General features: G+C 36.0%; 1 protein-coding gene across 2 annotated transcripts; it reads left to right on the plus strand.

Moving 5' to 3' along the window:
• Positions 1 to 23,410: 23,410 nt before the first annotated feature.
• LOC145668006 (uncharacterized) lies at positions 23,411 to 100,244 on the plus strand. 2 transcript variants are annotated; one of them, XM_081735454.1, is made up of 3 exons: positions 23,411 to 23,544; positions 69,671 to 70,387; positions 98,982 to 100,244. In XM_081735454.1, exons 2-3 carry the CDS (start codon positions 69,906 to 69,908, stop codon positions 100,180 to 100,182), a joined length of 1,683 nt encoding a protein of 560 aa, XP_081591580.1. In that variant the 5' UTR covers positions 23,411 to 23,544; positions 69,671 to 69,905; the 3' UTR covers positions 100,183 to 100,244. The 2 variants fall into 2 exon arrangements, with proteins under 2 accessions (XP_081591580.1, XP_081591581.1); XM_081735455.1 differs by having other exon boundaries at positions 23,413 to 23,535.
• Positions 100,245 to 136,338: the final 36,094 nt, after the last annotated feature.

Genomic DNA, 136,338 nt, shown 5'->3' on the forward strand with positions numbered 1-136,338 from the left:
AATTCTTATCTACTTATCTATCTATAACGATTATGTATCTAATCTATATATCTAATCTACTCTTCTATTTTGTTATTATTTATTTATTTTTTATATATTGCTTCCTCATAATTCTTAACCATTTAATTCCTAGTGATTGATTTCTTTTCTTAACTTTTAAGATCTTTTTTAAGATTGTAGTCTTAATTATTATGTTTTTTTTAATTACCTACTTCCTAATTTTTATTTGTTTAATTGTAATTATAGTTTCCACATTCTTATTTAATGGTTTACTATATTATTTATTATCATATCCATATTATTTATTATCACCCGAAATGGATGTAAATCTAACCTTCTTTTCCTTGGAAGTTAAATTTTCGATCGATACTAAAGTACAAATCGATAAATCAATAATTACTTGTGCCAAAGTCAAGATCTAGCTCACTCGTTCTCTCGCAACCTGAAACGGGAGATTCATCTCATTCCATGGAAACTCTTCAGACACAACCGTTTAAGTTCAAAATTATTTCTTTTTACTTTCAACCGACTTCTACAAAAAGAAGAAGAAGAAGAAGAAGCTCAGATTGATGTATATATTCTGTATGTAAGGATGTTTGCGATTATCTCGAGAACTGTTTGTTATATTCATTGAGATAACATAGACTGCTTACAGATCTCCTTCCCTATGTCGCAGTGTTGCTTCAAGCGTACTCTCGATTCTAGCGTTCGATTCAAGATATCTTCTCCCAAGATGACGATAAGTTTCAGTCAACTGATATATGTAACTGTCTACTAAAGTGAACGTGAACCAATTTACAAATATACTTTTTTATACAGAATATCGATAAATAACGCGCGACTTGTATGAGAGATAGGCCTATTGTTCCTTTTAATAGTGAGTGAGGATTATTTTATGCAGTAGTTGATATCATTAGCAATTTTTAACATAGGCCTTCTGGTATCAAATTATCAGAATATTTTTTCAGAGAATATCAAGATAAAGTTGATTGGATAGTATTGCTCACTTCCAAACATTATCAGAAGATTTTATTAAAGGGATGTAAGATGAAGTTGAATGGTGCTATGTTTCAGTGTCACAAATATTATCAATAGATTTTATATAAGATTGATTAGGAAGGTACTTCATGCGATCAAAAATTATCAGAATATTTTATTAGAGTTCCAGCCAAATGTATTTCATCCAGCCAACTGTTATAATGAGAATTAAAGGATAAAATTAATTATGTTTTATTTCAAAATAACAATATCAGACGATTTTATCAGAGAGTTCGTGGATAAAGTTGATTTGGAATGTATTTTAGAATATTAAAAATTATCATAATATTTTATTATAGAATTCCGAGATAAAAATTAATTGATATTACATAATAGCGTGACAAAAATTATCAAAAGACTTTGTTATAGAGTTTATTGGCATATATACTTTTAATATAAAGCAAGATTATATGTGAAAATGAAATGCTTCATTTTGCGCCGTAAAAGCCTTATGATCCCTTTGATATGAGCAACTCATTCCATCATCTCAAGGACTATTCTGCACTTTCCATCTGTTCTGTTAATTTGGATTATCTGCTCAAGAAGTGACAAATCTATTCTACTGTTTTGGAGAGGAGTTGGAGAAAACTTCATCCAACAATGAATTAAAAACGATTCACTATGATTTCATGTGTATAATAAATACTCATACGACTGTTATTCAAAAAGTAGCGAGACTATCTGGGTTATTTCCGGGTATGTTAAACAATCTTCTCTTCATTATTTCATATCTATTAGTTTAAAAGTTATCAGAGCAATTAAAATGAAGTGGTCCATTTTTTTATTTATATGAATTGTGTGCAGCACTTACTAAATATGAAATTTTGTAAATTTTTCTGATCATAACATTAAAGATTTACAAGATTTACTAATGAAACTTGTCGTCTTTACATTACATTATAATACTTGATATTTTTACGAATTATTCTTAGTTTAAACCTTCGTCAGTCACCTACTTTTGTCGAACATGACTAGTCACCTTGGGAGTTTCACATCACAACACAAAAGTATTTATGATATTATTGCTAGTAAAGAAAATCTGTTATTTGTTCATGATATATCTGCAATTTGAGTTAAAGTCCTTTGTGGTAATTGTGCAATAACACAACAACAATAATAATAATAATAATAATAATAATAATAATAATAATAATAATAATAATAATAATAATAATAATAATAATAATAATAATAATGCAGTAAAAATTTGCCAATTTGAAACTAAGAGCACTGAAATAAATTGAGGTTATAAAACATTTCATTTGACTAACAGAGGGCTAAACTATATCTGAATCATAAATGTAGATATGTAAAACAAAAATAATTTACCTTGCGAAAAAATAATGTAAGATTCTAGAGTGATAGTTTTCTGTACGAAATAATGAAACGAAGGTATTTCAAATTCTTGCAGTAAGTCAACAGCAATTGGTCATAGATTCATTAAAAATATATGTTTACGTTCTAAAATTTATGATTTTGCTCTATAGGAAGTTATATAAAATGATTAGTGATTATGAAAATGAATGGAAAAGATATGCAGTGAGCACAATGTACAGTTACCAAACGTTTACGTTTCTCGGAGACAGTTCCCGAATTTTACAGGATTTAAAAGTGAAATTAGTAAAATTGAAAAGCATTTCCGCATTAATTGGTAAAATACGGTATGCTTAATCCAAACTTAGCCATTAATGCAACCCGAAACTTACACGCAGCGTGGTAACGGAACCGAAAATGTTTTTGGTTCAATTTTCAAAACTAAGAAGTTTGAATTTGTTGTACTTCGAAAACAGAACCGAAATGCATTTCCACATACCGATTTTGTTCCCAAAACCAAAAACAATAATTCTATATTCCCAGAAGAAGACCGAAACACATTTTGACGTCATCATTTGTAAACATCGCTAACTAAAGATCGTTACAAGTTGCAAACAATCTTGAACAACTGAAAAATGATAAATTGAAGCAATTCCTTAGATCACTTTTGTTTCGAAATATATTTTTCTTTCTTCTGTGATTTTGTTTGTACTTCAACATCGGTTTTGGTCCCAGAACCGGAATCGATTTTCTAGTAAACAGTTTTTATCAGAAAATCTCTCTGGGTTCCGTCCGAGAACCCATTTATAGTTATCGGTTTCGTTGCAGTTAGCAGCACTGTTATATGCGTTATGATCACTAATCTAACAATGGAAATGGAAATTTCTGCCAAAATTAGATATTTCATTGCTAAACTTACGAGGAAGGTCCATAAACAGTGAGAGTTGAATTTTGATGAAAATTTGTGACAAGACTCAGTTCGAGTTACTAAGTAACGTAGTAATAGTCACTCGATGCGCAAATGCTTCGTTGAGCTGCTACACCGACGCCATCTTGAAATCCAGTAGGCAATGTACAAGAATACCCTTTTGGCACAAAAATAAAAAAGCTTTTGATAGATCTGACTTCAGTATTGAAAACCAAGGTAGAGCATCTATATGTGGGAGTACTTCCAGTGCATGATAACCATTTTGAAAGGCGCCATATCGAATCGCCATCAAATATGATAAATGGCAAGGGGGTCATGTGGTGTATCAAATAGCACTGAAATTTACTCCTGAATCCATTTCCGCAACCAAAGTTTACATATCTGTTTTCACGTCAGAGTTAAGAGCTCTCTTATTTACAGAAATATATAAAAACTGTGCGAGTTAGACTTGTTATGAAAGATGGTTGTGCGAGCACTTGCAGGATTTTAACTAATGCAGTAGTTAATGCAGTACAATAGCCACTGTACCAATCCGATCTTGAGACTAATAAGAGAAATCGTTAATTAAATTAAAATGCCTGTAGTAAAAAATGGAATAGCAGCATCCTACAAGTTATACCTATATCAAGCCAAAAATCAACTGTATGAAACCAAAAATATATTTTAGGCAAGTTTTCATGGTCCATTATAGTGTGTTAAGTTTTTTCTCCAATCTTGAAACATTACGCAAAGACTATCATTGTTATAGAATATTGCATTCTTTTCCAATACTCGTACTTGACAATCTATAATGTACCGTGTTTATTACGAAGTTAAAATACTTTAATGTATTTATTGCCAGTTTGTCTAAATATAATCGATTTATCGCTGACGTATTGAACAATGAAGTGGATTTAAATTATCAGTTCACAGCCAATTCTTAGAAAAAGATACACCTGGAAACACCTGATGTCTGTTCTGCTATTAGTGATAAGCGAATGCATACACACCTAATAAAAATAGATGGCAATAAACATTACACGATTCAATACCAAGTTGCTATCCATAAAACAAGCTTCTTTCTTGCTTTTTCCTGCAATTTTAAATAATTAAATATTTGCATCTTTCCACCTTTAATGATGAAACACTTGCTTATATTATAATAAGGGCAAGACTAGTTTTCATATCAAAACTGTGATAAATAACTAATTGTAGCAGGTGTTCACTTGTTTGGTGTACAAGTTATATGGCAGAATGTTCATAAAGAAAATGCATTACGTTTTGTATCATCAATTTTGTGCGCCAGTCGTAAAGGACATGCTTGCATATGCATGGCAGAAATGTTGGTACGTAACAGAAGCAATAGTTGATTCATTTACAAATGTTCTGGAGACTAGTAGAAAATAGTGTCTGTAGTCATGAAGATTGTGACGAAAGTTATTTGTTAAGTGTTTGCACTGTTCCATGATGCTGTGTGCTAACCACTTCGTATTGGATCTCCATAATCACAACGGAAGAGCAAAAGGTTAGTAAGTTAATATTTGCTTATGTGCAACAGTTTATATTATTTTCTAATAATTTTTGTATTTTTCTATTAATTTTCTAATAACTTCAAGACATATTCTTGTAAAGTCATATGTACCGTTGCACCTAACTTATATCACAGCATTTAAATGCTATGCATAATCGAAACACACACACTCATATATATAGCGCACTTTGAAATAGGTATGATTTGTTACAGTGCTGCTATTTCATTTTTCACTATAGGCATTTTAATTTAATTAACGATTTATCTTACTAGTCTCAAGATCGGATTGGTATAGTGGCTATTGTACTGCATTAACTACTGCATTAGTTAAAATCCTGCAAGTGCTCGCACAACCATCTTTCATAACACAAGTCTAACTCGCACAGTTTTTATATATTTCTGTAAATAAGAGAGCTCTTAACTCTGACGTGAAAACAGATATGTAAACTTTGGTTGCGGAAATGGATTCAGGAGTAAATTTCAGTGCTATTCGATACCCCACATGACCCCCTTGCCATTTATCATATTTGATGGCGATTCAATATGGCGCCTTTCAAAATGGCGATCATGCACTGGAAGTACTCCCACATATAGATGCTCTACCTTGGTTTTCAATACTGAAGTCAGATCTATCAAAAGCTTTTTCATTTTTGTGCCAAAAGGGTATTCTTGTACATTGCCTACTGGATTTCAAGATGGCGTCGGTGTAGCAGCTCATCGAAGCATTTGCGCATCGAGTGACTATTACTACGTTACTTAGTAACTCGAACTGAGTCTTCTTACAAATTTTCATCAAAATTCAACTCTCACGGTTTATGGACCTTCCTCGTTAGTATATCATTTTTATAATATAAATCATTCAGGTCTTATGATATCTTGTCTATTATTTGTCTCTTCCATATACAGTATGAAAAGTCCTTTACCAAAAAAAAAAAAAAAAAAAAAAAAAAGAAACAAGAAAAAAGTTATGAGAAACTGACACTCCTAATTTATGCTACTTACCTCAATTGTTACACTATTTCCAAATTCACAGAGTGGAATAATTCCTGTAAACACCAGAAAGATTAATGGAATTTGAAATAAATAATTTCCATTGAATTTGTCGAATATTCCCACCACACAAGCAAATATACCCACGATGAATGTTGAAAGCAAGAAACAAATCAAAATATTCAATAATGGGCCAAGTTCTGCACAAATGATCATAATCAAGCGGTACAAATAATCGTACAGTATTCGGTATTTCTTCAAGGTATATGAAGAAGGACAATTATTAATAACTATGAGTAAGTTCTCTCGAACTTCTTGGAAATATAATTTCAATCCCATGCAACCTACAATAAAGATGCCTTCGCAAAAATTTAGTGAAAGACTTACATGCAGCAGGGCAATGAAGGAAAATAGGTCATACTTAAGACAAGTAAAAGCTGGAGAAACGATACACATTAAAGACAAAATTAGATATGTGAGTAATCTTTTGTAATATTTAAGTCTTAAGTTCAGTATCGGATGTTTACCAGTATAACCTTTAAATTTCTTGTTGAAGGTACAACATTCTGGTAAATACTTAGTACTGGTTAAAGCTGTATACCAGGTCGCAGGCACCACGACCAAAATAAATAATTCGTAACAGATAGCTGAAATTCTTAGCACGTAGTCCTGAAACTCATTTCTGTTATAAAAAGTATAAATATTCATTACAAAGTTCAGATTAAAAGTACAAATTGTAATATATACGAGAACCGAGTATGAAAATAGCAGTGGGTTGAACTTTCTATTGTGAGGATATTCCTTTCGGATTTGGCATGGAAAGCACCCTAGAATTTGTGCACAAATAATATAGGGCCGAAATTCATAAACCATACAAGGAGAAGATACAGAAGACAATCGTTTTACCACCAAGCGTCTGAGGAATTCAGAGACGATGCGAGACATAGCTTGATAGTAGCTATTAATATTCAGAAGATACTAGCAAATCATGCAGATACTAGCAGCATAATAAACCACAGATTTTTCATTTGTAACTTTTTAATTGACACAGCGATTAGTTTGACAAAACTGATTAGTAATTTAAATGTTTTTTATTTATTATTTAATATAACAGAATATTGAAATTAATACACGATGCAAATACAAGGCTTTCCTACGTATATAATGAAAATATACGTAGGAAGTGTTTCAAGAACTTCAATTAGGTAATCGAATTAAAATACGGACGGTAAACATTTTACAATACTGTTCATATTAAGATATCTTATTGGAACCTCCTTAAATATTTGAGCAATTAAAATACTTATTAACGTCTGAATATTGTTCACTTACTTATTTTGTCATGTCATAATTCTAAAATTTCAGTGTTGCTAGATTATAAGTTTTGGGTTAAATAGATTGTAATAATCATATTTACAATATACACTAAACTCTTTAAAATGTACTTTGAAAAAGTTAATATTGCTAACACCTGCAGATGTAGTTGCTCATGCAGTATTGCAATTACCGTGCTCTCATACAAAATATTACTCAAATTTATTTAGTGCTGTTAGGACAGCTTTTATATATTTAAGTATAATTGAAAGAAAAATAACATTTTCATTTGCATATCTATCATAAAACAGAAGGAAGATGGAGAGAATGTAGACCAGGAAAGGAATGTGTTGATGCGATTAGGAAGAAGAGGACGCATCAATCTCTCAAACTGCTCTGTCAAGAAGAGAAAATGTTTTAAATACTATCCATATTGTCCATCAACTGTAATTGAAGAGAGAAGAAGCCATTTTGAGGGGAGATGTCGGTGTTTGGAGTTGGAATTTTCGATTTGTTAAAAGTAGCATTTTCAGAATCTACAGTCTTTGAAGTTTTATTGCGGGAAGATTCATGCTCATACAACATAAGATTCCCCTCGAGAAATGCAAATTATTTTGTGCTTCCGTTGTATTTTCAGGCTTAAATATAACTATTTTAACTTTTGACGATCATTCCAGGTTGTTTGATCTTCCCACTCTTCTGTAATGATGTAGTAAATAAATTGTTGTTTTGTTGTTCCAAAAAGAATACACAAATCATTGCTTACTGTTGTTCATTGTTCTACGTTCACAATTTTTTGTTTTCCTTATTAGTCTGTGTTACTAAACTTAGTGCCAAAGATATTGATAACTTAAACGTATATTATGGGAAAGCAATAAGAGAAGACGTTGGCAACCTGCAGGAGATTAAGAAAGCAGTAGGGACAACTTACTTTCATTAATATTCAACTGACAAGAAACCAACGCATATGCTTTGTCCTAAAGGAGAAAATTTTGGTGTAGTTATAAGAGATCTCGAGCAACTGAATATCATTATGAACATAAGCATTCATTGCGTGCTACAACGATGGATACTATCAAACCTATCTACAGAGCTCTTGCGGATCCCGTCCTTTTAGGAAAATTTTTGTATGGGAAAACAGAACCCCAATCAAAGTTTCAATGCAGTGATTTGGCAACGATGCATAAAAACTAAATTTGCGGGTTGAAAAATCGTACAAATCGCAGTGTATGATGCTGTTCTGTGTTTTAATAGTGGCCGTGAAGATTCTTTAAAAAAAATTGTCAAAGCATTTCTTTCAATCTTCTTCAGGCATCTCCATAATATGGTTTTTGAACGAATCAACGGCTTCTTCCGCCGAGGAAAATCGTTATCCACGCAATTTATTCTTGATATTCGGGAACAAGAATTCATTGGGTGCCAAATCAGGACTGTACGGCGGATGACCCATCAATTCGAGTTTTTGAATGTTCAAGTAGTCGATTGTTAGACGAGATATGTGAGAGTTCGCATTATCTTGATGAAGAATGATCCGACGGCGTTTGTTTTCCGTATTTGACCGAAGACCTCCAGCAAACAAATTGTTGTGTATCATTTAGAATTGACTGTTCTACGTTCCTCTAAAGGCACAGTTGCCACATGACCAGTTTTCCCGAAAAAACGGGTGACTATTTATTTCGATGTGCTTCGAGCGCGAACAACTTTTGTTGGATTTCGTTCATCTTGAAACACCCTTACAGTCGACTGCTGTTTACGTTCCGGATCATATACATATATCCATGGTTCGTCACCTTTTACAATCTTATATACGTCTTTTAAAGCACCACCATTGTATTCATTGAGCATTTGTGTGCACCAATCGATGCGAGCTTCTTTTTGAGTTTTTGTCAAATTATGTGCGATCCAACGAGAACAAATCTTTGTCACAACTAAATGATCATGTAATATTTTATATATGCTGGTGGAACTAATGCCTTGGATGGCCTTAATCTCACAGTATGTCATATGACGATCTTGCAATACTAGGTTTTGTACAGCATCAATGTTTTCTTGAATAACAACAGATTTTGGACGACGTTCGCGAATTTCGTCAGTGAGCGAATGGCGGCCACGAGTAAAATCGTTATACCAGTTTCACAGTGGCAAAGGATGGGGCTTCATGGCCAAATGTGGAAATAAGTTGATCGATGCACTCTTGTCTTGATAATCCACGTCGAAAATCGTAATAAATCATCGTACGAAAATTTTCACAAGTTAATTAAATTTTTCTGTTGTCTTCAAGTAACGTAAACAACAGAAATAAACCTACTGACGAAACGTTTAAACTATATTATGGTCAACAATGTCAAACGTTTCTGTGCGAACAAAAAATAGCACCTAACTACAATCAGTGTTGCCAAGGCTCAAAATATAAATAGTGGCCCTCGTTTATACGGAAACTTCCTTTGACACAAGAAAATATCAACAATATCAGCACTCTGAGGAGACACAAATGATAGTATAACAGAGAGGAACGGAGAAGAATATGAAATTATAAGCTGGTAAGGGAAACTGTTTATAAACTACTATTTGTAGACAAAATTAGGAATTCGCCTTATTTAAATTTATTACGTCATTTATTTCTATTTTACTTAGTTATAATCACAGATTAATAGCTCAATAGGGGACACCTCGGAAATTTGAAGACGTAACGGTAAAATATCTAAGTATTTTACCTGGAAGGACACGTACAGGGAGATCAAAGTCTTGTGTGATATTGTCGTGAGTGCCAATTATATCAAATGTTTTTTCTAAGGGTAACTAGTTTCCGAGTACTCCAAGTAGATAAACGAGCACTATTATGTAGACTTGGCTGGACTGTCACCTCTCAATTTCGGGTACCACTAGATCACACTGTGTTTGAATAACACGAATATATACATGTATTTGGTCCCATTGCATAACGCTAGGTCTATGAGTAAGATTGTTATTATTACATTATTGTACAATTTATTTTGAAAATGTGTATTTTTGTACTTTTTTTACTAGTGGCCGTGGTCCATGTTTTCCTTCTGTTGAATTTAAACAAATTTTATTTGAGAATGGAATAAAATGCATTCGATGTTTTCTATATTTTTCTGCAGCTAATGCAGTTGAGAAATCTACTTTATAAAAGTCACGTTCATATTTGGGAGATAAATAGGTTCGGGACTTAAATCAACTCCAATTCGCTGAAAACATGCAACTGAAGTTTAGCCCTTCTAGACTATTTCGGAAGAAGACCCGTCGATTCCCTTATGATGCAGTGGCAAATAAGTGAGCGAAACTTCGAGGAATTCAATAAAACTTTGAGAGTTTGGAAAAGGTATTTGAGAATATCAGTAAAGCTAGGAGGAAACTCAATAATAAACATCTCTTTCCTGCAACCTTTCAAGTAGGCCGACTCATTTTCATTAAATCGCAAGTGAAGTCTTGCATAGAAGATAATGTTAAAGCGTCGCTAATGTTAACTTGGTGGGATCCTGTGACGGTAGAACCACAATATACAAGTAATACATTACAGTATAAAAGAGACTATGGTAAGATGGCGCCTATACATACGACTGTAGCTAAGATTTACAGATTTACAGAATGTTATCCGAAACCCATAATTTTAAATTTCCTACGATGGTTGTTCAGTGTGTAAAACGATTATCTGTAGTGAAAATAAGTAAAATTTTTCTATTCTATATTTATATATTCATTTTTGGTCGCTCTCATAATTTATCTACTATCTCGACTTATTATCGTTTGAAAACTTGGATAGACTACACGTTTCATCTCACTCCAGTTGTATACATAAAGTTGGTATGTAGAGTCTAAACATGTAAGTTACTAATGAAATTGAAATTTGGATTGAAGAAGGAATTTCATGTTCTCGAAATTCTAATTTTAGAGGGGAGATGTTATATATATGTTTTTCCAAGAGTTTTTTTTTTTTTTTTTTTTGGCCTACATCATTTCAGACACTGTTCTTCGTTACACACAACACTTCCGTCACACTTGCACCACATAACCAAGTGACAACATTTTGCCCTATTTGGAAAACAGACAGGTCGCGGATTTTACATTATCACTGTCTGCTCAGCTTACTGCACACCACCTTCTACTGCCCTCACGTAGTCGGATTTTACCATAACCACTACACCAATATCCCGGCAGTCGCCATCTAAACGTTTCCGACCCAGGCATCTTACGTTTCCACAAATGCTTCCTTTTGGAGTTATAGGCTGTCGAAAATATGAAAAATGAACTTTATAGGTCCATAGCTCTAATGTTATATACCGTAGTCGGGCCAAGATTTCACTTGGGAACCAATATGTGCGCTATTCAAAAATACATGTTTCAGAATCTTAAAGTACTCACGGAACAATTTTTATAGTGGAAGTTTGGCTACGGGCATAGATATAATCTGAAGTACCAACTTCTCACCAATTACCTCTATAAAATTTATTTCGGAAGTATCGTAGGATTCTGAAACGTAGATATTTGGATAAGGCAAATACTAGTTCCTAAGTCAAATCTTATTATTTATTATTAATATGTTATTATCACTACTATATCAGAAGATATGTACAGAAATAAGCGAGGTTCTGCATCTGGGGTTCTTGGGACAAGTTGATAAACAGTAAAGGTGTCAAATAAAAATAGGCGACTACTTTTTTCATGGTATCAAAGCATAAGCTAATTGACAAATGATTGTATTTTGTTTTGTTCGAGTTAACTCATATTTACTCCGTCTTACGCTTTCACAATTGATCGAACTACAATATCCTAGTCATGAGTTGAAACTGGACCTCCTGTACGGAAGATAAGGATGCTAATTATATACTGACGAAGGAGTCTCAAACCTTAGATACTCTGGTACACTTTTGATTAATTTTATTAAATATTCAATGCTATTTATTGCCAGTCTTTATGAGTCGTGGTCCACTAATTCAAGTGAGTGCCTTTAACTGTTTCAGAGTATTTTAGTTGAAGCTTTACGGCTCCACCAGAGATCGAGTGTGCGTTAACAACTTCACCACAAAAGGGAACTGAAACCGCAATCTTGTGTATTGTTGTGTAGCACAATGTAAATTTCATATTATAAACATTAAACTCCTTTTAAGTAGAGTACCTTACTCATGTAGTTAAAATTAATTTACTTACCTCATTCGTCACGTTACTAGCAAGTGTGCAAAGTGAGATGATTCCAGTGAAAGCTAAAATGGAGAGTGCTATGAATGAGAGGTAAATTCTATCAAAATTTTCCCATATGCCCACTACGAAAGCAAATAAACCAACAATGAATGTTGTTAGGAAGAAGGTGAAATAAACTATTAATGGTGAAGCATATTTAGTTCCAGTCAAGGTTACAATATTGAACAAAGAATCGTACAAAATTCTATATTTGTTTAAAATGTGAGGAGAGTGGCGGTAGACACAACTATTAGAAACTAGAAGTAAATTCTTCCGAAGAATCTCAAAAGATATTTTCAAAGCAATTAAGCATCCAGCCAACATACCTCCGCCGTAATTAACTAGAAGGCTGAAATAAAATATACTGGCAAAGCAAGTGATATTGTACTTGAGAAGAACGGCCCACAGAAGAAAAAAACCCGTAATTGACCAAAGAATAAATGCAGTACCTATTTTATAATACCAAGGTCGTAAGTTTAGCAAAAGACGTGTGCCAACATAAATTTTAAAGCTATTTTGGAACTTGCACCATTGTTCAATATATTCAGCACTGGAAAAAGTTGTGTACCAAAATACGGGTATTATCAGAAAAACATAAAGTTCATAACTGATAAATAAAGCCCTTAACACATAATCCTGGAGTTCATTTCTCCTATAAAGAAGAAAAAAGTATTTCACACAGCCCAAACTTATATAACAAATTGCAACATATAGGAGAATTGAGTAAATTAGTAGAAGACAGCTTAATTTTATTTTATGAGGATATTTCTTCTGTATTACGTATGGAAAACAACCTAGAATTCGTCCGAAAATCGTCAAAGGCCAAATATCATAAAGAAAACAATAGCAAGAAGTTGAAAAATAGAACAGCTTGTTGATTATGTTTCGTAACATGTTGTTTAGGGCACACAAATGAGACAAAAAATTATACGATCAACCAAGATCAGATGAAGTACAAATTTTGGGTAAAGTAGGCTTCTTGCTTTCGTTAGTAGTTGACTGCTCTTTGTCTTACTATTGTAAGATTAATTGGCATTTAATGTGTTATGAGTACAAGCATGAAATTGATTTATAGAGTAAATACATGATGTGATGAGTCCTTTGAGTTTCGTTGGAAAATATGAATTGTTAGATCTTTATTTAGTTAATTGCTATTTACATTTTCATCATTATAAGAGATTATTAATGCCTTGTAAATGGTTTTGGGAGATTGCCATTTCAGTGTGCAAATATATTTTTTAAAATTTATGAAACATAAATTGGTCATATTTTCAACCAAGCTGACAAGTAAGTTTTTGCAAAATAATTGTTGCAGTGGAAGAATAACGTGGGTGGTAATAAACTTGATCAATAAATTAAGTAAAAAGGGTTTCCAATTGAGAAATTGGTTTTATCTGTATATTCTACTTAACTATAGTTTTCTGTACCTAGCAATCTATTGATCAGTGGCGTACGCAAAGGGAAATTTAGGGGCTTACCCCTTTTTTTGACCAAGATATGAAAAAGTAAACACTTACTACACACACACATACATACATATATATATATAGGGGAGACCGGGGGATTAAACAAACACTTAAGCTTTGATTATAAGAAAGTCAAAAGTAGCATTTTTCAACAAATCAGTGAGGTGTTTTAGAAATGTACCTATCTTCGGGATTGCTCCAGTGGTATTATTATTATAGTTGAAACTAATTGTTGACTGCATACAAACAAGTAAGATTACAAAGAATTAATGCTCACATATAGGGGAGTACATACCCTTATCTGTAACAATGTAGATAAGATAAGAGCCAACTTATCTTGTCCAAATTGTTGAATCTGCTTTATAAGTGAATCAACAAAAACAAAACATTTTCTTCCTGGCAATTCACTCAACTGACTTTCATCAAATTTATGCTACACTTTTCTACGTCTTTTCCCTAGCGTGCAGCAAAATCGTCTGTTTTCTAACAAGCTTCCTTGGGCGTAAACTTGGGTGTTCGGCATTACCTCAGTGTTCGCGAATACCCCGGTTTCCCCTATATATATATATATAGATAGATAGATAGATAGATAGATAGATATAGATAGATAGATACGAAAAGTGCATTTGTCTTAAAAGGAAATCAAATTGAATTTTTTAACCCACTTGAAGAAACTCAATGCACGCTATTACTATCGATTATTTCGTGTTAATAAAGTATGAGTGCAGTCAATAATCTAATCAAATTCGCATTCAGGACAAACTAGAATTGAGTCTAGAAATGCAATGACTGTGTCAAAAAAATGCGAAAAAGGAATAGCGATAGAGAGCAATTCGGAAAGTCATCTTAGATATTGATCTAGTGTTACAACCCGTCACTAACTAGGCAAGACATCTCGAATTTTAACAGAATTTTCAGATTTCTGAATTATGACTAGAGGGGACGCCTAACAGGGATTTCCAATTAGCCAAAACAGTTACACGTACGTATAAAACATGAAACAGAAATTCTTCGTGAATTTCGTAAACTTAGATTCACTATGCGTAGCTATGATTATCGAGACAGATATGATTAAATCGCTAACATCTTTCGTGTTAGCAACAGTGAAATCACCGGCTAGATTATGTATTTTGACCGTCCCAATGCCTCATAACTACTGTTTCACTAAGGCCGGTCGAACATTAACCAGAGGACAGAGCTCTAGAGTTGAGGTACAGAACTATAAGCAATGTGAAAAGCTTCGTAGGGCATGTTCACTCGAGCACGTGCTACACAGAGGCCTTTCCAACGTTGAGATTCAGACATACGGTCCATGATAAATAATGTCTCTCTCTTTCTCTCTCTCCGCATTCTTTATGGCCTCCTTCTACTATTCAGATAGAAACGTGTTAGGCCGGCTTCTCATTGACTGGAGGACAGGACAGCCGAGCCAAGGTACATCACTGTAAAGCTTCGTAGCGTATATGTGCAGCCGGCTTTACCGTCAACAAGCTGAATTTTGTTTTTCGTGTGTTTCGGTTTAATTTTCAGTCATAATTATGTATGATTTTCTTTTTATTCTTCTTAACAAATTTTCCCGTATACAAATTTTGGCAGAAGGGACACCGGTGAGCTACAGATGTTTGATAAAATGTCGTGCTTTAGGTTTACCAAAGATTGCAAAGATATGAGGACCGCTTCTTCAAAACTCAATAGAGCAAATTTTGAGAAACGGAGGTATGCTTTTTTCTGGTATGCTTTTCATGCTACCTATCGAAATCAGAATTGGCAAATCTCGAAATGTGCCTGTGTATAGAATAATAAATCACGAACGTTTTGTCAAGACTCGATAGAGATTATGTATAATAAGAACAAAAATGCAATGCTTGTAAAGATGTTTTGTGCTCTATCGAGTTTGTAAAAAAACGCTCCTGATGTTGACCGCAAACGATTTCTCAAGTATAAGTACAAAGCTAACCGTAAGTTGGCTTCTCTAAACGCAGTCAAAGTTAAAGAAGAACAATGAAGAACAGTAGTTCTCAAAGTGGGACCTAGCCATGGGGAGCTGTTATGCAAGAAGTATTTTTTCAGTTACTAAAAGGAAAGCGATTAGAAATTATACCTACGTTTGTAAATTTAAATATTTTCCTAGTTTACTAAATTTCTGCCCTGAAGCAAGTCAATCGTTAATTAGGACTATTTCAAGTGAGAGAAATTCCTTCTTGTTTTCCTAAAGCAGTTGTACATTAAGGGTCTTCACTTCAGCGAAATTAAATTACCGCTAATTTTAGTTTTTCTGTAATATCTTCAAAACACACAAAAATATTCGAAAAGCAGAGACGTAGTGAACTAGACAATACGATTTTGCATGTGATACCGTTATTGTAACTCATCTACTTCGATTTGCAACTGTAGATAGCTTTAACATTTTTTGCGGGGTCTGTAAATAGCGGCATACCAAAGGCAGATACATGAATTGTGGTAAATGTATCTCATGCAAAATCGTATTGTGTAGTTCACTACGTTTCTGCTTTTCGAATATTTTTAGTTGTTTTGAAGATAGTACAGAAAAACTAAAATTAGCGGTAGTTTAATTTCGCTGTAGTGAAGACCCTTAACCACACGACGTCTAGGAATTTCATGGATTTCAACTTCAAGTGGTGGAAAGCTCTCACCACTACCACCAATTCCAGATTTTTATTTTTTTTTTTAAAAAAAAAAGTAAATGTTATTCATTACTATGCTTGTAAATATCAAGCTTCCCCAAGCCAATTCTGTTTTTTCTCGAGTAACTCTAGATTCAAATTGCGTACGGTTAATGTAAAATTATCTTGTAAGATAGATTGCAAATCTTATTTTGATTCAATCAATTTGTGAAACCATAAAAAAAATATCAAAATGACATAAACAGACAACATTGGTTTTAATGAGGAATTAGTTGTCTGTGAGTATGAAGAGTTGTCTAAAAAGGGATTGTAACATTTGATGTCTTTCACGACCACTTACCTATGTGAGCAGACCTTTTCTGTTTATTGCAGCCTTAAAACCTTAAAGGGAAGAGCGAATGCCTATACTGAAAGATAAATGCAGGTAATTGACTACGGCTGAGGCAAGCTTTTCCCGCTATGTCACAAAAATTCGCTGGGTTGTTGAGGCCGTTCATTATACTCTTGGACAAGTATTGTCTTCTACGTCATCAACTGGACAACAAGTTGCTCCTCAAATTCGATTGTTATGTCAGATAACTTCTTTTTTACATAATACTTTTGGTAATCGTCTTAATTGTGACGGTGGCCTCGACGAATAAGTTCAATAAATAGAACGACAGCACATCGCAGAGAACCATTAGGGTTAGAAGTAGAAGAGCGTGGTTGGGACAGGTGTACAAGTTTCACATTTGCGGATATCCTGAACTTCCCGAATAGAAGGAAACCTAAAAATCTTTTTGCAGGTTCCTATCAGTTGTCTCAGGCAGTTTCCTACTCGGCTGAAATGATTGAGAGCTCCCTTCGTGGCTAAGCGGTTAGCATACGAGCTTTTGGCCTGGGAGACCTGGGTTCGATTCCCGACAGGAGCTCATGTGATTCGGATTTCACGTTAATCAGTAGGTCCACGCCTCATAGCCATAGCCTCGCTACTTAAAGGGACGTTAAACTCAAAATCAACTCAACTCATGCAATGATGAACGAAGATAACAGGATCAATCGCCATTTCTTGAAAGAAAATATCCATACCGTTAAGTTTGAAGTATGATCTCGACATTTTAGTAAAAATACATACATATATTGATTTTCTTGCAAATACAATAGGCTATTAGGGTCTAAAGCCGGATTATTGTGAATTTGCATATGGAAACCGAACAGTTTGATGTTCGTATGTTTCTGCAAAAAAGAGACCTTTCGCGTGATCGAAACTTTGATAAGATTTTTAGGCCTACAGAGATTTTAAGCAAATTGTGTGTTTCCGGTCTTGTCACTCCAGTAATAAACGCATATGGTGATGAAGATTGAAGATTCCACACACAGTGTACATCATTTTCCTTCTAATGTTTTCTAACACAAGAAACACATTGCAAAATCATTTTGAATATATTTTGTATTATCATCATCTTGTGCATTATAATATTTTGTACATTGTATATGGGTGTACCTTATGTAGGTATAACGTTCTCTGTAAATCACGATTCAAAATATTTGTATCCTGCTAAGGCAAAGTAAAAATCAATGGCACAAATGTTCTCACGCTGTTTCTGGAAAAAAGTACGATTTATGAGAGTTATATTCTCACGTAGAACCATTCATGACGATTCAGAAACTCAAACTCAACCATCTTTGACTTCTGATAGTATTCGTGGCGGCCAAAACCTTACTGGCGAAACATGGGTTGCATATCTTCCAGGCGTATCTGACTTTGGTTTTCCTAATTTTACACCAAGTTGCACCGCGAGTATATTATAGGTCAGAATATATTATAGGTTGGTTAGTGGTGGTTCTAAGGTGGAAAATAGAAGGTAGTCACTCAGATATAAAGCAAAAATATTTGAATTCGAATATTTTCGACGCCGTAGTGTAACTAAAGACTTGAGGGCCCTCCCGCAGACAGCTCGGAATGGGGCCCCTTCCCTACGTCCCACTTCACGATTTGGGGCCTCCATGATGGCTTGGGGCCCTTGCAATCCTTAGTCTGCGGGGCCCTTATTTACGCCCCCGTTTCGACGCGCTTTTTGCTAGAAATTTGAAGGGCGAAATGTATTATTTCTTGTTTTCAGTAGGGTCCTTTAAGCAAAGTATGTTCATATTTTGTTTCATCCCCTTAACTTAAGTCGTTTCCGAGATATGAACACTTTTTGATTCTCGAATTTTCAGGTGTAACTTCAAAATTCGAAGGAATTTTAAGTTAATTTTCTGGCCAAAGTTATCTTTGGATATGAGGTACCTTTGTTATAAATGTCACAGCAATCCGTGTAAGGGCATTTTTCACAGTTTTATCCGGCTATATATACCCTTTTATTCACTAAGAAACAATCATGTATATTTAGAATAAATTAATTATTGCATTATTTTTCTTGTCCGTGGTAATTCTAATTAGTATTTTTTTAAATGCCAAGTGAAATTTCAGATAGCATTGCAAGGGGGTCCGCAGGTCACTTTCTGAATGAGCAGGAGGTCCGCGTTATCCAAAAGCCTGAGAACCACTGGTGTAGAATCAAGAAAATTTGTGACTTTGTCACAAGTTCAAATAGTCCAGTCAAGATAAGGATTGACCTTGAACAAATAGCGATAGAAATGAAACATGCGCCAAAATAATGCCGAGCACATTATAAGCAAACCTGAAAAAGCCCTCAAGAATATTCAATCTGGAAGATCGTTAAATCCAATATGGCCGCCGTTGGATGTAATTTACGACTGACAATAACAAACGAAATAGTTATGTGACTTTGTAACAAAATTACAGGCTCAACAGGCTGTTTATAAAAGTAGTTCACCGTTATATGTCCTTTCGAATGAGACATTGAACATGCTTCTAATATATTTTATTCATTATCCACACATAGTAGATCCTTTGTGTTTCTTGTAAGTGTACATGTAACTCTGTGCTAATAGAAAAGAATGACGTTTTATGTAAATTTTGATTAAGGATAACAGTCAAAATCTTCATTCGTATACATAACACACTTGACGGTATCCACATAGACAATATACTACTGTACTATGAGAAATAAATATGAAAGTTACAAAGTAATATAATTCAGATGAATAGCCTAAAAGTATACTCCAGAAATTATCATATTTATGTAATGTACGAAATAGAAATTAAGAAATCTACAGTAGATATTAATAATAAAACTAAAATAAAACTTTAAGAATAGTGCACTGATCCTGTTCATTGTCCTGCACTAATTGTTCCCAATCCTGTTCATTGCCTTCCAACACCTGTGCACTGTTCATGCATGAAGTGCCGTGACCGTCCTTGCAAGAGTAAGAGCAGTGACGTTGTTGCTTCCTACTGCCCCATTTTTTACTACATCGACAGTACAGTGTAACGTGCGTAGTAAATATGTAGGAACCAGTTGGAGGTCAGTGAACAGCGGCATTAGCTTTCCATCCTGTAATCGCCAGCCACAATCAAAAGGATTAAGGAACTCCCCCAGCCACCTCTGTACTTGATGGTATACACGTAAACTGGGGTAGTGACAGGTTCCTGATGTTGATGGAAGCGATCTGTGATCAAGTGCTGTTTGGGATGTGGCACACAGAAGGTTCTAAATATTACCGTAGTGTTTATATCTTCATTGCATTCACCGCCACACAAGGATATCATGATCCTTTCTCCAGATTTTGAAATTGCTTCTACGTCTATATTTCGTACCGCCTCTTTGCGAAAATTAGGATCATTAATACATTACTACTACCGAAACCAAACGCTGTAATGTAATATTACATCCAAGAATGCTATACAAGACTAGGACATTAGTGCAGATGCGCTCACAGAGAGACTGGCCTAGTGATTGCAGATCTCAAACATGAGATATTCGAGATTTTACGACAGATCAAAATATGACTTTCATATGCTTGTTGGTAATGTAATACAGCAAAAGTACAAGCAGATCGGTATCTTCTCCAATTACAACTGTATTCTTAATGACAAGCGTACCGAAGTGTTATATTAACAATTAAAACACAGGCATCACATGTGGCATATAGTACAGTGATGCTTTTATCACGTAATATACAGGGTGTCCAATATACAATGTAACCCGGAGTTTGGGATAGTAGAACTTTTGAACCGGAAGCGGTACACAAATAATAGTTATACCAAAATGAAGCCCCGTTCGTGCATATATTTTTAAACTAGGAAGCAACGATTGAGTACAGTAGGAACCACACAGTGTTGCCAGATGTAACCAAAGGTGTAAATCAATTTTTTTTACAAACCACGTAAGTTGACTCATAACTCATATGTATAGATGTTCTGTCGTTAATTTTTAGTTTGTATAGTTGGAGTAACTTCGAAACTATGGAATGGAAAAAAGAATTTTTCATTTGCACCGATAACTAATCGGATGAAACCTCTGTAAGGGGTTACTAGGGAAAACGTGGTTTTCATAAATTAACATTCTGAATTGGCAACAGTGCTGATGTTTCAGTGCATCAAAAGGTGTGTTAAGGAGTTGTCTACATTATGCAATTCCTGAAAACAATGAAAAACAAGCTATGAAATTATCGTGATAAAACTTTTATTTATATGCAACCGGCAACACTGCTGGTCATTGAATCAAAACGAGGGCACTTCCAGAATCTGCCGTAGAACTGACAATTCAGTTCATGATGAATAGCAATGTTGCCGGGTGCATGTAAGTGAAAGTTTTATCATGATAATTTCAGTATTCTATTCAATGTTTTCCACTACTTGTAAGACACAACAACAAAAGGACGAACATTAAAAACTTGCATTGTAAAATTAAAATCATGAGTTACAGTTCAACCATTCAGCCATTTGAAAATAATAACCACGAACAGTTACATTTTCACTTGCAAGAAACATAAATAGTCTACTATGAGTAGATAATGAAAAAAGAATATTAGAGGCATGTTCCACTCGAAAGGACATATAATAGTGAACAACCTTTATAAGGGGTGTTGAGCCTCTAATTTTGTTACAAAGTCACATAACTATCTCGTTTGTTATTGTCAGCCGTAAATTACATCCAACGGCGGCCATATTGCAATATGTTCAAGGTAAAGTGTAATTTTTTTTTCATACGTTGACTGGACTAAAAGCAATGTCAGATATTTTAGTAACTGAAATTGCACCAAGGAGTTATACAGTAAGATATATCCCAGTTTGGTCCAACAGTCAAGCAGTAAAGTAAATTAGCACAAGTAAAATATAAAAATGAAACTGACAATATGTGATATTGAATCATGGGAAACTGCCTGACGTTTCAAACGAAATCTGTGTCCAAAAGAAGAGTATACCTTCTCACTCTTACTCCCGTTGTGATTCAGTGATGGCTCTAGTGGGTAGACCGAGTAGACACTGGCCTACCCAAAAATTTTGAAAAATATATGAACACTAAAGGATGCAATAAAGAGACAATATATTTTCCACTATTTATATTAATGGTAGATTTAACAAATAGCATCAACAACTACTGTAAAAAGTAATTCTTTACTGTCATTAATCAATCAAATGTGTATATGTAGGCCCTATCCCTAAGCGAGGGAGCTGGCCTGCCCAAAATTAAAACCCTAAAACCGACCCTGTTGTGATAATCTTTCATGTGTATCTTTTTCATACGCTGAAGTGTTTTGGCATCAGGGCATTGAAAGAAGCAGGAGAAGAAGAGTATGCTCTCCAGCAAATTTTCCATATTTGATTAATATTTTTTATCAACGTTTTAGCAACACTGTTCACTTGTAGTCAGTGTGACTTGTATTCAGTAGTGTACACTAGTACTTTCGTACTAGATCTAGTACCTTTCATAAAATTAATGTTCTAGTACGTTCACAAACAAATCTAATACATTTCTCCTCCTCTTCTTTTCTCAGAAATATATTTGGGAGAGAAAGAACAATCTCATGAAAGTTAGACAATGTACGAAAATCTCATTGTTCCTTGTAACCTTTATCTTCCTTTAAAAAAAAAATCACCAGTGGTATATATAAGAGCGGAAGTGCGACGTAGGTGCAGTCCGGTCGCCTCCTCCAATTAATAAATGACCACAGTAAACAATATTACATATTTGGTGATCCGTTTAAATAGTAACCTACTAACCTTTTATTTGGTACTGTTGCTCACGAGCAATATCGCATTCTATTGCGTTATTCGTACGAATTATAACTTCAGTGATCATTTATTTGGCATTATGGCTTTCATACAACATTCGTACACATGACTTGCGGGTCGCTTGTTTAGACATATCTAATCTTCGTCAACAGGCGACAGTCAAATTTCGTGTTGTAGAAGCTTTAGGGCCTATCTCCTACGTTCCGGAAAGTTCTTTTTTTTTTTTTTTTATTTGTGGTTTCTTACTCTATATGAAGATATTTTAACGAAACTGCTGCTAATTACTTATAATATTCTTATGATATTTTTACCATAATAGGGCAATGCTGCTCAGTAGCAACTCATAAGAACTATTTTATGGCAATGTTGCTTTGAAGTAAACATCCTGTATTTTGTAACCAAAGTACAAACATACTTTAAAAGTTACGAAATTATGATCAGGAAGACGTGGTTTAACCATAAAAGCAAACGAAATATTTTAATGGTAACGCTATCAATGCTTATCAATTAAAGGGTTAAGGAATTAAAACTCGATTTTCTTAATAAGCCCATTTTATGATATTTATTTCCCCCCCGACATCGTCTGTATTTGTCATACTTGTGTTACTTTAATGGTTTTACAGTACGACAATTAAGCAGGGATTCCACCATGATTTTTAGTTTGGGGGTGTTAAGTCAAAATTGGGAGGGTGTAAGAGGTTTGCACGGTTTGTGGGTTTTTTCAAGAATGTGGGGGTCACTCCCCCACCCATAGGGGAGGGGGAGCTGCCGGAAACCTTCTAATAAGATTTAATAATATCATAAAATTGAATAAATAGGGTGAAAAGGCAGCAGATAAAATTTAAGTATTTTTCCCCAGATCTAGTACTTTTTTTCTGCCTAGGTTTGCACGAAATATTTTTGCTAGGTGCTCACACTGCTTGTAATAATATGACTGGTAGCATTGTACCAAAAAAATTGTATTTGTTTTGTACCGTTTTTCAAATTTCTTAAATTCAGACATTAAGGTAACACAGGTAATATTGTAACTTTTTAATGTATTCCCATGCTATACTAATTTACGGTGTCATACTTATATTCGTGAAATGTGAGCTCCTGTGAGCAGGGAATACACTCTTACTGCCTGTAGTATTCGTTAAGGAAGGAGTTGCATCCGTGCAGGTTTACTTTTGGCACAGCGAAAAATAATTGAAAAATATAACGTACAGTTTTACTATACGGATCCATAGTATAAGTAGTAGGAAGAGTAGCAGTAGTAGTAGTGAAAGGAACGGATTAGAAGCCCCGCAGGGGTTGTTGGGTGGATATAGTATACATGAAGCTGCATTAGTTCCCGAAGGAGCAGGACGCTCATACTTTTAGGGATTATTCATTGAGTATGTACGAACTTACAAAGGGGGTTACAAAGCGACTTTTATTTACTTATCGACTGATACGTACATGTACTTTATACCTGCATGTGTAGTGCCCTTGTACTTTATCTGTGACTATGTGTGTGTGTGGGGGGGGAATTTAACGCATATCGCTTGTCTTGTGTATATGGATCTTCTTACTATTGCACTACGTAGAAAATTTGTGGTATTTCATGTAGAAGTGGTAATAGAACACAGAAGAAACGCAGATCAGGGAGTTCTCATGTATACTATTACCATATCCTAAAAGTTTTGCACTGGGCGACATAAAAATATCACTTGGCATAGATAAGATTCAAGAGAGCCACGAGAAATAATTGTTGAGTAACTATAACTATTTTATGATTTGCGTATAAATACAGCTTCCGGATGAGTGTCATAAAATTTGCAGTGCAAAATATACAATCCAACCACTGCAAGGTGGCCACTTGAAAGCACTAACGCTATCTAATCGAGTTACGGCAGAAAGAAGCTGGTGAGCCCGCGCGATAGGACGTGGATGCGTCCGAAGGAAACAGACGCGTGAGCGACGATGGGCGTACGTCTAAGCCAGGATAGTGAAAAGTCGGTTTTGCCAACGAGGCTTAAGCTGCTCAGATCGCGGTCCCGAAATATACACACATGAACCTGTTTCCGGCGTTGTATTACTATTTTTCTTACTTTATTATACCTTACCCACAATTACCGCTGTTTCTTTTCAGGCCTTCCCTATTCTTTGTTAACCTCTTTCCGCATGATTTTTTTTTTCAGCGAAAAAAAAAAAATAAATGGTCCATTTTCTGTTAAGGGGGTCCAAAAGTACACTGGACCCCCTTAAGCTAAACTAACCTGACCTAACTTAGACCTAACCTAACCTAATATAACGTTATATTATGTAACCAAACGAAAATCAATAGAAAGAAGTGGTGTCAAAGGCACTGGACCCCCTTAACGGAACATTGACCAAATAAATAATCGGTATTGAAAATCCTCATATGGGAACTTGAAAAATGAATTAAAACTTGAATTTTAGATTTTCCCCTAAATTCCGACGAGAAATAAGTACACTGTGTAGTATGGAAAGCTTTCCTAAAAGTGTGTAGGGAATGGATCGTGCCATATATATATGTCACTTCATGCAGTAATATCTATACCATCGGCGCAACTCTGTCTTCAACATTGAGGGGGACGGGTAAAACCGTTCCCATAGTATATATATATACAGGGTGGGCACAGAAACAGTCCCAGATTTCAAATTAGTGTAAATTTAATATGCGAAGGAATATTTTGCTGAAATTTTGAACACCGATACATAAACTCAAAGAGTTTTTGTAGCATTAATTGAAATCACAAACACTCGATGTGCGCGCCACCTGTAACGCGGGAAATATCGAGGCGGTAATCTAGCTCCAACCACATGTTGTGAAGCATGTCTGGTGTGATGGAGTTGACAGCATCACTGATGCATTCTTGAAGATCGCTCAGAGTTGCAGGTAGTGGAGGTGCATACACTTTGTCCTTCACAAATCCCCATAGAAAGAAGTCACAAACAGTGAGGTCAGGTGATCTTGGAGGCCACTTGCAAAGAACTTGATCATTGACTCCAGAGCGCCCTATCCATCGGTTTGGGAGGTTCTCGTTTAGAAACCTGCGTACAGCACGATGCCAGTGGGGCGGCGCTCCATCTTGTTGTAGAACGAAGTCGTCTATCTCTGCATTACTAAGTTGTGGAATCAACCAGTTACGTAGCAATGCTAAGTAACTTTCACCTGTAATTCTTTGTTCCTGAAAGAAGAACGGACCGTGCACCCGACGCTCTGATACTGCACAGAAAACATTGATTTTCGGTGTCGCGTTCCACATTTACAGTTACATGAGGATTCTGGGTTCCCCATATCCTTACATTGTGTCTATTCAACTTTCCACTTACGTGAAATGTCGCCTCATCGCTGAAAATGATCTTCGTCAGAAAGTTTTCGTCGTCCTCCATGAAATTTTGCATAGTCTCACAGAACTCACGGCGCTTTACCTTGTCTTGTGGGTATAACTTCTGAACCAACTGCAGTCGGTACGGGTAACACCGCAAACGCTTGCGTAAGATGTTGCTTACTGTTGTTTGTGGCATCTGCAACTCTCTCCTAGCATTACGTGTAGACTTCTGTGGGCTGTGTACGACGGCTGCTCATCCGCGCTCCACAGTTTCCTTGGAGACTGGACGTCGCCCTGAATGTCCTTTTCTTTGATCACAAATGCACCCCGTCCCAATAAACGTTCTATGCCACTTAACAATATATTTGTGTGTGGGTGGATTAGCATTGAATTGTCATTTGAAATCACGCTGTACTCTTACAAAACTGCTTTCTTTTTTTTTTTTTTTTTTTTTTTTTTTTTTTTTTTTTGCAAATTGTAAAACGCACCAGCTTCGTTGCTGTGGGGTGAACGCCATTTTCGATGTTACTGCCCGCTAGCTACCCTACTCAGAACTAGGATTCTAAAAAGATGGATATTAAAATCCTTTGAGTTTACTGAGCTCTGTACAAAGTTTCATGTAAATATTCAAATAAATGTTAATTATATGGCACTTTAAAATCAGGTACTGTTTCTGTGCTCACCCTGTATATATAAGCGATGTTCAAAATATTTATGAAGTTGAAAAACAATGCTGTCAAGGATCAGGGGAGCAAAATTGTCTTCATATATAGGAGGCTATCGGGCTCACGCTCCCCCCCCCCCCCAAATTTTTAGTTTTTCGCATTCCACGTACAACAATAATCCTTTTTACCATTTCTAAGAATGTCATTGACTTTCCATTTTCTTATGCTCTTTGTTCAGAAATATTACTGTATTTGTCAAATTTAATTCCATGCAAGAACTGCGTCCTTAATTGTTCTTTCTTTTATCCTTTCTACTTTCCTGTTAATTGTTCTTTCTTTCATCCTCTCTACTTTTCTGTTTCTTTTTTTTGACGTTACTTTCTTTCATTTCGCCTATCATACTTTATCGACCGTTGTCAGTTCTGATTCAAGTCGACCGTCATCAGTAACACCAAAACTAAGAGGAGTTGATAAGAGAAACTGGTGTTCCACAAAAAAAATTGCGCGGATATCAATAGGACAGAACTTTAGTTATTATAACAAAGGAAAAATTATATCGTTTAGGTATTTTTAAAAGAAGGAAATGTTTAAATTAAAGAAAACCAAAACGGGGGACTAATTAGCCCGGTAAATTGGGAAGGCCAAGAGGATGCTTCCTTTTTTTTGTATGAATAGAATAAAGGGTTAGATTCACTCCGAAATTTTTGTATCATATCATATAGGATTTATCGATCTGCAATTCTTGCCATTGTAACTTCAATTTATGCATAAATTAAAATATATTTAATTCCGTAAGTCAGGTGGGCAATTGCCCACTTCCTTTCTTGTGTTGGGCATAGCCCCTCGAAACAAAATCCTAAATACACCATTAGTTGTTTTCAACATTGGGAGGTGGGCAGATTTGAGACTTATTCTAGAAAAGAGAGATGGTACTCATACTACGGTAGATGAATCTGATCAACTGTTGTAGAGTATATTATATATTAGGCGATGTAGATGAAATAGTAGTACATATCAGTATTACAAATCACTGCCTTGAACACATTCTGAAATCTGAATAGATGCATATTTATAATTGGTATGTTTCTAATTAGGCATCCACAAAGATCCACGTTAAAATTGTTTTATAATAATATAAATAATGACTTCCCCAAAACAATGAAGAAAGAATATCAATTATGTATGATGCAACAATACTCTTTGAGCAAAATGATTATAATTTCAATAACATTACAGGAATCGTTACAGAAATCTGACGCATGTCATACTCTTTAGTTAACAGATGTAACCTTAAGATTATGGAGAAAAATATTCCAGCAATTGAATTCTTTTCTTTGCTTAGGAAGCATCCTCTCTCAAAAGACAAATTGGGACACGCGGAAATACGTAGGAACAAACCATGGTTCGAACTAGCAAGAAGAAAAAACAGGCAAAATTACGTTGGCTACAAAATCCGAATTAAATAACTACACAAAATTTCTTAGACATCAGGCATCCACAAAGATCAACGTTAAAATTGTTAAAAAAAAGATCCAAAGAAACGCGATTTTTTCAAAGCTAAAATTTAGTTTGAAGATAATAGTAAAAATAAAAACATTCGGGACATGTATAAAGGGATCAACGAATTTAAGAAAGGCTATCAACCTCGTGCTTATATTAAAGAAAGCTGATGGATCAGTTCTCACTGATACAGACAGCATTTTAAATAGATGCAAAGATTTCTTTCACGATTTGCTTAACACGCAGCCAAAAACTAATGTGCGTGGAGAAAGGGAGATATACACCGCAGAACCGCACATTCCAGAACCCAACCGAATAGAAGTGAAAATCGTCATAAAGAAATTAAAGAGACACAAATGTCCGAGTGTAAACGAAATTCCGGCTGAGTTAATTTTAGCTGGAGGCGAAAAATTGTAGAACAAGATGCACAAACTCATTTTCCTTATCTACAAAAAGGAAAAATTGCCAAAAGAGTGGAAAGAATCAATCATTGTTCCAATTCACAAGAAAGGCGACAAAACTGACTGTAATAATTATCGAGGCATTTCTCTTCTGTCAACATCCTTTCAAACATTCTATTAGCAAGAATGACCCAATACGCAGATGAAATTATTGGAGATTATCAGTGTGGATTTAGACGAAATCGATCAACTATCGACCAAATATTTACCATTCGCCAAATACTCGAAAAGAAGTTTAAATACAATACCCCGGTACATCAACTATTTACTGAGTTTAGAAAGGCTTACGGCTCTGATACGAGAGAAACATTGTACAACGTTCTTACAGAATTTGGAATACCGAAAAAAGCTAATTAGATCAATTAAAGCATGTTTAAATGAATCCCAAAGTAAAGTCCGGGTAGGAAGATTTTTGTCCACGAGCTTTCACGTCAAGAATGGCCTGAAACAAAGAGATGCTATGTCGCCATTCTTATTCAACTTTGTCCTGGAATACGCTATAAGGAAAATCAAAGATAGCAACCAGGGCATAGAGCTGAACGGTGTTCACCAGGTTATGGCATACGCTGATGATGTAAATTTAATAGGGGATGATAGGAGAACAATAGAAAGAAATACAGAGGTCTTATTAAACGCTTGCAGGGACAAGTGTTTAGAAGTAAATGCAGAGAGAACTAAATACATGGAAGTGCGTCTGGACCGTAATACGGCAAATTATGGAGTCGTTAAAATATTAAATAATACTTTTGATAAAGTGGATACTTTGAAATATCTAGGATCAATATTAACAGACGAAAATCACATTCACGAAGAAATTAAATGTCGACTATAAACGGAATTCGTGTTATTATTCCGTTCAAAATCTCTTGTTGTCGCGAATTCTGTCGAGGAATTTGAAGCATGAAATAAATAAAACGATAATCATACCTGTTGTTCTGTATGGTTTCGAAACATGGTCGCTTACTGAGTGAAGAGCATAGACTGAAAGTATTTGAGAACAAGATTCCCAGAGAAATATTCGGACCCAAGGGGAACGGGAATGGGGAATGGCGGAAACTTCGTAATGAGGAACTACGTAAATTATACGGCTTACCAAACATTGTTAGGGTCATCAAGTCTAGGAGACTTAGGTGGGCATAACATATAGCCAGAATGGAAGAAAGTAGGAACGCTTTCAAAGGTTTAATTGAAAGACCAATCGGAAAACGACCATTAGGAAGACCAAGCCGCAGATTTGAAGACAATAGTAAGATGGATCTCGCAGAGATTGGATTACAAAGTAGAAACTGGATCCAGTTGGCTAAGGATAGAAGTCAGTGTAGGGCCTTTGTGAACGCGGCATTGAATCTACGAGTTCCACACGCTATAGAGTAAGTTAGCTTACGAAGCATGAGTAGATGCCTAGGCTGATACTGCAAGTAGATTACGTGCGCATTTACTGAAAAGATGGGTTCTACTGATACTGGATAATTTATATACTCTTTGTGTGCTAGGGCCTAGGGGAGAGGAGGAGATAAGGTTTCATGTCAGGTTACGTCACGCACAGTCGCGCGCCTTCATTTTCATTAAAAATGGAAAAGCCAAGAGAAACCAATTTTATCTTACGTTCCTTTGTGGCAGTCGGACACAAATCATCACACTTATCCCAAAAAGCACTTTTTAAGTCAGATTATTGGGAGAGCCTTGAGTTCCAATGTTGGGGGGGGGGGACATGTCTCCACATTTCCCCGGAATTTGTGCCCGTACCTACAGCTTGACAACTTCGCAGCATGAGGAGAGGGGCATATCCTCCTCGGGCATTTATTGCAATTTGTGCCCAAGTAGCGGAAGTGGAATTACATATTGATGAGACTATTAAACGCACTACAGCACGAAGTTCAGTTTGAAAGACTACAGAATGCGATTCTTTTTAAAAAATGAAAAAGCCAAGAAAATCAATTTCGTCTTACATTCCTTTGTGACAGTCAGACAAATCATCACACTTATCCCAAAAAGCACTTTTTAAGTCAGATTATTGGGGGGTGAGTCCCTCCCAGATCCAAGATTGGGGGGAAATGTCCCCCCGGGATTTGCGCCAGTGATCTATACTATACTCTCAGTTCTTTAGGATTCTAATACTATGCGTCAAGTATCTTACCTATAGATATCGTCCCATGAGATCCAGAGGAACGCAACTTCATTTTGATAGGTTTACAAGAGAGAGGAAAGTATGTGATTTTAAAAGAAAAAATAATAACATGGTAAAAATATTACCGAATAGTAATCAAGACATTACAAAATGAGTTTCAACACTACACAAATGACAGGATAGCTAACCAAAATAGTAATTCAGTTTCGTACTATACACTATTGAAATAAGATATGTTCCTCTGACTCTGAGCAGATTGTTTTAAAGGAATTTTTCTTGTGGACATACGCTTAGTAAAATATAATAGCCTTCAGTTTTCTTATTACGAGCTCTTACTAGAAACGCTAAACATTTACATCTAAATGTTAAAATAGCACCACTAAACAGTAAAATAACATTTAATCACTATCGCCATCATCATCACTACCACAGCGATGCACGCGCTGCAGAGATGGCGTGGATCAAGGAAAACTCACCCATTGTGACTCACGACCCATCATGACCCACTACCCACCGAAACCCATCGTCATCAACCCTAACCCATAATCCACGCCCTTCTCTACACTGACTAAAGAGTTTACACGTGAAATTATTACTAATTGAGGTTTGAATTTCTACGGTCAATCGCTCAAGCATCGCTCCTTTACAGTACCGGTGGATCTGACCTTTACGTTATAAAATGGTAAAGTGTTTGTCATGGGTCAAATTACAGTGAATTTCAATTTAATTAACATATATAATCATTTCCTTATTGAATTACAGGTACTTTTCGGTGGACAAAAAACTGTAAAATTTTACATATAATTAAGGATACCATACAGATTTAAAATTTCCATGTAAGCTTACAATATAAATTGTATGTGTATTTTTTTCACAACTCTATGGCTTGATTGCCTTGTGCTCTGAGCGCTCCATATAATAAACACAAGCTTCAGCAATTATTATAATAGAAAGCAGTTAAAATGCGAAGCACTGTAATTTTTGTTTCTCAATTCTATTTTACATGTGGCTGACCCGGACCACTAAACTTAGTTATCCATTTAATAGGTAGATGATATTTCAGATCAGCAATTCAGGATGTTTATTGCTAAACATTAAAGATAACTAAGAATAGAGAAAAAAATAACTTGTTAGTTATTAGATAAAAATACTAACTTCCTACAGTATAACGCTAGATAATTTCGAAAAATATTTTTGCATTTCGATAAAATTAAATTTGGCAAACATTTCAAAGGCATATGCTTCCCCTAAAGAAAATGCATTTCACTTACAGAAATATTGTTTTGTATGAGTTACGTCTTAAAACTTCATGAAAATTCAATCCCTCGGTACCACGATAATTTATTTACTTTATACAGTCTTAATCTAATTCCAATGGGTATTAGGACATGATCCAATCACCCTTCGGTACTTCAAATATACTTAAGTATCACCAACTTCCAAACTAGGAGGTAAATAATTAAAACTTTCAAGAAAATAGGCAAATGGATTATAAGGTGCAGGAAATAGGATTATCAGTAGTTTCCATATACCCTACGCTTAATGAAAAACCAATTTAGGTATGGTGCCTTCCATTTCAATTCAGGCAGAGCATGTACCATCACCATCTCAGATATTGTTGAAACTTTTTTTTTATAGCAACTAGACATGTTTTTAAGAGACCCATATTTTTTTTTGTCTTGTCGAAAAAAATTTTCCCGCCAAGTAATGGGCCATCAAAGACGGGAGTACAATTTATGAATTGTAGAAGACATGGAAAATTGTCGACTCCGAAGCCCCACCATTCACCTATGGAGACAGGTAGAGTTATAATTCTTGTTGTGGTATGTTGTGGTACCGTGTAACGTGGGTTCCTGTCACCACGGCATGGCGCGTCCTCAGGTTGCGGATCGAGGAGAAGGCCTCTAGATATAGAGGTTAGCTGCGAATATACTGAATAAGCAGTCGCGGACAGACGACTAGGAGTGGTCCTCCAGCTTGGGGGGTTGGGTAAGGCTAACACCCTCATCCTGTAAAAAAAGGTACCTGTTCAGAAACATGCACAAAAGCCTCGGACAAGGACTGATAACTTGGCACAACATCAGCAAAAGAAAATGGACATGAGATTTGGAACATGGAATATTAGAAGTCTTTATAGGGCAGGCGCGTTAAAATCTGTAACGAGTGAGTTAGAGAAATACAGGATGGACTTAGTAGGAGTTCAGGAAGTTAGGTGGGAAGGAAATGGATCTGAGAATTCCGGAAATTTTACGTTCTTATACGGGGAAGGAAATAAAAATCACCAGTTAGGAACAGGGTTTTTCGTTCACAAACGAATATTACCAGCAATTAAACGGGTTGAATTTGTTACTGACAGACTTTCTTTTATTACTCTTAAGGGACGGTGGTGTGATATTATTGTTTTAAATGTACATGCTCCAACTGAAGATAAGGGTGACGATATAAAAGATAGTTTTTACGAAGAAGTGGAACGGATATTTGACCAACTCCCGCGATACCATATGAAGATTCTATTAGGGGATTTCAATGCGAAGGTAGGACGAGAGGATATTTTCAAACCGATTATAGTATTGTGTACCACAATGTAAAGAAACATAATATTTAATTGGATTTTAAAATTTGTATAAAACAGGCAATGTATGAAGTGGAGGCAGTTTGAATATTCTTTAGGATTCATAATCCAATGGAAAATTTAGAGTGCCTTGACTTCTACAATGCAAATGACCGGCTATGACTTCTAGAACTAGGAAGACTCAGAAAGAATGTGCAAGAATGTTGACATGACGGAAAAATCATATAAATACTACCGGATTCTCTTCCGGGTAGGAGAAGTTCTATTTTGACGCCGAAACTCTGCGAGTCAAATTATTCATAATTAGTTTCTGTCACTCCGTCATTCTGTCCATCAGAGGTTCTGCTCGTCATCGTTATCAAAAGTAAGTGATTATGCATTGTCTTCTCTAGTCTTTAAGTCATACCAGTCCACATCATGCTCTGTAGTTTTTCAGTCATTCAAGATCAGTTCATTAAATTCTTGTTCTAAATTATTTCTGTGTTGTCGAATTTTATCTTTGAAATTCTACTCCCATGTTTCTAATTCTGAGCTACGCTATCTACGCCCCCAAGACTTGCATTAGTTTAAATTACTTCTTGGAGGAACTGGGTGGATGTTAAGGCCATTCAGTAGTTTTCATGTATGAGAATTGTTTGGGGTTTGCGACCCAGACAAGAGGTCTCCGTTCGACATGCCTCCAGAAGTTTCTAACTGCCTTTTACGTCACAAAACCGGTCACGTTTGAGGTAGATTGCAAACCTATTTTTAAGGTTTTAGCATGGTGGAGTGCGCGGTCTTTTGGACAGTGTTACAAGCTATTTTGTATGTTGAAATTCACTGTTCAAATTGATTTCGGTATTGTAATGTTTCTCCAAACGCGGGAGTGTGCAATCATATTTCAAAGTGTATTTAAACGTTTTAGAATTTAAGTGCTAAGGTTGTATTTAAGGTGGTTTAGGAATTTAAGGTTATATTACATAGAGTACAATGTTATATTAGTTATTTAAGTTAAAAGATTATTTTTCTTGCCTTATTTTGCTCATGCCCATTGATGAGTTAACAGAATTGTTAGATGACATACATTTACATGTAGTGAAATTAAAGAAAAAGTCAGCGCAAACGCAAACAAGATTTCCACATAAATATAATACTAGGCTAAACAGCAAAATGAATCAAGGAACGAATACAGAAACTCCGGCAAACAATTCGGTTAAGGTTGAGATTGCTCGAGATTTGTTGCCTATTCCGAGGTTCGATGTCAAAAGTGGTGATGATATACGTTTATTTATGGAAGAATATGATGACGTATGTAGGATCAATGGTTGGGACGAAACTAAGAAAAAGGAAATGTTACCGTTAGCATTTACAGGGCAATTTAGAAAAAGGTTACGGGTATTTTTACAGAGACAAAGTGAAGAGCCACAATCTTATGACAATTTAAAGACACTTATTTTTAAGGAATTTGGTAGATCTACACTAGGTTTAGACATAGAAGATCAATTGCGAGAAAGAATACAAAAACCTGATGAACCAGTTACGAACTTTGTATATGACATGCTTTTGCTGATTCAGAGATTTGATGACAAGTTGTCAGAGGAAAGGGTGATTGCTCTTATAGCCTCTGCATTACAACCTTATTATTTAGAGCGCATTGGAGTATATGAATTTACAACTGTAGAAGAAATGTTAGGTGTTTTAGTTAAGCTTGAGAAAAATAAAGCCCGTGTACAGAGAAGGGAAAAACGCGAACGTAATACTTCCGTTACGAAACAATCTTGGAAGTCCGTACTTCCAAAGTTGAAAACTTCATTAACAGCAGATTCTTCCGAGGTCGAGTCAGATAGTGAAGTAGAGGTGAAACCGCTGAACAATCAGGAAAAAAGGAAGAAAAAGAAAAAGTTAGTTAAGCAGGAGGCTAGTGAACCGAAAGTGCAGAGTCAATCAAGTACTCAGGCACAAAGTCCAGTTAGCTCCGATCAATTGCAGTCGTTAGAGAAAAAGTTAGAGAAATTAACTTTACAGATTAGTCAGCAACAATCTGATCAGAATAACAGTAATAGTAGTAATAAAAACAATGGTAATAAAAACAGACAGAATTTTCAAGGAAAAGGGAATAACATTTTCAGACAAAATAGAGGAAATCAGAATCATAACTCTAGTCAAAGAGGAAATTTTAGAGGTCGATTCCGTGGTAACTATAGAAATTTTAGAGGCCAGTCGAGAAATCAATTTTATCCTAGAGGTAATTTTCATAATTACCAGTTCCAAACACCTATGTATGGTAGTAATTATCAACATTATCCGACTCAGGCACAAACACATCCCATTTGTTCTGTTTGTGGTCATGGTTTTCACACAGAGGATACATGTTTATTGCGGAAGCAGTCTTTAAACGCGTAATGTCTGTAAATGTGGGAGGTACATTTACAGATAACGCAGTATTCGGGAACAAGGGTCACGTTGTAAAATCCTCCATTACCACTCAAAACAATATGATTTTAATGCCAATACTAATAGAAGATAAGAATGCTCACGCTGTGTTAGATTCTGCTTCACAAATATCAATAATTAGAGAAGATTTAGTTTCACCAAAGGCTAAGATTTTGAATATTGATACACGCATAAAAGGAATTACTCAAAATTCTCTTTTGATAAATAAAATAGCAATTGTTCGTTTTAAGATTAATGGGAGAACATTTCATCATGCTTTTCGCGTGCTAAACAATTTTTCCCAAGACATGTTGTTAGGGAATGACTTTTTAGTATCCCAGAGAGCACAAATAGACTTGAATAGAAATGTTTTGTTGCTACGTAGATTTGGAAAACCTCCTAGGTTTGCTATAAGTGATAACAGAGATATTTCAAAGGAATTATCACCACAGGCTAATAATTTAGTTTGTAATAGTATGAACCCTGCGTTTGTTTTGGTTAATGATGTTACTATTCCGCCTCGAACGAAACAATTTGTTGAAGTAAAATTAGCGAATTCAAAGACAGGAAAAGAATGGTTACTTGAACCAAACAAATCGTTACAAGACAAGACAGGAATTTTGATTCCTAGGACAGTTTTATCTCCCAAACACTTTGTACAAGTTATTAATCCTTTTGTGTCTTCAATTTCGTTAGCGAAAAATGAGATTTTAGGGTATGCCGAAGATTTGGCATATTTAAGTGATTTTCAATGTTTCAATGTACAGTCAGAGGATGTAGATTCAGAACAGTTGTTGAAAGATCAGAAAATGTTTGATAGTACAAAACTAGATGTTGGTACAGAGGTTAAACCTGAGATTAGAGAACAATTGATTGATTTATGCTATAGGTATGCCGACGTGTTTGCTTGGTCAGAGGATTCTATAGGGAGAATTAAGAATTATGAGCATGTAATAGAATTAAAAACACAGGTTCCTTTCTATAGAAGACAGTATCCCATTCCTGCGGCCCTTAGACCACAAATTAGAGAACAAATCAATCTTCTTTTAGACCAAAAAGTTATTGAATATAGTGAAAGCCCATATAACTCGCCCGTGCTGTTTGTAAAGAAGAAAAATGGAGATTTACGTCTATGTTTGGACTCGCGTCTCCTTAACTCTCACGCAGTGTTACAATCCGTCTCTTTACCACCAATACATGACATTTTATCTACTATAGGAGGAAGACTGTACTATTGTTCGTTAGATATCAAGAATGCATTTCATTGTGTTCCTTTGGCAGAACAATCTAGACCTTATACAGCTTTTAATTTGCCTCAAATCGGGTCATTTCGTTATCGTTCAATTCCCCAAGGTTTCTTAAATTCTCCAGCAATATTTAGTAGAATTATGTCCATGTGTTTAGCGAACGTTTATCCTGAACATGTGATGTGTTATATGGATGACGTCCTGATTTCAACGAATTCTCAGGAGCAGATGGTTGAGATTTTAGAAAAAGTGTTTCAAAGATTGCGTAATGTAGGTCTGAAGCTTTCTGTTGAGAAATGTAAGTTTATCCACGATAAAGTAATAGCGTTAGGACATGAATTATCCAGGTTTGGTTACAAAATTTCGGACAAGATCATTAATTCAATCAAAACATTTCAGACACCTACATCAACTAAAAAATTAAAATCATTTTTGGGACTTACGAATTATGTTAGGAAATTCGTCAAGGACTATGCAGAAATAGTGGACCCTCTTCAAAAACTGACGAGGAAAAATGTTAAATTTCATTGGACAGACGAACACCAGAGAAGTTTTGATAGGTTAAAATCAGAATTGATGAAGACACCCATACTGAAGCCGTACGATGCGAAGAAACCTCTAGCTTTGTACACAGATGCTTCCCGAAAATCTGTGAGTGGAATTTTGATGCAATGCGATGAAGATAAGAAGTGGTATCCAATAGCCTACTACAGCAGGAATTTGCGAGACAGTGAGAAGAATTTGGACATTTATTCTTTAGAGTTACTCGCAGTGCTAAGTGCATTCAAAGCGCTTAGAGTATTCTTAATTGGTCGAGAGTTCAAATTGCTTTGTGACAATAGGTCAATTACCTACTTGAAAAATACTCCTAACCTACCATCGAAGTTAGCGAGATGGCAACTACAGCTAGCAGAATATCAGTATATTCCTATTCATGTTAAGTCTTCAGACAATGTGGCAGATGTACTTTCCAGGGAAACAAATAATCAACCAACAAAAGAGGACTTCGATGTTGAAGACCTGAATACATTCATTTCATTCAAGGAGGACGTTGATGTCGGCAAACTTCAGAGGGAGGACTCTTTTTGCGGTCCAATCATCCGAGTTTTGGAAGGAGAAGAACCGAAGGACGCGAAGACGGAAAGACAATCGTACTACTTTGAGATCAAGGACGGACGCCTTTTTCGTAAACAAAAACATCCTGGAGGAATTAATTATTTATTATGTATTCCTTCTTCTTTAAGAGACTATGTTTTTGACTGTGTTCATTCTTCTAATCTAGGAGGGGGACATCTAAGTTTTTCAAAAACGTATTCAGCCGCAGTTAAGAAAGTTTACATGCCAGCCTTAAAGCAGTACATACAGAAACGTTGTCAGCAGTGTATATCTTGTCAGGTGAACAAACGAAGATCTGGTCGAACACCTCTACATCCACAAACCTATCCAGCATACTCTGCTATGAGTACAATAGTGATCGACGAGTGTGGGCCTTTTCCCTTATCGGCTACACACAGACATAAATACATTTTAACAATGGTGGATGCTTGTACAAGATATTTGGTGACTAAAAGTCTTCCTGACATTACGGCAGAAACGATAACTAATGCCATTTATGAGGAAATAATTCTCAAGTTTGGTATTCCTCAATTAATTTACTTAGATAGATTGACATCTCACAAATCGAAGATCATGGAAGAAATGGCAGAACGATTCAACATCAAGTTGAAATTTGCGAATACAGCTAGTAGCTATACCATTGGATTAGCTGAGAAATTTAACGACAAAATACAAACATGCCTTCGGCATTTTGTAAACAAGAAATCAAATGACTGGGACACGGCTTTGGCAAATATAACATTTTGTATTAATACCCACAAACATGAAGGTACCCGTTTTTCGCCTTTTTACCTTCTTTTTGGGTTTGAAGCGAGAACGATGTTGGATGCGAAGTTAGATCTTCCATGCAAGTTCGTGGAGAACGAAGTCCGAATTAAGAATGTACAGGATGCGAGGGAGATTGCAGCGAAAAATCTTTCTAAGAGATTTGAGTCGCAGAAACAATACTTTCAGAGAAAGTACTCCGATCAAAAATTTCATTTAGGACAGAAAGTCCTAATCCAAGATGTTAACCCGCAGAAAGGAGTTCCGGCTTGCTTTGGAAACAAATTTAGGACGCAAGGGACAATTGTTGAAAAATTGAATGAAAATTCGTATCGAATTCGCTATCGAAATTCGAAAAAGGAAGAAGTCGAGGATTCATTTGACATTAGAAGACTACGACCGTTTTACGAAGATTCCAATTGCCAAATGGGAACGTTAGTGTAAAAAAAAAAAAGTTTATGAAATATAACATTATTTAGTATAGGCATTAACTGGTGGTGGACTATCTTATTATTTTGCGTTTTGATATGCTTCAGCGAATTCTGGACGCTGAACCTCAACCAAGTCCAGACAATCGACGGAAGTTAACATAGAAATATGTTAACATTTTCTAAATTTCAATATCAAAACGTAATTTAATAATTTTCAATTGTGTCGTTTTCTATTCTATCCTTTTGGGTTAGATTAGGAATTATGGATTTTTCTTCCACACTTAGAGAAACGAATCAACATTAGAGAAAAAAAAAATGATCCTGTAAAGTAAATATTAGATTAGAGAACATCCTATAAATAAATTTTAAATCTGAGATTTCATTTTCAACAAGCCGCTTAGTGGAAATTTTTATTCATTTCAGATGAATTGGATTTCCATGACTCTGATTCTTGTATGGTCCATGAGTAGCTACTGTGAGCTAAATCTTGACCCTCAGCAACAAATAACTTTAGCAGAACTAGGCATTGCTATTTCGCAAGCAGGCTTTGCAGTTCATGATGCAGAGAACATCTATACTACACTTCGGATTCATTTGGATATTAATTTCACGTTACCACACAATGATAGTTGTACAGATTGGACTCAATTCAGGCAAGAATTATTGGAACATGAAAGAGAATTTTTTGCAGAAATTAGAGACGTTATACCATGTGCTTTCCAATTTTCGAACAATTCAGTTCATTGTGTACCTAAACAACGTAATCGTAGATCAATTGTATCTTGGATACTTGGTCTTACATCTTTAGGTCTTTCAGGTTATAATTTTTATCAAACCAGTCAATTAAAGGCATCTGTAAATGCGTTACAGGAACATGATCATTTGCTAACAACAGAAGTTCAAAATCTCAAGAAAGCTTTTAATCATGAAGTTAAAATTGTACAGAATGTAGCCTTAACAGTCAAACACACTATGCTGAAAATGAAATCACAGATAGAAGAAGGATTTTGTAAAGTAGTTAGCATAGAAAACTATTTGCTTGCAATGTTTACGTACTATCAATCACAGCAAAGGATTATGAAAATGGTATCTGATATTCTTCAAAATAGAGTGACTCACGAAATATTAAATTCAAAGCAAGTTTTAAGTTTAGTTAAAAACCATGCAATTTTAAAAGATACTTTGTATGTCCATGATATAGGTTTATTTTATTCAATTTCATCTGTATTTTTGGTTAACTTCAATTTTGAAACACTGAATGTAGATTTAGTTTTGAAAACACCAGTAGTAACACCAAACAAAATTTCAAAATTGTTTCAAGTTTCCAATTTAGGAATTTTACATTCTGATAAGCTTGTGAAATATAATATTCCAGAACAGGTATATGAAAGCGACAACAAATTCATGGAAATCAATAAGTTGTTATGTAAATGGCATTCATTTTTATTTTTATGTGAGACGTCTAGTTTACGAGTCACTTCCCCATCGAAATGTTTAACGAACATGGTTTTCAATAAATCATTTACTGATTGCGATGTTCAAACTATTCCGCATAAGCTTGAGTATAGTCATCTTTATACTCCTGCAGGATTATTAGTTAATTCTCTAATACCAGGACACATTACAAAAAGAACATCTCATAATGTTCTTCATACTGAACCATTAGTCTATGGTAACAACAAAACACAATTCATTTTGTATGAAAACTTTGAAAACATCTTTATAAAACACACTGTATTACCCTCAAGGCAAACTATTAATGTGGTCAACACGAATGTTGTTCTGACAATAAATATCTCAGCCCCACATTTAAATGTAACGTATGCAATCAAATCTTTAGATCAAATCAGTGCTGAATTAGAATCACTCAAACTCAATGAAAATAGTTTGCATATGCTACATTTTGACAACTTGCATAGCATTTTTTCAATTGTAATCCCGATTATGTTAGTTTTGTTTCTTGCTCTATTGTTGTATTTATTTTTTAAATTGAGAAAACTAGAGAAAAATTACGCTAACTCACATGCAAACAATCTTGAAGGTAGTAATCATTGAACTACTTACCGAACTATGTGTATTTATTTTATCCTTATCAATATATTTATTAATATGTATTTAAGTTTATTATGTATATCAGTAACATCATACATACCTGGAAAATAAAAAAAAAAGAAAAGAGAAACAAAATATTAGTTTTCTTTTTACTTAAATATTTCCAATTATTAGTAGAAATAAGTTAGTAGTGTAAGTTAATAGAGATAGTTCATAGGAATGTGGGCACTGTACCTTGCATGACGCACAAGTACACTTCCACATCTCATTCCAATGTTCAGTATTGATTTTGAGAATTTTTTTAAGTTTTCTCTAAATAATTTAAGATAGAATGACTATGATAATAATTCATATATGTAATTAATTTTTATTTGAATTAACTCAATTCATGATCTAAGGCTACCAAGGTGTGAGACGTCATACTAAATGTGTTAGTCTTATTTTCATGCAATCATGTTAAGAGTATGTTATTTTTGGTCTGCGTATTAAAGCGCAGGGAACATTTAGATTTTATTGGAATATTTTATTAAGGATATACGATATTAATAGTAAGACTAGTGTATTGAGGCACGAGATTCAACCTCTCTCCCTATTTTACAGGCTTGAGACTGTTCAGGATTTACACTATCCTGAGCTAGGTTAAGATTGAATAACGTACCTTTTGTTTATGATGTTTATAGAAACTTATAGTTGATCTCTTAGGTTCAGACAGACGAAGAGAACACAAAAGAAAGTAGTTGAGAAATAGGAAATAAGTTTTATTATTGCTTGTAGTTGTTGTAGATATTGTGTTATTTTATTTCGTTATGGCCAAAATATTTAGTAGTCCCTTCACTCTCTTTCTTTTACAGAGAATGGACGGACAAATTATTTTTATCATCGAAGCCACGACATTAGTTTGTATAATTATTGCAGTTATATTATTTATAAGACTGTTGTTCAAATATGATTGCACCTTCTCGAAATGTTGTATGCGAAACTTGGCAACACCGCAACCAACTGGCACTCACGTACCTCATTATGTTTCTAATCTGTCATTCGACTCACGTGACAATGCGTTTATTGTTGCATCTACGTCAAATTCATTACATTTATATGACGATGTCAATATTTCTATTCCTAGTAATTATGTTTCTAATATTCCTCTATCCAGTAATAACTTTACTTCAATTTCTTTGAATAAAACTCGCTTAGCCGTTTGCGATATGCAAATGACTATTATCTAAAACAGAGCATCCCTTTACCCTATATATCCTTCCCAGGCAATGCAGGTCACGAATTTTTTTTAACAACTAAAAGCAACATGACTGATTGATTAGAGGATGATTTCTACAAGATAATTATAGCAGGACTAGCTATGAAAAGAAGTGAGGATGGAAAAAGAAAAGGGAAACAGTGGTTTCACTTTGATGCACAACACTTCTGAACTGTAATTGAATTCACGATTTTTTTTTCACTTTTGTTCACAATCCACTAGAACTTTAAAAAACACAAAGGACCCATCACTATATTATGTTGAAAGCACCAATAACACAATAAAATAAGAAACACCGAAAACAGAAACTATTATTTTAACAAACTTTGTACTATTAACTGACTTCACACACAGACAAATAAAGACAAGATGCATTCAGCACCAGCTCTGTAGCATCTTACGAGGGGATTCTACTAATCAGTGTCATTCTACGCATCTCCAGTTTTCGCCCCCTGCTACCGCTGTCATTGAATACTACTACGCTGCATTTCCGCTATCAACTGTGAATATTCAAGAGTGTTGCTAACTCTAAATATCCTAGAGTTACTGAGTGAAGTGATTCAATTTATTTTTTTTTCGTATTATTTATACATACTTAGTGATGAAATAAGTGAGTGAGTGTATGTTCCTAAACAATATATTTTAGTGTTGTGTGCAAGCGCTTATTCCAGTGATTATATACTTCTTAAGTTGTGTATATCCACATACTTTGAGTGATTAAACCTTGGTGAATTTAAATACAGTTGGCAACGCGCTGTGAACATTCTTGAGAACTTGGTCTCTGAGCCAACAACAGAGAATGGTTGGTTGTTCCCACAGACATAAAGTGATAAGTCGACAGAAAAATAATCTGTTATCTAACATGACTTCATACCATCTTTGCTTATTCTACGTTCCTGAACTGTTATGTGTCTGCTTTTAACAGACTTTAACTAACAATATTGCAAAGACTTATTTACCATTACAATAAAATATTCTTTTTATATATACAGGATAATCCAATGTGGACAATATTTCAGAACACTTTTTTTTTAATTTCAATCAAGCATTATTTTTCTTTTATTTATTTTGATGTTCATTTTATACATCATGTATTACGTATAGGATACTTTATATAACATATAGGGTGTTTCATAATTTATGGGTCAATATTTTAAGAAGAATTGATTATTATTACTATTATCATTTTATGTAATTTTTGGTTTTGGTTTAACTTTTTATTATTATTTTTTTCTCCAAGCTTTTGTTTCAACCACCAAAGAAACAAAATATTTAATTAAAGCACAGGGAATATTGTGTACCACAATGTAAAGAAACATAATATTTAATTGGATTTTAAAATTTGTATAAAACAGGCAATGTATGAAGTGGAGGCAGTTTGAATATTCTTTAGGATTCATAATCCAATGGAAAATTTAGAGTGCCTTGACTTCTACAATGCAAATGACCGGCTATGACTTCTAGAACTAGGAAGACTCAGAAAGAATGTGCAAGAATGTTGACATGACGGAAAAATCATATAAATACTACCGGATTCTCTTCCGGGTAGGAGAAGTTCTATTTTGACGCCGAAACTCTGCGAGTCAAATTATTCATAATTAGTTTCTGTCACTCCGTCATTCTGTCCATCAGAGGTTCTGCTCGTCATCGTTATCAAAAGTAAGTGATTATGCATTGTCTTCTCTAGTCTTTAAGTCATACCAGTCCACATCATGCTCTGTAGTTTTTCAGTCATTCAAGATCAGTTCATTAAATTCTTGTTCTAAATTATTTCTGTGTTGTCGAATTTTATCTTTGAAATTCTACTCCCATGTTTCTAATTCTGAGCTACGCTATCTACGCCCCCAAGACTTGCATTAGTTTAAATTACTTCTTGGAGGAACTGGGTGGATGTTAAGGCCATTCAGTAGTTTTCATGTATGAGAATTGTTTGGGGTTTGCGACCCAGACAAGAGGTCTCCGTTCGACATGCCTCCAGAAGTTTCTAACTGCCTTTTACGTCACAAAACCGGTCACGTTTGAGGTAGATTGCAAACCTATTTTTAAGGTTTTAGCAATAGGGAACGAAAGTTTGCATAAGGAAAGTAATGACAACGGTGTTAGACTCGTGAACTTTGCAGCATCCAAAAACCTAATCGTGAAGAGTACAAAATTCCCACATCGCGACGTTCATAAATACACTTGGACATCACCAGACGGAAAAACACATAATCAAATTGATCACGTTTTAGTAGATAGAAGAAGACAATCTAGCATAATTGACGTCCGGTCGTTTAGAGGGGCTGATTGTGACACTGATCACTACCTGGTAGTAGCGATAATACGGGAGAGATTATCGTTGAATAAAGGTAATATTCAATGTCCGAAAACGGAGAGATTTAATTTAAAGAAATTAGAAGAGAGCCAGGTAAGAGAGGAATACCAGATTGAAGTTTCGAATAGATTCGCGGTTTTAGAAGACCCGGAGTGCGCTAGTGTTGAGGATACTTGGATTGAAATTAGAGATAGCATTAAAAGTTCAGCAAAAGAAAAATTGGGACACGCGGAAATACGTAGAAACAAACCATGGTTCGACCAAGAATGCATTAAACTAGCAGAGAAGAGAAAACAGGCAAAATTACGCTGGCTACAAAATCCGAATGAAATAACTACACAAAATTTCGCAGATATCAGGCGGGAAACTTCCAAAACTTTTAGAACAAAGAAACGCGATTTTCTGAAAGCTAAAATTAAGGAACTTGAAGATAATAGTAAAAATAAAAATATACGGGACATGTATAAGGGGATCAGCGAATTTAAGAAAGGCTATCAACCTCGTGCTTATATATTAAAGAAATCTGACGGAACAGTTCTCACCGATACGGATAGCCTCTTAAATAGATGGAAAGATTTCTTTGACGACTTGCTGAACACGCAGCCAAAAACTAATGTGCGTGGAGAAAAGGAGATACACACCGCAGAACCGTATATTCCAGAACCCAATCGAATAGAAGTGGAAGCCGCTATAAAGAAATTGAAGAAACACAAATCTCCGGGTGTAGATGAAATTCCGGCTGAGTTAATTTTAGCTGGAGGCGAAAAATTGTGGAACAAGATACACAAACTCATTCTCCTTATCTGGAACAAGGAAGAATTGCCACAAGAGTGGAAAGAATCAATCATTGTTCCAATTCACAAGAAAGGCGACAAAACTGACTGTAATAATTATCGAGGCATTTCTCTTCTGTCAACATCCTATAAAATCCTTTCAAATATTCTGTTAGCAAGATTGACCCCATACGCAGATGAAATTATTGGAGATTATCAGTGCGGATTTAGACGAAATCGATCAACTATCGACCAAATATTTACCATTCGCCAAATACTAGAAAAGAAGTGGGAATATAATACCCCGGTGCATCAACTATTTATTGATTTTAGAAAGGCTTACAACTCGATTAGGAGAGAAACATTATACAACGTTCTTACAGAACTTGGAATACCGAGAAAGCTAATTAGATTAATTAAGATATGTTTAAGTGAATCCCAAAGTAAAGTCCGGGTAGGAAAATTTTTGTCCACGAGCTTCCACGTCGAAAATGGCCTGAAACAAGGAGATGCGTTGTCGCCATTATTATTTAACTTTGTGCTGGAATACGCCATAAGGAAAATCAAAGATAGCAACCAGGGCCTAGAGTTGAACGGCATTCACCAGGTTATGGCATATGCTGATGATGTAAATTTAATAGGGGATGATAGGAGAACAGTAGAAATAAATGCAGAGATCTTATTAAACGCTTGCAGGGACATGGGTTTAGAAGTAAATGCAGAGAAAACTAAATACATGAAAGTGCTTCGGGACCGTAATACGGCAAATTGTGGAGGCGCTAAAATATTAAATAATGCTTTTGATAAAGTGGATACTTTCAAATATTTAGGATCAATATTAACAGACGAAAATCATATTCACGAAGAAATTAAATGTCGACTAAAAGCAGGGAATTCTTGTTACTATTCGGTTCAAAATCTCTTGTCGTCGCGAATTCTGTCGAGGAATTTGATGCTTAAAATATATAAAACGATAATCATGCCTGTTGTTCTGTATGGTTGTGAAACATGGTCGCTTACTCTGAGGGAAGAACATAGACTGAAAGTATTTGAGAACAGGATCCTGAGAAGAATATTCGGACCCAAGAGGAACGAGAATGGGGAATGGCGGAAGCTTCATAACGAGGAACTACATAGTTTATACGGTTTACCCAACATTGTTAGGGTCGCCAAGTCTAGGAGGCTTAGGTGGGCAGGTCATGTAGCTAGAATGGAAGAAAGTAGAAACGCTTTCAAAGTCTTGAATAGTAGACCCATAGGAAAACGACCATTAGGAAGACCAAGGCGCAGATGGGAGGACAATATTAAGATGGATCTCGCAGAGATAGGAATACAAAGTAGAAACTGGATGCAATTAGCTAAGGATAGAAGTCAGTGGAGAGCTTTTGTGAACGCGGCACTGAACCTCCGGGTTCCATAGGCCATAGAGTTAGTTAGTTAGTTAGTTAGTTGTGGTATGTACATAGGTATATAAATAAACTATATTTTATTATAGTTTGGTTTGCGCATGCGCATTTTTTTGTACATATATTAACAAATGAACGTCAGTTTATCTGAAAAGTCGAACTTTCCGAATTCTTTTCGAGCACTTCCGGTTCGAATTTTAAAATTATGTTTTCACGGTTGGTAAGACCTAGTTACCCGCTTTCCGAAAAAAAAAAAAAAATGGTATCGCTTCTGTATGCAACCGTTTTGTCGCAAAGAATTCGAGAAACAGCAGAATTTTCAAAAATCGCCATTTTCTCGAAAACACCATCTTTTAAAATTCTGAAATTTTGTCAGATGGTTCAAATTTACATGAATAATAAACACACCAAATACCATTCTCGACCAATGCTTCATGGATTAACTACAGCCTTTTGAAGTTGGCAAAGTTTCGTTAACTTCGATGTCACAGTTAGCAACACTGGAAACAATAAAAGTGCAATGATTTGATTATGTTTGTGGTTCCCATTCATTAAATGAAGAATAAAAGGTTTTCTTGACTGGTTTTTATTATTTTGATCAAAAAGGCTCTCTGAAATAGTAAAATGACCCTCCCCCTACTCCGCTGTTTTCTTAAACCTAAGTAATCTGAGATGGAAATTACGATTACGAAACACACAAATTTTAAGTTTACTTGAAACAGCCATCCAATAAATTCTGACGATCTATAAAAAGCCTAAACTATTAGCTCAGTGATGTTTTGGAATGCTCCAGACAAAGTCTCAATTAAGTGCGATGTCATTACAGTGATCGAAAAAGGACAAAAAGTTTTAAAAAAGTTTTCTTACGCCAAACGTTTTCTTACGCGTTCCATCAAAGAAATTTATGGACTTTTTAAACTGAACAATTCCAGCTTAAGAATGGGTCACTCGGAATTTTATAGTATTCGACTAAAGTGGGTCAGTCCGTTACCTGCGAGGGAAGTGTGTGTGTGTGTGTGTGTATTGTGCAAATTTTAAGTTAGCTGCTATTGCGTTGCTACAAATCAAAGGTGCAGCCTGTATTGAAGCTGTCATGAGCAGGAGCGTCATTTCAGACTTTGCTTGAGGGGGGCAAAAACACCACCGACATAAGATTTTCACATTTTGTACTAATATATTAGTAGACAATCGATTAAAGTATCTGCATTCCCTAAACTCTTGGGGGGGGCAATTGCCCCCTCCTGCCCCCCCTAAATGACGCCCCTGGTCATGAGTGGCCTATTTCCTTTAGTAGTATGATCTTTAGAAAATGGCAGTTGTTTTCAGGAATGTGGTGCAGGTCCGCAACCAGAGCGGGGCCTGCTCTCCCCTAAACTTTTCGTGTTCCCTCCAGACCTTAACATAAAATGCTATTACTAATACAAAAAACACAATTTAGCTATTTGTAAGAGAATTTTTAATGATTTTCCCCCCTAACACATTCGTGCCCCCTTCCCCCAAAACCTCTCTGGTTGGTTGCGGGCCTGATGTGGTGAATGTCCTGGAGTGGAAGGAATAAGTGTGGAGTCTTTAATTATTGCTCCTGATGAAAATGAAAATCTTACGTATGTCATATGGGAAAATAATGATCTCGTTAAAAAACTGTGCCGCTTTCTGTTTTCGTATCGTCCATTGCTGGTTTAATTGTAAGAATTGTAATTCATGACTACATCAAGAAAATCCAAAGAGAATTAATTTCTACCGAATAGCATCGTATAAAATTTCAAGATACGAATTCTATTTTACTTTATTTAGGCTTCGTTGAAATCTGGACTGTTATGCTGCAAAGTGAAATTCAGAGTTATCACCAGAATATGAAACAACTGACAGTTTTGTTGTAATAAGCGACGACAAAACACACAATTCTGCTCATGTATTCATAGCCATAGACAAGATTCTAAAAATACTCGAGGAAAAGCGAAAATATAGGTTATAGAAAAAGGTTCGAATACGTGAAAATAACTGTCTACAATTTCCCAAGCCATGTCAAGTGATTTCTTATGGTGTTGCATCCCACTTTAATGCCAAAAAAATTATTTTCACTGACAAAAATCTACTGTTACACAAAAACCACATGTCAACGTTTCTCCGTCTAATACAACTCACAAAGAACATGCCAGATGACACCCAAATCTCTTATTCATACACGTCAATATCTCACAAAGCAGACCAAACAGTAATTTGACGCCTTTGATAAATCAGACAAAAGCTAAAGTGAAAGAAAGGGGTGTGCCATATATGGCACGGTATGCGGTAAAGGGTTAATCACAAATATTTCGTATTTTCATCTTTTGATCTTTCGTACATCCGTATAGTATTACTGCTCAAAATTTGTACTCTCGAACTGTTAAATGTTGCTTTCTACAACTACTCAGAGATTACTAAAACAATGAATCCTTACCTTCTCACTGCGGTTGATGACATAGCTTCAAAACTGCTACTAGAAGTACCTGGATGATATCCTTCCTTATTGCGTGTTTGAATATATTTTCTGCCAAATATGTGTCGAAGTGTTCCCTCTTTTTGTCCTGTGTGGGGATGTAATTACGAACTGTTCTCCACATTAATTCAATCGAATGAGTATACACTGTTTCAAGGACGTTTGAGAGTGCACTTCCCTATCAAAGGGTGACCACCCTTTTCGTCCAAAAGACAATTGGTCCAAAAGGACATTACGTCCAAAAGACATTTGGTTCAAAGGACATTTCGTTCAAAAGACATTTGGTTCAAAGGACATTTTATCCAAAAGACAATTGGTCCAAAGGACATTTGGTCCAAAAGACAACTGGTCCAAAGAACATTTCGTCCAAAGATAATTGGTCCAAAGGACATTTCGTCCAAAGACATTTGGTCTAAAAGATATTTCGTCCAAAGACATTTGGTTCAAAGGACATTTCGTCCAAAAGACAATTGGTCTAAAGGACTTTTCGTCCAAAAGACATTGGTCCAAAGGACATTTGGTCCAAAATACATTTCGTCCGAAAGACATTTCGTCCAAAATACAATTGGTCCAAAGGACATTTCGTCCAAAGACATTTGGTCCAAAAGACATTTCTTCCAAAAGACAATTGGTCCGAAGGACATTTCGTCCAAAAGACAATTGGTCCAAAGGACATTTGGTCCAAAAGACATTTCGTCCAAAAGACAATTGGTCCAAAGGACATTTCGTCCAAAGACATTTGGTCCATTTGGTCCAAAGGATATTTTGTCCAAAAGACAATTGGTCCAAAGGACATTTCGTTCAGGGATGATTAGTTCAAAGCACATTTCGTCCAAAGGGCATTTGGTCCGGTAACACTTGGGTGTCCGGGGTTTGTTTCTATTAGAAGAGTAAAAAAGTGATGCCTATAACATTATGACCAGGGTTGGCAAAAACCATGGTTTTTATTTAAAAAACAAAAAAAAACTGTTTTTATGGTTTAAACCAGATTTTTTTTGGTTTAAACCAGGTTTTTATGGTTTAAATGATTTGCTGTATATATTCATATCATATATGGACAGAAATAAGTTTGTTTCGCCTTGATGTTATTATGCAACAACCGGGTTATGCTGGAAGAGGTCACATAAGCTTAAAGCGGAATAAAAACCGCTTCTCGAGTTACATCCGAGAGAAATTGTCCTCCATTTGAACTCAGAACCAGGACTAATTGGCCACAAATGCGATACGTCTGCCGACTCACTCACGAAGGAATCCTAATAAAAAAATACGTTGTACTGATCTTTACATGCTTCTTAATATAACTGTCAAGAGTCATTTCAGAAGGACAAAAAGATAAACAGTTGCACAAGTGAAACCATTACACAGAATTACATATGAACAATTTCAAAGTACTACGGAGTACAGAAGAACTAATTTAGTTCGAGTTAGTTAACAACGACTTTTATTGGTCCAAATTAAAGAAATACACCGATTTAATCTGCATATCAATAAGAAAAGTGAATAAAGATACGAATTATTTGAGTCCACTTTGGCTCAAACTCATTTCTCCATAAATAGATGCCAAAGATACTTATTTCACTAAATGCCTCTCGTGGGGTCTGTATGACCCCCCCCCCCCACACACACAAAGTACGGCATTTTCGATGTATTTTATCAATAGTAAACATTAAAACGAAACAATATTTAGAATTTTTCTTCGATTGCAATTACATAACAGTAATAACAACCTCAAGAAAAAAACACAAAATAAACATTTATAAACTTGTAAAAAAAAGTTGCTTTCGTAGTATAATCTTTTTGAGTAATGAATGGGGAATTTAGGTCTGAATATAATACGAATAATATACGGGAGTGAAACGTGATAACCCACAAATGTGGTTCATCAAGATTTTACAAACATTTTTTTGTTTTTTGGTTTAAACCACCTTGGTTTGAACCAGCCAACCCTGATTATGACTCAGTAGCTTCTTATTTCTGAAGGAAATTTGAAATAGATATTTATTCTGCAATTTTCATTTCGATAGAACAAATATATGCTGAGATATTCAGTAAACGTAGACGCCTGAAAACAAAATGGCCGAATAACAGAAACGAAAGAAAAGTTGGAGTGTGAAGTATGTTGCTGCAATAACTGCTAACATGACATCTAAAATTTTAATGTTGTTAATGAAATAGTTTTAAAATAAGTACCGGTAACTAAAATTAGTGGAGTTTAAATTTGACTAATTATAAGTTAAAAATTAGGTATTCAAATTCTTGTGTTAGAAAGGTGAAAAATAATGTGTGTCAAGTTTCTTTGAAGAAATACTGAGAATAGAAAGATACAGATGTGTGAAATATATCCTTTTTACCGTTAATAATACTCTTAAACAGTCACATTCTTGGCTGCAACATTGTGATAAGTGATTGACAAATATAAGATGAAAGTTGGAACATTTCGTGTAGAATATAGGTATTTTTTCAGGTTAACCACAAGTCTGGTTTCTATTCGTAGACTGTTGATAGTGTGTAACTTCGGCAGACGTTTCTACATAATTAGTGAGTTGTATGACAAATCAGAATTGTTCACTTTTCTTGTATTTTTATTTCAGTGTTACTCCTCATGCAAATACAGTATATACTTTGGCTTTCATATTAATTTTCTCGGACGGTACAGTGCATTACAGTACAGTACATTTAAGATATCCATTGCAAAGTCTCAAACCAAATAGAAGATTCATATGACCATGCGGAGGCAATGTTGTCCTCAAATGAAGAGGGAGTTTGCTCTTCAAAGAGTTGTTTATCATTTCGGGAGGAGGTGAATTCCTTAACCAACGAAGCTACAACTGTATTTCTGCGAAGCCAAAACTGTTTTTGTAAAATTATTAATGAAAGCAAAGAAAGGTGGCCATTTTGTTTTCAGGCGTTTACGTTTTTCTGAATATCTCAGCATATATTTGTTCTATCGAAATGAAAATTGCGGAATAAATATCTTTTTCAAATTTCCTTTAGAAATAAGAAGCTACTGAGTCATAATGTTATAGGCATCGCTTTTACTTTTCTAATAGAAACAAACCCTGGACCCCCAAGCGTTACCGGACCAAATATCATTCGGACGAATTGTGTTTTGAACTAAACATCCCTGGACGAAACGTTTCTTGGACCAATTGACTTTCAGACGAAATGTCCTTTGGATCAAATGTCTTTTGGACGAAGTGTCCTTTGGACCAATTATCTTTCATGCAAAATGTCCTTTGGTCAAATGTCTCTGGACGAAATGTCCTCTGGACGACTATCAAAGACATGTTGTGGGGACATTAAAAGTTACAAAACGCATACGAAAATACTTCTTTCCTGCGTGCTAACCATTCAATGGGCGAATACTTACCCGTGAAAATTGAATTTTTTTAAAGCATCACATTTATTCTTACTGCCTTAGAAAGTGTTTCTTAAAGAAGGAGCCCCATTAATAGATGCAGATTGACTTTACAAGGGTTGAGTACAAATTCAGTGTATGGATGTGTGGCATATCAACTACAATGCATTAAACACAAACCCACTCGTGTTGGGTGGTCACTAAAATGGAGAAGCGCAATGTAAGTAAGTCAGGGAAGAAGGACCCGAGCGTCAGCGAGAGGATGCGTCCGTAGGAAGCAGGCGCGTCAGTGATGGTGGGTATGGGCATAAATGATTGTGGGGGAAACGCTTTATACGGCATAAAACAAATGGATTATGTATTTGCGACAGTTGCATTGTCAGTTTGCACATTGCGTTGACATGGCACTTCCTTTTATCATATCTTTCTTATTGAGTCGTATGTGGTAGAGAACCACACTTTCCATTCCTAACTTTCCTTTTTTTATGCATTGTGTGAGTAACTTCCCGATACTTTATTATATATATATATATAATTCTATTGATAAATGAAATACAAAACTTATTCCACATGCTTTCAACATTTATGCCTCCGTAACATAGATATCATCCAATATTTTGCCCCATTTCAATACATTTATCTCAGGTGTAAATCACTTCTTACTAATTTCCGCTCTACATTAGTCATTTCCCCCCATTACAACACATTCTACGTTAGTTAATAAGATAGTAAAACTGTCATATTATTTCTACTGCCTGTTCACCCATACTCATACAGTCCAGATTCTAACTTCGGTTTTCTCGCTTATTAATCAACCTGCATTGACAACCATTAACTTTTTTCTTACTCTTACGCTGACATTTCGTCTGATGCTGTTCATTTTTCCGTAAATTTTATATTTCGGGATCGCTTTCTGCGTCAGTTAACCCGATACGAGTTTGAATAACACTTGTCATGGTTTCTACTAGTAACGCCCCACCTGTAAACGTAAAATATAGTTTCCGTACACTGTACAGGAATACACCATCGGTGGAAAGTAGCATCTAATACGGCCATCTTTCATGTGCACTCGCCTATTTTATCCGTCGCAAAGCACTTACAATGATTTTACAGGAGTCACCTACACTAGTAAACCTAAAATACAGCTGTATTACTTTGCATTTACTTGTGTTGCCTGCAGAAATTTGTTCCGCATAAATATGTGTTTTCATGCAAAATATTCACTTTTACCTGTAAATTTTCCAAGATATGCTGTGCCAAAAGTAAACTAGCACCGTTGCGTGAAGGAGTGCAGGTTTTACTGAGTATAAGACAGGAACAAACTTAAAAATGGACCAAGCACAATTGCTATCTAGCCGAGTCAGGGCAGGTGCGCAGCAGGATGGCCCGAGTGGTAGCCGGCGTTTGGTCCGTAGGGAGTAGGACCTACAGTGATGATGGGTATTCGCGTAAACTAATATGACAACAACTAACATACCTTCAGCTGGAATTTTTACCAACTAGTTCTTCTTTCCTCTACACTTATCCACTATCGATTTCTTTTATTTCACGTCTTTACGGCTGTATCATTTATTATATATTAAGCCATTACATATATTAAGCCATCGGCTGTTTCATTTCTCTTTGTTATGTCGATGCTCGTTGCATTTCAGACGTATTAGATGACACTTCAGTGACTCAGTCTTGAAAATATTTAATTACGCTATTATCCTATAACGTAGGAATATGAGGAATCAATGATCAGGAATTCCTTGATCCTTTCATATGTCAGGAAATTCAAATTTCAGTTTTAATATTTATTAATATGTGAACACGACATTCATCAATTCCGTCATATCATACCTTGACACTATTCTTGGACATTATTAGCACTAGCAGTATGTTACTTCATACTACTTATTGGAACGAGTTGGACACCTTTCAGAGACTTCGGTTTTTAAGGATCACGCCCTACAACGCTGCCTATTATCGCTTCCATCTCTAAAACTATGTTCATATTTGCTTACAATTGCAGATTTTTATTAGATATTCTCGCGTTTTACTCATGCTACATGTAAGATTCACATATATTACGAGTACGATTTGTTATTTGTTCATCTTTCGAAATCAGAATTCATATTTCTTTAGTAAATTGTATAAAACTTTGCCCCTATAAAATAGGATAGCACCTCAGTTGCATTTTGGGGGCCGCGGTGACTCAGTGGTAGATCGTTTACCTCTGGTGCTTGGGGTTCCGGGTTCGATCCCAGCCCCCGGCAAGTGAACTTTGTGGTGGACAAACACCGTGCTCGTGGGTTCTCCCATTTCCTCCCATTTTCTTCATTCCACCATTTTATTCATCACTCATCACCGTCTCCTTTAGCCTAACCGGCATAATCGTGGGACGTAAAACTCAAGGATTTTATTTCATTTTTTCAGCTGCATATTGGAGCAATTCTGATTACTTTATGGCTCTAATGCTTAATACTAGGGATGGTCAGATCCGGATATCCAGACACTGGATCCGGATCCGAGATTTCGGATCTTGGATCCGGATCTTGGATCCGGATCCAAAAAACGGATCTCGAATCCGGATCCGAAAACCCGGATCTTGGATCCGGATCTGAAACTCCGTGTCGGAAAATTTGGTGGTTCCGAATCAGCAAAGTTTTCGAAATTATTGACAAAGTGATTTTCAATCCTATGCTTAAAATAGGATTTTAAGACACTTGTGGTATGTGATCGTGTGACAGCCTTGCGTTCTCTTCATTTTGTTGATATTTGGTTTTCGTGCCTTAATATGTTACAATTACACCAAATTTGATTGAGTAAAACTCGACTTTGGTGAGAGCAATCTCACTGTCAGATTCGATTCTACTGGAAATACTCGATCGAGAATGTACTAAATCTTTTTTAAAGCGGACGTCCTGATAGAAATTTGTCCTTTGTTTTCTGTAACATTAGTCAAATGCTGGGATGAAACAGTCTCAAGCCCAAGCTTCTTCATTAGGCTCACTCTGTTTACTTTTCTAATTCTTTCTGAGTTATTGTGGTCACTGAATAAGGCCATTTCCTAGTCGTGATGGGATAGGCCATTGCTAATAGAACAGCCCATAAAATATAGATCAAATCAAATTAAGGAGCAACTTCCTTTTCTTGCTCTTGATGAGATTTTTTCTTTCTTTAATAATACGTTTCTCTGTAGCCGTACCACCCAAGTTAGTATTAAGAATTGTAGTACAGATATAGTTCTAAATGTCAATTAATGTATCAAAATTAATGTATTAATGAAGCTGTATATATATATATACACAAAATACCATATGCAGCCTCGAGCAGAAACACGTATCTTTATAATTAGTAATCCACTACTATTAAGTCTGCATAGGTTGTATAAGGAGCTATATCATTCATGCAAACACATAGGCGGATCCAGGGGGAGGCGAAAAGGCGTTCGCCCTACCCAGCGGCACCATTAACAGTGTACTTTAGTAGTAATTTGTGACAATTTCAGATCATCTAAGTAATTTTTCACTGCTAGCATCCCCAACCGGCCCCCTAAGAATCCATCCGCCCCCTCCAGCAGTTAGTTCTGGATTCGCCCCTGCGCAAACATAATATACAACTCATTCAAGAGTACATTTTTTGGCTTTTTAAAATTTTTATTTTAAAGGATTGTCATTTCTTGTGGCTACTGATGCAATTTTGTCCACAGGGATACATGCAATTTCCAGTCATTACGCAAATACATTTATATACTTACTAGACTGCGGCTAGTTGGGGGCTTCGCCACTAGACCTCCGTTACTACGGCCTCGCACCACAAAAGCCTCTAATCAAAATCAATTTAAAAAGAAATGTCTGGGGATTCGCTCTTAGACCCTCTGATATCTCATTTGATTGGCCTACGGCTTCGCACCTCGTAAACCTACAACCATACCGAATCTCAGTTCAAATATCAAGTTGTATGTAGCAACATTCCGGTATCCCGAGATATACCGAATTTCAGTGCGAGTACGTGGGGGCTGCCCACATATTTGCTCGGTCTACGGCCTCGCACATCATACGCCTGCAAACATAACGAATTTTTGTTCAAATAACAAGTTTCATTTCTCTAAAATTCCAGGATTCCGAGATATAAAAATATTTTCTTCCCTCCCCTTTTCTTCCCTTCTAAGACATACATCAAACAACGCTTACACCCTCCATTCCAAAAGAAACCGAACTTTTGAAAACAAATAGTACCACTAGTGCCATCTGTTGTAATATTTTACCGGTAGATGGCGTAGTCCCTCATTGACAACTGGTATAAATGTCATGACATTTGGATGCACGGCAACAAAGTTATTGCGTTTCAACTGTCACGTGTGTTGTGTACATCGGTCGGAAAATGAGTTTCAAACAACGAGCTGCAATTGAGTTTTGTGTTAAACTGGGTAAAACTTTTAGTGGAACGCACCAAATGCTACAAAATGCATATGGTGATGAGTGTCTATCCCGTACGCAAGTTTACGAGTGATTCAGGTGATTCAAATCGGGTAGAGAGACGCTGGATGATGACGAAAGATCAGGCCGTCCCAGAACCGGATTATCGGAAGAAAACATCTAAAAAGTGCGTGAATTCATCAAACATAACAAAAAATCGTCGGTGAAAGTTATTGAAATGGAATTAGGCATTCCTCAAACAACCGCATACCGCATTTTGACCGAAGTTTTGGGCCTTAAGAAGGTTAATTCGCGGTTTGTACCACACAAACTCACCGAAGACCAAAAAGTTGATCGAATTGCGCATTGCAAAGACATCGTTAAAAGTGCTCGGCAGGATCGAAACTTCTTGAAATCGATTGTAACTGGTGACGAGACGTGGTGTTTTGAATATGAGCCCGAAACAAAACGGCAAAGTGCTGAATGGAGAGCGCCGGATGAAGGAACACCCGAAAAAAGTCGCTTGGTGAAGTCAAAAGTTAAGGTGATGCTGATTTGTTTTTACGATTCAAAAGGAATTATCCACAAAGAATTTGTTCAGCCCGGCCAGACAGTCACTGGAGAGTTTTACTTGGGCGTCATGAAGCGTTTGCTGGCAAGAATTCGTCGTATTCGGCCCGAATATCGCGAAATCGGCAGTTGGACTCTTTTGGACGATAATGCACCATCACATCGTTCGCGACTTGTAACTGAATTTTTGGTCAAAAATCACATTATTCGGTTGCATCATCCGCCCTATTCACCAGATCTCGCTCCGTGCGATTTCTATCTGTTCCCGAAACTGCATTTGGCGATGAAAGGAAAGTGGCACGCATCGATTGATGCCATTGAGAAGGCGACAACCGCCGTCCTAAAGACCATTCCAATAAAGGACATGGAGAAGTCGTTTGACAACTTGTTGGAGCGTGCAAATATGTGTATCGATGCAGAAGGGGAATACATTGATTAATAAAAATGATTTGTTCCAAAATGTACATTGCTTTTTTGCTTTTTTAAAACGTTCGGTTTCTTTTGGAATGGAGGGAGTAAAGTACATATCTAATTATTTCAAATGAAAAGTCCAAATACTAAATTCTATGCTCCTAAGCTTCAGAGGTTCCCAGATATCGACATATTATTATAATAATTACAATTCCCACCCTCTTTCCTTTCCATCTCTTTTCTTTTCGTTTTTACTAAAACATCAAAAAACGCTGAAACACATGTCAAATTATTTTCAATGAGAAAGCCAAATACCAAATTTGAAGTATCTAACATCAAGAGTCTCGGAGATATGGCCATTTTATTGAAATATTTTCCACCCCATTTCCCCCTTCCTCGACGAATTTCCCAAAGTCCTTCCTTAGTGGCATCCTACGTCACAGATCCTATATACTGTCCAAATTTCAAGTTTCTAGCTTAAGCGGTTTGGCCTGTACGGTGATCTGTCACTCACTCACTCAGTGACTCAGGACTTTGCCCTTTTTATATACAGAGATTTAAGATTTTATGGGAAAGCTATGATTTTGTTCTAAGACCGCCAGTGTCTTAGAGATGTAATAGCTTTGCTATAAACTTTAAGCAATCAACTGACTGATCTGCGTCTATATTTATTATGTAAAATACCGCTTATGATATGTATTTTTGCTCGTAATAAAAAAAGTAGAAATGATGAAAATTCAAAGACATTCATGATTTTAGCGTAATGCTGCAGGAGCTCAGATCATTAGATTAATCATAAGAGCCGACTGTATAAGATAGACTACATTCATTTCCAATGTGGGACAAAGAAAATATGCAGCATTACTGTGCAGTTTTTCAACGTTATAACTCAATCTGAAAATATTATCATAGGTCTCACAAACAATCGAATTTTAATCCTAACCCGATTAATATATAACAAAAGGTAGATCTATACAACTACTGACTTGAGATGCAAGTGGCATACTTGTAGTGCGTTTAAAGATATACTAAAGACTAAATGATGGGTGTGCGCAACAGTGGTCTAACCCCGAAAAATGTGAAAATGAGATTTTGATGTAATCTCTTGTCGTTTAAATTGAATTGTCTTCCCACTGAGTTAGATAAAATTCACCTAGTAAATTTTATATATATTTTATACATATGGATACTTAAGTCTGGGTCTGAATCTAAGGCCTAAAATATTCAAAACAGGAGTCCGAATCTGGACTTCGAAATTTCGGATCTGGAGCCAGGAACCGGATATCCGGATCCAAGATCCGAAACTTCGGATCCGGTTCCAAGATCCGAAATTCCGGATCCAATATCCGAAATTTCTGATCCGGATCCAGATCCAGGAACCGGATCTTGAATCCGAATCCAAGATCCGAAATTTCGGATCCCAGATCCGGATCTTATAGAATCCGGATCTGGATCTTATAGGATTAAAAATAGGTTGTCAAATGAGAAAGTACTAATCTTTGTTTTATATTTTTTGCTTTCAATAATTTCCAAAAACATTCAGCACCATAGAGTAAGAACGTATGTTTCAGAGTGTTATTTTTCTGGTGCATCGTTCCATGACGATAAACTTTGAAACCGGAAATAGTTAATTTGAACCATTTCTGGTTTGAAGAGAGCTTTAACGGAGAAGATAGAATCTATTCTTGCGTCACTGAATCGATTACGAAAAAGCGGCATCTTAATGTCTTTTACCGTGTTTGCTCCTTGGAAATCAGTATTGAAACCGGTAGTAATAATTTTGTACTAACCGTAAAATAAGGCAGCTAAAGGCACAAAATAGAGAAGAATATTACATTTTGTGGGACAGAAATAATGGTTTATGTGATGGACATTTAATGCTCCGATTGGTGTGCGGTGTTACGCGTGTCCCTGTGGTGTACATAAGATTCTGCATCTCAAGAAAACATTTTATCTTCCCTATTTCTGTACTGAAATTTGGGAAGTGGTAGAAATTTACTACTTCCGGTTTCAATATTGATCTCCATAGACAGAGTTGCGCTAGACTCAGATTTTTGCGAATCAATTACAAAAGTGAACTTATCAGTAAAATTCTGATTAATTAAAAAATATAGTAATACATATTTTAAAATAAACTTTTAAAAATGCACAGTACTTACCTACTACATAAGCATCACATCGTTTTTATTCTCACACACAGCTTTCAGAAAAGAATGTGGCAGTTCATCATTTAATAAAGGGTGACACTAGATTCTTTTATAACACGCAATAAGAACGTGCCAGTTTTTTTTTTTTCCATCAGAATAACAACACATTTCTTCTTTAACTATTTACACTACATAAAAAATAAATACATAAATAAATAAATAAATGAAAAGTTTCTTCCGTCTCTGCTTCATCTTGTCAAAGGCGGCTACAGCTTTCCAGTATGGAAATTCCGCCACAGGTGGTCCATTGGTGCTTATAGGAACAGTAAGTGTGATCAAGCTTGGATCTTTCAGTGAACTTCTGTGACTGCGTTTAATTCTGTTTTGAGTACTGAATGCTCTTTCACAAGGAATGCTGTTTAGTGCCAAAACTGAAACACAAGAAGCTAAAAGTGAATAATCAGGGAAAATTTCTTTAACTTGAGAATTGTCTTCCACAAACTTACAACACAATTCTTTGAGAGAGAGATTCTTTAAGGCACTCAACGTGTGCTTGAACATTGTAAAGTCACCAGACATTCTTTCCTTATTTACAACAGAGACAAATCTATCAATAATCACTTCCAACTGTGAATTTCCATAGGTAGCAGATTTTTCCAGGGATGTAGGGTACTTCTTGGGATTGAAGATGACATCAAACGATTTTAAAATATGTAGGGAATCATTTGGAAATCTTGCCTCCAAATTGTCAATTAGATTAGCAATGAACTTGTTCCTTCATTTTCAACTTGCCGTTCACAGGTTTCAGATGGAAAACGAAGCTCTATGTCCTTGTATTTCACATCTTCGTCTTGATCATCAGGAGCAACATAAGACTGGTTTTCATCCAGAAATTCTCCTACCCTGGGTCTCTGAATACTCTTCAGCTGAAGAACACTTTATTTAGTAACATTCACCAATGGTTGTATCATTGACAAATCAGTCTCATCATTTTGGAAACTCTTACACAACTTTTCAAGGAATGGAAGAACATGTAACAGTAATTTTGTAATATAAACAAAGCGAAATACTCTTAACTCAGTGTAGATGCTTTTGCAATTGCATTGTTGGACAAGTTTTCTTGTTCAAGTTCACTTACTGACGGTTTCCAGCATCTTGTCCAGAGCCTTCATTGCTGAATAAAGTGACAGCCAACGTATAGGCTATAGGTCCTTTAATGAAAGCACGTAGTTTATAATGTATTGAAGTTTCATTTCATATTGATAGTATGAAACGTTGAAATAGTTGTACTGTAAATTTCTATAACTGTTCTCCAAGTAGATTTGTATACAACCAAAGGTAGGTTTTTCAAGTTTAACAAAACGTCCAAAACAAGCCTCTGAAAAACAGCTCTTATTCGTAAAAGAATACATAATAATCGCTTTTGGCTGTTGCAATGGTCTGTCCAAACAGATCGATAAAAATTCAGTATAGCATAAGAACAAAAGCTACTTCTCCTATATGAAAAAAAAAAAAAAAAAAGGAAAAGTTTGGTAAGGTGAATGTAGGGAGTCGCCGGATTCTGCTTCGCCCCGGACGCCGAAATCTATGATACTGCTCTGTATTTCAGTAATTTGTATTAAGTATTAGTATTTGTAATTTGTATTTATATTCAGTATTTGTACTGTATCAAGTCGTGTCGTGTCATTTATTTTTACTATTTTACCTACGCTTTCATTCCTTTTTTTTGGGGGGGGGGGGAGGAGGAAAGTAGTTTGATGCCCAGGTAAACTTTTCCAGTAGTTTGAGTTTCGTCATATTGCTCGTGTTAAGAAGAAATTCAATATAATAATTAGTTTTCATGTTCTTTTATCGATTTGTACTATTTTCCTCTCTTTACTAAGAGAGTTTTAATCCCCAGTTAACAGATACTTCGAAATAGTGTTTTGTTTTGGATGGCTTTCTAGACCTCTGTTGTTATTCGTGGTTTTAAGTATTGTGATTAGTTTGGGATATTGTTTTGATTAGAATGTGTACATATTGTCTGTATGGTGTCGCTCTGAGATAGTTGGTCATGATACACGTGAGGTGTCGCAGGTACTATTGAAGCCGAGTTGTTTTTCCTTATGTGCTTATCGGAAGGAATTTTATAATATTGTGACTGACTTTTTATAACACTATGTATTCTTTTATTTGTAGTGTACATGATTAGAAGTGTGTTATTTGAATATTGTAGTAGTGACATTTTAATTGTATTTCTGGAAGGAGATTGTTGAAAATGAAAGTAGGAAAGATTATGTCATAGCTATGCTACAGTCTTGTGTGCTAGGCTTCTTGAAATTAGTTACTTGCTATTTTATATAGTTTTTTTTTTCTTTCTACTACTAATTTTGATTTATTTATTTTATTTATTTATTTTTTTTTTTTCAGAAGTGCAATCAAATCAATCGTGTTTCAATATTCAGATAACCGTTTTTAAGTATTGATTAAATTAGGGATATGCCAAAAATGAACTTCATTCATATTATTTCATACACACACACACACACACACAAAAAAAAAAAACTAAAAGAAAAAAGAAACCAATGTCTAAGCAAATTACTTTCGCGCAGATTGACGAGGTGTCGGCACGAAGAAAATAATGTCAATGTAATGTAAACCCCAATAGTTAGCCAACGAAGTATGTTTCTAGTTATAATATAGGGCTTGCTTCCGTATCTCCTTATTAGTCGTTCTGCATTTACAATACGAATCATTTATAAAATTTGTGACTTGACAATTACCATATTTTCTTGTCGGTACCTATATTGTAATCGTACATCTTGGGCTAACGAAATTACTATATACATAGGCATTCGGTAATTGTACAAATTGCAACCTTGTCTGTGACATAAATGTAGGGAAAATGTGCTTAACTGTAAGCAGATTTGAAGGCCTTAGATAATCTTTTATTTTACTTTATTTATTTATTTTTTTTTTTTTATTTATTGTTAAAATATATAAAACGATAATCATACCTGTTGTGCTGTATGGTTGCGAAATAGGGTTGCTTACTCTGAGGGAAGAACGCAGTCTGAAAGTGTCTTAGAAAAACATCTTAAGCCGAATATTCGGACCTAAGAGAAGCGGGAATGGTAAATGGTGGAAACTTCATAATGAGGAACTTCATAACTTATATCGTTTACCAAACATTCTTAGGGTCATCAAGTCTAGGAGTCTTAGGTGGGCAGGTCAGGTAGCCAGAATGGAAGAAAATACGAACGCTTTCAAAGTCTTAACTGGAAGATCAATCAGAAAACGACTATTAGGAAGGCCAAGGCGCAGATGGAGTACAATGTTAAGATGGATCTCACAGAAATAGGAATACAAAGTAGAAACTGGATCCATTTGCCTAAGGACAGAAGTTAATGCAGAGCTTTTGTGAATGCGTCATTGAACCTCCGGATTCCATAGGCCATACGGTCCTCACATAGTGAGTTGAAAGCGAATGGGGATGAGGCGAAGGTCAGTTGTTGGTGTGGGTGTATCCAACATACTACCTGGTTGTGGCAGTTCAGTTACATCATGAACTTGCGTAAGGACAGAGTGAATATGGGACGTCTAGAGAGCTTCATAAGGGTGTGTATACTGTACGAATTCACTCTGGGGTCAAACGCCGCAGCAACGGGGCAGAAGCTATGCCAGGCCTTTGGTGATGGTGTCGTGCAGCACTACCCGGACAGTGCAGCGGTGGTTTAACAAGTTTAAGGACGGTAACGAAACACTCGAAGACGCATTAGGTGCCGGAAGACTAACACATGTACGGAATGAAGATCTTCAGGCAGCAATTGAAGTGAACAGTGGCTAGACTTTTGAGGAACTGGAACTACAATTCAGTGTGAGTGGAGAAACCATTCGGCCGCACCTCCATCAACTTGGGAAGCACTACAAGTAGGGTCGAGGTCCCACATAATTTGACTCCAGCCAGAAGGCAACGCGAGCAGACACATGTGTTTCTTTGCTGTCTCGTCTGAGGAAGGAGCCATTTCTGGACAGGGTGTTGCCATATGATGAGAAGTGGTTCCTGTACGAAGCTCCACGACGCTGTCATAATTGGTTAGTATCCCGTGAACAAGTCCCAAAACAGCCGAAACCAGCACTGCAGCAGAAAAAGGTACTCCTGTGTGTTTGTTGGACTGCTCGCGGCATCGTACATCGGGAAATGCTACGAGCTAGTCAGAGCATTAATGCAACTGTGTACTGTCAGAAGTTGAGCCGTGTTCAAGAAAAACTCAAAACTCCGGAGCCAGCACTTTTTAATCGCAAAGGGGTCCTTCTGTTACAGGAGAACGCTAAGCCCCACGTGACTAGGATGACCCGGGATACCATTTTACGCCTTGGCTGGGAAATACTATCGCATCCATCATACTCCCGGACATTGCACCGTCCGATTATCACCTGTTCCATTCCTTGGACAATCATCTTAGAGAAGGCCATTTCGTATCCCCAGTAGAGGTGCAAAATACACTTGATACCTTCTTCGCTTCACAGCCCACCAATTTCTGCCGCGATTGAATCCATGACCTTTCCAGAACGCTGGCAGAAAGTCGTCAATGCTGATGGTGACTATTTTTGATGTTCCAAATATATCTTAAGTGACATATCGGTGTTCGCAGGTGGTGGGTGAAAAAGCGACAGAACTTTCTTAGTTACCTTTATAGGTTTCTCTGACCAGAAGTGAACTAGTTTAGAATTCTTGATTTTATCATCGGGTTTGTTCATAGAAGGTTTCTTGAATTTTTCTTATGCTTTGGAGCTTATTATATGGTTGCTCGTGCACCTCATTGGTATATTGGTGAAATCTATAGAATTAAAATAATAAAAGTAATCACTAATCTTTTTGCCCGATCTTGATTCGACCTTTCGATTTGGAGTTATGATCCTTTATTTTACAGTTCCGACAAATTTTTGGTGGGCTGGGTACTTAACTACTCCAAAATGGCGCACCTGTGTACCCACATTGGTCTATAATTTTTCGTTGTTTTCGTTTAAGGAATCATTTCATGAGGTTTGCTGATGTTTTCGATCACAACATGTATCGAATTTGTGCCCCGAGTAGCGTAGTCACTAACGGTCTCGGTTTCGATCCTCGGTCGAAAAAATGTTAAAAGCTTTTTCAGGCCAGGTTTTCCTGGGTTTTCCTGATTCATATCAGGCAAATGCCGGGGTGGTACCTAACTTATAGGTCCCGGGCCGCTTCCTTCCTTCCCTTCCCTCGGATAGCGTTCTCCCCGAGGGACGTCATCTCTGAAACGTTACGGGCTAACATGGCTGTAGATGCTGAAAGCCTAGAAATGTAAATCCTGAATCGTAAATACTCGTATGTGGGGTTTGGCATTGTAATGAAAGAACTACTGAAAAAGGCAGTTCATTTAACTCCAGACAAAGCTCACTTAGGTATTTCAAATTAATTGTGTGAGGGCTCTTTGAAAAGAATTTTTGAACTGATGTAAATACGTCCGTGATTTTACGTATGTTTTCTTTCCTCTGTATTATAGTTTCTCGTGCTTGCAAGTTTGAAATTACCACCCGAGAAACCTAAATGAAAAGATGTATAACTTTTAGCGCTGATAAATTTGAAACTTGAACAGTACTAACGGCAAGTTAATCAACCGAATGTAGACTACTGGGTAGCTTCCTTGCGTCGTAGCCGGGAGGTTCCGGTGACTGGCTATTCTGACTGAAGTTTCTCCAAGATTTTTGCTCAGTCACCACTCAAATGTCGGGATGGTGTCTTATTAATGGCCTGTTCCCTTCTCTATTATTGTTTGCTTGTTAATTATTCCAGTGTAAATCGGTCGCCAAGGCTGTATTTGCTTAATTATTTGTTTAATACATATACAAATGGTGTACTAATATCAAAAGAACCTTGCAGGTAAACAAGGTGAACAAAATCAGTTGAAAACAATAGACCGCAGTTCTAATCTAGGCATCTCATCGAATATTTGAAAACAAACCCATTGACTCACCTCCTGCTATCAGAAACTGTTAAGTATGTTTTCCTTAAAGTATGTATAACTCAAATTTTGCGAAATTCTCTTCCCACATGCAGTTAATATTATTTATATTTTCCTTTTGTAACGCAGAAGCACAGAATATAGTGTATGTTTTATCGGTAGAATACGAGTGTACGGTTCACTAGCAAAAAATATGAAAATTCTATAGAGGATTTTTTTTTTAAATTATTTGTTCCTTAGTTTGAATCCTTTTTTTTTTTTTTTATTCACTTGCTTTATTATGCTAGCAAACTATATGTTTATCAATTTCGTTTTCTCTTGACGTAGTGACAATAACATTCTTACTTGTTCGTAATCAACGTTGAGCCAATGTTGCTATTATATGTTTGCATCTCTCGTTAATTTTTACTCATAAAGAAGTAGGTTAAACTATAATTACATAGATGTTGCGCCCAACTGACAGAGTAGGGGAGACATGAAATCGTAACTACAATTCTGTTAGGGAAGGAATACGATCCCAGTGTTTTAAATATCTACTGTCGTTCTGTAATAGTTTGCTGGGTTAGAGTTACATGTTTTATGTTCTTCCTTCACATTTGCTGACACCCAATATAATCATATATCAGGACGTGGAACTTCTATAGTATTGCAAGGGAAGTAAATTTAGAAAGTAACATTGTAACTTCTCTAATTCATTGCTAGCCTTGTCATTTTTAGAAAATAAACTAAGCTCTGAACAAGGCACTACTGTTTCAAAATTCCGTATTTTCCATTTGTTACAATATCGAAACTGTAAGACATTTCGTAAATAAATAGTTTGAAAATTGTAATAGACTGTAAGTTTTTTTTTTTTTTGGGGGGGGGGAACTTGATATTGTAACTAAAGAGCACTTTAGAAGGTATATTCAAATAGACTACAGTTATATCTAGAAAATAGTTTCTTTCATAATATATGTAGTACAGTTAGTGTATAACATGACACCTATATATAATTCCCATTAATATTGATGCACTGATCCACCAAGTGGGAAGGGATCTCTGGGCCTCCCCGGGTCGTGCAAGTCTTTGATGCTTTTGCACCCCGCGCCATAACACTGACACCAACGTAACATAATAAATATGATAGAACTTGCGAGACAGAGTTCACTGTTCACCTCCAGCACACTGCGATAGATTTATTAAGCATGAACGCCTTCTGCTCGAAGACAATGGAAAACACCTCATTGTGCTGATCTGGAGGGATCCATAATGCATCTGACTGCGTTAAACAATGTTACCGCACTGAGGAAACAACAGGCGACGCTATTTGCTGCAAGTACAAACTGGAAACACCACCACGCAATGTATCGACAAACATATTTTCCTGTTTCGATTAGATATAAAGCTGGTACAGTCAGCCGCTTTTTCACTTGCGCAGCCCTTATATAAGAAGGGTGTAACTATATCTTCGTAAATATCTTTTACGGGAAAAGAATGCCATCAATTCTTTTGTGGTTCTTAAGAAATATATCTGTCCCTTGTAAATATATTGAGGCTTATAAAGAACTTTGTCAAGAGTATGGACGATATCAGCAGAAGATTTGAATAGCTTGCCATGCAGCTTCTGAGATTTAGTGATTCTAAAGTGAAATAGGATATTTTTGGGGTTTGAGATTAGGTCTTTCTTGATGGGAAGTTTGCTGAATATTTATGTATTGTTAAAATATGTAGATTGATATTTCAGAACATCTCAAAAACTTTTTGTTCATTATTTTTTTTAGGGGCGGGAAATTGGGAAGGGGAATCTAGGGGCAGTCAGAAAATTACCATAAAATTGTATTGAATCTGTTGAACTAGTATAAAGCTATTATGTGTAATTGGAGATTAAAAATTAACATTTTTGACTTATACCTGGACTTTATCCCTCGACGTGAGGAAATATGAGTGACGAACATAATGAGATCTTTGATATACCATTTCGGAAATGGAAAATCGATACGGAGGAAAATGGTATGCTTTCACACTAGCTTATCATGTGAACTTGGAAGAGGGAGGTCCTTAAAGCCAAATGCAACTGAAAATTGTACATAACACTTTTAGAGATAATAGTTTTAAACGTTTGCAGTGCATTTACATCATCTTCCTTGTAAAATAATTTCAGATTTTGTGTAATTTCATTTTGTCTTCATATCCATATTGTGGGTAATGTAAAAGAAAGAAAAGACAAACAAAATAAAAGCAAAACCGGAATTAGCGGAAAATAACGTATTTTACGGACTACAAAACGCACTTTTTGCTTCGAAAAATTGCCTCCAAAATTCAGATGAGTCTTATACAGTACAACCCCTCAAATCCGAACTAATTGGGGCAGAAGCCTGTTCGGATTTCGGGGGGTTCGGATTACCCGGGAAATAATATTACGTACTTATTTCGTCACTGAATTGGCGGTAAAGCAACGACTGATGTTAGACAGGGTGGCCCAGTGGTCGAAAGGGCAGTGACCTTGACTGGCGGGTGTACAGTCATGTCCAAAATGATTGTCACATATCTATAACTGTCTTCTTGTAAGAATATAATTAGATAATGATTTAGAATAAGCATTAAGTCTAAAAATGTTAAAACCTTAAAAAAAAAAAAAAAAAAAAAAACTAAATTTGTGTGATTAAATCTTTTTTTTTTTTTTCATTTTCCAGCTGTAGTTATTTTTTTCTCCTGAGAACGTGTTCGGATTTGCCGGGTTTTCGGATTTCCGGAGTTCGGATTTGAGGGGTTGTACTGTACTCGCAATTAATATAAAAATGGCCATATATTCAATGCCGCGGGAAACCTATCTCTATCTGGCAACATTGGATTCAACTGGCAGCAGCAGTGCACTGATGCGACGAACATGAGTTGCGGGAATTCACAAGCTTGCTAACACGGTCTCCCTCCCGTCCCGCCATCACAAACCCTGAACCACAGACTAGGATACACAGACCGTAAACTGCGAAAAACTGGAAACAAGGCAAACCGTAGCGCCTCTAACATACGACGACGGAATTAACCAGTCGATCTGTTAGTTGACAACCCATAACGTCACGCTCGAAAACTAATGGCAGCGCCAACTCACTCACAACGAAACATCGTTCCCCACCAAACGTTCAATCTAATAATAAAAATGATAAAAATGTTACGGTATTTAAAAAAAATGCTTAAAAATTAAAGTCCGTCTTATAGTCCGTAAAATACGGTATTATTGGATTTACTATTGAAAGTCTTGAGAGAAGGGAAAAAAAAACTTTCTGTTTTTATAGAAACGTCATTTTAATTAATTTTCTGCTGTAAAATAGTTTGTTATTGAAAAATATTCATTATCTCTTTTTATTTTTTATTTATTTATTTATTTATTTTTTTTTCGTTACAGGTGGTTAGAGAAAATCGTGCATGAATTAATATTCCTGTCAAGAGAAATTCGTTGTAGATTTCAATAGTTAAATAAACGTTTAATAGAGCTGCATATATTGAAATGCTGTGTTAAACGAAACACTTTTTACGGTTTGAAAGCACAGCAATGATAAAATATTTTATTAGAAGAACTTATGACAAGATCTCGTGATCATGACTATGTATGTAGATGTGGAAAAAAGTGACGCTTTGCAATGTCTAATGAATATGAAAGGGGAACCTGTGAGACAACAGAAAGTAATGAGAAAGAATCCTCACCAATTGAAACGATGTCACTTGAAGTGAAAATAGAGCCAGACAACCCAGACTACGTGATTCCCGAAGAATATCTTGCACTTGCAGCCCTAAGAACGGAGCAAGATTTGGAAGATGATGATAGTGATGGTAGCTTAGTTGAGGAAGTTGTGTATAATTTGTCTGTTGAGCATAATGATGATGAAGCCATTGTTGTTGTTGGAAGTATTAATGATGTTAAAAATTGTAATAGTCTAACAAAGGAAGATGCTGTCAGTAGTTTTGTGGAAGAGAACAACGTATCAACTGACAATGGTTCTATGGAAGAGAGTAGCACATCAAGTGTCAATGGTTCTGCGACAAGTGCCAGCGTCGATGTCATTGATTTAGTTTCTGATGATGACGTTAGAGAAAGCGAGGATGAAAATGAAAATGATGAAGGGTAAGCTACGCAAAAAAAGTACCATAATGAAAATTAAATTTACATTTTTGGACCGTGCAAGAATTCCTTTAAAACTCTATATTACCAGATCGATTTCAATAAATAATTAATACTTTTTCTGATCAGAGTATATACTTCTATATATTAAAATGCTAGGTTTATATGTTTGTCTCCGATCCTTTCGACAATGAGATTTTGAAAACCACAAGTGATGGAAAAGTACTGTTTCCATTGGTCGATTCCAAATTTTGTGTAAATTGTCCAGTTCTAATTGAATATTTAAAAAACATGGAATTTATTACATTTTTAGGAAGTGTTAAAATTTTTAAAAAGTAAAACATCATTTCCTACGAGTTATACATTCCAACATCACATCATTGTGTATAGGGATTGTATATCTCTCAGGCGTTAGTTTCATGGCCAAATGATAATGAAAAACGAAGGATAACCATTTCTCCAGTCTAAAATGAATCTTTATTGTTTGGCGTGCTTTGCTCAATCAACACCATATATCACTGACATTATAATTAATTGTGTGTGGAATGTATTTGCTTATTACCTACTGCATGCAAAGAAAAAGAAAACACTGATCATATTACGGTTATGCTATGAGTTATTTATGATTTGAATAGAATGGGACGTATGCAAGAGGTGTCATAGAAATATCCAACTTTCTTAGTAATCTAGACATCAATAATTTTGTACACCAAAGAATAGGATTTGTAGGGAGTGTCTTTAATGTGTGTAAATTTTAGTTCAGTAGTGTCTATTTGAAACTTCCCAAGCACTGAGCCATGGCTAGGCATTGACAAATATGAAACAGGTACATACCTTCAGCTTATTGATGTAGTCGTGATAAGCGGTATAATAATAATAACAAGGTGTTCCTCCTGATCGGTGTTCGATGTTACTACCCTGACTTTGGAAAAGTCCAGTAGTTTTATTACTCGACTCGAGGCGAGGTTATGGAACTTCCTGTATTCGTGGTGAAATACGTAATGACGTGTTCCTCCGAAATCCACTTCCGTCATCTTACAAGTTGAATCGCGAAAGCTAGCCGACTTCAGTGCTTGACAACGTTTTCAAAGACAGAATTACATAGCAGTTTTACAGATAAAGATCTCATTAATTGATCACAATTTAGTTTTGAATATATCCATCATTTCCTTTCGCTGTTCGTTGAAAGTCCTTTGAAGAATATTGAACTAAAAGTACAATCACGGACAAAGTTTAACTATGATATCGATGAGCGTCCGTGACAATATATGAATTAGAAACTCCAACCGAAAGTAGGCTCAATATTGCAAACGGTGCGAGATATTGAAAAAATAATTTAAAAAATCTCCCCATTATGGTATCCCTTGCAAGACGTCTTTCATTTGTGTCTGTAAAGGGACATGTACAGATGTGAGGTATGACAAGGAGATTCATACTCATATGTGAATGATGCGCTGTGTAGAGAACGCAGGTTCAGCTATTATTTATTAAAATTAAAATAAAGCGTAACAGTTTCAATAACTTAACATTACCTTCATCAGAGTTAACATCTAATGAAAATAACGTTAAGTTATTGAAACTGTTACGCTTTATTTTAATTTTAATAAATAAGTGTACCCTGGTCAGAAAGGTATTAATTATTTATGTACTTAGTTCCAGAGTCGAGATTGATGAAGTATCAATTCCAGTGATTATGAGACCCGTGTGATATAACAATCACTAGATTCCAAGCCTGTACAAATGTTCAACTTCGGAAAATAAATGTATTTTCATTTGACTTAAAATTATATCATCCCATCAGTGGTCTAAGTTATCCCTATCTTACTTGAGTTTCAGATTTACAGTTCTGAATATTTGTAATTCTTTCTTTATCAGAGCTGTAAATCCGAAACTTCACGAAAAGAAATGTTTTTGAATCGTTCTTTATCAGAGCTGTAAATCCGGAACTTAATTTAGACAGGAAGAACCGAGACTACCAATGGGATGATACATTATTAGGCCAAATTGACAATATATATATATATATATATTTATGAACTGATTTTGAACGGTAATAATTACGGAACTTGGGACGTGCTGGCAAGGAAATGAATGTTGTTTGAATGGGTGTGGCCTAGAGTTTTTTAAAAAATCGCCGTTAGATGTTAGTCAATTCGTCTTCTCAGTTTGCAGTCAATCATAAGTTAGATGGCTTCCGCTTAACAGAAGGCGTTTTGTGTACTGCAGTTTGCAAAGATTGAGTCAGTAATTTCGGTCCAGCATGCTTTTTGTCGGCGTTTTGAAATTGACCCGCCTGCACCAAAAAACATTCGACGTTGGTATCGCCAATTTAAAGAGACAGGATGCTTGTGCAAAGGTAAAGAGTCCAGGTCGGCCTTGGACTTCCAATGAAATGTTGGAATTTAGCTATCATTTAAATGTTGTTCCTGCTGCTGGTGGTGGACACTTAGAGCATTTGTAATAGCATAGCTAAAACATGAAGATTTTGTGAGTATTTTGCAATTTATTCCATTTTTGTAGCATGTTTTTTATCAATATATATGGACTTTTAAAATCAAGTCATTCGTTTTGAAACACCCTATATATATATATATATATATATATATATATATATATATATATATATATATATATATATATATATATATATATATTCCGAACTTAAACATTTGTAGAGGTTTTGGAATGCAATCAGTTGAAAATATGATGCTTGGAAAGACGTGTACTGAAATAAAACTTAAAAGAGAAATTAATTAATTGTAGACTATGCTCTCAGAATTGGAATAAAAATCTATCATTTTGATAAAGTTTAAAAATTAAGATGTTACTGCAAGTAAAAAGTGAATAAGTATACATTACAACTAAAGGATTCATAGAACATAAGGAAATAATAGTTACCATTATTAAACTCCATAAATTTGCTGAGGGCATTAGTAGTAAGTGATATTGAGTTCATATGTAAAAGTAATTCATAAAAAAACACCTTAACTTCTATGAAAGTGATTGGATATAAAATTTACCAACAAGTGTCTAATTGATATAGTGTGCGTTTTTGGAATACTTGGGGCTATTTTTCTTTAACATGACTAGAAGATGTAGATCAGTGATATTCCGGCTTACATAGCCTCAGAGAGGGCCAAAATAGTGAAAAGTATAATCGTAAGTGGGAGCACCGTTTTGGGTACAAGGGAAGATTTTAATGTTCATAAATCTAGCCAGTCAAAATAGTAGTAATATATGAACTTCGTTTTTAAAATTTGAGCTGAGTGACTAGATACTGTTGTCAAGATCTTAAAATTTCGTGATATATTTGTTTTTCCCTTCGAGTGAAAATTTTTGAGGTTTCCAACCTATCCATCTCCGGGAGTTTTAATTTTTGCTCCTAAATTGTTGTCTCCTGAAATTTACGAAATTCGTGCCTTGGTGCATTAGCGATTTTCAGTTTTTCTTTTATTTGGGTGATAATTCAGACTCATGGACGCTGTTCATCTTTCACGTAGGTGCTGCGTAGCAGCCGAAGTTACATCAAAGGTTTTCTTTTTTCGAGACTTTCATATAAGTATACTAATTGATCCCCTAGCCATTTAGAACTTATGACTGAACACTTAAAAAAAAAGCTTCCCGAAATAATGAGGTAATGATCTTGCGTGTTTTGATATTTTTAGTTATTTCTGAAACGTGGGCTGAGCGACGAGAAAGTGGTATCAACATCTTTCTTTCATCAAGACCTTAAAAGCACATAGCATGCATCTCTCTTTTACGTTTAAATTTTTTTAAGGTGACTAACCTATCGATCTCGGGAGTTTTTTTTTTTTAATCGTAAATTTGTCCTGAAAATAATGAGATCCAGATTTCCTCAAAATAATCAGTAGTTAGTGGTATTTACAGCTTTTTTTTCAGATTAGACGATGAGTGTAGACATCGAAACATTGTCTCCTGTCCCCCACTAGACCGACATAGCAAACTGAATGATACCACATTTTTTTTTATTTTATTTTTTTTTTTTTAACCTCATGAAAATCTTTAAAACCATCTTGTACTCAATTCTCGTGCCATTAAAATTTTTTTTGAAGTAACCCCATCTCACCGGCCAGTTAGCTCTACCGTTATTTATACAGTTGTCTTGAACGGTGGACCCTGTCACTCATGCTTGGTTTTCGTCCACTATATATTGTTTCTTAGATGTGTTTGTCGTTATCGTCCTGGACACTGTTGCTCTCGATACAACTAACACTTAAAGTCTTATATATATATATATATATATATATATATATATATATATATATATATATATATATATATATATATATACACAAAGGTTGTTTCCGATCTAAGGTGACGATTTCAAACTGCACTTACCTTAAGAAAAACCATGTCGCCACGATTGAGAGTGCTATATTTGGTGGTCCTGCATCTGGGCAATTGCCCGACAGCGAAGTTTCCACTGTAGGGGACTGGGATGCAGTGTAGTCATGTCAAACCGCAACCACTCTTCCTGACAGGCTTTCCATAGCCCTTCAACGGTGCGGGGTCTCCTGTAAGACAAGGCTCGTTTCAAAAGGCCATTGGTGACGCATCAAGGAATTTCACTGGGATGTCTGTGAATGGAATAACACGAATTCAGTTTCTGCTGCCATTTGTTGGAGGAAAAGGCAGGTTGAGCGAGATGTATGACTTGACGCCTTGCCTTGATGCACCCACACGCGATTTTTATCCCTCCCTTGGAGATGAGGAATGTCATGGCGACAAATAGGTGTCAGATCCCTTAGCCTGATAATATTCCGAATTCGCCTTCGTATTTTTAGCTACACGATGTATGGTCAGCTTGCTCTGGAACGAGTATCCAGCAATGATCATAAAACCTGTACCAAAACTTTCCTTGCTTTCAGTGACCATCTTTATAAAGTCCCTCGCACCTGTCGATCAATAAACAATTGCACGTGGCTTCAAACAGTCATCCACACAAACATATGCCTTGTCCAGTGTTCCAACAAACTTCCACTTTTCACCTGCCAGGTAGCTTTCGACAGTTGGTGCAACGTTCCTGGATGTGTTTTGGCAAGAACGTATGAACACACCCCTTCCCTCGCTTTACCTACCTCAAATCGCGGTGAATGATGGCGTGTACTGTCTTCAGTGATGTCTGTAGCCGGTTCGCGATACTCTTCTGTGTGGGTGGATTCTTCTTGAACAGAGCCTCGACTTCCCGAATTCTAGCTCGTGTGCGGCTAGTGGCAGGCCGGGGGTTTTGTGGTCCATAGGAATCATCCCACGCCTCGCCTTACCTGCCCCTTTCAACACCCGGGATATGGCATATTTGGACACAGTAAATCCACGCTCCTTGCACAATTTGATAATTACACTATAAATATAGTTCACGTCGTAAAGGGAAGTTATGTAACTTTCCCAATAAGCACTTATTTTCTGCGGCATTTGTACCGATATGCACTTACCAGATCTGTCACGCACAGTCAATGGTCCAAGGTGGTGCTGCATAAGGTGTGTAATTTTGTAACCGTGGATTGAAAACAACCTCTCTCTCTCTCTCTCATATATATATATATATATACAGATGGTGATCAGAAAAATGGAAACACCTGAACGAAATTGCAACTTACCAGATTAATATGGTGTCGGGCCACCTTTCGCCTTCAGACCAGCCTTGATGAGACGTGGGATGGAGGAATAGAGGTCGTGAAAGGTAGCAAGTGGAATTTTACACCATTCCTCGTGCAGGGCATCGGCCAGTTTATAACGTTTACCCCATAGGATGGTGATCCAGATAGAGCAAACATTATATTATATAGTCGTAAATAGGACGTTTGCTCGAGCGTTGACGATGAAACAAGTTATCCGAAGAAAGCTCCTTTCAACGCCAACTACACATAAGCAAAAATTCTACGTACAACTTCTTTTAAAAAAAGGCAAAAGATTCAGCATCATATATTCCCAAAGATTATAAATTCCACAAACAATGAGTGAAGATAATTTTTGCACCATGCACTCAACGAATCGTCACGAGGCGCAAGGGAATGACATGCACAATCGTAGCGAATACTCAAAAATAGATTCAAAAATTTTAATGATTAGAATATACTCACATCATCTTACATCATGGAAAGGTAAATATGGTAATAATAATTGTTGATGCTTCTTTTCTTACGAAAGATACGTGGATACAATTATTCCAATAACATGGCTACATAAAGAATTTCGCAGCAGTGTAAAATAGTTTGTCTTGTCTTCGGATGTTCGGCGCCAAGTAAGTTGCCTCCCGCTAAATCTCTTCGACTCTCGCTATCCGCGTGGGTTTCACGCGTTGAGTGACGTAAGAGCGGACAGAGCTGTGATTGGCTGAAGAAGTGCTGATCAAGGTCACACCACCCACATGCATCCGCTGAGTGAGAGAACACACACACATAGTAACATCGTCTGCTAGGATGTGCTAGTCCTTGTAAATTAAAAAGAGAATTAAACTGCTTGAACTGCACATTGCCAAAATGATGAATAAATGAGCTTATGACAAATGGCACCCGAACAGCTGATAGGTAAAGTTTTGATGAGATACGTTTATCCTAAGAACCCTGGCAACACTTATAGTTTGTGTCTGCGTATGACGAAGACACACTGTATATAGTTTGACGTACACATGGGTTGAGTTACAGTTCACAAAAACACTTCACTTCACTTACTGCTGCAATCACGACCATATAAAATGTTTATTCAGTCCATAAATATGTAATATATCAATAAATGCATAGAAATATATTTATTATAGTTATGATAATTTAAAGATAAGCCCACTTAATACTTATGGAAATTGAATATTTAACACATACACTAAAATATTGCAAATAATATGAATAAAATGAGAAAACACTTCAAGCAATGAATTAATTTCAACCTTTAAAACACTTTCAGTTTTGCAATTAATTGAACATAAAAAGAAAAATGAATATTGAAATAAATATAGATATATTTTCCAGTTCGAATAACAACACTTCACTGTTCATTTATAACACACTGTTTATACTTTTACTATCTGCACACGTCACACTGTCCAAGTTGTTCACTATTCACAATCTACACCATGCTCCAGAACAATGTCAAGTCCATAGGCCATCCTCTTTGTTCATTCTCTTCCCGTTGAATGAACACCCGACGATTAAATCTTCTGCTCCTATCCTCTTCCCATTGGATAGGGCTAGGTCCATCGATGGAAGTTCTAGACGGTCTATGCAGGCTATAGTCCTTTTTTTTTTTTTTTTTTTTTTGACACAGGACTATTTTTCAAAATTCGGCGCCAATATGAAGATGCATGGAATACTGTAACTTATTGCGTATAAACTTATTCAACGTATAAATTGCATCTTTCTCCCCCCCCCTTTTTTTGACTTAAAATGTGCTGCATTTGCTACTGCTGCATTCGTGTTAAGTGGAAGTGAATAGGATGTATGTTCTTCTTATTGTTTAGACCTACGTGTGTTCTTCTTTGTGTTGTATTCTTCATGTATGTATATCAAGTGTATGTTCCTTACATGTTACATGCAATTATTATAATAAGGTTAAAATAATATGATTATGGTTAAAAGGAAGTTGATTTGGGATGGGTTAACAAAGAAAATGTAAGTATTTCTTCTTTCTTTCTCTCTTTTTTTCTTTTTTAAATCCCTTCATGAGTATCAACCATGACAAGCACGTCTCAATCCTCAACGCCTTCGTGCAACTTCATCAAATAAGTACATGGTACATGATAAATTAATATTGAACTATACCTATATAGTACATGATGCTGAATAATATATATATATATAGATAATATAATAAGCCTATAGATATAACCTTAATGATGACTGTTACATGAATACTATAATGAAGAGAGAAATAAACCAATATAAGCTCGAATGATAGAGAATTATATTGAGGCAAAGTCAGATGTCTACAGATGCCAACCTGTATCCATCTTAGGGATGGTCTGACGACTAAATGAAGAAGAGCCAACCCACAAAAACCATATAAACCTATCCACTATAAGTACGACCACGAAGACACACAGAGATGTGGTTAACAAAAATAAGTTATACTAAGGAAACCCCATAGAGTTTTATAGAAGACAAAAAGAAAAACGATGCACATGAAATTCATGGCGAAATGTGGTCGTAGGTTTTAAGGTAAAACTTCAATGTTGTTCCAATAACAACAAAAGGAATACTCTAATAAACGTGTATATTACTCTAATATCTCCTAACATATCTCTAAATTCAAACTGACTTCTTCGAAGTGCTAATGGTAATATTTCTCTAATAAACTCAACAACTTTCGCTCATCTAAATAACCATGTCGTACATACCACAAAACATTTTCGTCGACGAAACTAGAATGTACTCTCACTTCTTGATCTTAATTATTGATGCTACACAATTGGTCTTCTTTACTTTCTTCTTCTTCTTGGTTCATATAATCTCCGTTGGCTTCCTTTTCGGCTCTCTCTAGAATGTCACTGAACTGCTCTTCATCTACATGCTTCTTCAGAATTTCGAGCCACTTTTTTCTAGTAGCTGGTGTTGGTCTCCACAGCTTCATTCTAGAAACATTCTGAAATCCGATATATTTGCCACTTTGTGGATCCAATACTTCAAACACATTTTCACCAACTTGTTTCCACAGTAAGTAAGGTCCACGGTACACTTCACACAGTTTGGCTATACGTTTGTCTATCAAGCTACTAATATTATACTGACGTAAGAAAACTAAATCACCTTCAACAAAGTTCTTCGAGCTCTCTGATGAACGTTCAACTTTTCGTTTCGTTGCTGAATGATTTTCTTTCGCCGTAAGTCAGCCATAATTAATTTTCCATTCCAGTCTATACCTTCTTGCTCATCGACTGTTTCGTTGTTTTTCACAATTCCAAAATGTGACAATGTAAATTCTTCTGGCTTGATGTTAAGATGTAATTCTGCAGGCGCTATTCCCAAACTGGCACTAATAGTATAATTCAACAGCAAACAAGCTTGCACAATATATTCTGGCCATGAGGAATGAGAATCGCGGCACAACACACGCAAAATTCTCTCTAAATCAGCATGGAATCTTTCGATGACATTTCCTTGTGCGTGATAAGGCGTAGTATAATGTATTTTGATGTTATATGCTTCCATAGCTTGTACGAATTCCTTGCCAATAAACTGTGGTCCATTATCTACTAAGATGTTCATGAAAATACCAAGATGAAGCATGTATGACTCAGTAAGACATTTTGCTACACTTGCACTTGTTGCACGACGAAGTGGATATGCTATTAATTAACGCGAATATACATCACACACTGTTAACAGGTAAGTTTCGCCATGTTAACTCGAGGTAGAGGACCAACTAAATCTGCTGAGACCAAATAGCGTATGTTTTTCGCTGGCACTGATTGCATTAAACACTTCACTGGGTGATGGTCTACCTTCGTCCTCATGCAGACCTCACAATCAAGAATGTACGATTTAATGTCACTACGCATGGTTTTCCAATAAAACATACGGGAAATGATATTAAACACCTTCATGAATCCAAAGTGACCGTAATGATCATGGTAGCCAATTAAAATATTTTTCACTAAACATGGAGGTACACACAATTTTAATCTGTCTGGGAAGTGAAAATCACTCACCATCAAAATACCATTTTCCAAAGTGTAATTTTGTTTCCAATTTCGAGCACTACTACGAAAAGAACTCTTATTTGCATTGTTTTCACTTTCACTTATATTACCTTGTAAGTAACTAATAATTGGACGGTACTCGTCACATTCCCATTGTAATTTCGCAATTCTAGATGGATCTAAATCGAACACTTCTGATTGAATAGCCTGTATAGGGTTCACATTCACCATTAGATCTTCCTGTGTTGGTAACATACGAGATAAACAATCACTTAGTGTGTTAGTCTTGCCTTTGATGAATTCTATCTCATAATCGTAAGATTGAAGTTCAAGAGACCATCTTATAAGTCTTGCATTCCAATTGCGCATACGTTTTAACTGCACTAAGCTTTTATGATCTGTTCGTATGTATATTTTCGCTCCTTTAAGCCAAACATGCCACTTACGAATACACCACACAAATGCAAGACACTCAAGCTCAATTATGGCATAGTTCTGTTCGTGTTTATTAAGAGTACGGCTGCATATTCTAATACACACTTCTCACCGTCAATAATTTGATAACACACACAAGCCAACCCGAGTTTGCTCGCATCACTTTCGAGATAAAACGGCTTATCGAACTGTGGATGGTGTAACTTCACATCTTTTACTAATTCAGCCTTTAATGATTCAAATGCCTTTTGGTGTTCTTCCCACTTCCATTTCTTTTCCTTCCCTTAAAGTTCATAAAGGGGTTTAGCGATAACAGCATGACCTTTGATTGTTCGCGAATGCCACTGAACAGCACCAAGAAATGAGCGTAACATTTTTAAATTTTTGGGCACTGGTAACTTCTCGATTGCTTCAGCTGATTTCGGATCCTTTCGTATGCCTTCTGAAGATACGTAATAGCCTAAATAGTTAATTTCACTTACACCAAAAATGCACTTCGATAAATTTAGCGTCATGTTCGCATCACTTAACAAACTAAGCACTTCATCTAACTGCTGTAAAAATTCTGGTACGGTTGTACAACCAAGAGCTACATCGTCCATATACCTGATTAATTTCTCTTGTAGCGGTAATGGGAACACTTTATTCAAGCACAATTGCAATACAGACGATCCATTTTTCACACCGAACATCATGCGTGTGTACTCATATAATGTTCCTTCAAACAAGAAGGCTAAGTATGGCATAGAGTCTTCTGTAATTCCACATTGTTGATACGAACTAGTAAAATCAAGAGTACCTAGCACTTGTTTTCCACTAAATTTAGCAAAGAGGTCAGATAACTTTTCTACACGCAGAGCCGGATTCTTAATGTGCACATTCAATGCTCTACAATCTGTTACTATTCTTAACGCTCCACTCTTTTTCAATACTACGTGCAACGGTAATAGATGACATGATGAACTAGGTCTAATGACACCCCACTTTAACAATTTTCGGATCTCTTCACGCACTCCTTCCTTATATTTGTGCGGAATATCGTAAGGACGAGCAACAATGGGTTAATTTGTATCCACTTCTAATCGGTACTGAAATTTGTTACACAGGCCAGGAAATCGGGCGAACACTCTTCTATGTTTCATTAACAACTGGAATAATTCTTCTTTCTCGTTTTCACTAAACAGCGTAGCGCGTGTAACTGCATCCCTTATTTCATCTACTGTGAAATACAGATCCGGTGGGAAGTCCTCCACTAAGTCACTAGCTTCATTTTTCTTTAAAGGCTCGGCGCACCCACTGCGGAACACATTTGCCGTTCTCGCATAAAAATCATTAAGGTCCCTTATCTCGGACAACACAACAATTGGGGCTACCTTGCACTTAACTCCACTTACATTAGCTACAGTGACATTTTCACTATTTCTCTGTATTAAAGGCACTTCACCACTAATTCCTTGAAATTCAATGCGCAAGTTCCTTCGCTTAAAATCACTAACACTGTTTAATTTCTCAAGAAAGTTTGCACCGAGTATTACGTCTTCGTGCAATTCTGGTAACACAAGAAACTCAACTGGCACTTCCACATTTTCAATTCGTATCGGTAAAATAACCTTTCCTTTCACGTTCTTTTTCTTTCTTCCTAGAAAATCGCACAAAATGATATGCTCTCCTTTCTGCAAATGCACATTTGTTACACACTTTGTTACTTCTCGAAAAATATTGTACCGTAATAGGCACAGTTCTGATCCACTATCTAACAGACAGATTTTGGGTTGATCGTTTAACAAAATTTTTACTCTCATTGTATTATGACCTAATTCGCATTGGATCACTTCTTCTTCATTATCATTACTTATATCATCTTCTGCTTGTAAATCTTCCTCGTTGCACATATGTGGAAAAGTAATCCGGTTTACACTACTGAAATCCCTCCCCTTTGCAGCGACCAAGTGGGAGGGCGCTACTAGTTTAAAGGCACAGAACTTTGCGGGTAAAATCCACTTTGTTGGTATGGAAATTGACGTTGCTGATTGTTCCCACTGTTCACATTAGGACCTCTATTAAACGTTGGAAACCAATTATTATTTTGATTCGGACTACGTTGAGAAGTCGACGCACTACCTTGGTTTTCATTTGCCCTTGCACCTTGCGTTTCATTTAGATTTTCATTTGCACTCGTGTTTTGTCGGCCATTACCTTGCGACTGATTACCACCGTTCGAATTATTATTATTTCTGTTAAAATTACCTCGCCGTCCACGTCTATGAAATTTCTTTCTCCATCCTTGTTTGAAATTCGAGCGCGCACTATTATCACTGTTCACTTCGCTACCGTGTTCCACTTTCACATTATTCACGCTAACACCGGTACCACCTTGCTGTTTCTGTTTATTACGCTGATTGTCGTACATATTAGTAATTCCTGACAATCCTTCGATGGACTGCACACTCGCAAGGAACTGATTTATATTATCAGGCATAGAACCCATCATAGCTAATTGGTACCGCTTGGGCAGGAGAGTGATGATGTGTGACAACGTAATGGTTGGATTTTCATACTCTTCCAGAGCTTGAATTTGACTAAAACGTTCTGTTACAAAATCAACAACACTACTATAGCGATTTGGATCGAACAGAATAGAACGCAAGTTACGCAGACGCGTGGCTTTCACTAAAGGACTCTCAAATGCATTCTGAAACTCTATCACAAATTCTTGAAATGTTTGACAATTCTTACCGTGTAAATCGTACCACTTAAGTGCACTGTCTTTAAGAATCAATGGCATGATCGTCAAATATTCGCTTTGAGGCACTCCAGCGAACATTTCTCTACCAAAATTTTCTAAAAATGCACTTGCACTTGCCTTCATCATATCGCCTGAAAATGTAGAGAGTTGCTTAACACTTAAAGGCCGATGGGGATTTAAATTTCGAAACCGCCCTGTCCGGCAGAAATCAAGGGTTATTTTAAAATATCATATCTTGCTTCTTTTTTGTAGTTAGTCAAAGAAATTTTGTGAAATGTATGCTAATATACTGATACATCAAGATAAAATTATTCAAGGTTCCCTTCTTTTTTCCTTGTCAATTTGTTGCTGCCTGTACCTATTTGCCTCAATTTTGCAAAGTACCCTTTCATTTGCCAAAAAGTTTTGCCCAAAAAAGTATGAAAATATATCAAAATGAAGACTTTCCTGCATCATACAAAGGAGTAGGAAATTGACTATTTTTTAAAAAGTCTGAAATTAAGTTTATATACCCTTTTCTTAATGTTTAAATGCCTGGACGCTCGTGAGCGTCCAGCGGATTCAACGTTAGTAAAGCGATGGACGCTCAGGATCGTCCATCGGTTTATAAGTGTTAATGTCTGCTAATCCCATCGAACAACGCCTTGCATTCACTTCACTATTTCTTGCACGCTTAATACGCGGACTTTCTCTTTCGGTTTTGATTCTTGACACGGTTCTCCTTATTACGTCACTTTCCACCTCTGTATTGGACGCCGTTTGAGACTCACTGCTCGATTTTCCTCACGCTTCACACTGTGCACGGAACCTGTGTTTCTTTGCGACATATTACTTCCAGTGTCATGGTGCTCATTTGCTAATTCCATACGCTGCACACGCTTTGATAATTGTTCCACATCTTGCTTGGTTTGTTCACTTAATTCACTAGCGCGAAGACATGTTTCAAAACACTGCTGGTTAAATTTACTCTGCTCGTGGCACACTTGAATACACTCTTGCACTGCTATACCGTATTCACTTTGTTTAGTCTCGCACTTCTGAATTCTGCTTTCACGGTACTTGTCGAGACTTTCGACCAAACGCAACCTTTTTTCATAATCAACCACTCTATTGTAACATTCATTTAATTGACGTTGTTGGTCGTTTACTTGGCGCGTATTTTCTTCAACTGTGCCTCGAATATCATGCACGGCCCCTGCTAATTCACGCACACTTCTACGTATGTCTTCACTCGTATTAAAACACTTTAATTCCACTGCTTCAATTCGTTCTATCAATTCATGCCGCACTGCACTAATACACTTATTCACATTGTTAATTTCACCTGACAAATCATCTTTACATTGGGATATGTTTTCACGACACTCGCTACGTAATTCATTGATATCGTCTTGCATTTTCTGTTGGTTTACATTTATCACCTCAACGCTTTCACTCACACGCTTTTGATTATCACTCAATTCATTTTGGCTTTCGTTCAACTTATTCTGATTTTCTTTAATTTCGTTAATTGATGCACTCAGTTCTCTTTGCATTGCTAGGAGAACTGTTCTAAGATCACCCTCAGCCATGATGTTGCAAATATAACAAACTCGCTAACACAAATAATTGACTAATTTCTGCAAAAATCTAAGAATGCAAATAATAAAAATATTTTAATTTAAACAGGATTTAGGCTTCAATATGCAAGGATGAATGCGCTGGACAAGGATACAATGACACGAATTTCATGTACTTGTTGACTCTTTGAGATGGCGGCAAAATTACGCAGCAAGTTTTGAACATCAAGAATACTTAGACTTATGTTCGTAGACACAAAAACTGAACATTTATACAAAAAGAAAGGTTCCTGCTTTGACACATATATCCCGGCACCATTTTATAACGTTTACTCCATAGGATGGTGATCCAGATAGAGCAAACATTATATTATATAGTCGTAAATAGCACGTTTGCTCGAGCGTTGACGATGAAACAAGTTATCCGAAGAAAGCTCCTTTCAACGCCAACTACACATAAGCAAAAATTCTACGTACAACTTCTTTTTAAAAAAGGCAAAAGATTCAGCATCATATATTCCCAAAGATTATAAATTCCACAAACAATAAGTGAAGATAATTTCTGCACCATGCACTCAACGAATCGTCACGAGGCGCAAGGGAATGACATGCACAATCGTAGCGAATACTCAAAAATAGATTCAAAAATTTTAATGATTAGAATATACTCACATCATCTTACATCATGGAAAGGTAAATATGGTAATAATAATTGTTGATGCTTCTTTTCTTACGAAAGATACGTGGATACAATTATTCCAATAACATGGCTACATAAAGAATTTCGCAGCAGTGTAAAATAGTTTGTCTTGTCTTCGGATGTTCGGCGCCAAGTAAGTTGCCTCCCGCTAAATCTCTTCGACTCTCGCTATCCGCGTGGGTTTCACGCGTTGAGTGACGTAAGAGCGGACAGAGCTGTGATTGGCTGAAGAAGTGCTGATCAAGGTCACACCACCCACATGCATCCGCTGAGTGAGAGAACACACACATAGTAACATCGTCTGCTAGGATGTGCTAGTCCTTTTAAATTAAAAAGAGAATTAAACTGCTTGAACTGCACATTGCCAAAATGATGAATAAATGAGCTTATGACAAGTTCTGTGAGAGAGAATGGAGGTGGAAATCGTCGCCGGAGTCGTGTTTCCAAGACGGACCACAGATGTTCAATTATGTTGAGATCTGGGGATTGGGCGGGACAGGGGAGGTGTTGAACTTCATCCCGATGTTCCTCAAACCACGCTGCAACAACGCCAGGTGTGTGAATGGGTGCATTATCATCCTGAAAGATGGCGTCATTGTCCGAGAACAACATCCGGACCATAGGATGCAAATGGTCTCCTAAAATTGCGACATAATCGTTGGCAGTGATTCGTCCGCTAAGTGTGACCGCAGGACCCAATGAAAACCATGATATGGCGGCCAACAGCATCACCGAGCCGCCGCCATGTTTCACAGTTGGGCGGAGACGCTGCAGATGATAAGCTTCTTTAGGCGTTCTCCACACATAAACACGGCCCGTGGTTGGGAATAGGGTGAAGGATGACTCATCCGACCATAGCACACGTTTCCAGTCCTCAACAGTCCAAGTTGTATGGCCGCAGCACCATTTGCGGCGTGCGAAAGCGTTATGTCCCTGATGAGCGGTTTGGCCCGTGCAACACGACCCCATAAGTTCATGTCATGTAATTCGTGGCTGACTATAATTGTCGAAACAGGGTAGGGGAGGTGCTGATTGAGTTCCTCCGTCACTTGCTCCGCAGTGGCACGACGGTTCTCCGTGACAATGCGCTTTAATACCCGGCGTGACCTGTCACTCATGATTTTCTTCCGCCCACTGTTCCGCTTCCCCGATGTGGTTTTCCCGTGTGTTGTGCATTCCGTCATCACCTTCGACACTGTCCCACGCGACACACCTAACACAGTAGCCACAGCCGTCACACTCACTCCACATAACCGCGCACCAACAATTTGCCTTCTTTGAAAATCTGAGAGGTCTCCCATTTTACACTACCTCCGTCTGCTGCAGCCACTGGACACTGCTGTTCCACTGCACCTGACGTAGTATGGAGACCGACCTAACACACCACCACCAGCGGTCCGGTACTGCGGGCGCCACGACACCACTGCCAACCCATACATCTGACGTATTGCCAACTACAGGTGTTTCCATTTTTCTGATCACCATCTGTAGATGCATGCTCCAGTCACTCCGTCCTAGCTATATGGTTAGTGTACACATCTTGGGCGCGTGATACCTGGGCTCGATTCCCGGCGGGAGCTCATGTGGTTCGAATTCCACGCTAATCTGTAGGCCTACGTCTTATATAGCCTTAGTGCTGATCGGGACGATAAACTGAAATCAAATATGAAGACGTGGACAGCATAATGACATGCGCCACTTCCGGTGAAATTAAATTGTTAGGTGGAATGGGTTGAGATTGAACCATAGAACAGTATGTAGGTAGTTTACTTTCAGAAATGTACCTGCAGGTGGCAAGGGAAGCTTGTTTAGTATGTTTAATTTCATTGAGTTGCATGGGAATGTTAAATCCTTTTTCGGTTTTTTTTTTCCAGTTTACTCAGAAATTAGAAAACGTGGCATACGTTATGTTTATCCGAGTCACTCATCTTTGCTCCAACTAACTGTGCACCCACAGTTTGCCCTGTGTAAAAATCGGTGAAGTTCCCCATTTTACATCCCAAAGATGTAGCCTTACACACATCAATCCATACTGCTGTCGCTGTGGCTGTGATAGATCGCTTACTTCTTATGCGTGGGTTTTGTAGTGGATAAATACTATGTGCCTGGGTTTTCTCAGGGTGTATTGTTTTCTTCCACTTCCTTCATTCCACTATTTCATACATTATTATCATCAACATCTCCCTTAGCTTATTGCGAAATTGTGAGGTGTTAAACTAGACAATAATCCAAACTACATTGCCTCGAATTCTACTCATTGGACAAAATACAGCACTAACTCAAAGCAGTTGCAGTACGCGAATTTTCGATGTTGCTATTTTAGGAATATGTGCTGCATTAGATGGGAATACTTGCGTTACTTTACATATGTTAGATACCTAAAGTATTTTGTTATTCCTACGTGGTGACACTTAACAAGTTCCCTATACATCTGTGTGTTCGAGATGAAAGAAAATGGAAGGTAACGTATCCTTTGGTGCTCCTGTGTTAGCCTGCTAGCTGTGTTCGCCAGAGTAAAATGGAGATATCAGTAACAGTAGCTTAGGAATAGGAACGCCAAAAATGGTTTATTGACCGGTATGTGTTACGGGTTTAAACTGGGAATAAATTGTGAAAAAAAAGAATATATATATATATATATATATATATATATATATATATATAGGTATTGGTTAGAGACATCGTAATAAGTTAATTGTCCAGGGATGGCTTAAAACATACGAAAACGGCGCTAAACAGATATTATTACGAACACATTACGGAAGATCCTCAAGCCATACATAACGAAGTATTAAAGGCGGCTTTTGAATCCAATAGTGGCCAGACATGTAAGGCACTGGGAGGAGAGTTCAAACAGTATAAAGTTGGACGATTGATCTCACATTAGTTAACTGCAGTTCAGACAGCGACACATACACTTGTGTTTCTTGTCTTGCCAGGGAGAGGATCCCTTTCTGGGCAAAGGATTGACCTGCAATGACAAATGGGCTTTTCATCATTGATTGGTGCCATAAGTCCACGTCGAAACAGCCAAAACCACCACTGTAGCAACAGAAAATTATGCTGTGTGTTTGGAGGGCTGTTCGGCGTATTGTGCATCGCTGACTTCTGGCACTGCTGCACTATCATTGCAACTTGCAACACTTCAAACGTGTTTATGAAAAAGTTATTATCATTTAGATAATACTTGTGAACTCCAGGAATTATTCTGCATTGGGACAGTACAAAGCCACATTTTGCCAAGGTCCCCCATGTTGTCATTATCCGACTTGTCCGTGGAATACTAATATATCTCCACATTCTCTGAAAATTCCAACGTCAGATTACCATTTGGTTTATTCGTTAGTGAACCATTGACTACAACAACAACGTTCCGAACCCTCGACTAGGTGACTCGCGCACTGATCAATTTCTTTGGTTCCTATTTCTCAAACTTATGCCAAGATGGGATCCATAGTTTGAGACGCAACATTTGATTATTACTTCATCTATCTTATTTCTTTTGGTAGATCAGAATCCTACAAAATATGTTTGAATACAGTATACGTATCCGCGTCTTACCACAAAATATTTCGCTCGATTCTCTGCTTCTGCCGTAGTCGTTTACGTGAAGAATAGATTTTTATTTTCAGTAATTCACAAGAAACACAACAGTCAGATTCCTCTCTTCTCTTCCCCTTTTTGATATAGTTTCTAGTGTTCGTTCATTGACGTGATGTGTTAGTTTAAACACGTATACAGAATTCCAGCGTTTATGTTGTCTTCGAGGTGGAATTTCCATCTTACACAACTAGACAATTTATCAAATTTTCAGCATTTATTTCGGCATAGAATCAAATTTTCAGCATAGAATTCGAAAAAGTGCAAGAAGGAATTCGAATCATTTAGTGTATACACAGATATGTTAGATGACTTTTATTGCATTGTGCTTGATAATAGTGAATTCGTTGATTTGTGGGACATAATTAAGATGTTACTTGTCCTTTCCTATCGAAATGCTTCCGCGTAGAAGGGTTTCTCAGTTAACAAAGACATGTTGGTGGAAAACACGCATGAAGAATCTTCGTTGAGTTTACGAGTTGTTTCATGGTACTGTATAATGTGCTGAAGGTCCCATTGGTATTGATATAGACTCAAAAATGCTTCAGTTCATATCTGGATCATTATGCATGCTATGAAGAAGCCATGCAAAGGAGAAGAAAGGAAACCATTGCAAATGAATTAAAGAAAAAGGAAAATAAGCGCATAGCAGATCAGATTACCATTTTAGAAAAAGAAAGATAGCAAAACTTTCAATTAGAGACTTCCATTGAAGGGAGAAATTCGTAACATGAAATTAAGTTCTTGTGGAAACTAAGGAAACATTCAGTACTAATTTGTTTAGTTTAAAGTTCCATAACAGAAATTATTTATGTAGACTGCAATCATAAGTACGGTACTGTAATTTTATTGTAATGAAAGAAGTGTATCAAAGATTTAACTCTCCATCGGTCGAGGGGTGAGCGCAGCGCTCAGTTTTGTATTTCTGGAACTGCCATTGCTCGTTGTAATGTTCTACTGACGTGTGGTGCTATCTAGCTGTTAGTTGTAATGTTACGAACGGAATTTAGTAAGTAGGAAGTTTGGCGCCAAGAATCAGTGTGAATTATACTGTATTTTGTATTGAAGTGTCACACGAATGAGCGCTGGGGTCATACCTCGACCGATGGTGTCAGTGAAATGTCATTAGATACTTTACATGAAATGCAGTTGTGTTAGTTTCAACTTCTATATTGAAAAGTATGTATGGTCCGAATTGTGTGTATGGAAGCTTTACGTAATATAGTAGAATGGATCCCTCAGAAATACAGATTAATCAATGGTTGTTAGAAGAAATGGATGATGATATTGATGTTGGTTTATACGAAGATTCGGCTGACTCAGATGCTGAACAGCCATGTAACAGTGATCATGACAGTGAAAGTGAATTATCTGGAGATGAAGGCGATAAAAATGAAGAACTCGTAGTTCCTCGTAAACAGTATTTAGGAAGAAACCAGACGACTATTTGGAATGCCCTGCCACCACAACAAAAACCGCGTAGGGGGCGCAGAGACAGTCATCCATCCACGAAGGAGTAAAGGGAGCTACAGCAAACAACGTAGTCCCGGTTCTAGATGCATGGGAACCTTTTCCCTCTGATATTGTGATTGAAGAAATAACGAAGCATACAAATGACCGTCTATGTACAATGCGAGCTAAATACGGGAGAGAGAGTGATGTTGTAAATACGAATCCTGAAGAAATAAGTTGAAAAATAGTGATTTTTTTTTTCATGATTACTATCAAATTTAATAAAACAAAACATAAACAGTGTATGGTGAATAGAAATAAAACAAGAAAGTAAATTGTCAAGCCCAAAATTTGTGGTTATCTTCAGGTGAGCGCCGCGCTCACCCCTCGACCGATGACGTGACCGAAGTAGGCTCGACCGATGAAGGGTTAAATCTTGTTAATGTGTATCTAGAAAGAAAAGAAGATGATGATGGATGAATGGAAGGCAGTCGGTGGATGCTTTCCATTCATTCTTCTTTGGAGGAAGAAATTATGTCTGGAAAATAATAGATCTTGCCTGGAAAACCTGGAATTCTCAAGGAAAATCGATTTCGAAAGTGAAGAGAAACATGTTTCCTTGAAATATAGTTGATAATTCGTAATAAACTTGTGAAGAGCAGCCCCGCCCACAAATTTTCTAAGTGCCTTCGTAACTTTCTGTGAGTGCGTCCCGAAGCCACGCGTAATCAACCGTAAGAGTCATCACCACTTACCAACTCCATTTTTCATAAAATAGCAATTAAGAATTCAAAAGTCACTATCATCAGAATAGTGTTTAGAAAGTCAGTCTATCCGTGTTTTTTATTTATAAAAATTTGATCTCTAGAGAAGTTGTGATTCTTTTGCCGCTGTGGATCATTTCTTGAAAAATGTCAATTGGATCCCTCGAAATTTGTCGCGGTTCCCTTCCACCCACTCTTTATGGGCTTCTTTGGTCAAGAGAAAACGTATGGAAGAGTACTGAAAATAATAATAATAATAAAATAAAGATGTGTTCCTTACCTTTTTTTAACTAACTAAATAGTTAGTTCTCATTTATGTATTCACTTGTACAGTTCCGATTATAATTCCCTCATAAGCTTAATAAAAATAAAACAATTCTCATATTATTCTCGAGTGGCTCCACGTAGCGTAATCACGAATACTAGCCCTTGGTGCGAACGGTCCCGAATTCTATTTCCGGTGGGGGCAGTCGGTCGGAAAGGTGTAAAAACCTTTTTCAAACCAGCCATCCTGAGTTAAGTATCTCGTGCGTTTTCTCAATCCTCACCAGGCAAATGCCGAGATGGTACCTAATATAGAGGTCCCAGGGAGCTTCCCTGGGTAGTGTGATAGTCGAGGGACGTTATTTCTCGTATGTGACGGACTTAAAAGGCCATAGGTGGCGAATGCTCAGAAATATAATTACTAATCCTAATCGTATTAGAGGACTAGATTCTTCTCAGGATAATTCTAATCTCAAGAGGAAGCCATCCAACCATAATTAGAGAATATATGGGTAGAAAAATTTGATCGCAACGAAAGGATATTAAGAATGCCATCTCTGAACAATTCTTTAGTTTATTAAGGTCATGCTAGTGGGTTTTATAAGATTGTCATATTATACGTCCGTCCCTTACTCTGTAGAATAACTCTTACAAGGTACATTCGTGAAGTGTCCCCTCGGGATTCATGTAAAATTGATTCACAAGCGAAGTTCTCTGCGGCCCAATGTGTATTGTACTAATTTTAGCAGCCCATACTGGTAATTTGCATACTTATGAGCCTCTATATATCTGGAATTTAATCATAAACTACTATAACGCTCGGACACAAAATTTCTTTTCGTTTCTTTAGATGTAACTGATATGAATGTGGGCATATGCAAAATAATTTGGATCAAGTACTGCCTTTCTGACACATGTTACACACACTGGCCGCCATCTTAAATCCATCATATTGGAGTCAACTTCAAATGTAATTAGCTGCAAGTAATACATGAAATTCATGTAAACTTTTCTCGGAAATTCACTGATGTAGTGAGTTTTACGTACCTTGTACCGTTTGCAAACAATTGCATGTTAAATGTCAGGCACTTCACGAATATTGAACCAATTAAAAAGTTGTGCAAGGCAGGACAGGGAAGAAAGTTTTGTTGTGAGTGTGCCCCTTGTGTATATGCAACTTTTTACGTGATATATCGTTGACGAAAATTCTCTAAACGTACATACATACAACCTAAAATGGTAAGTCTGCACTAAAATCTGGTCGTATTTAGATTTAGTTTCGACATTTTAGACATTTATTCAGTTGATAGTGATAGTGAATGGTTGTATGGCATTAGTGGTTAGGAAGAGTATTGCTCCGTTAGCCGACACAAGGACACTAATTTGCCTTGCACTATGGTTACCTTGTGAGTTCCCCCAGTTACACCCCGCACGAGTCCACCATGCAATAGTACCGTAAATCATTGACCACTGGATCCGCGCACAGATTTACTTAGAGGCATCCACAAAGTTTACTTGTTACAACGATCTTTTGACCTATGTTAACCAGAATTTGGGGACCAGAGTGTACTGGTGTTACGTTGTGTAAGGGCACAATATTGAGCTGTATTACTATTAACATAACTTATACACTATCCTCTTAGTTTCATGCACATTTGTCGTATTCTATTTTCATGCTTATGGAAATTCACAAAAACACAAAGATATGCATAATTACATATTTATATGAATATCAATTAAAAAGTTATACACGTTTTGCACAATTATGTTTTATATTAATCACATTTTTTCTAGTTTGTTAAAAGGCCCCTTTTCTTTAATAACGCGTCGCGAACTATTCTTCCCGGGAAAACCCTTTCAACCGTAACTTATCTGAATGAATTGGTTTTTGTCTATCCTCTTCTCATGAAGCCCCACTTTTGCAGTATCTCTGTTTCCGTTTATGACGTTATTCTATTTCATTTATCATTAGAATTTACTTGTCAAGAGTAATAACCTGATAGGAAACTCCCCTTCCTCCCACCACTCTCCAGTACGGAGGGGAAATCAAGCCGTTGACCTTGACAGGGAGGGAAGCTTTTCTAATAAACAAAATCGTGTACACACTAAATTCGTACGTCAATTCGCTCGCACCTGATGGCGAGAAAGCACTGACTGCTGTTTTTACCTGTCAGTCCCAAATAACAAACAATTACTGTTTTTAATTGTTGTCTTTAAGAAAAGTATTTTTTACTATTTATGTATTAAAGTTTTGGCTTTAGTCCTATTTATTAAATTGCATTTCTAGAAATAAGAACTAATTCGTTATAAAGTTAATTTCCATCATTGTTTCACTTAAGAATCGGGAGAGAAAGCAAACCAGTCCTGTCGACATTCTGTCTTTATTTACAATTTCAAGGAAGGTAATCTTCTGGCTGTCTGAGTATCGAGTGCGCAGACTATCGACCTGTGCAAATATTGTATGAATTTAGCGTGTGTGGTAACTATATTATATATAGTGTCGTGTGAAATTAGTGCATATTAAATTGTATTCTGTATCCATTATGTTTTGTATAGTTTATATTATCTGAAACAAATTTTAGTGCATATTAAATTGTAAATAATTGCGTATTTAGTGCTTTGTGAAGCGACAATTCATGATGCTTGCAGTAGTTCTGCGATAAAACATGAGCCCGGGACAGCGTTACGAAGTGGTGAGAAGCGTTGCATTTTGAATATCTTCCATGCTTTAAGAGAACAACACCCTAATTTAACTGTTGAAGAATTCGCCGACATGACTGGGAAACAGACAAGTGTAAGAAAGGCAACTGTTTATAGAAGTAGGCGGGAGGCTAAATTTAATGAAAGTAAATTAAGAAGTACCAAAAATACGCGTACAAATATTTCCCCTCTCGGAAAACTATGACGACTTCACGAAATCGGCAATTCGATCAAAGGTACATCAGGTCTTTTCCCGTAATGAATTGCCAACGTTAAGTAAAATTCTGATAGCTATAAATGCCGATGATGAACTGCCCTGCTTTTCTCACTCAACTCTCCATAGACTGTTGAAAATAATGAAATTCAAGTATGTATAGCACCCATTAATTGCATTGACCTCCAGACAAGAGTTCTGTGAGAACTAAAAACTTTTGTTGGGGCCATGGTGGCTCCGTGGTAGAGCGTTCACCTCTGGGGCATAAGGCCCTGGTTCGATCCCAGCTCGTGCTTAGTGGGCTTTGTGGTGGACAAGCACTGTTTTTGCAGATTTTCTCGGAGTTCTCCTGTTTCCTCCTACTTTTTTTCTTTGCACTGTTTCATTCATTCTCATCATCACAGTCTCCTTTAGCCTACCCGGCATAACTGCGATACGTAAAACTCAAAGATTTAATTTCATTTCCAAACATCTGTTACTCTCCCTCCCCCTCAACGGTCGTCAGGACTGTTGACAACTCCGTTTTTATTAAAATAGTCAAGTAACAATTCAAAAGTCAATTTCCTCTATTATCAATTGGCTAAACTCAAGGCCAACGAAAGGGCTGGGTGAGGATTGCAACCACACAAGGCGCCAAATTTTAGGGGCGTCAAATTCACTGTGATGGTTAAACTCCAATATTATAATTTTGCTTGAAACGACAGACTCAGACATGGGCCTGTTCAAATTACGTAGCATCTGCAGTTACTATTTCGTGTCAGGCTTCAATCAATCTGGGATTGTTTTTCTAAGTCCACGATAACAAATTTTTCCCCTTAATAAACTCAGAAGACTCCAATGTTGATGAATCTTGTATGTATGATGCTTTACCGTATATTTATCGCCGCGTATTAATAAACAACAAACAAAAAAATATACTTTGTCACCATCACATCAGGTGTACGTACGAAGAGAAAACCGTAGGAAAATGATTTCATTGAAAAATAATCAATAGAAACCAGGGCATTTGCCTGAGTTGAGGCGCCCGGGGCGAGACGCATTTATTCACTATTATCAGTGTGTATACATTTGGTTATTTTTCTTCTGGTTCTTTTTAATGTAAGAACACATGTATATAAGAGAGGAAACAAGAAGTGTATTATTATTATTATTATTATTATTATTATTATTTCAGGTTCTATTGTTATTATCTTAACGCACTGATAATTTACCCATACATATTGTACTTGGTTTCCGATTTTATATTATAAAATTCATGTATAAAAGCAGTAAATACCAATTCAATTACCAACCCTGACATCCCTTGCCATTCCAACATTATGTCATAACCCCGACTGCCAAAAAAGAAGGAAAATAAACAATACAACTGTTCAATAAAATTTCCATTAAAATGACACATGTGCTACTTACTCACTAATGCAGGTAAATGTCATTAAGTGTTTTAAAATACTCAATGTTATTATGAAAGTTGTAATTTATTATTTAGGCCTAGACATATTTAAATACACTCTATACCTCCGTGTGCGGGGGCTGATGGTGGAAGACGGAACACCAACATTCACCTGTACTTGAGCGTGGTGGGGGAAAAACTTCTTCTTTTTCCTATCCTTTTATGTGAAACAGAGAATAATAAGTTTTTCATTGACGAATTAAATAGATCGAAGCACTAAGCCATTGTTGATCTTTTATGTTTCGTCTTTTTCGTGTCTTCTCTCCGAACGAATGCACTGTTGGCAGTGTCTTCTCACAAAGGTGCTTCCAGCCACCAACACAACGCATTGGATATCGCAATAGTTAAAAATAGCCATGAAGCACTGTGGTTAAGAATGCAGAGGGAGTAGATCTTTTTGGGTTACATTTTATAACCATATTTGTAGAAGCAAAATGATTTTTTTTTTTTTTTTTTTTTTTGCGTTGCAAAGACGCACACATACATATACACTTTTGTCTGTTTGCGAAGAGAAATTTCTCACAGCTGCCTTTGTACGAGGTTCACAGAGAAAGTTGATTTTTTTTTAACTAATAATAAATGAGTTCTCCTTTAGTGTTATAAAATTAGTACAATACACATTGGATCGCGGAGAACTTTGCATTTGAATCAATTTTACACGAATCCCGAGGGGGCACTTCACGAATGTACCTTTTGAATTCTGTCTTTTTCTTTAATAGATAGCTAGAGCGTTTATCACGGTTGAGTTCGTTGGGGTCCTTTTGGGATATCACATATATATTTAATGTAGTACATCTCTTGAATGTACGTGAGTATTTAAAAGTCTGTTCATGTTTTCTCCCCAGTGGATGTTTAATATATTGAACACAAAATATCGTTTGTCTTTATGTAAAAGATAATTGTTCACCACTGAGGACCCATGATAGTCATAAATCATGCCTCCCCCTTTTTTAGTTTGTTTGTTTGTTTGTTTCTTCTTACCAGACGAGCAAAATTAGTACTTTATATAATGCTAAATACATACAAAAATTACTAATATATTGTTCCTGAAAATTACTTCATTATTGACATAATAAAGGAAGTTAGGTATGTAGTAAGAAAAAGTTTTCTTGCATTATACTACATAGTTTCTGATTTTGTATCTTTCTTCCTCAGGTTACAGTTTGAAGCAATAGATATCTTGAAACATGCTTATATTTTTGAACATCTTGTGAATAACGAAGTGGCTAGTTCCAAACGGCTGAAGCCCGTTACCCCCAACAACAACTCCAAGAAGGTTACATAAGCTGATGATTCTGGGCTGTAGTTACGCCTGTTATCTGATAACATCGTCAAGTTTTTTGATGTCAGTGATGTCGAAGCTGACAGTCAGAGTTGGAGTGCAATGCAATGAAGTATTGTTTTGAAACGTATCTATAAAATTTGTACACAGAACACCAATAATTATTTATTTTTACTTGAGGCCTCAAAGGGACCTCGCGGCATCTTCTATGCTATATTTTTCACGGTAATACACAAGGGTTAATGAAGTCAATCCGTCAACCCATATTTATGAGCAACGGTGGCTAATGACAGCTGTTTACTCTGTGCTGTTCAGTAGTTGTCGGGAGTGCAGACAGCGCCGATATATGGCGTTCACGGTAAAGAACTACAAATCGATTCCGACTTGAAGGCCATGCCATAACGAATGTTTCTTCCACATCATATCAATATTTCTGTACGTAATAATAATTGGTTTAGCATCTAACGAAGAGAACAGTGAAATAGTCCGTATTTAGCTTTGTTTATTAACTTCAAGCACTGTTGTTTTAATTTGTTAAAAACCACTAAAAAGGAACCTCCTTATATGCAAGTTGTGACTTGCTTTCAAAGTTTATGGGAATACTCTGGCGTTCATTAGGAAAGAAAGAATATTCTGACTGAAGAAAATTCTGCTACTGCTATTGTTGAACACTTTTTGAATTTAACCAGTTGTTACTAAACAGTCATTGTTTGTGCATATTCTTACAAAACCTTAGTTTCGTAGATTTAGTTTTATGACATTAGTATGAGACATAACAGTTCATGCCCCCTCGATTGTTTCGGTTGGGAGAGTGGAATTTAATTCCTAGTATAATTAATGATTTTAGTATTAATACAAAGTGTACCAGAAGTAGTGACTCACCTTTTGAGTGATACAGTACGTTTTCACTATAAACAAGAATGGCATGAAACAAAATTGTAATAGGTATAGACGAATGACGTAAAAATCGAGTGCTTTACAGTATTTAAATCCCTGTTCTCCATTTGGAAATCCACTTGGCGGCCATTAATATCAATACGTGTCGGAGACGCATACTTCTGCACGCGTCTCGGCACATCTGAACGGGAATATTTTTGCATTCCTCGGTGATTCGCGCCGTCAATTCCGCAACACTGTTTATGGGCCTTGCATATACCTTGTCCTTCAAATGTCCCCATATGAAGAAGTCGGTAGTGGTGAGGTCTCATGACCGTGGCGGCCACTCCACTGTTCCCCGATGACCAGTCCATTGCCCGGGGTAGGTGTTGTTTAAAAAGTCACTGACAATTCTCGCAAAATGTAGTGGAGCACCATCTTGCTGTCACGACAATATGCCAAAATCATCCCTCTCCTGCAACAACAAATAACATCATCAATCATACAGTCTAACCTACCGCACCTCATAACAAGTGAGTCACTACTGGGACCCGGTAGTGGTAGGACGTATTTGGGCACTCCCAACATCAGAATCAAGCCTTGGGAACATTAGTGTGTGTTATACTATCCACGTACTCCATACATCGAAATATGTGTTGAAGTTATTTTTTTTTATTACGTTAAAAGGTAAGATATTTTTTCGAAGTTGAAATATTTTTGGTCAAACGGAAAAAAATGTTAGTAAGGTTATAACCACAAACATATGCGCTATGAAAGTGTGTATAAGAACCTAGAGCAGTTGACATCTACCGGACGAAATTGAAACTTCCCATAATCCTCCTTACTGTCTTTAGTAGAATTTATTTATTTATTTATTTATGTACTGTTTTCTCCTTCTTTTAGGTCTGATGATGACTCGACTCGTTTAAAAAGCACAAAAGAAAACAGTTTGGGAGAAACGGATTTAGTGGAATCGAAGGAACAGTTTAAAGAAAAACCTATCCGTCTTTGTGTATTTTGTGGGCAACGTTTTAACAGAGAGGCAAACCTGAATTTCCATATGACAACAAATCACAAGAAAGAGTTACTTACGTGCAGTGTTTGCGGATATATGCTGTCCAAAGTAGTTAGTCTTCGAGATCACCTGAAGAAATTACATGGAATTGAAGATTGGCCATATAAATGTAGTAGGTGTCCCGCTACATTCCTGGTGAAAATTGATTTGGATCATCATTTTGCTTTACATAGTAACGATTGTTCATTTGATTGTGTACAGTGTGGCCAAGTATTTAGTGACAAGCCTAGTCTTGAGGATCACTTTCGTATATATCATTCAAATTGTGCGGAAGAATACTCTTGTAACGAGTGCGGTAAGAAGTTTAATACAAAATCAAATTTGAGTCGTCATGTATCATTACATCATTGTGAAGGTCATATATGTGAAATATGTGGTGTAAAGTTTAAAGAAGCGTCAACTCTTGAAAAACACACGAAAACGCACACCAAAATTAAAATTAAAACGTATTTCTGTAAACAGTGTGGTTTAAATTACGCGTGTGAGAACGACCTTGCAACACACATGAGGATTTTCCACGGAGACAAAGAAACAAAAACACAGGCCAAAAGTGCAGAACCCTTAAATATAGACAAAGTTCACCTGTATTTGTGTGAACGGTGCAACAAATATTTTGTAACTAAAGAGGGTTTCAAAAATCATCTCATTCGTCATGATGCTGAGAATGAAAAAACAAATTACGTTTGCAAGACGTGTGGTAGGAACTTATCTTCAGAAGAGTCTTTGAAAAAACATTACACGCAACATACAGGGAATAAACCCATTTCATGTAATCTTTGTGACGTAAAATTTGCTTATAAAACGTCACTGAGACATCATCAGGTAAGAATGCATGCTGGATGCCGGTATGGGTGTTCAGTATGTAACACACAGTTTATAGACAAATATCGGTACGAGAATCATACTAAAGTACGTGACGGTAAATCTTTTACATGTACCACTTGCACTGAAATATTTCAATTAGAATGTGATTTATTCGTGCACGTTCGAACACACCAAACTCAAGACAATGTAGGAACAAAAACCTGATTCATGTAATGTTCAAAATCTGGTGATAATGTAGATTGAAATATACAGAGTGTTCTAAACTACGTTTGTGAGGTGATTTCTGAAACTAAGATAAGACAAAGAAAGTTTAAGCCAACCTGGGTGTAGAAATCCTTCCTTCCCGCGCTATGACCAGCCCAAAAGTTGTTGAAAAAATGTGAAAATAACTATAACTCGAGAACAAAATGTCAGATCAAAGTCGGGTAATGGGAATTGTCTTTATTTTTAGTCGTAGATATCATTAATGTACTATTTGATGTGATGCTTGGGCAACTCAAGAGTGACTCTCGAACTAACTGAAGAAATCCTGTGGTATTCAAGGGCTTCGGTCAAAAGGTTCCCGCACTCCGGATGAAAAGAGTAATAATTCGAAAGGCCGAGATGAAACTATATATATAGTTATAAAGTTAAGAGTTCTTGTTTCCTTTACTTGTATAATGAGTTCTTGATCATTAAAAAGCAATAATTGTATGAGGTCAAAATCAGAATGATACAGGAATTACAATGAAGTACAATCTCTGAGATTCTCAAAGTGCCGCCATTTAGCATCTACACATCGCTACACTCTACGTTTCTACACCCAAGCACATTTCGGCACAGAGGTTTTTATCATTATTAGTTTCTTGACACGCTTCTCATGAAATTGGTCATGCTGTGAAAAGTGCCTGGTTTCTCACCATTGGGATGAGTTCTGGTGATCTTGGTGGCCATTCAGCTGACCTTTGCACAGTGTGTAATTTCACGAATCTAGGTGACCAAAAAGCAGATCTCGACAACGAATAGTCCAATTTCCATGGAAGTTCTTATTTTAGTGAGGTTTTGATTGCTACCCCCCGTCGAAACATCTAATATATGCATGTAATGGCGATATCCCAAATTTTAAAGTAGAAGGGTCGTATATTCTTTATGAGTCACTGGACTAATGCTATTCATTTCTTTCGAAGTTGCGCCACATAGTAACATGTCTGAGATGACTGGGAGGACAAGGCACTGCAACTCTTCCCGTCCACCATTGTTAAGTGCAGCTCATGTTCAACATCAATTTGGGTTTATCATTTACAACTATCTCTGTTGGCACCAAACCCATTTCTTCTGTGCGAATACTTGTTACCTGTTCCCGAATTATATCCACAGTTTCTTTCAGAAACTTCAATTTTATGGATCTAGGATTCTGTCCAACTATTATTATTATTATTATTATTATTATTATTATTATTATTATTATTATTTTCGTTGTCAATGGCAACAAGCTTAAGTAGCGCACGATAAATGCTAAACAAAGATTCGTCGCTCGCTAATTCACCCACCACGAATTTTTGTTTATAGCAACTTTGATCGGAACTACCGTCACAACTCACTTTGTTAATAGATTAGGCCTATATCGTTGATGTGGCAAACTCGCCAAATTGTCTTGTTGAACTTTACACAACAACTTTATGGTCTGGGTTGTGGAGGAATATAACGTTTAATTCTAAGACTAATCAGTGCCCTATCCTACCACCAAACCATTGTTCCGACACTGTTCGACTGTTCTACTATGTTCTACTATGCGGGATATGTTAAAATTTACTTTTTATTTTATTTTTATTTTTTTTTAAGTGAATTCAGTTTTTTCTCTACTGATCCTACTGATCCTGATTTACACAACGAATTGATGAACTCCTTAGAGAACAGTTTTCGGACAGTGATCTTGAGCCTGATTGTGACTTGTTAGTGAACATGACACAGATTCAGAAGAAGAGTATGATTTCAAGGACGATGGGGAAGTTAAAGATGGTGAAATGGCAGGTTACTTCGAAAAAAAAAAAAAAAAAAAAAAAGTGTTGAGATGGAGGAAGCAGCAGCCACCAGCCAACGTAAAAACAAGAAAACCTAATATTTTGTAGCTGCTCTGGATTGCGGCCGATTGCAAAAAAGTTTAGGAGAAAACCCAGATGTTGTGGAAGTGTGAGAATTGCTGTTCAACCCGATTATTATTGATTAAATTCTTTTCTATGCAACTGATGAGACGGGCAAAGATATATTTCGATGTACTATGTCTAAAGAAAGGTTTTTGTTTTTACTCTCTCTTTTACGGTTTGACAGTCCGGATGATCATAAGGAAAGAAAGAAAAATGACGGGGCAACAACAATATCCAAAATATTTGAAAGATTTATAGAGAACAGTATCTTCGCTACTCGTTAGGCGCAACTGTGTGTGTGGATGAAATGCTAGTACCGTTCCGTGCCAAGTGTTCCTTTAGAATGTATATGTCTAAAAGCCTGCTATACATATAGATTGAAGGTTCAGTGTGTGATGCGCGAACCAATTACTTGTATAATGCCTATATTTATACTGGCAAAGGAAGTGATAGATAGAAGCTTTCAGATAATGGAAAGGCACTAAGTATTCCTTCAGAGGCAGTGATAAGGTTGATGAACCCTAGTGTGAGCACACGAAGAAATGTAACTGCTGATAACTGGAATTTATCGATTGAGATACTGAACAAACTTTCAAACACGGGTCTTACACATATCGGCACCCTGAAACAAAATAAACAGGGGATTCCGCTGTAGTTTCTTTAATAATAATAATAATAATAATAATAATAATAATAATAAACCGGAGAGAATTCGTCAATTTATGGTTTTACAGAAGACTTGACGTTGGTTTCGTGTGTGCCCAAAAGCAAAAGTTGTAATACTTATTTCATCTGTGCACGACAAATCAAATAATGACCCAGAGACTGGAAAACCTGAAATAAGCATGTTTCATAACATGACTAAAGGCGAGGTGGATACTCTTGACCAGAAATGTCCAAATTGCACGTCAGGTCGTCGAACAAGACGATGGCCATTGGCAATTTTCTTTATGCTGGTGGATGTTGCGTGTGGTACCAATGCATGTTTTGCAACAAGTCTACTTTAAGCCCGCAGTGATGACAAGACTGATTTCATGAAAAACGTTGGCAAAAGGTTTTATTAGGCCTCACATGGAACGTATATTGTTTATCGGACATCTGCCACGAGAGCCGAAATTTTCAATCAAGAGCTGCAGATTGAAAGTGAGCTTCCCACCATCCCGTACGAGGAGTTTAAGAAGAGAAAAACATGCCTTCTGTCCACCACGCCTGAAGCGGAAAACAAGATATTCATGTTAGCGGCATGTGGGGTATCGATTTGTTTGCAGTGCAGCAAAAAAGTTTGTTGTAAGTGCCTACCCGAAGAAAGTGCATGAAGTCCGAAAAGTGCACTGCAATGCTTTCTTTACCGGCAAAATATTTTTGCTCTACTTTCGCCATCGTATAAGAACGAAAAATGAGTTTTATTCATTACCTTTCCACTACAAAAAAATAACAGTACTTTTTGTAAGTTTGAGAAAGCTACAATTCCATGTTTTTAATGTATTTTTTTATTCTCAGTGCATCTATAGGAATAATATATTTTGGATTAATATTATTTTGACTATATAAAAGCAGAGAAAAAATTGAATATTTCAACAATTACAATTTTAGAATAATAGTGAAAGCACTGTTGCAAATTTTGACCGTTTTCATCGTCATTGTTTAAAAATATAAAGCTTCTTTACATAGTGAAATTACTGTCTTTTCTGTAAGCAACTAAAACTTTACAGGATAACATTTAAACAAAATGTCATAAAAATACTTTTCAGAAAATGTGAAACAACAATGCTCCATAGTAGTTACGTGATTATTTTTGTCCATAGTCGGATTAACTCGTACACGGAAGAATGATAAAAAACAATGTTCACAAAGGTAACAATTCTGGAATTAAAATAAAATTAAGATAACAAAGTAAATCACTCAAACACCATTTTAAAGCAGAAGGTGAACATAAATCACCGAAATGAGCAAGAACCTAGGGAATTCTTACTTAACTGCTAGTCCAGACTCAATTCCTGAATCACACACACACGATATTCCCTCTTAACAAAAATACTTTTTTTCAATAATAATAATATAATAATAATAATAATAATAATAATAATAATAAGGGATTTCTTAAGGTCTATAAAGACCTCTACGTGATGATTTCTGCTCTATTTGCTCTCCTCTGCCTCAAGAAAGGACTTTCTATGAAATATTTAATCGTAATTTCCTAAAATATAGAAATTAGCTCCTAGTGTACATGCCTTAGTTTGTCTTTATTTAGAATATAAGAATTATCTAAAGCTATACTTCGAGTTCTCCATGTTCCACCAGGAAGCGGTCTTTTCCAAGCTATAGTGTGAACCATGGGCGGCGATTAGGGGGGACAGGGGGGCAGTTGCCCCCCACTATTTTGAAATTACCAATTAATGTATATAGTTTCATTTGGAAATATAAAGTTTTGTATGTATTATTGGTTCATTGAATAAAAATGGTACCATAAAATATTTGTCTTCCATGAGTACGTATTGGTTGTCTTCCCGTGGAATTAAGAAAGCTACAGGAATTGCGTTTGGACTGCCACTAAAAATGGCCAAAAATTAATCTATTGGAGCACCACAATACTTTAATTTCTTCTTGCAAGGGCTCGATATGTTAGTCAGCCGCTCTGGAACTAACTGAGATAACATTTCGCAAGAAAAGAAGTCCTTCACAAGTTATTCTTTAATTGCACAAAAATCAACAGTTCCTAAACTGTATTTTCTTCTTTCTAATAATAAGGAATATTTTGATTTGATTTTTTTTTAGTTTAACATCCTGTTCAGCGGAGTCAGAACCACGTGAACTAACCTCGGGAATCGAGCCCGGGCCTCCCATGTCAAAGGCGTGTACGCTAACCCCTTAGCCACGAAGGAGCTCAGTAAGGAATATTAGTTTTGCAGTGTAATATAGGAGTTTAAGGTGTACATATACAGTTTTGTATATACAATTAAATTCAGCATAATTCTAGGTTTTAGGATTATTTTGTATAACTGAAATGTGGAGTGACTCTTAAGTATTGCTGAGTTTTGATATATTCCAAGAAAGTGAAAACTGTACTTAATGGCAGTGAACATGTTTCGGGAAGCTGCAAAAGTATTTCTTTAAATGTCGTAGCATACGCTTGTAGTATTCACTGTCATCCTAAGAGTAATAACACATATAATAGCATGCGTGGAATTAAAAATATAAGTTGTTCATTAATTTCCAGTTTCAATATAACTTTTGCAAAACAGGCCTCATTATTCATTACTATAATTATTTGATTAATATTATCCTTTCTGTTTATTTGTTTTGCAAATTTGTTATTAAATAGGCCCCAAATCTGATCACACAATTTTCCAGACAGATATTCTTGAGCAAGGAATCAAATCTCTTCTTACACCTTTGTTGTTTAAGAGTACAAAGGGCTAGTATCTACTTGAGTTGCTCTTGTCAATTTACTTAATAAAATATGAAACAAGATATACGGTATTTTAACCGTAAAAGACAATATCCTAATAGTTATACAACCTTTCGTCAAACAAAGTGTTACAAGCAACCAGGAAAACTAACATTGATATCAAATATTCAGATCATGTCTTGCCCCCCCCCCCTACTTTTAACGTCCAACCGCCGCCACTGGTGTGAACCAATTTAAATATCAAAGGTGTCATCCTTAATTATCCAACACCTGGCTTAAACCTGTTCATAAACAGTCCAACCACAGACTCTCACAAAAAGGATTCTAGCTAGATCAGTTATTACTAGGGTTTGAGAGGTCGAGTTAGGTTAGGTAGAAACCCCAAAAAAGAGGTCTGAAAGATCTTCATTAAGATCTTTAAAAAGTGTAAAGTTGTGCAGGGTTCCTACTAGTCAGAGAAGTCAGGGAAAACGGCGCAGTTCAGAGAAACTCAGGGAAAAAGACTGGAAATCAGGGGAATTTTATAAAATATATTTTTTCTGACATTAATTGTATACCAATTTCAGCTTAGCCAGCCATTATATGGGACATTACTCAGAGTTATGGGAGGTAAGTGGAATGTACACTCATGTCCAAAATGATTGTCGCATATCTATAAATGCCTTCTTGTAAGAATATAATTTGATAATGATTTTGCAGGGTACTTTTAATACTGATACTATGTATATAATCAGAAAATGTATTTGTGGTAAATTTCATGGGAAAAGAATTATAAATACGGAAATTAGAATGAGTAAAAAAAAAAATGCTGAATGGACAAGAAATTTTTTTTTCGTTTTATTGTTCTTATTTACTGCTCTTTTGACATGAAATTTGCCACGTACATGTCTTTGCCGAGTATACACATACTAACATTGTAAGAAATGCTGGACGAATTCGTTATCAAATTATATTCCTACAACAACATATTTGTAGACATGCAACAATAATTTTTAACATGAGTGTACGTATGAGGAATTGATTACTGTTTGTTTCTATAGAATAAATGTTATCATATATAAATATTCACCGTTATTTATTCCTTATTTATATATCAACGTCACGAAAGTCAGGGAATTTCCTACCAAAGGTCAGGGAGAAGTCAGGGAAATAGATTTCTCCAGATCAGTAGGAACTCTGTTGTACTAAGGTCGAATCCTCTAGTATCTTAAAGCGGAACTATATAAACAAGATAGATAGATATTATTCTATATGAAGAAAATATAAAACATAATATATATATATATATATATATATATATATATATGTATATTCTCTTTGTTTTCAAGTCGTTGTCTTATACACGCATTTTCCTATTTCCTAGTACAGTTCCCGAACTGATAGTCATTTCTTCGACTGTACTTAACCCACGTGACAACTCTCATGGTACGGTCAGAATAAGTATAAAAGCTTAGTGTTTTCTCATATCACTTTCAGTATAGTCACTGTATATAATCTGTTTTGTTCGATAACTAACCAACAGCAAACACTCACAAATCCACTAATCTTGAAATTACATATCTAAATACACATGATGTACATACGTATATTGACAAATCTTTAGCAATCTTTTAAAATTGTCACACTGATTGTAAGCATTGTACTGGTGGATTCTGTCTCTCTCTTAAATTGGCTAATATTGTTCTACCCTGTTTTGAGCTTTTTGGATCTCCATCTGAAGTGCGTAAACTTCCTCTTCGGTCTGTTGTAACAACCTCCTTTTCTTCTTCTACATTTCTTTAAGGTATTCTGCTTCCATCTTGATTTTGTTCTGACTTTCGTGTTCCTCATCTCATTTTTGTTTCAAAGCTTCCATTCGTTTCAACGATGCATTTCTCACAGCCATGATCATAGACTTTGGCACCAATACCTTATGTAATTCTCCAATGGATAATACGGCACAATATACGGAACATTGGGAAATCAGAGAATGTGTAGAGAGGTTCTTCACTGAACACTTTCTGTTAACAGAAAACCCTCTTTCTGCTGTACTACTTCCATAGACCATTGTAAGTATATGTGTAGAAAATTCTACAAGTTTTTTATCATGACTGAAAATTTTCATAAGAAATACATCTAACCTGTCCTTCTTCCGATTAAACGACTGAAATACTTCTTGTAAATGTGGCTTTTCATACAGATAAATAACTTTTCTTAATTTCACCTGCTTTGACGTCATCTACATGGCTTTTCGAGATCAGTTCTAAAGCACTAGTAATACGTGATTCTCTCAAAGAACTATTTGTCATCACATACGGAAAAAAGCATAATGATCCTCTCACCACAACCTGATTAACTAATGATATACAAAAGAAACGAGAAAAATTCTGCAATCTTTTCTGAAAGAAAGAATTCCAAGTTCTTGTATTTCATTGCATGCTGCTGTTGCATCTAAGCCAATGTCCACTGATCTAACATCCAGAAGATTCTCTGTCATTGACACATCTGCAGCTATCACTTGCTTGACTGTTTCAACAGAAGACATTACACTCTTTTTCTAGAAGCGATTACCAACACTGCGGACCAAAGAATACAGTTCGTCAAACATGAATGGTAAAAGAGGCGTGTGCGATTGAAAATCTGTCAGCTAGTGTTCTAATTCTAATGCTACTGACTAGAGGAATGAAAGTTTCGCTTGTAACAGGTCGTCCGCTAAAACTTTCTGTAGAACATGGAAATTTTTGTGTGTCCGGAGGTTTTGAAGACACTTGACTGACATATTTCTTCAATAAAGGCAACATCTCGATCACTCTTCCAATTTTCTGTGAATTTTCGATCCACCTAATAGAACACATTTTTAACGGGAATACAGAAGAATCTGTGATACGTACAAAATCTGCACGTTTAGAGGGTAGATCTTTGAAGAAATAATAAACACTTCGTAAAAAATTATTGATTTTCCACTCAGACTTCATATGCGCAGTTTTATAGGAGCCATGTACCTTATGAAGGGAACAAGTACCAATGACAATAAGTTCTTTTACATCTGCATCTGTACTTTCATCTTTCATGAACTTTCCGAAATCACTTACGAACTTCAAATTTACATTTGGACCGTCAACAGATATTTGAATTACTTTATTAACAGATAGTCCTAATTCACACAAACTACTTGTAAATGCACTTACTAAGTCACTGGCAGTACTATGACCTAAAAAGACTGACGTCAAGTATCGAGTTGTGACTTCGTCTGCACTTAAATCTCTATAGCAAACCATCATGCTCATTTGGCCTTTTTGCACAGTCTTGTTCAACCTTTTGTCTAATGATATAAAGTACAAAGCACATGCACGTATTTGTTGAATCAAAATGTTCTGGAAATACGGCCCAAGGCCGAACGTTACAACGTAGCCAAATTTATCTTATTGTATCTTAAACTTTTGAGCTATAACGCTATCGGGAAACATTAACGCAAGTAAATCACTCGCATCACTGAATGATCTAGTTGACGCATGACACATCACTTTATATAGTGCCCATATACTATCATCTTTTATTAAAAAATAATCCATATTCCTCGGAGTAGCAGCTGTGTATGAACATGCAGGCAGAACAACATGTGAACCTTCATTAAGTTCTGCTTTATCTGTATTCTGCTTTCCCGGAACACTGTGAATTTTCTTCAACGGAATAGTTGTGTGCATTCTTATTAGCAATGACTCCTGTTCTGTGTTTGTTTCCTTCTGCATAAAATTTAACAGCACTGAACTCATTGTAACATCGAATTTCAATTTGCAGAATATGCAAAACGCTGAAGATTTTTCATCTGGAAAGGCACGCAGCCATTTTGCAAGATTTCCGTTGGCCTCATCTGTTAACCATAATTCTTGGAAAGAACACTTACCAGGCATCTTCTCGAAAGTTACTTGTAAGATAAAAATAAAATGTGTTTACTAGGTGGGATTTTATAGATACATGCTGCACAAAATAAGTAAATAAATGAAAATGACCACCCACTCACACATATGTACATACTAATTTCTGAGCACCCGGAAACTCTTCGCTGGATAAACTTTACTTTTGGGACTCTTTCTACCATTCATTCCCTTGTGAACAATTCACACAGACACTTCTCTGCAATTCAAAAAGTGTGTTAGGGAAATATAAAGACGCTATTTTGCTATATAAATCACGAACACATTGTCGAAGTAGCGAAAACAGGTTACAAAATGAACATGAACCGAGAATATTATTACTACGCTATCATGTATTATAGTAATAACAACAATTAACTCATATTCAATTGGATACTCTCCGTTCTTTTCTAATATGCAGGCGTTTCTTAAATATCAATTTGAAGTCGGCAACGCTAATCGAAGGATAACGGAAACAAAGTATTTGCATTTCTTCCCTTTCTACTACATACATTTCGTATATAACGCATGGGGAGGGTCCCATATCGCAACCCTTAAAGATACTTCGGGTACTGCCCAACATAGACGGTTGGAAATAATAGAAGTTGACCAAGCTATATTAAACTTACATTATAAGTAATAAAATCAAGTTACGGCACTTTTGCGCAAGCCGATAACCTTTAAATCAGTGATTTATTTGTGGATTTTGTAGAAGGGGGGAATATTTATGCAAGATTGTGTTCCATATAACAGAATAAATTTAAAGTGAGGTTGGGACAACGTTATTTTTAAATCTATCTACTTTGAAATTATAGTACTAGTTTGATAGGAGACCCCTAAGTTTATCATTTTTTAAACTTTTTAAAAAACAATTTTATAGTAAATACGGATAGGTACGTTAGATAAGATATGGTTAGGTAGATTATATTGCATGCGTTAGTTACCGTACTACTTTTTGTCATACTTCTGAGGCCAAGTATAGAGCACTCAGTAAAAGCCCTATAGTTGCATTGCAATCTGCACACCTTCTCATAACAAGTGTCACACTCCTACATAAAACGGTTTTGCTATGACAAGTAATTCTTTAGTTTGTTCTAATTTGGTCCTTAAAGACCAAATTCCCCGCCCGAACAATAAATACAACAAAAGGTAAGAGTTTACTTTGGGCAGAACAGCGATAGGTGCACATATACTTGAGCCTAATTTTATTAAATAGAAGGGGAAAGACGCTACTAAATGACATTGCTCATTATCATAAATAAGTTTTAGTACTATTTTGCTCCTTGTACTTAATAAAATTAGATTCAGGGGTGTGTGCACCTATCAATGTTCTGCTGAAAGTAAACTTTTGGCCAACAAAACATACTGGCATTAAAATGAATCTAGAATTGAACAAAGAAAGGGTTAAGCTGAAGCATGAACTACGGTGTTATCTAACACTGTCTTTAGAAATTAACAATACTTTCACACCGTACCTCACTTTAGCAATACGAGGTTCTTTTACATTGGATACCGTCTTTTCACCAGTTGGTTTGTTGGTAGTAGCATGATGTCATGATGTCCATTTTTTATGCAGCTGATGGGATACTTTTCTGCATTGAACGAGGTAATATCTGGTTCATTAACGTTCATGAAAATAATAAATTCGAAGGTTTTTACAGATAAATGGTTTCTAGTATCAGTATGCTGGAAGTTTAAGCTGGAAAAGCCTCTCTCACACTCTGCAGAAGAAACTGGAAGAACACTGACTTCCATGTTAAGATTTTGTAGATTTAGGCCAATATTAGGTTTCACCTTATGCTCTAGAAATCCATGCAGAATTTTCGCTGAATCATCAGAGGAAAATTTTAATTTTTTTATTTTTATTTTTTATTTTATTTTTGAAATTTGCATTAATTCTTTGTCGCCGTTTAACATTTTTGCAGACAATTCTTCTCGCCAATTGGATTGTAGAAAAACCTCGGCCCCACTGAACGTTTCGAGCGTATCTTATGTGCTAGACCCTTGCAATCTTATTTTCTGATATTTCTCAAGAGAATTCTCTAAGGGTTTTGCCAGTGAGACTCCACAAAACTGACTAGTTTCTTCAAACTTTTATTTCAAAGCTTCCATAACATTTACAGTTTTTCAATTTTGCTTATTACCTTTAAAAGGGATGCAGACCTTTCTTGTAGAAACAGGCTAACAGTTTCTTCAAACTTTTATTTCAACGCTTCCATAACATTTACAGTGTTTCAATTTTGCTTATTACCTTTAAAAGGGATGCAGACCTTTCTTGTAGAAACAGGCTAAGGATATGTAGAGGTTCTAGCGCATCTGTGATCATGGACATTTCATAAACAAAATTCCACTTAGTGAGTTCTACGTACAGATCTGGAAATATTGCACGCTGTTGAAAGCTTCTCTGCAAATTTGTAGAAATTTCTCCAAAGTGTTCCACTAGCGCAGGGTAGGACTTCCGCAATGCTTCTACTGAACGGTATGAAGAGCCTAACCACCGTACATCAAAAAGTTTAGTCATATTATAGAAGCGAATACTTAGTTCTCCTGATATCAATTCGATTTCTCCCCTGTTCTTCGGGGACATTGAGTAAACACTGTGCAATCGCTCTACAAGGCTTTGAAAATGAACCATATCTGAAATCGTATTTGTAACGTTGTGAACAGCCAGTTCCAGCTTATGACTCATGCAGTAAAACACAAATAAATTGGTGTTTAATTCTCGCTGGAGTAAAGAAACAGCACCATTTATTTCGCCTTGCATGTTATTTGCGCCATCAATACAAACTGCTATAAGTCTTCCCCGTAATATACTTTGGGAAAGATTCATACTTTCACATATTTTAACTATGGAATCACAAACCTCTCTGCCTGTTGTTACCTAGAACTCAAATAAACCTAAAATATATATTGCTATACACCTGGATAACTACATTACGGATATACACAATGAGAACAGATTTATGAGACACAGTAGAGGATTCCTCCATCATTAGCGTGAAGGGTTCATCGGAATTCGCAAGATACTGGATCATTTTTCGTTCATTTCTGTAGCTACAAAAAATAATATTTGAACACGTAACATTAGAGTAGAGAACTTATTCGAGGTTCATTCCATTTATTTCTGACTATTTAATAAGATGCACGGTAAACGACAGACGATTTTGGGCAATAACATAGGCAGTTCTAAATATCACAGTTGTCTTTTTAACACGAATTTCATTCACAATTAACACGAAAGCCTCTTACTTTGTGTACCGGAATTATTTGCCTTTTAATCGTTAGGAGCTTTTCCTTCATTAAAATATAGTCTAATATCCATTTCCTTATGTTCTATTTAAGGTGCTTCTCAACGAAGAAACTACCAATTCACAACTGCAGTGACTGCTCACAGATAACTGAAAATGTTTTTATTATTATTATTATTACCATGCTACTCAGATAAAGTACGATAAGCAGTGGTATCAGCTGCAAGATTTTTCTTCGGGAAAGAATTCTATAAACAAGACCACATAGCTCGCCAGTGCATTTTTTAAGAAATCGCTACTGGGTATCCAGGTATAAAAAGGCCCTTGACATACATATCAGAGTTTTTAAAGTGCATTTTTGTATAATGTACACTTTTGAAATAATGACATACAAAATGACGTATTTGTCAGACTCCTGCTAACCGTTTCATTTCTGATTCAACACATCGCAATCAATACAGGAGCATTGTATGTGACCCTACTTTTCCTATGAAAATAGAATGCATGCGGTGTATTGCAGATTTCAGTATTAGATACTATTAGGACAATCCATTAATTATGTAACGCTACAGAGCATGAGAAAGGTTTACGATTTGTTACGCTTTGTGACATAAGGGACTTTTTTTTTAACAATTTAACTGTCACAAACTTTCAATCATTTTGTGGCATCTCACTGATCGTAAAATTACTAAAGAAAAGGAAAATTTTCTGGCAATATTTAAGAAAAACTCGCACTGAAGAAAAAATGGGAAAATGGACAGTGATTATAATCTGAGTATTAGAGATTCTAACATCTGAGTATGAGGGAAAAAAGGTAACCAGCGACAGATTTAGAAAAAAAATTAGTAGGGGCTTCTCTTTAGGAATACTTTGTGTTTAGAAATTTTTAATTTTAAGGGGAGGAGCTTAGAAATTTTTAATTTTAAGGGGAGGAGCTTGAAGATCATGAGTAACATTTGATTCGTTTTCTATAGAAATCCTAAAATTTTGGAGGATCTCAGCCCTTCCCCCGGGCGTAAATTCGCCACTGAAGGTAACTGTGCAACAAATTGGTTAAAAAGATGTTAAAAAAAGCGCTTTGTACTTAATGGACAATCCCTTACTTTCTTATTACAAGTTTGTGCCGTTTATTAATTGCGTCAGAAACAATGCGTGAACAAATATCAATTACCGATATTGCCCATAACAGACACGACATGTTTGATTGCCAGGAAATGTTAGGACAGGATAAAACAGATTTGGTTAAAGAGAACAATCTTTGAGAAGACTGGAATTCGGCGATAATGAGAATTGAGAATTTCTGGAAAACGAACCAATACGAATGTAAGAGCGTAGCTCAGGATTAGCTGAAAGTTAGTCTCAACAGGCTTCTAAAATAACAACTTGAAAATTATGTATGCACTCAATATGACCCAACCTAAGCAAAAAATCAAAATTACTTTATCAAAGTTTATAACCTAATATGCATCGCATCAAATGAATATCAACAATATAGTGCATAGTAATTCGGTGTGATGGTAGGATGTGTGAAACAATCACGTTATGGTAAAGAGTAAAAGACAATCTGACTTTAAAGGAAAAATTGTCTGTGATTGACTCTTCTCAATAAAACGGAAATAGATGCTAGGAAACCAGATATTCAATTGTCTCCAGAAAACATAGAAGCACCAAAGCAAAACGAAGATGACAAGCGTAACTAATTCTGTCGCTCTACTTCCTCCCTCTTATTCGATACTTGACAATAACCTCCTTTTCAATAGGCAGGTTAGCTTAGCCTCAAATATGTTGTTACACGTGGGCCTACCTTATAGATAGCCGACGATCCGGCTTTTTAATCTCTCATGTCGTAGCTACATTAATCACTTGGAATGAGAGATTTTCAGTAAAAAGCCATCAGCGTTGGCTCCTTCTTGCTCTATATATTGCCGATTTTGATCTAAGTGGTTATCGTTCCAACGCAAAGTGTCCCCCAAAAGTGTTGTAAATGTTCTATTCTCAATATTTTATGAGAAATAATGAGTCTTAATTGTAACGAACCAAAACAGTATTGTAAGCTAAGGATAAGTAAAAATTCCATTTCATAAAAATTAAATATCCAAATAGCAAGTTGTTTTATTCTGTTATTTTCTCTCAGAGACTATTCGAAAGGTGTATAATCCAAACGTCATTTGTATCGTTACTGATGTGAGAGTTCGGCTTCAACCTTTCTGCCTCTTTAGTCGATCTATTAACTTTCTCTGTATTAGAGTAGAATGAAAGTGAACATCTAGAGGTGGACAAATGAATACGTGAAACGAAGGAAAGAGGAATAGCTGAAATTTCAAGAATGAAGCTCTCCAATTTTATAGCTATCCACAGAATACAAGCTAAAACATGTAGTCACAAAACTAAAGTACATTGAAGTAATTTTAAATTTACACTAATTCAAGTAATTTATTGTTCAAGTACTCTTCCAGTAATTTAAAGATTTATGAAGTGCACTGTATATCAAAACTGCTGGGCCTGGGTATCCAAATGCTGGGACTGGGTATCCATTAGGATACAAAAAGGTAGCTTAAAAAATGCCCTGTAGCTCGCGACAATAAACATACTAAAAAAGTAAAGGATTGTTACTAAAATATGGAGTTGAATTATTGTACTTTAAAACAGATTGTATAGCCTAAGAAAGGTAGTAAATATCCTCCCAGGCTGAGAAGATTGAATTAAACTTAAAGACAAGGAAACCAAAACTTAGAAGGGGGGAAATTCCCAAGCTTCCCTGGCTACAAATAAATCCCTGCTTTAAGTACAAGACTTGTATGCGCAAAGTTGGTACCAAAAGTAGTAAGGACAGCACTACTCATTTGAGTACTTGTCCACCAAAATTAAAATAGTTTTTGTTGTTGTTTACACTCCCACCTTCTCTGTTAGTGTGGAACGAAAAAATGATTTTTTCACTTTTTTCGAAATCTATATGGGGCTAGTGCGGAAAAGTTGCCAAATGATCTCAGGAACAATTGTGCAAATTTTCAGTCCATTTCGTTAATGTTTTGATCTCCCTCCTGGGGCAAAGTTGGTGCTCCCTTCAGAGTATTCAAATTTAGCCTTTTTTTTTTTTTTCATTTATCGTGGTAATTTTTGAAGATATATAAATGTTTCGTACATCGTTATGTTCGTCATTATACTGCCATTAAAAATGCTTACTCATTCTGAATATTTCTCGCTTTTGAGACGGTTGTGGCGGGAAACCGTACTTTCTATTAAAAATTCATACTTGTGCATTGTTCAGAATGCTCATAAAAATAATATTTGTTTAGCAGCTCTTTGCTTACTTCAGGAGGTAAAGTATAATTGTATTTTGCATTTCTGCAAGTGCACAGTATCCTTTGCATATCCTTCCATAACCCAGAACTAACCACGAGGAGGTGGCTGCATGCTAGTTCCATCCATTCGCAACCCAACCACCCTACCATCTGGGAATGTTTCTTTCTACGATTTGAAGAAGTCCTGTTTTGTCTCCAGTTTCGGTAGTCTTTTTCTGCTCTCCAGCCTCGCTCTGATAAATCCGTCTGTTGTCAGGCCCACAAACAACACTGGAGGCTTCAGTGACAAGCTTGACAATCCTTTCTACAGACTGTGTGTGGCAAGGAATGTTGATGATGTCCAGTTGATCAACCTCGAGAGGAATTTCCCCTTTCAACATCCTATTAATCTCACTGCTTGGTATGTTTCTTGTTATAGGTGGCTCGGTCACCTCGCACTCGTTCCAGTTGACTAAATCGATGTAGTCCGTAGCGCTAGGATTCATTGGAGGGACCTTGAACTTGCGAATGTGCTCCTTCTTTCCTTCTGCCCTGGCCTTCAGAATTCTTCTCAACGCAAGTTCTCGAATATGTCTTCATTCGCCTTTAACTATGGAAACAAGGATGTTTTCAGGATAACCAAAAAATCCATTTCTTTGAATAACTGGGTCTACTATTTTCTTTAGTTCTTCACTAAGATACCGAAACTGAGCGAATAGACTCAAGAGATGCTTCGGCCCCTCCTCAAAATGCGATTTTAACTTAATATCGAACCAAGTAGGAGCATATACCTTTACGACAAATGTAGCAAGCGTCTTCAGAATCTCAGAAGGGTTCGCTGTACCTATGTATTATCGAAGAATTCTGTTGGCAGTAGTTAACCATCTCGAGTGCGAGAGTTTTCCAGGGTTCTTGCATTTCAACGATGTAGTGCATTATCCATTTGCAATTGCTTGGTATATTTCGTAGAGGTGTGAAGATATGTGTATTTAGACACATGACAAAATATTTTATTTTGAACTATGGGACATTTTATTTTAAAAATCATTACAATGAAAAGGTTAATCATTCATTTTATATTAAATTACTTTTCGACTTTTTTTTTTCTAAGTTCATTTGCCGTTCATTAGGAAGTCTTATTGCTGTCTGTTATTTCCTTCTTTCACTTGTAATTTCTCAATTAATAAAAACAACAGATTGCTTCCCCGTCCGCATTCCTACCATCACCTTACCTTGGTTAATCTACGAGCACGCACTTTTTCATCACTACGGAAAATATAGTTTATGACCGAGGATATGAACCATGAAGGGACTCTAAACAAAAACGATTGAGAGACTTTTGGAGGGGTCAGTCGATATGGAATCAGAAACGAGTTAAGATGTAAACCGCGAGATTCATTTTCAAGTTTATGACAAATTTAGCCTTGCTCTGTCTTAAAGAGCACATTTGTATCAGCTAACATTACATAGCTGTTAACGAAGATGAATTGTTCACTAAAGAGTAGTTTCGACTCTGACTGAACTTGGGATCTTCGTAAAGTGGGTTTTTCTGTCCGGGTTTCGCTAACTCTTAATCTTCGACTATCTGGACGACCAGCCAGCCAAAAGGAGAGATGGAAAGATGTCAGCCCATCGGAAGAATCATCAAGAAGGCATCGTCCAAATCTACAAGTAAGTGCAAGTAGGTTAACCTGTCCTAAAAGTTGCTCCCTTCTCACCCCTTTCAACCCCATCGACATCACAATCTGTTACCTTTTACATACGTTCCATTTTATTTAAATGCAACCCAGGTCTGATCCCATGCCTCACGTTCTGTAAAGTTCAATGTATGTTAAATCCTGGGCGCAACTTGTCGGTCATGACATCCCCAATTACGTTATTTATAAGAGTACTATCTGAGTTCTCAGACCGACAAGGGGCGAATGCACAATAGTATACGTTAGCTACGCCGTAAAATTTACTGTAAAGTTTCATCAGTAAGTGGTGTGACTGGGCAAAATATAGGTAAAAGTGAAATGCGAAAAATTTCATGTCAGCCACTTTATATATAAAAAAAATCATATGCTAAAAAAAACATTATAAATAAAAAATACTGCTAAAATTTTGTATATCAATAGGAACAAAAATGAGCTAGTATGTGCATAATAAGATTTTAAAATGTTATTCTTTTCCTTTAAAGTAAATTTGAATTAATGAAATAGTCCAAATACTTTGTTTTCTTATTTCATAGTTGTCATACTTTCCCTTTTCACAGTCCTTGGCCGTCCTATTATGAAAGGTATATTCCATTCAATGCACAAATCACTCACACTTAGCACAACTCAGAAAACATTCACAATGCATTCATGTTCGTGTCAAAATCCTGCTGCTGAGGCGTTTATGTAACTAATTACTTCATCATAGTCCCTGTAATCACTGTCTATGGTCTTATATTATTAACAATACACTCCTCACTTCAATGAACTTTGTAATTGTCTTTAAAATAAGAAGAATGAACGTATTCCCTTTCTCTGTGTGTTCATCGTTTAGCGTCTCTGGATACTCTTGTTTGTTCAATCTCTTTTCGTTTTTCGGAAACATTTACAGATTTTTAAACGCAAGCCCGCCCTCGTTTACTATTGATTGGCAAAACTATTTAACATTTTAAACTGGACTGAAACAAACAGGGAACTGCGTTGGTGGCGACTTGAAACATTATCGGCTGGTCAGTGGATGAAGGACAAGAAAGCGAAAAAGGACAGAAAGTTAGGAAAACGAGAGGGGAGTTGGGATGTGGACATTAAAAAAAAAAAAAAAAAAAAAAACACGTTGTGGAGGGTGACTGGACACAACTGATGAGAAAATGGTTTGGATGGGATGAGTGCCTGAAATAAAATGGCCAAACCTAATCTTATGTGAAATTAAAGCAATAAATGAATACTGAATAAAGATTGATAATATGTGCCCTGGCACAGTGGCCAAGTCAGAATAGACATTACCTCAAAATGGCCGCTAGCATACAGAAGTTCGAGGACAAAGGGTCCGAGTCGAAACAGCCTCGCGTCAGAAAGACCTTATTTTTGGACAGTGAGAGTTATAAATACCATGTATCGAAGCAATCCCGCATAAGGAATATGCGAGTCACGAGATTTTCTTACATTAGCCAGTGTAAATTGCTACATTTCAAGCACTGTAGTACGGTACTATGCAGTTCTACTAGTGTAGACTGCTGAATGAATTTCTTAAGGTTATGCATGATTTGAAACTTTTTTAAGTATGCAGAAGTACTTCATGTTTTAAAATGAAGTTGAAATTGATGTTCATGTATACTTTGTCGCAATATGGAGTGACGTTTAGATTACAACCTTTTATTATTATTTTCCTTGTTTCACTGAGAAAAGGTTACATATTAGGAATAAATAAGAAGAAATTATTTTATTTTGACATTGCATCTTTGAAAAGTGAGAATAAACTTCAAGAGTCAGTTTTTACAGTGATTGTTTTTTTTTAGTTCCTTTTTTTACCATGTTATAAAGAATAAAAAATAACGGACTTCAGTAAAAGCATTAAGAAACACAAAATAATAAAAACGCTAAAAACGAGAAAAAAACAATAATAATAATAATAATAATAATAATAATAATAATAATAATAATAATAATAATAATAATAATAATGTGCTTAAAAGCAGAGTGTTAAAAGCCGAAGAAATTATCATCCAAACTGATTTTATATTAGGTATTAATTTGTTTGGCTTTGCACACACTTTAAAAATTTTTATAAACGATAATAATGAATCACTTTCTGTTTTTTTTTAGAGCTTTCCTTCAAGTCAGTCAGTATTCTTTTTAAGTTTTTATTTTCTGCTTTCTATGCGTTTCTAAAGTCTGTTATTTTTCTTTTAATTTTTAAAATTTTTTCCTTACCCCAATAGTTTAATTAGATACCTGAACTAGAGGCAGGACACTAACTTCCTATAAAATAGGTCGGAGTCTACGGCAGGTACGTGAACAAATATATGCAATAAGTGTACGTGTTATGAAATTATATGTGAACATGCACACGGTATTAATATTATCAGCTGTTGAGAAGTTTCATGGCCTAGTTCCAAAGACTGTCATCAGATGTCAATTAATTTTTTATAGAACCTAGAAGAAAACTAAGAAAAAGTAATATTGAAGTTATGCGTGAACACGCACACAATGAAATCGGTTAATTACGGTATTAATACTGTCAGCCGTTGAGGAGTTTCATAGTCTAATATTATTAGATCCTAAGAAAATTGACGTCAGAACCTTCCGAAAAAATAAACCCTCAAACGAAAGGTGTCAACAAAATTAGTGCACCTATGACGAAGTTACATGTTATCATATAATTGTGGTATTAACATTGTCAGTCATTGAGGAGTTTCAAGGCATAGCTCCAAAGACTGTTATTAGATTCATGAAATTTACATGAAACCACTGGAAAAGTAGAATTTAAAAAAAATGAAAATCGGTGCAACTATGTCGAAGTTATACGTGAACATACCCATACTGAAGTCGGTTAATTACGGTTTTCACATTGCACCTGTTTAGGTGTTCCATAGTCTAGCTTCGAAGACTATCATTGTATCCTGATAAAACTTTTATGTGGGATCACCAGGAAAGGATACTCTTTCAAACCGTGACGTATATGCTATAAAAGTAGTAAATGAATACGATACGCGCATACCTTGCTTCCGCAAAGAATAATTAAAGAGTGCATGCTGGAGGGAAAGAGAAATTATTTCCCCCATTAATAAGAGAAATACTAATATGTTGGTATAGTTCAATACGATTGAACAGAAATGGGAACAGTTTAAGTTAATATCTCTGAATATAATTACACTCCACCATTCCGGATAAATTAGAGTAAAAATTCTGGAACCAAACAAATTTCATACTATTAATTTTTTAAGAATAATATATTTTGAAATTGTCATATGAAATATATGAAAAGGACAACGATTTGCTCTAGAAGCAAGCTTAATATTAACAAATGAATTAAGTCATCAAATAATATTGCCTTGCATTAATACTAACAGGGATAAAACATGTTTGACTAAATGACTAATTTAGTCATAGAAATCTTATACAATATAAATGACGAATAAGGTTTTTAGATTGACTGATAAAAATTTAGTATTATAGAAAAGATTTCATTATGAATTCTTCATTATGAATTAAATAGTACTAATAACGACTTAAATATAGGTACCGTCGGTTTTTGTAGCACATAGACTCCCAATATTATAGAACGAAGAAATCGAATTAAATATACTGATAGAGAAATTGTCGTTCCAGTAGGGCAATGCATTTTAAAAGATTTTAACATTTTTTAAGAATCTCAATCTATTAACGTCACACTATAAGAAAATCGTTTTAAAAACAGGGCTACAGAAATTAAAGATACGAGTCGTACATTTCCAAACGACATCTTGTCCAAGAAAATTCCATTTTGAGATTTGGCACCATTGGATAAATGGTATTGATAGCTTTCGTATGATATATGGTTTACAGTTCCAAAAATCCCGATAAGTGGTGCAAATTACGTTCAAGTGTGGGAAATGTTATCATACAGTTTCAAATTGGCTCTTGTCCACGTCCAACAAACCAAAATAGCGGATGAAAAATCTTTATATTTACAGACACAAACGGCTTCTTGTTATTTAGACATCTTTAGCGTGTAAATAAAAATAATTTCAAAGCAACTCTCATCCACAAGTCACAGCTAGATTCAGATAAGTTAAAAATGTAGTGTTTTCTCATAACAGTTGATTGTAAGAACAGTATTTTACATTGTAACCGGGTAGGAACAGGTGATATCAGACGATTGCTTCAACTACATTTTGGAACGGATTGGCAGGATTTTCCTTTATTCAAATTCTATATGGATGTCCAAATGTGATGATACCCCTCGAGAGGAAGAAACAGAAAATGGTTATGCCGGACGAAGAATGGAGGAATTTTAATATACAGCATACGTACGAGACGATTATTCATACACATAATCGTCTTTAGAAGACTATTGTTTACCATGCAAACATTCTTTCATCATGCGGTCTTTTTTTTTAAAGTTTAGTTTCGTGAAGTTTTAAGAGGAGTTGTCATTAGCTTTTAATAATATTATCACAGGCTTTGAAGCATGTTTCAAACGAGGCATTGTTTATTCATAAGTCGTTCTATTTCAAACATTACAATAACAATTTATTTTATAGCTATCACTTTTATCCTGTTTCTATTATAATAAACAAATATCACCTTACATCATTATATCACTTTTGTCTCCGAAATGCCTTATCTCCATCACAAAATGGCTTCGTACCGTTCGGAAAGGTGTCTTGTCCTTCAAACAGTTAAAAACGAGTCTTGTGCAAATTGCTTTTTAATATTTCCTTCAACTATTGATAGACATTGTTTAAATTTTTAGCAAACATTTATTTGCTCCTGATCAATAATTCTGGAAAAAAGCACATATTAGTGAAAATCTGACGCTCCAGAAAGTTTCTTTTGATTTCTGGAAAATTTTGTTTGGTCGACAAGATGCCGTTTGAAAATGGAGACTCTTTTAACAATAGGAAATATAAGTGTTTTTGATTTTGAGTATGAATAATGTTAGAAAAGATTAAGCTTCATATTGGAGGGAAACGGCCAAATTTTTATCTTTTCGACATAATCAATGTTCATCTTAATTTGGCTCTTAGAATGTTCGTTAAAAGTGGTGGGTATATTCAGAGAGAAACGGGGGTAATAGAGTCATCTAGAACAGATATACACTTTAATCATAGAGTTGCATACAAACCCTTTTATCCTTTATTTTTCCTTGCAATAAGAGATAAGATTAATGAAATTGAAATAAAAATAACAGATGAAGGTTTCATTGATTTTGGTGAAGCAATTACAGCCATGCTTTTATAAACGAATATTTAAACAACAATGTTCTTGATTTGATTTGATTTTAGTTTAGCGCCCATTTCAGCAGCAAGGCTATATAAGATTTGCACCTACAGCTTAACGTGGAATCCGAACCACATGAGCTTCCACCAGGAATCGAAACTTGGTGAGGGAAGTCTCGTCTAGAGTAAATAGATAGGATTGAAAATATTCGGAGATTTGAATTGCGAGGTTTTCTACCTAACAGACGAACATTTATAATTTGAATGAGACTAATGAAGACAGAGAATGACAGGAATTCGTGATGTGTGTTTATCCTTTCATAGCAGACTTATATGAAAATGGAAATTATAGGTGCACAGACTGAAGAAAGCTGCAAATTATACGATAAAACTTGTAGATAATTTCTTTCCATTCTCCTTCTTACTAGTCAGAAATAGAAATTAGAAAGCATGGAGTTGTAATAGATAAAATTGAATTGCCTAGAATAACTTCAACTGTAATTGAAACTTAAAAAAAATATCTAAACATGAAGCTTGATGTTTAAAACAAGCCGGTATTGAAACAGATGAAAAGATAGGGTTGAAAAGATTTAACTGGTCTGTTTCCATTAGGACTTATAACCGACATTTTAAGCGATTATAAAGATATAGTGTGGAAAGGAGAGCTGATAATAACATACACTCAAGCTAATAGCAATAATGCTGTTTTGTATAAACAAATTGGAACAGGAGCTGGCACAACTGCACCTCATAATGAAAAAAGCTATGAAAATAAGAATGCCAATAGTTCAATATGAACATAAGTATGAAAACAAATTAAAATTAGAAAGACTGAAAGAATCGAAAGCCATGTATTCATTTAATATGTATGAAAGTATTCAAAAGCCAGTAACAGATTCACTCTTGAGTTCGATGTAACTATTACTTAACTCAATGGAATTCGATATGCGTGATTTTGCATTTGTAATTTTCCAAAGTCATGATCAGATAAAGATGCTGATAAATTTTGATCACTGTAAAATGAAACACATTTATTTGAAAAATGGTCGGAATGGAGTGTTTTCCGAAGAAAATAAAAATTAATATATTGTTAATAATGATTATTTTAACACATAATGATTATACTACATTTAAGAGAATAACATGTATAAACACAGAAATGTATTATGATCCAAATAAATTTAACAATCATAGACCGATACATGTAATTAATTGTAGTAAAAGAAGAACAGTGTTTGTATATGAAAGAGTAAATATAAAAATTGCCGTATATTTTGCGGAAACTGTAGCTTATAATAGATTTTAGTCGGTCAGATCTTTGAGAAAGTGATTCAAGGATTTTAATTATGTTGCAATGTGTTATGCATTGACTTTTACGGGTGTTTTCCATAGAAGTCATAAATGAAGATTTTCTATAAAAATAAATAATGGCAAAGTATTGATTTCTTAAATAAAATTTGAAATATAGAGCAAAAACCAGCTATTGCTTTGAAAGAATTAGAAAAATACCTAAGAATATAGCATTGAGAAGATAGAAAGCATAAAAACTGTTTGGGAAACGCATTTTAATCGAATGCGATGATGTTTAAAATATTTCTTCCTCCTCCACTTATTAAACATATGACACATAAAATTATAGATAAGATAATTAAGGATAGACAAGGGTGAATTACGTATTGGATCAAAAGATGATTATCCAACTTATCAAATTTTGTATTAGTAAAAGTGAATATTTTAAAAATGTTTTCTATATAAGCAAACGCATCTCAATTAAACAAGAAACACGATATGAAATTCTTAAGAATTATCAATTTACAAGATCTAGAGATTTATGTGAGATACCATTATATAAATTGAATCAAAGAAAATATACTAGTGAGAGAGAGTATACCTATATTTAAAGGGAAAGTATAAAACCGTATTGCTACAGAGATATAATTATGATAGAGAAAAGTGTTAAGTAAAAAGTAAAATTCTCTTATGGTGTATAATTTTATGAATTATCTTAATCATGGATATAAGATGCACAAGAAAATTTTTGTTATAAACTTATAAAAATAATCATTTTCAAGAAAAAAACCAAGTTGTTAATATGGAATTTAAAAACAAACTTATTATTACTAATAGTTTCAATGTTATTGTGATAAATATTAAAAACATCATTGGTATTCGAAGTTAATGGATCTTTGTTCGCATTAAACTGTGAGCAATGGACTGAGTTTTAAAAAATCATTTCCAATTGAGAACAAGGTTAGTAGAAGATTTCACTATTAAAATACGTGTAATTAGCATGTAAATATATATTCTTTTATGGTTTTAAACCATAAAGGAAGTAATTGTTACACAAACAATTCCAGATTTATACTTTATTTGTATAAGTTCTCAGGCCATAAACAATTATTTTAAACTACCCTCGTATATACATCAGTAAATATATTAAGTTGATTTAATGTATATATGTGCATTGTTGTATGTACGGCTGTTTTTTTTATTTATAAAACATTTATTAAAATAGGTTTCACATAGTGAAATTTTCGTTAACTTGGTTCCAATATGCTTGTCAGTCTGTTCTACAATAAGACTTCTCATACTTTTGCACAGCATACTTTGCAAATCCATTTAAATGGGGATAGAGAACCACGGGTTTAATTTATTTAACATATTTTGTCAATTTTTCTCTTTTTCTCTAACACGCTTCAGTTGGAATAATTTGCCACTTTCCAATGATTTCAAGTTGAATTAAAGAACATTATTATGTATGTTACATAGTACAAAGCTGACATCCGAAAGGACTGTTTCTATGACAATCCTTTTTCTATAGTTCTGATCTTGTGCGTAATTAACATTTCTTCCTTGGTGGGTTTCCTAACGTTTTCAATATTACAAGAAACATGGAAATAATATACTTCACATCTTCTATCTGTATTTGCCCATGTAATATGCAATAAACTTCTGTTAGCAATACGATTTATTTTAAATGTCCAATTTTGCGCAAGCCATGACTTGTTAAAAACAGATCATCCTTCAGTTTCAAATAACATTCTGAATTATTCATATATTACTCGTTCAGTCTTCATTATAATACAGACCATCCGACTTTATTACAGAGCTATAATAAAAGAAGCATGCATTACAAAAATGTACTGATACGTGCTGCAATCGAAATCTGTGTACGACACTACAATCTGTTGTAATTTATGAAAAATATGAAAGGAAGTGGTGTCGCGTGTATGAGCATGGGTACAATTGTTGAAAATGGCGTAGTGGACTCCAGAACAGATGATATTTAATGTGTTATCGTTTTCGCCTTTAAATTCCTTGGTCGTTGTGCAGTATGTATTTCGTCATGAGTACAACCTGGGACGTCACGATAAAATATTAACGTACGTGACTATTGTGAAATGGAACAAACTTTAAAGACAAACCATGAGTGTTGTGACCATTCGCGGAAAGCATTTGAAGGAAGTTGTCTGAGGACAACATGGAGAAAATTCGAACGACCTGCCACAGAAGTCCAAAAAAACTAATTTACGAACTCGGGATTCCACGTTCCACAGTGCATGATGTAGTATATAAATGTCTTAGTTTGAGAACCTACAAGTTGTAGATACACCAAAATATCTATCCTGCTCATAAACAGAAGACACAACAAATTCTCGAGGTCGTGCTACCGAAAATGGAAATGGATGATGAGTTTCGTCTGCTTTTTGAGCATATTTCATCTTTAAGATATCTATCTGAAGCCTCTTTCAGGGCTTAAAGTACTTATGTGTAAATATTGTAAATAACTCTTACAAGATAACAAGCAATATAAACTTTTCCTTGAACTTAAGAGTTTCGTATAAACTTTATGTCTATTTTTCTCAGAACTTGATTCCCCTGTGCTCTGAACGCCCCAATTAGAAGCTACTTAAAGAGGTGTGGTGGCTCAGTTGTAGAGCGTTCACCTCCGGTGCTTGGGGTCCCTGGGTCGATCCCAGCTCACGCCGTGTGGACTTTGTGGTAGACAAACACCGTGCTCGTGGGTTTTCTCGGAGTTCTCCCGTTTCCTCCCGCTTTCTTCATTCTACCATTTCATTCATTTCTCATCATCACCGTCTCCTTTAGCCTCACCTAATAATCGTGGGACGTAAAACTCAAAGATTTCATTTTAGAAGATAATTAAAAGTAGTGAACTCTTGGCTAGGAAACCAGCGTTAACGGCGAGAGGAGCAAATGTGCTTCCACACATCATCCCAAAGACATGAGTACCACAAGCCGGCTGGTAAGCCCTGGCCTTCCATGGGCAATTGCGCCAGGAGTTAGGTTCTTTTTTCTTTTTTTAATTTAGATTTCTTTGCCTTTACTCTTACGCTGTGACAATAAGTTTGAATAACTTGGCGTAAACCATAAAATCTTGAAGTCTGACGCCATAGTTTAACTTATCTATGGAGACGTTCATTTTGTTTTGCATTAATTTTATGCAAGTTGAAATGAAATGAAATGAAATTTTGAGTTTTACGTCCCACGGTTATGCCGGTTAGGCTAAAGGAGACGGTGATAATGAGTAATGAATGAAATGGTGGAATGAAGAAAGTGGGAGGAAACGGGAGAACCCCGAGAAAACCCACGCACACGGTGTTTGTCCACCACAAAGTTCACTTGGCGGGAGCAGGGTTTGAACCCGAGACCCCTAGCATTTATGCAAGTTGATTAGATATTGAATTGATACACTATTAACTATTTCTTCATACTTAGTCTGCAGAGAGATTTAGATAATACTTAAATATATAACTTACCTCATGTGGCAAAATATCAGCGAATATACAAAGTGATGCAAACCCAGTGAAAGACATAACCATTAGTGTAGTAAATGAAAGGTAAATCACATCAAAATTATCCCATATTCCTACAACACAGGCGAAAGACGCTACGAGAAACGTTGTCAAGAAAAAACAAAGTAAAACAATCATTTGTGCCGCGAAATGAGTACCTGTCATTGAAACCAGACGAAACAAAGAATCATATAACGTTCGATATTTGTTCAAAGTGACAGCTGAAGGGCGATAGTGACAGGCATTGAGAGCTGACAGTAAATTCTTTCGCAGTTCACGGAAAGAAACGATCAATGCAACGCAAACTATGAAGAAAAGAGACATACACACACATACTAAAACAGTAACGTAGAAGAAGGAAATAAAACAGTATATGTCATAATATTCAGAAATGAAACATTGAGAGACGACAGTTGTACCACTGACAACGAAATATCCACATCCTAATTTGTAAGATTTAGGTCTTAAATTTAAAAATAGGGATTTATGAATATTCTTTTTGAAACTATACTGAAAGTGACACCATTCATTTAAATATATAGTACAACAAAAAACTGTGTACCAACACGTTGGTATCAGAGTGAACACAAATATCTGGTAAATAAGAAACAGAGCTCTTAGTACATAATCTTGAAATTCATTTGTGTTGTACATGTGGGAAAGATTTCTAACACAATCAAGATTGGTGTAAGAAACTGCACCATACACGAGTATCGAATAAATGAATAGAATTAGGCTGGTCTTTACTTTGTGAGGATACTGCTGTTCGATTTGATATGGGAAAAAGCCTATTATTTGGCCAAATAACAATAAAGGCCTCAATTCATAAAGGATGCAAGGACAAAACTTTGTCAAAAATATATTTTCCTTTAGATTTTTCATGAAGTTAGATACAATACATAGCATGACTTAGTTATGTATTATAGTTAGCCATCCGAAATAAATTGATATAGGTTTAACTTTAATTTCAGTTTGCAATTCAGGAAATACTTCAGCGGACAACCGACTTCAGAATCAGAGTAATACCAATGTGTATATTTTGACCACACCTTCTATTTTATAAAATAACATGTTGACTTGTGCAATCAATTTCTCGTTTCTCATTTAGAAGAAAATTGCTCGTCATGTTGAATTATCAGATTTTCTTTCTGTTGTAACAGATTTGCTTAAAAGGTATACAGCACACCCTGATGCTGAATGGTAAGAATGCCTCTTTAATATTTCACGTTAGCTTATAAGCTATATTTCTTAATTAATTTTGTATCCTTGATACCACAATTTCAAATTTGCACAGACATTAATTTTATTTCTATAGTTGCTTTCATAATCAGAAAATCAATTTTGTGGTTTTCCTTGATTCTGAGCACCTTTTCCTTCAATTATATCTTTTCTTTTTTCCTTCCGAATTTTGCGCCCCCTTACTTCGGCGCCCGGGACCGTCCCTTTCCCCAACGACATGGTATATATCACAAAAAATACATTAACGTAGTTGCCGGCTTACCGGGCTAAGTTGTTTACTAGTGACGCCATATTGACGAACATAAAAATACCCGAACATTTCTGCGTTTTAGAGATCTATATCGACGCGTTGTAACAAACCTTATGTATAGGCCTAAAGTTAGATCAGGGATGATCATACGTGGGTAAAAATATTTTACTTTTTGACAAAAAATGAATTCAGCCCTTTTTGTTTAAATTTGGTACTATTTTTCAGCCCACTCGAGAGCCAGGACTGTGGCAACACTGTGCAATCATTAATAGAGTATTTCGGTTGCCGCGCAAGGTTTAGTTTTTCTTATCTCTATGAATGTTTCAAATATAGATCGCTTTCGTAGCGGGAAAATAGCAGCAGTGTATAACAGATTGAAAGCATTGGTTTATTTAGCTATCGGTCAATTTGTCTGTTTTTTAGTCTTTTAAGTAAGGGTGTGAAACGTGCCTACATGGCATAGCAAACTAGCAATTATTCATTCAGTGAGCAAGTTTGAATACATGTAATTCGATCTATAATTTACCAAAGCTACACAGCCTTGTACCAGAAATTTCGCAAAACTCATTCAAGTTCAAACTAGGGGATGAGTTACGTTCTCACTGAGTTTAGATTTTCAATAAAATATGAATTTTTTTTTTTTTTTTTTTTTAAGACATAGGTACTGCAAACTGAAGCGGTTAAAATGGTACAATGATATGAAAAGAGAAGTGGTAAGTAACTTTGGCGCAAGAGTTTTTAATTATCAGCTTGTAACTTTACCTTGTATCGTAGGCGAAGTTCCATTCTCTGGCTAGATGATGAGATAATGTGTGTCGGTCGAAAACTCGTTGTCCAATCCTCTCAGTTCTCTACGGTCGGTTGTTTTGTTCCAATGAAATCTTCCAGGTACCACATTAGGTCTTCTCCAACTCCAAATATCGAAAACTGAAGCTCATTGTAATATCTCCCACGACTATGACGAAGGTAGATATCATCTCGGGTGTTGCGAACGAAGGTCCTGGAACTTAACCTCCACTGGTCCTCACTTGGTGATATCGAACTTTAAGGAATTTCGATGTAGCGGAAAAACAAAGTAGAAAAACCTGACGGTAGACAAGGAACACGGAAGACGAAAGTTTGAGAATGGTTATCTTCCTCATAACAAAGCAACTAGGAATATTAGTCTCGTTCATCAGCAATCAGTGACACTTCTTATGAGCTAACACACGGGTAAGCAAATATAAGTAGCAAGGGACAATGGCAGGAAAGAATTACTAATATTTCTGAAGGCAAAGTTTACGGAAATTGATAGAGAAGGGAATCTGCTTAAGGTACCTGATTTATTGTGCGGAGAAAGAAAAAGATTTTTTTAAAAAAGGATTATTTCCTGAGTTGGCGTCGACGGGAATCGTGTCCGTGGACCTTACTAGCAATCCACACCCGATGACTCGTGAGTCTTGCAATATTCTGGTAGACTAAACACCTGTATTTATTACAGTACAGTGAAAGCAGGAATTTACTTGTGAAGGCGACGAACATGCAGGCCCGTAGCCAGACCGAAAATGTAAGGGGGGATGGTGGAAGTTAGGGGTGCCCATCCAAAAATATTAGTTAATCCCATATTATAGTTCATTTGCAAGCCTACCATGAAAATTTTAGAGGGGACCAGTAAAAATTTAGGGGGGGTGGCCCCCTAGACCCCCGTGGATACGGGCCTGCGAACATGTAAGGCATGTATAACGTAGATATCTCCAGCATGTTGTATGTAAATAAGGCATTGAATATACATATTTAGTACTCAAGGTTATCAGATAATGCCTCAAAAGAGAATTATTGCATGGACCCTACACTATATAAAATTTAGAAGATATGAACTACTTATCTATTATATGTTAAAATCTAGCGACGTACTCTTTCATTTTCAACGCCCCAATTCCGTCATTGTGTACAGTAAGATGTTCAAAATCTGCACATTATTTCTATTAATGATCTATAAGAATTGGGGTATATTAGTATAATGCAACTGTATATATATTTTTCATTTTAATATGGCAAGATTTGAAAATAAAACAGATTTATGCTCACTAATCTATACACATGTACCAGAGCTTCTTTCAATTCAATTGCCAGTCGATTTGTCGCATTCGACAACGAGGCGGTTCAGTTGAAGTCATGTTTATATAGTCGACTGAGTCGAAAGTGACTTCAGTCCAACTGAATCGATCACAAATCTACTAACGAAGAAACCGATTCAAGTCTGACACGAAATTGTGAACAAATTTATGTGCAATCGAAGTGTTTTTGTGGACAATTAATTTTATTAAAGGGAAAAACCCTCGATCTCAACTGTTTCGGAGATATAGAGGGTTAAGGGGAAAGCTAGTGCTTTGGTATTTTGTGAATTTTCGCCTGCGTTGCGAGTGAATATGTTTGAAAATTGCATTTAAACCTTAGCAAAGATGTACCAGAGCGAATAAATGTGGTGTTGAATGTTAAAGTGAGTGGCGTAGCTTTTACCCGGGGCAGGAAAAAGAAGGGGTTATGAGAAATAATAAACGCCATTGACACGAAGAGCAAAATTGTATGATATTACTTGCTAATATATCATGTCTTTAGTTCGTAGAAAATGAGAAAAGTGATATGAAAATGTGTTAATTATATTGCCAAAGAATCAGAGGCGTTATTATGTGAACAAAAATACAAGGTCATATTCTGTGCAAAAGCACTGTAGGAAAACAAATAATATGAAACATAAACATATATTGTTGCAAACGTAAGTACGACAGTGTGTGGTGTTTGACATATATTAAAACGCAAAGTATGAATCAATAAACAAAAGTAGCATCTTCCACTTAAAAAATGAAAGCCTGTACGCCTGATAAACTGTATATCACATAAAGTTTGTTGCATATAAACAACACTGGCGTCACACATTAAAGTAGTTCCTCAAACCGTCGTACGTAAGAACACACCTTGTGAAACGATACAAAGTTTTAAACGTTAGATCAATGGAAAGTTCGGACGGCCACCATTTTTAACATTTTTCATCCTATTTGATCTGATGATGCTTTTATTCGATTCAGCGTACCAAAAAACCTATACATAGATACCTGACACGCCTATTTCAGGCAACAATGAAACTTATTTCGCCTTCCCCCTTCGAAACCTTCTTCCCCTAGAATGTTTATGGACTCTTCGGTTTTGTAACCCTCATGTCAAAGACGACGTATTACTAAAGTTTCGGGAAAGAATGAATTCCTCATTTTTAAAAGTCTCGTTTGCTTGTACTATCGCTACATATTCAAAAATTCTCAAAATATCGGAGCACCAGCCTTCCCCTTATTCCTCTATATCTCCGGAACGGCTGAGATCCAGGTTTTTTCTTCGTCTAATGGATTTATTTGCACACACACACACACACAAACGCTTTGTTTGCGCATAAACTCGTCTACAATTTCGTGTCACACTTGAGTCGGTTTCCTCGTAAGTGAAAACGCTCCTTAAGTTATAACAAAGATAGTTCCTGCAGGCAGCCGATTTGCACCCTTAGCTTTGTTGTAGCACATATTCATACACAGGACCGGATCCAGGATTTTTTGAGGGGGTTCACCAATAACTATCAGTACATTTGAATCAAATTTATTTTTTTTAAAATGCCTTTAGGCATCTGTGATGTGTATAAGGAACTGACTTAAACTATTGTGTTTAGCAAAATCGCTTTCTTTTAAGCCCGAAACGGAGACATGACATGAAATTTTAGGAAAGTATTGCTATTTCCACTGCCAGTTTCTCACTTTAAATAGTGTATATTTAGAACGGAGGGGGGTGCACGTGCTGCGGTGCACCCCCCTAAATCCGGAACGGCTGAGATCCAGGTTTTTTCTTCGTCTAATGGATTTATTTGCACACACACACACACACAAACGCTTTGTTTGCGCATAAACTCGTCTACAATTTCGTGTCACACTTGAGTCGGTTTCCTCGTAAGTGAAAACGCTCCTTAAGTTATAACAAAGATAGTTCCTGCAGGCAGCCGATTTGCACCCTTAGCTTTGTTGTAGCACATATTCATACACAGGACCGGATCCAGGATTTTTTGAGGGGGTTCACCAATAACTATCAGTACATTTGAATCAAATTTATTTTTTTTAAAATGCCTTTAGGCATCTGTGATGTGTATAAGGAACTGACTTAAACTATTGTGTTTAGCAAAATCGCTTTCTTTTAAGCCCGAAACGGAGACATGACATGAAATTTTAGGAAAGTATTGCTATTTCCACTGCCAGTTTCTCACTTTAAATAGTGTATATTTAGAACGGAGGGGGGTGCACGTGCTGCGGTGCACCCCCCTAAATCCGGCCCTGTTCATACATAATGCATCGTCGTCATTGTTAAACACTGGCCTATCCATTTGCAACAGTGATGATTTTTCAGGGTGCAAGTCAGTCATGGAGGGGTTAACGCCATGTTCGAATGCACACCTTTGTTCATAAAAACCTGTCCATTTAATGCATAACTTTCCAAGAGTAACTAAAACAGGTTGCATTATGAAACGGCGTTTCTCTTCAATATATTCGATTGCCTTAAAGTTAAATTTCGCTTTCTGTGCTAATAGCAACTCTGAAGAAGAAAAATAAGTTTTAATATATGAAATACCACATGTCCAATTTTCATATTTAATGTTAAAATTAGATTGTTCAAGTAATGTTTCAATATAAGTAATTCCAATATATTCGTATCAAGTAGGTGACGTTTCATGTACGGACATCTAAGGATCAGATTAAGTTCCTTCTCATCTTCATATATCCCATTCTCGAAACCAGTAAAATCACCATATACTCATGTTTCCACATAGAAATATGTATTCCATACATTTCAGAATTTCTAACTTATAACATAAGGACAGAATTAAAACACGAATGTAAAGCTATCTCCTTTCAAAAACTATTTTTAAAATAATTATTTCTTCAATCTATACTAGTGAGGAAACTAACGTTAACGTGTTGGAGTAAAACAATATTAAAAGCTTGATTGAATCGTTCCGTTTTTAAGACTATGTTAACGAAAGTAAGTTATTTAAAAAAATCAAATATTATAACAGAACTATAGTTATGAAATATATTTTATATCTTTGGTGTATTACATTTTATGTTCCAGGATCAGGTGGGATGTTTCTATTTTTTATCGGATGCATTAGCAATAGATTAAAATGTCCATTTTACAAGGATTTTAATCAGGGCCGTATTTTCGAAATGCATCTCAATGTTAATTTACAAGAATTCAGGAGGATGTGCGGAAGACCAGATTCGGATTCGACAATGGGATTTCATATTATGAATCGATAACCGATTATCTAAATCATTATGAATTTAGATACAAAGCACATTGATACAGTATGAAGGCAAGTATACCGGATGTTTCGGATAAAACGTTCAGTGCTTACAAATCACGAACAGCTACGTAAATAGCATGATAGGAAAATGTCAGAAGACACATACAACGAAGCGTTCTGTTTACCCTAGAGAAACCCTTATCATGTTACACGGAGACTATATAAGACAGACCTACATTTTAAGGAAAATCTAAACCACACTATAGCGTTCTAATTTCAAGCTTCTTGCCCCGTGAATCCAATCCAAGGCGTTCGAGTTAGCTACTAAACCAGTGCGATAGGTATGGATCTACGTGTATGTTATGCTGGCTCTACGTTTGCTTGGTTCAACAGATTGGTTTTCAACGTCGGACCTTGAATTATTTGAATATTGATGAACTTACAGATAATAAGTCAGCCATTTGCCGATAATAAAAACTCAACAACTCATAATGATAGGAAACACACATATTTATCAATTTTATGGAAACCTGAAATTGGAATGTTTGATAATAATCAGGCAGCGACCGAGCGTCAGCGTGTTAGGACAAACTCCGTACTACGTGAGGAACAGCAGTACAGCAGTATGCAGGGAACTGAGCAGATAGTAATAGTGTAAAATGAACAACCTCTTTGGTTTACGAAGTGGGCAAATTTTTGGTCCTTGATTATGGGGTCTGAGCTCGACGAAAGTGATAAGTATATTGGATGTGTGCCGAAGGACAGAGTCCAAAGGAATGATGGCCTACAAAATTTATGAGAAAACCACATCAACGAAGAGGAATAGTGGCCACTGAAAACCCTGAGTGGCAGATTTCAGTGAGCGTTAAAGTGGATTGTCACTTAGAAACGTCGTTCGACTGCAGTGCAAATGACGGAGAAATTCAAGCCACCTTCACAACCTGTATCGACAATCACAATCAGCCGCGAGTTACATGACATGGCATGCAAGGTCGGGATACACACGCTAAGCCACTGATAAGAAACCGTAACACTTTAGCACGATTCCAATGGTACTACGAACATGCAACATGGATCGCTGATGATTAGAAATGTGTGATATGGTCCCATAAATCATCGTTCATCTTACTTCAAACCACTGGTGGTATTTACATGTGGGAGAAGCCCAAAGAAATGTATTTCTGCCCAACTGTCGAACATAGTATTCGCTCTGTGACGCTGTGGGCCGTAATATCCTAATTTTAAATGGGTTCTGTACTGGTGCTTATCATTCACATCACTATCCATGATTATGTCGCCATATTATTGAACCATATTCATCATGTGATGCAGATGTTTCCGGACAATAACAACATATTCCATTATGGAGCCTCATTTACACTGCTGGAGGTGTTGTGGTGTGGGGTGAGGGACATTAGGATAAAGTTGAATAACTCCTCTGATCTTCTCAATTCCAGGACCTGGACATAATTGAAAATCTTTGGGTCATTCTGGAGAAACAAATCCGGCACAGATTGATGCACTGCACGCTGAATAATGTTATATGCCGTATGACATGATCTCTATTACTCAATTCTACCTTCACGTTGCATCAGTGCTGTTCTGAGGTCGAAAGGTAGTCCACGTTAAAGTAATCTATAATAAGTTGCACCTTTTTTAAAATGCGTTTTCGTTAAGTTGATACGTATCTATACATGCAACCAAAATTTTAAGAGGTGTTAATTATAATTATTAAATACAATCAAGATGATCCACTTTCAACTTTAGTTTCTAATACGCGTTATATGTTGTGCAACTCATATGTTCCAGTGGCATTATTCATAATAATAATAATAATAATAATAATAAAACGTTGAAAGAAGCATACAATGAATTCTATGAAGCTGGGTTGCAA

The sequence above is a fragment of the Thermobia domestica genome, chromosome 13 (genome assembly GCF_964235325.1).
Source record: "Thermobia domestica chromosome 13, izTheDome1.hap1.1, whole genome shotgun sequence".
Taxonomy (NCBI): domain Eukaryota; kingdom Metazoa; phylum Arthropoda; class Insecta; order Zygentoma; family Lepismatidae; genus Thermobia; species Thermobia domestica.

What these genes read in the sequence shown, in the direction of transcription:
- LOC145668006 (XM_081735454.1), top strand. Translation starts at nt 69,906, where the DNA reads ATGTCTAATGAATATGAAAGGGGAACCTGTGAGACAACAGAAAGTAAT. An exon ending in GAAAATGAAAATGATGAAGG is followed by an intron (nt 70,388 to 98,981) that starts GTAAGCTACGCA and finishes TCCTTCTTTTAG; the next exon opens with GTCTGATGATGACTCGACTC.